Genomic DNA, 116,213 nt, shown 5'->3' with positions numbered 1-116,213 from the left:
TCAGCATATTTATAACATGTACTTTTATTCTTCTGAAACCCTACTTTGAAAGAGGGACCAAACACATTTTCCTACTTCAGGGGCCTCCATTAACAACTTTTTTGGGAACAGTTAGATGTACAGTGAGAACAGCTAGTCTCTTTGCTCATCTCTAACAGAAGGAGGCAGGCACAAAGGGTGCAGAGACCTGCCTCTGGGATCAGAGAAGGCACTTAGAAGCAGCACCTTGCCTGGACACCTCCATGGCCACAGGAGGAACAAGCCTCCCGGAGAGCTGCAGTCTTCAGTGCAGGAGATGGACGAGAGAAGACACAACCACAGACACTGTCTCGCGTTTATTCACACAAAGGAGTACGAATCGGTACAAATAATAAACATTGCTTTAAATACAAATAAATAGCTCTGGTTTCTAAAGGAAACAACTCTAGATAATCCAAAGTTAAGTATTTTCTAAGTTCCTATTAAAAATAGAAGACTATTTATTTTGCATTAAGTCCTATTCCACCATAGCTCTTAGAGGACCTCAAGGGTAAAATGGTGAATTCTACATTCTTAGAGAAGTCACCAGAAAAATGGGAGATAATGCTCCCACTTCCCTGAACTATCCCCCAAACAGAAAGAGAGTTACTTGCATCTTACACTGAGCTCTTGAGTTTTGCAGGCAGAATAACACTAAACGATATCTGAAAAGTTTTAGCTTGGGAAAGGTGACAGGAATTTCTCTGAACCCCTTCTGTGAATTACAACACTACACTATGCTGAAGTTTTGGTTCAAGTGTCTTAAATTCATTTCTGCTCATAGGAAGACTTAAGCTCCTACAATGAGAGCCTCCTCTCGCTGGGAACAATGACAGTAAACAGCTGTAATCGCTGAGTGGCACCTTGAGTAACAAAATGATTTCATGCTGAAGAAGCAATGGTGCTCCCCAGTGAAACAGCCTGTCCACCTGGCACCAAAATGACCAACCAGCAGTGCTGACAGGAACAGACTCCCAGATCGGCGGTTGTTCTTCCTCTGCTGTTATACTCAAAGTGTTCAAAGTGGCAAAAAATATCTGAGAAGCAGGTTCTACAAATGAAGAATTGTTTTAAAGTCATGCAATCTTTCAAGCCTTTATAAACCACATAAAACATGAGGTCATTGCAATCTTGGTGCCAGAGCAGTGTCTGCTCCACTGACTTTCCGTGTCCACTGTGTGTCCCCATCGCACCCCACACGAGACAATTTCTTCTACTCAGACCCCTACACAGTTATTAATAAAGGTAAGGTATAAGTTTGATAGAGAATCAATATAGCAATGTTTAAGTTTTCAAAGATATCTGCTTTTCTATTTAGATTGATCATGATATAATTCCAAACAGAACATTCTCATGCTATTAAAACAATCTCATGCAATAAATGCAACTTTAAAAGTCCCACACTAATAATGACATTTGGTATTATAGAAGGCAGGATTATTTAGATTTTTTAAAAAAATGATCACGATAGAATACAAGTTGGATTTTCAAACAGGACTTCTGCTGTGGTACAAAATGCTAAATTTCGGTCTACAGTTTTGTCGACGCAAACACTTTTAAAAGATATACACCATGTTTTCCTAATTGGGATTTTGAAACAATAAGCATAATTCTTTAACAGATTACCACAACATTTGCTCAAAGAACCAGCTTTTTTTGCCAAGAACTTTTTCTTTTCAGTCCAGTTGGAGGGATTTCCATAGAAAATTCTGGAACAGCAGTTTCGAGCATGATTCAAAATTTCTTACTTCCCTCCCTTGTTTTTTTACTTTTTCTTTATGTTGTAAAGACAACTGAGCACAGAAAAAAATTTTTTTTTTTTTTAAAGACAGCTCTTAATAAATTAAGTTTCCTGATTTGAATGATAACGTTCTTTGTCTTTGCCTTTCTTTCTGGCACACTATATAATGTTTCTGGAGTTACAAATCCAAACAAACGAGCCAACTAGAGCATCCCAGCATTCAAGTCACAGTTTTGGATAAAATCCTATTTATTCTGGATGATGCTCAATTCCACACATACTTCAGGGAAGAAACATCCATAAGAAGGACATCCAAAAATGTCATGTTACCAAATGCTAACATGTGACTGCTCTGTCGGGTAGTACTGTTCACAGCTACAAGTACAAAGGCAGAGGGTCTCAGGTGTGGAGAGCAGTCATTCATAACCATCATCTTCGAGATTTCCAAGCTGTTCGAGAATAAGGAGTAGTCCTTTTTTTATCTGGTGGCTTGAAGTAGGAATAAACAGGCGCTGCTGGATATTCTGCATCAGGATTTTCTGCCATCATTTTCAGCTTTGCTTCGATGGCTTTGATCTTTGCAGTGACACTGGAAAAAGGACAGCAGAGCATCAGAGTGGGCCTGCATACATTCAAGAGAATACCTATGTATTTCATCTTCTTTGTGGCTCTCAGGCATATCAGAGAAACAACAAGACACTCAAACACAAACATACAAACATTTTATAGAAAACAGGACTTCCCACAAGCCGTTGGGTGCAGCCAATAAATAAATAAATATGAACAACAAAAGGAATACAGTTTTATTTGGGAGAAAAAAACCCCCCACAAAAATAACTGTTCTTATTTTAGGAAAGAGATCAAGGGTGAAACATCTATTAAGCTTTTTCTGTAAGACACTGTTAGGAATACTTTGTATATTATTACACTTAAACCTCAGACACCAACACTGTTCAGCATCTTAGTACCTGCAGACAGTAGGCCCTCAAAGATAATTTGTACAGGGATTGAAAGCAGAGTCTGAGAGAGAGATGTATACTCCCATGCTCATGGTAGCATTATTCACAACAGATAAACTGCGGAAGCAACCCAAGTGTCGACTGAAGTAAGAATAGATAAGCAAAATGTGGTAGATACATAAGCTCCAATGTGGAAGAACCTGGAGGACGCTATGCTAAGTGAAACAAACCAGTCACAAAAAAGACAAATACTGTATGATTCTACTTAAATGAAATACTTGAGAGAGCAGTCAAAATCAGAGACAGAAAGTGGAATGATGGTTGCCAGGGACTTGGGGGAGGTGGGAATGGGGAGTGATTGTTTAATGTGTACAGAGCTTCAGTTTTACGAGAAAGAAAGAATTATAGAGCTGGATGGTGGTGATTGTTGTACATTATGAATGTACTTAATACCACTGAACTGTACACTTAAAAACGGTTAAGATGGTAAATGCTGTATTATGCGTAAATGTATATTATTTACCACAATAAAAATGGAAGAAATAATTCATGTAGGTTACATTCTTCATTTGCAGACAAAGAAAAAAAGGCATAGAAAGGTTAGTGCCCATAGCTAGTAAGTGGCAGAGCTGAGATTTGAATAGAGCTGGACTCCAGAGCCATACTATGAACTCTTTCTTATACAGTACCACCTTCTGAATCATTGAATAATAATGGAAAAAACATCCCTGAAATCGTACGAAGTCCCTTTTTACTGACAAATGTGTGTTTAGGCTATCATTTACAGAGCACTTACAATGAGCCAGGAAGTGTGCCCAGCATTTTACTTATACTGTTTCTAATCCTTGCAACAATATTTCGAGGGTTATCAACCACATTTTTGTTGTTGCTGTTCAGTCCCCAAGTCGTGTCCAACTCTTTGCGACCCCATGAACTTCAGTACACCAGACTTCTCTATCCATCGCTATCTCCCTGAGTTTGATCAAACTCATGTCCACTGAGTCAGTGATGCCATCCAACCATCTCATCTTCTATTGCCCCCTTCTCCTCTTGCCCTCAAATTTTCCTCAGCATCAGGGTCTTTTCCAATGAGTCAGTTCTTCGCATCAGGTGGCCAAAGTATTGGAGTTTCAGCTTCAGCATCAGTCCTTGCAATGAATATTCAGGGCTGATTTCCTTTAGGATTGACTGGTTTGATCTCTGTGCAGTCCAAGGGGCTCTCAAGAAACTTCTCCAGCATCACAGCTCAAAAATGTCAACTCTTTGGCACTCAGCCTTCTTTATGGTCCAACTCTCACATATGACTACTAGAAAAACCATAACTTTGACTACACGGACCATATTTTATAGATAAACAAATGCAGAAGGGTAGTGATTCAACCACAGTTCACATAGCTAACAAATCGTGGAGCCAGGATTCAAGCCCAGTCATCATCACAGGCCTTGCTTTTTCCTCTTCATTAGGCTGGGAGCTGAGTAGCCATGTATTAGAGAGAAGGGATGAGGAGACACTGTGGAAGCTGTGAGGCATTTCCTTCTGATCAAGGACACCACTATCCCTAGGTCAGAATGCAACACACTCAACTAGAGTATTTTTTGGCTTATGGCTTCCTTTAGTTTCCACTTTGACTCTGTCAATAGTCTACAGTCAGGGATAGAAACTTGGGAGGGAATGTATACATAGCCTTTAAGAAATCCTCAAAAAGCATATATCTGCATATACTCAAGATTTTACATGGGCAATGTAAAATTAAAAAACTTAGTTGCCATAAAAAAGAACTCTGAAGTCTCACTGAGGTGCACTCCACACCTTTTCCATTAATGGAAAATTTAACAGCCAGCCATCCGTTCTGTATGGGTCCCAGGGAAAACAACCTTCTCTAATTAGGTATAGATGTTAATCAAAACACGTAAGCTGAGGTTCTCTGGATTAAAAGATAAATGGAAAACACCAGGCTAGATTATTTAGTAAAAAGAACAAAGAGTGAAGGAAACGAAAGGCATTCACAGTACCATGATCACCAAGCATCAGTGCAGTCGTCTGTTCCCAAGAGGAGTTAGATTTACAAAAACCTCCACGAAACCAGTGACTGACGAGGTTTAATCTTACGGGGAAAACAGGACAGCGGAAATAAGCTCCTAGTGAACTTAGTGAAGTTATTAGTTAAAAAAAATTGGGGGAGTACAAAATAAAGCAGCACAAAAGTAAGAAAACATCAATGATATTAGACAAATTGGTAACTATAAAATTAACTATCAATTTTATTACTCCTGGAAACATTTCAGGATCACCCCTCCTTGCAGTTTAATGAGATGCTTGTAAATCTCTTCTGTTTGGTGCAGATAATATACAGAAAAGTTTTTTTTTTTTTTTACCCTAACCCTCTGTCCAAACAGGTATCACTTTCCTGACTCTATGACGTGTTGATTTTGGATGCATATGAGAGGCTGGTGCTCTTTCACACATCTTTCCCTTTCTCGGAGCAGGTGTTAGAATTGCAGTCCTGTACTGACAGCCTGGAGCTTCTTGCAAGCAGTAACTGAAAGACTGAATTCTCAAGTTCAGTAAACCTGGCTTTGAATCTGTACTCTGCTATTTTCAACCTGTGTGATATTGGCCAAGATACCTCCCTAAACTTCAGTTTCTTTGTTTATAAAATGAATACAAAGTACTTTCACCAGAATTTTTATACTTCAGTGACATACAACATGTAAAGTGTTTAGCACAGAGCCTGCTTCATAGTAAGCTCCAGAAATCTCAGCTTTTGTTCTTGTTAACATTTCTCCCTAGGCTATCGTGCAAAGTCAGCCCCTCTACTTCTGCTCACCCTTAACTTCCCCTTTCTTTATTCAACCCTCAGCTCCTTCTGTTTTGAATTAACTCCAAGGAAGTAACTGACAATTTGTAGGTACTGGAACCAAAACTGTTACATTTGCTGAAATGGTAGATAAAATTAAAGTGCTGCAAACCCAAATTCTGTATAAAGGAACTCATAGTTGGGGAGGAATTAGTGTATAATGACAAACGTTGAAGATAATCAAGGCCTTATTAAAATGCTTGTTTTATAGCAAGGACTGTATCTGATTTACCTCTGTGTTCCCAGTGCCAAGTATAATAGCTGGTATGTGGTAGGTATACCCAGCCTCTTTTGTGTGTATGAACTGTGTAAACAGCTGGTACACACTCTTGTGGGTATGGAGGGAGGTGACATTCTGGAGACTAACTGCACACATCTCTCAGCATGGCAAAAGTTAGTAGGCTCCACTCTAAAGGGTCTGTAGGGTTTCTAGTGCCACAATGAAGAAATGGCTCCAGCTCTTGCAATACTGGTGTCTTCCTACAGGACACCTTCTTACCTTAGGTTAGACTGCGCAGGCTCAGTGCTTGAGGACGGCTCAAGACTGATTGGAAGGATCTTATCATTCTTGCTATGATCGTATCTCTGAAAGTAAGAAAAAAGGCAAATTATCCCACTCAGGCAGAAACCAGCCCTTTACTGTAATACATGTGTTCAGAAATCCTAATCTTATCAGTGTATCCTTAGACAGCATGTGTGTTCAGTCTCTCAGTCATGTCTGACTCTTTGTGACCATGTGGAGACTGTAGCCTACCATGCTCCTCTGTCCATGGGTTGTCACCAGGCAAAAATACTGGAGAGAGTTGCCATTTCCGCCTCCAGGGGATCTTCCCGACCCAGACAATCAAATCCAAGTCTTCCGCGTTGGCAGGTAGATTCTTTACCACTAAGCCACCAGGGAAGCTCATTGTTAGATTGTTTCTAGACAATCTTAGGTCTGCTTTGTGTTCAGAATTAATACAGAAGTCCAGCTTTAGCATAAAGGTCATAAACATAGAAAAAGAAATTTAGATGAGGCTTCCCATCTACCCAATAATCCTCCTCATTTGGTGGAGAAAGAATTTCAACCTCTAAATTCAGAGACGGTACAGCTACACAGCAGGAATGCCCTCTCACATTCTGATTCTGTCACATGTCACTTCTTCCAATAGTTATTTTGCTTTATTCCAAGCATTTTAAAGTTTTGCTTGATTGCTGCAAAGTAACAACCATAACATTCAACTCTTCACAGGTTTATGTGGAGAAGAGAACTAGTAATGGCTTTCAGCCACTGATACAGAAAACATTCTCCAGGAAAGTACAGTTTATTTGATGTCAGATAATTATATACTTCTTTTAAAGAGCAATCAGGAGTCTCTGGTCAGAAAGACATGCAGGATGAGAAGATGATAGCCAGTCTGGCAAATGAGACTTGATTTTCTTTTGAATAAAAAAGCATTTAGAAATTTTCCTTGTTGTTTCTATTTTTAAGGTGATGGATCCTGGAAATTGAGAAGGCTCTGTGATTACCTGAAATCCTGAAATACTCAAAAAGATCCGAATTGTCTGCAATCTGTTTTTGAGCTTCGACACTGAACTCGAATGTCTTTATTTTGGTGACTCTTTTCTGGGGAGCTTGCTGGGTGGAGTCTCTGATCAAGCATTACGGTCGTTTATAAAGACTGAGGCTCCGAATCTGGCTGTAACAAACCTCTGCAGGCAGGTCTGTTAAGACCACAGTGCAGGAAGTAGAGAAGCAACTCTGTGGATTGCTCCAGTGTAAACGCATACTTCACCTGTGCTGGCTGAAATAGAATACCATTCTTTCCTTCTTTTTTCTTTTTCAATGGTTGTAGCTTTTCCAGCACATTTTCCCAAGAGAATAACTAGGAGATGAACACGGCAGTTTACCACTGCTTGGGCCTTGGAGTCAATACAGGCATTGCAAATCCCACAAATAACTCTCAAAATCTCTCGAGTAAGGAAATGCCAGTGCTTTAAGCACTCTTACAAACTACCCATTTCTCAAGTATTTAGCATAAACAATTCAAACTTGCCACAGAACTGAGAGGCTGGGAAGAGTCTAATAATGCCTAAAGCAACTAATTTAAAAAATAAATACATTTTTTCCTCTAAAGAACTCCTACCAAAAATAAATAAATAAATGATAGAGGTCTGAGTAGACAAATCAGTCACATGGAAAAATCAATCAAAAACAGAATCTGTGGGTATGTGGAGGGAAACGGCGAAGGAACTTAATCCCTCCTGAGATGTTTCTCAAAAGAAAAATCTGGAAACACACATGGTGAATACAAGGAGGAGACCAGCGTGTGGTTGTTCCAGATGTGCAGAGGCTGGGATGCAAATGGGCGAGTGGACAACTGTCTTTTCAAAGCCTCATTTAGGACAAGCTGATGCAGTCTTTCTAGCCCGTTAGACTCACCTTCACTTGAGCGTGTGCCCAGCGCACCACCAGCTTCTTAGACAGGGCCAGCTTGCCGTTGAGACACTGGATGGCTTGTTCTGCTTCCTGTTCAGGAAAGGGATTAATGTCAGTAGAAGACTCAAATGTCTCACTAGCTTTGATGGCTGAATTTCTTATTGTTTTGGTAAACAAGTGGCAAAGGATTTACAAGGGGAAAAAAAAGGGCAGAATAATAAAAAGGGTCTGAGACTTTGTAAACTCACACAAAAATTTAAATCCTGCCTGGGCATGAGATTTTGTAAACCCAGTCAAACAAAAATTTAAATCTTGCCTGCCACTTATTGGCAGTATAATATTTAACAGGTCATTTCATCTCTCTGGATACTAGCTTTTTCGCCTGCAAAATATGGATACTGCTTGCTCCGAAGTGGTCAGAGGAGTCGAAGAGCACATGTAAAGAATGGAGCACATGGTGTGCACTCAACCAGCGTCAGCTAACAGTGTTGTCCCTACTGGGTGATATCTTTCTACACAGTTCTGTAAGTTAAGAGTAACATCTACTACGTCAAGAAAGTGTACTCCTCCTGGGGACTCTGACACTATATCCTGGACCAGGGCTGATACACCCTGAATCCAAAGTGAGCTACAGTGAAGCTACAGGGCTTCAAAGGATATGGGAGTGAAGGAAACCAGGCCGGAAAAAGCAGGAGTGAGTCAAAGAGGCTATGAGCAAGGTATCTGTGTGAGCCAATCTCTGCACCTGGCTTTCAGAGCCAGAAGTTCCCTGACCCTTTCCCCATCAGATACGGGAGCAACGAGGTTGAAAGGAATTCCTGAGGCTGGATAATAGGCACTCGAGGACATTCCCAGGAAGCCTGGCTGTACTTTTCCATCCTGCCAAGCCTCCTCCGCTCCATTTGTATCCAGGAGGCATTCGGCCAAGTGTTACCCACATTTACTGGGAGTGAAGAGCCTGTTAAGGAACAGGAAAAGGAACAAGGAGAGTCCGAGGCCTCAGCATAAAACATTCTAGTCTGGTTTTACTGGTGATTCTCTTATTCCTCTGGGTCTTACCAGTATGATATCCAACAGATATCTGAGTACCCACTGTGGGTACTCACTGGCATCTGTGCCTCACTATGGCACACAGAGTTAGAGGGACAGAGGAGATATTTTATTCTTCTTTTAAGTTTCACTTAGTGAATTAGAATTTACATGACACTATTAATTCTGTAGCATCAATAGTCATAAGACGCCAGCAGGTGATAAATAGTTTTAAAAATAATTTCCTATCTTTCTAACTTGTTCCAAAATTCATGTATCCAACAGTATTATTAAATGCCAAATATGCTTTCATATGAACCCTCACCTACTCTCTTAACTTCCTAAAAGGTAAGGAGGGTGTGTATTTTTAATTTCCATTTTTAGATGAAAACTGAGGTCAAAATAAGTTAGACTTGCCCAAAGTTAATAAATAAAAGAGCCAGAAATAATCTTTGTAACTTCCAATTTAGTGTTTTTAAACCAATATCTATCTTCAACATGACCAATGATTTTAGTGATCATGTAAAAATCTTCAACACACTCTATCATTAGGGAAGAATTAAGTATTTTAGAATACAAACTATATAGAGCACACTTTCAGTTCCCTCAAAAAAAAATAAACCTTGAATAATTAGAACAATAATGTATCATTTATTGCCTATCACATTTGCAAAAATTAGAGGAAAGTTTTAAGAAATCCCTAGCACTGGTAGGGACAAATGATATTCTCAGATAGTCTCAGAACATACTGACACATTATTTCTTGAAGGCAATTTGGCAGTCATATTAAGGAAGAAATTCATGGCCTTTGTTGACAACCACTCCATTTCCATGAATACAGTAAATATTCACATAGAGCTAGAGATGTTCACCACATTGCTTACGCATTTGGAGGTTAGATATGTAACTTATCACATATTCACAGAATAAAATATTATGCAGTCATCAAAGATGATACTGGTTAGTTTTTAAACTGAGGCCTAAATAATAAAAAGTATTATAGATCAGTGAATTTTTACATCTATCTATAGCTACACCAGTGAAACCACAATATGATACAGAATGTTATCTTGATGGGTACCGGATGACAGGAAAAATTTTAATTTACTTTCAGTGGTAAATAGGATACATGATCCTATTTGTGTGTTAAAAGCTGTACATGTGTTCTTTTAAATTGCGCACATGTGTTTTTGTCATTTTATGTATATGTGTGTGTGAATGTGAAGAAAGAAGAGACTAGAAAGATATATAACTAAATATTGAAAACTGATTATTTCTGGGTTTTAGACTAATATATGAAATTACTTATCTATATTTTATCTATAAGAAACAAGTATTACTTTTATAGGAAAATATCCAAATACAATTATCATTAGTAAAACAGAAACTAGGCAACATTCTCACATATCACTAATAGTCACAGAACTATAAACAGTGTCTCTATATTAAGTAACATTCAAATTCAAGTCCTTTATCAATGCATGTCCACTCTCAGGACTACATTTTAATAGTAGATCGTGGACACACCACGGTTGAAGCTGGCGCTCTCTTTTTCTGTATATATTCAAACTTGTCCACATTTATTCGGAGATGTTGAGGAGGAGGATACATTTTTAAGAAATCAAAATAAAAGAGAGTCTGTGGGTGGCTCACCACAGACAGGGAGGGTTTCTGCACCATGGGGCCAAACTCTGAAAGAAAAGGCAGCTTTGTTGGCCAGCCACGAAAGAACCAAACAAAAGAGAACAGGGAGGAGGACATCCATGTGCTTAGTGTGGGTGCCCCAGAGCATCTGGCCAGGAAAGTAGATCAGCCGCCTCAGCCTGCCAGCCGGTCAAGGGCAGACTTTGAAAGCTGGCCGCTAACTCGGCTGCTGACTGAGGGTCTCCTTTAGGACTCAGAGCCCAGCATATGGGGGCGAGTCAGACATGGCTCCTGCCCACAAGGAACTGCTATTCGAGCAGTCAGGAGGGCTGCAAAGATTAACTACAAGAGGCTAAGCACTGGGCAAGGGGGAGAAGTTCAGCTACCTGCTTAGTTTCAAAGTTGACGAAACAGTACCCTCGAGGCTGTCCCTCCAGAGCACCTGACTTGTGGAAGAGGAAGTCGAACTGCTTCACCGTGCCAAACTTCTGCAGCAGCCTGAGGAGATGGTATCTGTGGAGAAAGAACAGCCCCTGAGACGCTCTGGGAGTCTGGTTGCCACTCAGCCTGAGTGCAAGATAAAAGCAGGAGATAATTTACCCCAGGGACAAAAACCTCACCCCCCACCGCCACCCCCGCCCCCCTTGCCGGCTCTCCTCCAAACTGCACCGTTAGTTTATCTGGCAAGCAGAGTTGTTTGCCTCTATTTGGAATGGGAACTAGAATTGTCATGGCTCTGTGTCTGTCCAGCACAAAAATACCAAACAAACAAACAAACAAAAAAACCACACCTAACAAACAGCTGTCTGGCCCACAAGCACCATTTGTTTTTTTTTTTTTTTTTAGGAGAAAAGTTCAAAAATAGTGTCGATTTGTTTATTTTTAATTTCTTGGCAATGACACAGTATTTGTGAATAACTGTAACTCCATCAGAAACACACACCCACACTCCCAAAGCCAAAGCCAACCCTACCTCAAAAATAAACAAAGTAACACTCATTCACACAAACAAGAAAACAATCCGGAAGACTTCCCCATTGGATCTCACAGTAAATCATGAGTTCCCACTTGCACTTGAGACAAACTCTGCCAAAAGCCAAACCACAGCGAGTGGCACTTCCGTAAGTGCTTGAGAGTCTCTACCCCTGATGCGACTCAATGAAAGGACCATGTAGAACCACAACATGATGGAGGCCAAGAGTTTCCAGCCCTGATGCAACTGAACCACAGGACCATGTGGAACTGCAACATGATGGAGGGCGGTCTCACATGAGCAGGGGAACCTGTGCTTAGTCGCTCAGTTGTGTCCTATTCTTTGCGACCCCATGGACTATAGCCCACCATGTTTCTCTGTCCACGGGGATTCTCCAGGCCAGAACACTGGAGTGGGTTGCCAAGCCCTCCTCCAGGGGATCTTCCCAACCCAGGGATCCAACACAGGTCTCCCACACTGCAGGCAGATTCTTTACTGTCTAAGCCACCAGGAAAGCCCAAGAATACTAGAGTGGGTAGCCTATCCCTTTTCTACGGAATCTTCCTGACCCAGGAATTGAACTGGGTGCATTGCAGGCGGATTCTTTACCAGCGGAGCTACCAGGGAAGGCCTGGAATCTGGCCGGTCCTATAGATCATCCCACTGTGGGTAACTCCCCAACCTCTGCTGCTTTAACACAATTCATGTGTGGTTGAATAGAGAATATATATGGCCAAGGAAGACGTTTACTGCTGGCAGGAGGTACACCCCAAGCTCTCAACTGCCACTCTGCCCCTCACCCTCTTCTTGGATTCCTTTCCCTAAAATTTATTTGGTTTCTATAGAGCTTTTAAGTTATTCAAACAGATGTGGCCTTAACAGGTTGCTGTGGCCAATCTCAATCCCGACTTCCTGTCATCTGATGTGAGGGTGAGACAAACCAACCGCTCTCCCGTTTCCTTTTCCTTTGGCCTTCCTCCTGGCATCCTCCGCACTATTCAAATGGAGTCAAGGCTTTCTCTAAACAATGCTGTCCCTGTGATACTAAAAAGGTATCAGCCCACATGCTAAATCTGTTATTACTGGGAATTCTACCCCACAGGGAGTCAGTAAGGCTGTTGTTACAGCCGCATTTATATTCACATTGTTTTCTAGGAGAAACTCATCAAGATTTTATTCTTGAGTAAGAATCTCCTTTGGGAGGCAGAAAGATATGAAATGGATCATAAGCTACACTAAATTTGAGACTAATGCACACCAATAAGCAAGCCCATTATCCTGGATCAGGTGCCTGACACAGTGGAGCAGGGAAGACATAATACAGGTCTTATTTTGGGACAGGATGCAAGGATCCCAAGGCATACTGTGGATATTAATCTGGTCTTTAGACCTGTTTTGAAAGAGAAAAGAACTGTAACCCTCTAGTTTCCAAATTCTTAATTCCCATCTCGATACCTCAACTGCCAGTGAGACTATATGAGGTGACTCTTTAGGGGAAAGGGAGACACCTAAAGTGCAAATTTCTGGTTTTACTTGAGTTTCTGAACATGCTTACGGCAAGGGTGAGTCTCTCAAATGCACAGACAGATGGGCTGGAAGAATCTCTCAGGGTCTTTCATTCACAGCTGCATCTTCCACTTACTACACCCATTCAAACCTTAACACAGCACCAGTTGCCATGAATGGTGGGTCAAACCTGTTTTTTTTTTAAACCACCTAAGGCCACTGTGGGCTAGTCATCTTTTCATTAGCTCCATTCTGCTTAATAGCAGGAAGGTAAGGCAATCGGCATTTCCTAGGAAATGAATTTTAATTTACTCAGGGAAAAAAAAAAAAACCTCCGACAGATTATTCTTTGAAAAGCTAACAAATGCGTTCTGCCAGAGAAGAGCGACCTTAAGATTCCAGGAACATCTGCTTAGGTCCATGTCTTTCAACTTCTCCGGGATTTCTTTTCTTGTTTGATAATTTCTTGAAATTATCGGAACACCAAAACAAAAGGAATGAAGTGTTTACTATTTTGCTTCCTGGAGATGGGGGCTGCAAGCTCTGATAGTGAAAAAAGCCTGAAGACTCTTGCTTTCACATCTGCAAGCACTTTCATCTGCTATCGGAACACAGGAGGGCCCGTTGCTCATCAGAGCCCTGCCTCACTTAATGAAATGTGGGCCCTGCAGCCCTAGGAGCTGAAGAACTGGTATACCAGTCCCACAGATACTTCTGCACCATGATTAGTGTGGTCTGAAATGGGTTTTTAAAATGGCCTTCCTGCGTGATGGCACGGAGGAAATTAATCTGTATGAACTGGATTAAGATAGACACCTCTAATGTGTCAAGAACTGTACTAGGCACTTGGACCAACTATCCAGATAAACACAGCTAGGTCTCTGTCTTCAAAGACCTGACATTCTGGTTCGATGAGAGAGAGATGTAGTCAGACAATTTTAGAACAGCATGAGCTTGCACACAGAAGTATGTATGTGAGCACACAGATGAAGGGGACCTACTGCACAGAGAAGGTGGTGGTTAGTGAATGCCCTGTGCGGAGACACAACGGCGAAAAAGACTCTTACGTAGTAAGAGCAGAGGCTGACAGGCGGGCAGGGGGCCAGTCGTCAAAGACCTGTGCTAAGTGAGGGAATTTAACGCGATGCTGTAGGTACTGGGAAGTCAACAAAATGACACTGAAGATTGATTTTAATGCCCAATTTGTTTTAGAGAAAACTATGAACTTATAGAAATTATCAGGTGGTGGGTTTCTATAGTCTATGCCCTATATGTTATTAAATGGTCTTATTTTGTTTCCAACTTGAATAAGCAAATAGTAAAGGCTGTTTCATGCAAATCAAACCACAAGCAGCAGCATGGGTCAGCATAAGAAGCAGCATGGAAATATAAGGAAAGAGCTGAGAGAATCAGGGGTGTGTTCAGGGGGAAGTATGGTTCTTACATGCTCGTGAACTTATGATCCCTCGCATTTAGCTCTGAAAGTCTACATCAGAAGGACATTTCCATCCAGGTGCCTCTCCTCTGCTTTTAAGTTTACTTAATATACCCCAGGCTGTCCTCTTCCTCCCCACAAACTATGACCCTCTCCAGCTATTCCACTGGCCAATGTGGACATGATTCTTTTCCATTTCTCAGGCAAGAAACAATGTGATCGACTTCAGCTCTTCTTAGCTCCTCTTCAGTCATTTCCCTCATCTCTCAGACTCCACCCACTGGTCTCCAAGATCACAGTCTCTATCTGGGTGATATTAATGGAAGGTCTGTAGCTAATCAGCATCTTTGTCTTTGCCCCTCCTGTTCATCCTACCACTGGTGTCTGTTTTCCTACTAAAACATCACTTTCACTATGTCAGTCTCCTGCCAAACACCCACATGAGTCTCTTCCATTGATGCATGAAATTCAAACTTGTCTGAATAAATTTTACAGATCCTGTCTCAATATGATGGCATTCTCTCTCTCCAACTACTATTTTCATTATAATTTAGTATTCAAATTCCCCTTTCACTAGTGGCTCAGATGGTAAAGAAAATGCCTGCAATGCAGGAGACCCGGGTTCAATCCCTGGGTTGGGAAGATCCCCTGGAGAAGGGAATGGTTGGCTACCCACTCCAGTATTTTTTCCTGGAGAATTCCATGGTCAGAGGAGCCTGGCGGGCTATAGTCCATGGGGTTGCAAAGAGTTGGATATGACTTGAGTGACTAACAAAAGACTTTAGTCAAAAAGGTCTTCCTGATGTTCTGCTGCTACTGCTAAGTCGCTTCAGTCGTGTCCGACTCTGTGCGACCCCATAGACGGCAGCCCACCAGGCTCCCCCGTCCCTGGGATTCTCAAGGCAAGAACACTGGAGTGGGTTGCCATTTCCTTCTCCAATGCATGAAAGTGAGAAGTGAAAGTGAAGTTGCTCAGTCGTGTCCGACTCTTAGCGACCCCATGGACTGCAGCCCACCAGGCTCTTCCGTCCGTGGGATTTTCCAGGCAAGAGTACTGGAGCGGGGTGCCACTGCCTTCTACTCACCCAATACTGGTATTCTTTTATTTATGATTTACCCTCCATCAGGAATGTTCTTTCTTATACAATTTCAGCTGACTTTGTTCTTTCATACTTCTTATGCAGTGGCTATTACTTTGGCGTTCTATACAATACATTTGGTATTTGAAAAAGAAAGCAGTAATTAACCCTTTCAGAAGAAACCATGGTATGGAAAATAGATAACGTCTAAAGACAGTAACTTGTTCAGCTTCTCTACTGAAGGCACTAGTAATGATGTTTAAAGTTGTTATTTTTACTCTTATGGTTAGACTGTGCCCCATAACATTTAAAATAAGTCCTTACACTGAAAAACTTAGAATAGGATGCTTTTGGTCACGACTGTCCAGTTATGTGGACTGTTAAACTGTGCAAAGATAACTAAATTAGGTGGTGGGAAATTAGTTCTATCATTAACTGCTTTCCTGAACTGAGTCAACTCTTTACCTTTCTTTACTTACAAAACAGGGAAACATTTATCTGTTCCACTTGCATCACAAGATTTCTACAAGCTTAAATAAGAGAAACTAATGAAATATTAGAGCTGGAAGACATTCAGTTGAACAGTCTCACTTTACAGGTTAAGAACTATCAGACATAGTATAGTTGAGAGGAATCGGAATGGAGTGGAATGAACAGAGGCATGCAACCTGCTATCTCCAAAACTAAGAGTATGTCATCATTCCCTTAAGTCCAGATCGTTACACAGACACTGCTGGCATGGAACATGGGCCTAAAGCAGTCGGTACTGAGGCTACAGTGTAAACAGAATATCAGAGTGCTCACAGTCAGTCAGCAATGCACCTCCTATCAGTCAGCAATGCATCTCCTACTGAGAACAGGCTGATGGACATCCTACTGTAACTTGAACAGGACTCGGATTAATACCAGGCACACACATGTAGGATGAACAGAATTATTATGAAGTACACTTTGAAAAACTTGAGTAGAAAAGGTTTTTTGCTTTAACTGCCAATCACTCATGACAGTAAATATATACCACCACTTGTCTTCTAAAAAGAAGTGAGAGAACATTTGTGTAGGAGGGACATTCAAGTCAGTATATACGATAACAGGAAGAGGGATGGGACAGAGTAGGGACTTGTGTAGGAAAGAGAGATAAGAAGGGTCTGTCAAGAGGGAAACAGCACGAACTAGGAGAGATCTGTGGTGGTGTCCAGTTAATTACAAAAACTGGAGGCTGCTCTGAAAAATTGTGTAGCATGACATCAGAACTTTTAGAGATTTGAATTCAAATAATACTTTCTGAGACTGAACTATAAGCTGGGTACCACATGCTCACACAAGTTTCAACATTTTTCAATGTTTGGGAATGACTGTACTTTAATAATTAGGCTAGGTCCATCATCACCCACCTTGAAAGGAACAGGATCTGGAAGTTTATGTACTTCAGAAATTTGGAAGAAGATCACGTATTTCTACAAGATAAGACCTACCTTACTACAATGTTAGGTTTCTTTGCTGTATAAAGTAAACCAAATGAAGCCACACTAAGCATTTGATAAATTACGACTGGTAGTTATATCTTTAAGAAGACATTTTAATAGATCAGTTTGTTTAATTGAGAAAATGTTTTAAGATAAGGAATCCATAGATGAAAGACAGTAGAAATGATCTCTGGTGATACAGAGGTAGGAACCCACAGGAGGAGCCAGCAAGGCCCTGATTTGTTGTCTGGTCCTTGATATCTTGAGTAATGGATGTAAAAAGAACAGAGATATCAGGGGAGGAGTTTTTGATACAGTGTTCCTGTTCATGCTCCAACTAAAGAAAACACTCATATACTCCTACTTATGATATAAACTGAGGTGGCAGTTGCCCATTTGAACCTTCCTGACAAGCAGCAGGATACAATTAGAACAAGAGTATCATTACAGGGAATTGCAGCCAAAACAATGGACATTGTTTCCACACTCCAGATTTCCACTCAGACAAGCAGAGGTGGGAATGGAAACCACTCTTGGGAGCATCCTCTCACAGCTTGGGTTTTAGATGATGGAAACGGCTTCTCTGTTTAATTTCCTCATTAACTGAGAGCTTGGGCAGGTCATACATTCATCCTCAAGGCCGCAAGCCATAAAGAGAGTCAAAATAAATGCACAGTCTATATTGAAGTGCCCTGGTGACCAAGGTACCATAATTAGGGGGCAACACATCTTAAATACCATATTTCCTACAGGGACCCGACAACACCTACACCGAGCCAATTTGAGCTTGAGCAGGTTTAAGAAACCGAACACTGTCATGATCCTTATGTGTCAGTTTACATCTCTTTCCTCTCTCATAATCCCAACCCTTTTATACCCCTCCTCTGACCCCCAGACTCAAACAAGCAGATTCCCTTGTCTCTTCTCCCTATGCTTTTAACACCATCCCCAAGGAAGTGACTTCCAGCACTGAGGATATACCCCATGCTTGCTTTAAGCACTGACTCTGTACAGCTCAATCTACTTCCCTTTGATCTCCTGCCATCAACCATCACCAGTCCCTACTTAAGGAAAAATCTCTCAATTCTCTCTGCTAAGAGACTCCTTTCCATTACAATATCTACAATGGAAAGAGTGGGGAGTTGCGACAATTCAATCAGTTTTGTCACCATGGACAAGGCACTTCCATTTCTTGGACCTCGGTTGCATCTGCTGATAAGAGAGATGGAACAGATCAGAGGTTTTTCAAGAGTCGTCCACGGACCCCTGTAAGTGACCACCCAAGCAAGGGTGACTGTTGTCAAAAGGCACCCGGAGCACCTTGTCCTCCCTTTAATCCGAGTAGCTCTTGAGCTTTTCTTCTACATATAGGTTCTGTACTTTAACAAGAGATGGCTCCTCAGATTTAAAAACTTTGAAAAATGCCTAGCATGGCACTTGGCACACAATGGGCACTCAAATCATTCAATAAATGAATGAATGAACACCAAAGGAACTGGGGTATTTCTAAGATCCCTTATGAATTTCCTTGGTTCCATGGCTGCTTAACATGAATTAGAGTCAAGTTGTATCTCTCTGCCTTTTTGTGAAAATACTGATACTTCTGCTTGTTCCTTCATCTGAGGTAACCAAAGTATGCCCATGGCTGGGTCTAGGATATAATTTCCTCATCAGTGGGTACAAAGATTCAAAATAGTTGAAACTAAGAGAACATCTTAGGCAAGCAGGAAAAAGAATATATGGTTCACAGGGTATTCAAGTTTGTGCCTTTGCAGTAGAAGAGTCCAAATGTTAGAAAAATGACAAGATAACAGGCTAGAACAGCATCACATTCCCTTTAAAGATAATTAAAAAATAACAGGGTCAAAATATATGCAATAGCCCTTGAAAATTCTTCTGAATATCATCACCAGGAGCATCCCAATTCTGTAGGTAGTGAGTTAAGGTATCTTAGACTTACTCTGTGATTTTGGGGTCCAAGTTGCCAATCCATAACCGGTGCCCTTCCTGTAGGGAGCCCTCTGAAAGGATGGATGCATTCTCCAGGGGAAGAGTTTTGGTTTCTGCTTCCATCAATCCCTATGAAATACTAAAGGAAACGTGAACATTCAGACAGGAAAGGAGCAACACTTTGTGAACAAGAGGCTTCAAACTCAATTCAACAAACATTTACTCAAGGAGGGCATGTCCTGGGCAGCCCTTCAAAGCCCTCAGTTATTCCACAACCAGGGCCCCAGCACCAGTTCCCTTGGGACAGCTCCTCCAGCAGCCAGAGAGCAAAAGCTCCCATTTTAGATGAAAGGGGTGTAGTTCTGTGTGCAGAAACTAGTTTTTTTCTTCTGAAGCCAGAGGCTGACTGGGCAGGAGGCCAAAGTCTCTGTTGCGACATGATACACCAGTTCAACAACTGTCACCCAAAATACTTGGAAACCACCAGAAAGAGTCTTAATGACACTTAAGAGAACGGGTACGGAAGAACAACAGTAAGTAATCAATTAGCTCTTATAATGTTTAATATTTTGGGAGACACCGGGAAGAAGAGACTAACTTTCTCCTTAGTTGTTCCAGTCCCCCCATTTACTAGTTCTGCAAACTTGGGCAAGTTACTTAACCACTTGGTGCCTCAGTTTCCTCATCTGTAAAATTGGGATAATCAAGAGCTGTGAGGATTCACTGAGATGGTACACCAAAAACATTAAGAACAAGTCATGGCACCTAGGGAAGCATTCAATTAATTTTACCTTAAATTATTACTAGGTTTAGTTCCTGAAATGTCTCATTGCACAGTCACAAAAGGAGGATGAGGGTTATGATGAAGACAGTAATGGAAAGAGCAAGAACCTTGAGCTCAGAAAGCTGGGTTTCAACTTTTGGTTTTTCCAATAGGAAGCCACTTCTCTCTTAGCTTCAGTCTCCTCATCTCTACATAATACACCTCACCCTGCTCATAACTTAAGAGTTGTTGAGAAGACCAAAAATGAGACCACAGACATAAAATCAAGCTTTAATGTATAATATGGCAGAGAAAGAAAAAAATAAAAGGACTGGGAAGATGGAAGGCTGTGCCAGACTTCAGAACTCCCTGGTACAGAAAATGTGTCATATAAAACCAGGAGGGCCTCCGAGATCAGTGCTGCATCTTAATAACAACTGCTGACATATCAAACATTGCCATTACCTTTTATTTATATCAGCACAGCTTATACAGGCTAGCACACAGTAAGCCTACAGTAACCTTCAGGTAATTGTTTGTTAAAGGTGTCTATCTACCCCACACAGGGGTTCCCTGGTGGCTCAGATGGTAAAGAATCCACCTGTAATATGGGAGATCAAGTATTTGATCCCAGAATCGGAAGATCCCCTGGAGAAGGGAATGGCAACCCATCCAGTATTCTTGCTTGGAGAATTTCATCGACAGAGGAGCCTGGTGGGGTACAGTCCATGGGGTCTCAAAAGAGTCGGACATGACAGTCCATTGGGTCACAAAGAGCTGGACATGACTAACACACACACCTACACATGAGGGTGCTTTTCTTCCTCTCTCACTCACATGTTCAATCTGTTCTGTTATGTCTGTCGACTACTAACTGCTAAACCCTTGGCTATGAAAACACAGAAATGAACAAGCCACAGTTTGCTCCTTCCTGGGAGAAAGGTAAAACAGGCATAAATAGAATCCCAGGTGTGGAAACTGGAGAGGAGAAACATTCTGTTTTCTCCCTGCTTTCCTTTTCTTTTACTTTCTTACAGATCATTCATTCAAAAAATTTTTTTACATAGCCTCTATTTTCCAGGCAGTGCCTTGGTACTGGGGACAGAGCAGTGAACAAGCAGTCTCTGCGCTCTAGATGCTTATATTTGGAAGAGGAGCAGGACAAGACAAAAGCTAAATAAGTAATCAAGATGTAATTTGTGCTAAGTGCTCCAAACACAGTTAAGCAGGGGGATTTGACAAGGAGGAATGGACTACTTTAGAATTAGCGGAAAGGGAAGATGTCTGTGGGAGATGATACTTGAGATGAAACTTGAATAATAGAACCTTCTGATTTTCTCATGTCTAAAAACTGGAACAATACCAACAGGGGTTAATATCACACCAGGCAACCATTTTTAGTGGGAAGAGTGCAGGATATAGGACCAAAAGATAGGCACTCAAATCCTGGCTTTTGCACCCAGTTATTCTGTGACTTTACTAAGTCATGATCACCCCTTAAATGTCCCCCCCCTTAGAAAAGTTTTCCCTCATAGAGCAGAGCATCTTGTTCGTCTCTATGATAGCTACATTTTTCTTTCCATATAATACCAGTTAAATGTGTCATATACTGTTTCATCTTTCCCTTCCCTCACTAGAATGTAAGCTACTAGAGGGCAGGGCCTTGCCTATTTTGAGGATTCCATCTCAGGCACTCAGCACACTGCCTGTCTCCTGGCTGGTGCTCAGTAGTTACCGAATGAATGAATGAAGCAAGCCACTTCTCCATTCGGAGCCTCAGATTCTTCTTTCTTCCTACAAGGGGCATAATTATCCCTATCTTAAGAGTTGTTATGAGGTTTAAATACGACAACATACATGACAGCTCAGCACAGGACTTCTTACGAACGGTAAAGTATGGTAAGCGATCAGAATGGCATACGACAATCAAAATCCTTTGGGTTTGCAATGGCGACAGCCTCTTATATTAAGAGTTCACAAAACGCTTTTTCACCTACCTCCCCTCGTCCCCCGCCCCCGCTCCGCACCACGCTGACCTACAACTATCCTGGAAGCCACAAACAGTCATCTGGGGAAACTGAAGAGCAGAGAAGCAAAGGCGCTTGTTCCTAAAAAGCTAACGGTAACGGTGGGGTCAAGCCTGGAATCCCGGCTTCCCGATTCCTCGCCCGAAATTCCCAGATGCGATGGGTCATTACTCGGCTTGTTATTTCCGGGCCAGCGGCGGGACAATCCGGGGCGGGGCCTGAGAAGCAGTCTCGTTACGGCAGCCTCCTCTAAGGAACCCCTCGCGTGGCTGGCGCTTACGTGCCAGGGGCTTGCCCCGGCCAAACTCACCTCGCGATCTCGGCGTCGTCCCCTCTGTTCATGCCCCCGAAGCAGGTCCCGACTCAGCGGCCCGACGGCCCTCTCAAAGCGTATACACCTCAACGCCGCAAGCTGCCAGGCCGCCCGTGACGCACTACGCCCGCGCCGCCGCACCGCCCCGTGACGTCACGACGCCCGCGCCGCCGCCGCCGCCGCCGCCGCCGTGGTCGCGCGAGTCTTTTCCTAATAACCGGGGCGCTAGTTGGTGAGTGGCCTCAGCACGGCCTGGAGGCGCGCGCGGGGTCAGGGACCCGGAGACCTCTACTCAGGGACCTCTGGGATACATTAAGGGGGCCTAAACACCGTCCCCGACGCGTTCCATTAAGATCCGGCTTGACCTTTACGGCTAAGGGCGGGACCTGTCTATCCGAGCGAGTCTCACGGATTGGGGACGGGGCTCATTTCATCACCTAGGGACCTTCAGAATGAGAGCCGGGCTTACTAAATAGCAGCCGGGCTGCTAAATAGTAGCAGCTATTTAGTAGCCTGCTAACTGGCAGGAACATTTTATTTTCAGAACAATCCTGTGGGAATAGGTATTTTTTTTCTAATCCCGTATGCTGGAGAAATGGAAACTCGGAGAAATAAAATCAGGGTCGTGTCGCTATGAGTGAAGTGAAAGTGAAAGTCGCTCAGTCGTGTCCGACTCTTTGCGACCCCATGGACTGTAGAGTCCATGGAATTCTCCAGGCCAGAATACTGGAGTGGGTAACCTTTCCCTGCTCCAGGGGATCTACTCAAGCCAGGGATCGAACCCAGGTCTCCCACACTAAAGGCGGATTGAGTGATGGCGCCCAAGTTTAAGTCTCACCTTTTAACCATTACTCTGCTGTCCAGTGGCAAAACGGTTGTCATTTCAATTGCCCTTCTATGTTTATAAAGTGCTTCTGCAACTCAGCTCATTGGGTCGCTCCTCTAACCCTGATGAATAGTATTGTCATCCACAGGTGAGATTGGGGTCCAGAGATTTTGACCTTCCTAAGGTTACATACCTATGAAGTGCTGGAACCAGCACTCTTTCCCGGGTCTTCTCTAAGTTTGTTGCATTTTTTTCCTTTGACCCACCCTACTGCATTTTCAGAATCTTGGGGAGCTTCGTAGTTAGAAAGAATGAAAACCTGGTCTGATCCTCTGTATTATAGTTGAGGAAAGAAAACCTGGGTAGAAGAAATGACTTAATGGAAGTCTCAGGTCAGCTTCCACAGGTGCTTTTTGAATACAAGGTACAGTAAGTTCCCTGCATACAAACCTTCAAGTTGTGAACTTTCAAAGATGGGAACGTATTATAAACCTATTGCAGTATAGTAGTATATAGCTGGTTGTGTTAGATGGGTACCTAGGCTAACTTTGTTGGACTTACTAACAAATTGGGCTTATGAACAAGCATTCAGAACAGAGTTTTTTTGTATGTAGGGAACTCACTGTAGTTATGAATCTAAAAAGGATGATGGGCAGGGAGTAATGAGATAGGAATATCGGAAACCAGGCCTCCTTAGACAAAAGCTGTTTCTCCACCTGTTCAAGTGTCCCATCCTTCCTTTGGCTATGCCAGGGACATGATCCTGCCTATAGTCAGATACTGTAAATGCCTTTACTTGTTGCTGAATTTAGAGAAGAACATGACCTCTTATCTCTAAGTGAAAAATCTGGCAAACCAAGAGATCATGGAAGCAGTGTTGGGGAGTAGAGCCCAGGACCTACTCTCTGTGGCTTTGATTTCTGTTTTGGTGCTAGCAATATGACTTTGAGGAAGGACAATCTAGACTTTCACTCATGTAGTCTTCATATTTATTCAATGTCTTCCGTGTTCAGAACTGTGCCAGAGACTGGGGATGCAGTCTTGAACAAGACAACCATAGTTTATTCCTTGTAGTACTTATAGTCAGTTCTTATGGAGGGAATAAGACAATGATCCAATAATTATTGTTTAGTCGCTAAGTTATGTCCGACTCTTTTGTGACCCCATGGCCTGTGGCCCGCCAGGCTCCTCTGTCCATGGGATTGCCCAGGAAAGAATACTGGAGTGGGTTGCTATTTACTTCTCTGGAGGATCTTCCCAGCCCAGGGATTGAACCTGCATCTCCTGCATTGGCAGGCGGATTCTTTACCACCGAGCTACCAAGGGAACCCGATTAAATAGTTACACAAATATTAACTGATATTGTTAAAGTTAGTGCCATGAAAAAGTACATGGTACTAAGAAAAGGGGCCATAGGACATTTGACCTGTTGGGCTAGAGAAAACAGCCAAGGAAGGCATCCTTTGAGGAAGTGGTACTTCAGCTGAAGTCTGAAAGAAAAGTTCATTAACGAGTTGAGGGAAGATCATTCCAAGCAGATTCAGCAGTATTTTTGAAGACCCTGGCGCAGGAAATTATTCAAGGAAATGAAAGACTAGTTTACCAGTTTGTACAATGTAAGCAGTAATCACAATGTTGCCTGGTTATTGTGGGAATCAGGTAATACATGTGAAAGTATTTTATGTACAACAAGGACCTGTGTGTGCACACTCATATTACAAGAATCTACATGTTATGAACACAACTGAATTGGTAGGGGTTGCTGGGATGGTGGATAAGCTAGGACTTTGTCTTCCTCATCTAGTTCTTTCCAAAGTTAAAATGCACCTTCTATGGCAAGTGGGAAAATTCAAGTTTTGAGAATCTCAGCTTTGGATAAAGAATACGTGCCTCAAATAGTTGTAAAAAAATATTTAAACAGTTTGAAAAATAATGCCAGTAATTGCACTGTCTTATGTACACAGTATAGGATAGTGCTTAAGAGCACAAACTGTGGAACAAAAGTGCCTGAATTAAAATCTTGAGCAAATTGTTTATCTTTGCCTCTGTGTCTTTATCCATAAAATGGGTATAATAATAAGTACTTATCTCCTAGGGTTATTATGAGGCTCAAATGAGTTAATGTATACAATACAGTGCTTAGAACTGTCTCTGGCACATAGTTATTACCAGCTATTATAAGCTGTTGTTTCATTATTATTGTTAAAATTACCTTTTTAAAGGCTCGTTAATATCACCATGAAAAAGATGCAGTGGAAACTGTAGCTCAGAGAGGTTGATGTCCCCAGGTTCACACTGCTAGTAAGTGGGCAAACAGACATTTCAGTTCAAGACTTCATCCAAAGGTCAGATGTTTCCTGCTGCATTTTCTTCTGACTGTACGTTAATTTTGTTGTAGAATACTTGGGCTTGCAAGAGGGTTCCTTTCCTTGTCTTTGGTTCTGTGCTGAACTGAGTGCTGATATGAATATTCTTGAGGTAAAGAGTCCAAGGGGCTGCCTTTATTGAATTTCCACTTTGAAGTTTCCTGACTTCTGTGCAGTTTAAAATCCATGTCTTAAGCATTTCAGCAATGTGGTTTATTTATAGAGTCGTCTTCCGGTTCACGTGTACTGGGTCCGCTTTTGGGTATTGAGTTTTCTGTCAAAGGTTGTTTATTTCTAACCCATTTTGATTTCCTGTTGCTTTGTGGATTGGCATTATGACCTGCAACAGGAACACCAGGAAACCTGTCTTAAATGGAATAGCCAGATTGAGACCCTGTAGATCAAAAAAAAAAGCACCTTATTATACAGCCATATTTGGATATAAGTGTGGGTTAGGCATTGGCTGTATTAGGCAAAAACCTAGATATAGAAACCTCATTTAGAGGCAAAATGTGTAAACAGTGCTGCTGCTACAGAGCAAAGCTATTAGCTCCAGCCTCTTGGTCAATGACAGTCTCTTAGAGCCTGAGTTTCTACATCTATAAAGAGGAGATTATTATACTTTTCTTTGTGGCATTTTTGAGAGGATTAAATGAATATTAAGGGTAAAGCAAGAAGGTTGGGCCTGACCTCTGTTAATAGTAGCTATTGATAATGATTAAAAAGAGGAAACATTTTTTTATTTTTTTAATGTAGATCTGTTTTTACTGACATCATACACCGATCATTGAAATCTAGCATCTCTTGCTATTAAAAATTCCATCGGGGGAAATTATTTGCCTTTGTGCAACTCGTTTGCTTTTCTTAAGGAAAAAAAGTAATAATTATAGTAGGTGGCACATTCCCAGCACTGTACTCGGTTGTTACATTCACTACTTCATTTTATTTTAAAACAGGATTGTTTTTTTCTCACTTTACAAATGAGGGAAATGATGCCCAGAAAATGCAATGAATAGCTACAAGTTGAAATTCACATCCAGATATGACTGACTCTTGGCTTCCTTGTACTTTAGTAATGACATGTAAGATTTCTTTGTTGTGTCTGACTCTGACATGGAAGTTTTTGAAAGGAAAGGCGATAGCTGTCAACAGATACCCTTTAGGGGGAACTCCTGTTGTCTGTTAGACACCGCGCCACGTGTTATACTTACATTAACTAATTTATTTTTCCCAACTCTAAGAAATAACTATAATTATCTCCATCTTATTACAGTTGAGGAAGTCAAGGTGCAGTGATGTTCAGAAGCATTTGGGTGTGGTGGAGATGGGCTTGGATTCTAGATCTTCTGTCTGCAAAGCCCATGCTCTCACTCAGACTGTAATGTGTGTGTGTATGTTAGTTGATCAGTTGTGTCTGAGCCTTTGCGACCGCATGGACCCAGCAGGTTTCTCTGTCCATAGAATTTCCCAGGCAAGAATACTGGAGTGAGTTGCCATTTCCTTCTCTAGGGGATCTTCCCGGACCAGGGATCAAAGTTGTGTCTCCTGCATTGGCAGGCGGATTCTTTACCACTGAGCCAACAGGGAAGTCCCACATTTGCCCGTAAGCTAGAACTGTTGTTCTATCCCAGGGGTAGCTGTAGGCTTTAACATCTTTCCACAGTCAAAAACCTCAGAAGGATCATATGTAACTTGTGTTAACACCGAGGAGGGTGGCATTTTCCAGAGCTTTAGTTCTATAACATGGAAGACCTCAAACCTCAGCCATGCTTCAGACTCACATTAAAGTGCATTCTAATTGGTAATCAGTGCATAAGGAACCAAAGAAAATTTTAATTAAATGCTGTTGTGTGAATTTTCCAGTCATTTTATGCCTGTTGAAATGATTTTATGTAAAATTCTCTTCCAGTGCTCTGCTGTTACTCTTTATAGTGTAACTTTATCAAGATTTTGTGCTTTTTTTTTTTCCTGTAAGGGTTTAATTACCATCATTAAGGATTTAGGCTGCCATGCATTTACTTAACTCTCTTCCCTGTGTACTAATTGGCATTTGCTGTAGTGGAAAGAGCGTGGCGATTTGGCGTCCTACAGACTGTGAGCTAGATATTTAAATCTCTGTGAGCCTTAGTTTCTTTGTCCTATAAAATGGGGCTAATCATACATCCTTGTACAGCTGTTAGGAGGAGGGCTGGAGATAATGTATTTAAGTTATCTAGTACAGCGGTCCCCAGCCTTTATTGACACCAGGGACTGGTTTCGTGGAAGACAGTTTTCCCACTGACGGGAGCTGGGCAGGGGGTGGCGATGGTTTCAGGGTAATTCAAGCTTATTGCGTTGATCGTGCTCCTGTGAGAATCTAACGCTGCAGTTCATCGGACAGTAGGCGGAGCTCAGGCTGTAACGGGAGGGCTGGGGAGTGGCTGTAAATACAGATGAAGCTTCTGCTGGCTCACCTGGTGCCCACCTCCTGTCCTGCCACCAGTCCCTAACAGGCCACAAACTGGAACGGGTTGGGAACCCCTGACCTAGCACACAGGTCAAAATGGATTGTTGGGCTCTGCTGATAGGATTTGCTTGCTAACTGGTACAGATTATTTTCTGAAGTTGCACTAACAAGAGAGTCTATTTCACTTAGATCTCCTTTTTGTCTTGTTCTTTTTAGTGGATGTTCACAAGGATTGTCTTCAGTTATGGCCTTGGGTTTAAGGTGCTTCCGCTTGGTCCACCCTGCATTTTGCAACTCCCTTGCAGCCTTGACCAGACCTGTTTCAGAAGTCACACTGCAGACAGTGAGAGGAAGACAGAATGACCATGGGCAATGCATGGCCTATGCCGCCGTACCAGTCCGTCATTTTGCTACCAAGAAAGCCAAAGGTAGAGACGTGACCTCCTCGCCCCTGTCTTATATTTAGCCCTTGAATGATCAGAGCTGGAAGAGATCTCAGAGATGTTCTGAATTTCTCCCCGTGCCTCACGAAGAAGTGATGTCTCAGGTGGATCAGTTGATAGGCTTGAAAGGTCACAGGGACAGATATGGTATTAGAGCTGAGGGTCTGTTTTCTCACTTCCATGCTGCCTCATATGTTGCCACAGCTCAGAAAACGACTGTTTTGTTTTAGATTTAGAATTAGAGGTGTAAGTGCCAAGCAAACCAGAATACTTGGGACAGGGATCAATGTATTTTCTCCTTCCAGGAAGATCTGTGTTGGAAGTAAAATTAAAAGCAGAAGTTTGTGGGGTGAAGATGTATGAGAGCCGAGGATTTAGATGGATGATCTTAATGGCTTGTGTCATCCAAGAATGAGACTTTGATATAACTCAGATCTCAGCTTAAACGTCGCTTCCTCAGGAAAGCCTTCCCTGACCTCTTAGGCTGGGTCAGTTCCCTTGTTACATGCACTTGTGCACATTGTTATTTTATCTTTGATGTACTTAGCAAAGCACTCATTAATTAATTAATTGTAGGGTTGGTTATTGTTTGTTATGTCTTCCATACTGGACCCTGTGAGGAAAAGCTCCACCTCTGTCTTTTTTTTTTTCCCAATCTGTGTCTTTTGTTTAGGAGCGAACAGGGCCTGACACATAGTATATATTAAAACGTTTTGTTGAAGGAATGAATGAGTGACAGAACATTGTCAAGCAGACCTGCTGTTAATACTTGCAGCCATGGGTCAGGGAGTTCACTCGCAAGGATGGTGCTTGAAATATGCTACTGAATGTTGTTTCCCCACTGCTTTTCTTTTATGGTTTTACACAGACCTTCTCCTTTCCTGTTAACAGGAAAATTAACAAGTTGCTGGAAAAGCATTAATGCATAGAAAACGTATATTCAGTTAATAGTGATAAAGGTAATAACTTTTTGATGTGTAGGTTGCTTTATAGATTTTTTAAATTCACATACATTTAATCATTTAATTTGATCTTTATAAATTATCTGTTGAAGGAATTATAATTACCCAGTGAAGAAATTCTTCTCAACACCTAGTGAGCCACGCACGTGCCTCACCATTTTGCGAGTGAGGAAGCTGAGGTCCACGTGTAAGACCTTGGCCCATGATCATGTGCAGTTAGTGGCAGAGCTGGAATGCGGGGCCCTGTGCCCACAGCGCTGCAGTCATCCAGTGCACCAGATGGTGGCTGCAGCACGTAAGCAGCGTCTTTTCATATTCAACTGCATATTCAGCTTTTATCTTCTTGGGTTGCCTCTTTAAAAAGTTGGTGGTTTGACTTTTTCCTTTAGATTTATTGGATTCTTTCTATATTAAGAATGCTGATCCTTTGTCAATATGTATATGTTATGGGTATCTACTTTGCCTTTTAACTTTATAATGTCTTTCATTGAACATCAGTTTTAATGCAGTCATATTGTTCAGTTCTTTCCTCAATCATTTGTGCTTTTTTGGCCTTATTTAAGATACCTTCATCTATCCAAAAGTCATAAATCTCTTCTTCTGTATTTTCTTCTAAATATTTTGAAGGTTTTTACTTTTCATATTTGGGTCTTTAATCCATAACGGAGTTTATTTTGGAATATGATGTAAGATAGGGAATCTAATCTTATTTCTTTTGGAAGTGAGTAATAAGTGTGTCAGCCTCACTTATTTTTTCAAAAATAATACTATTTTAAAATCTATTTATTTTTGGCTGTGCTAGGTCCTCGTTACTCCGGTGGGTTTTCTCTAGTTGGCGGTGACTGGGGGCTCCTCTCTAGTTGCGGTGCACAGGCTTCTCACTGCAGAGGCTTCTCTTTTTGTGGAGCATGGGCTCAGTATTTGTTGCACCCAGGCTTAGTTGCCCCTCGGCATGTGGGATCTTCCTGGACCAGGGATCAGACCTGTGTCCCCTGCATTGACAGGTGGATTCTTCACCACTGTACCACCAAGGAAGTGAACCTCACTTAGGGAAAACTCTTCTTTACTCCCAGATCTGTAATGCTTCCTCTGTCATATATAATGTTTCTTCATATATATGATTTATTTCTGAGCTCTTGATGTGTTGAACTGCTCATCTGTCCCTGCACTAAATTCCCTAATGCCTGAATCACTGTCATAAAGTCTTGAATCTGGTGGTATAGATCTTTCCCTTCAGAACACACTAGCTTTTTCTTCTTCTTCTTCTTGGCCTTTTCTCTTCTCTGTGACATTTATAATCATATTGTCAGGTTTTCTCCATATAGATCTTACACAGTTCTTCAATTGGGTTTATTTCTAGAGTATCATCGTTTTTTGTCACTTGGTATATGATGTTTTTCAAAGTCAACTTTTGAGTTATATATACAGAAAAAGTGTGTACATAAATTGTAAGTGCTCAGGGAATTTTCACAAAGTGAACACAACCGTGTAACTATCACCCGGATTAAGATATAGACGTCGCTTGTACTCTGGAAGCTTTGCTCTTGTCCTTTTCAGGTCGCCCCCTTCAAAAGACAACCCCCTCTCTTGACTTTAACACTGCAGATTTCGCTTTGCCCCTTTTGAACTCAGAATGGATTCTTTTCATGCCTGGCTTCTTTTGATAACAGCCTACACGTGAGATTCGTCCATGCTGTTGTCTGTAGTAGTTGTCGGTACATTTTACTTTTTTTTTTACAGTATCCCAGTGAATGTGTGTACCATGATTTATGTATGTTTTCTGTAGCCGATGGATATTTAAGTTGCTTCCAGTTTTGAGCTAAAATAAACAATGCTACTGTGAACATGCATTTTGGTGCCCATAAGTTTGCCTCTCTACTGGGTGTATACCAAGAGGAAGGATTCCTGAGCCTTGGGTCATGTGTATATAAATTTCAGTTCAGTTTCAGAATATATGGTTTCCCAGAGTGGTCATGTCAGGTTACTCTCCTCCCCAGGGTGCTTTAGTTTTCTATTCGCTAATTACCCGTTATCTACTTGTGAACACTTGGTATGGTCAGCCTTTTTAATTTTAGTCATTCTAATGAATGTACCGTTATATCTCATGGTTTTAATTTGTATTTCATTGATGAATAGTGATGGTGAGCACCTTTCATTTGTTTACTGGTTATTTGGATATCCTCTTTGTTTCCAATCTTTTGCCCGTTAAAAAAAAATTGACCTGATTTTTAAAAATTGACTTGTAAGAATTTTAAGGTATTCTAAAGACAAGACTTTTGCATATATATGTATTGCTGATAATGATGACCTTTTCATGTTTTTTTTTTTTTTTTTGATGAACAGAAGTTCTTAATTTTAATGTAGTCCAGTTTGTCAGTCTTTTCCTTTTATTAGTAGTGCTCTTTTTCTCCTATTGAAGAAATTTTCCCCTGCCTTAAGGTCAAAAATATGTTCTATATTATTTTTTGCAAGAGTCATTGCTTTAGGTTTATGTCTTTTAGAAATTATGTGTTCTGTTTGGTTGCTGGAGAATAGGAATACTTTTGATAATTATACATTGATTTTGTATATTGCAACTCTGCTGAACTCTTTTATTAGAACCGTTGTGTATTTTTTTGGATTTTCTATGTAGATAATTAAAATACCTATATTTAATGATAGTTTTGTTTTTCCCTCCCCAATCTATATATCACATACCTTTTATTTCTTTTCTCTCTTTCCTCCATCCGTCTTCCCTCCTTCTCTCCTTTCCTTCCAACTACATTGTCTAGGAATTCTAATATAATTCTAATAAAAGTGATTTTTTATTGGAGTATAATTGCTTTACGATATTATGATAGTTTCTGCTGTACAACAAAATAATTCAGCTATATGCGAATAAAAGTGATTATTGATAGTAGTCATCCTTGTTTTAGTCCTGACTTTATAGTGAATACTTCTTATGTGTTAACATCAAGAATTATGTTTGCTTTATTTTTTGGTAGTCTCTCTTTTAAGCAAGTGTCTTCTGTTCCTGTTTTGCTAATAGTTTTTTTTTGAATGGGTATTAATTTTTTTATTGGTGCTCTTACTGCATTTATTGAGTGAGCATTTAAAAATTTTTTTCAGTCTATGAATGTGGTGGCTCAACATTAATAGCCTTTTCTGATATTAAACCACTTTTGCATTCTTGGTATAAGCCCTCTTATGTGTAATGCGCATATACATTGCTTGCTCCATAATCTGTGTGTTGCTGGATTTGGTTTGCTAATATTAATTTAGGGCTTGTATATGAATTAGTCTTAATACAACTTTCTGATACTGATGGGCGTAAGTTCCTTTATGGGTAATTTGTCTTTTCTCTTTGGCTGTTTTCACAGCCTCTTTGTCCTTGGTTTTCTGCATTCACAAAATGTCTAGGTATGAATTTGCTTTTACTATCCTGTTTGAAACTGTTTCTAAATCTGAAAATTCAGCTCTTTCATCAGTTCTGAAAATTCTAAGCTGTTAGCCTGTTAACTTCAGAGCTTTCAAGCAAGATGATGACACAAGCAAATAAATGTTAAAAAAAAAAATCACTCTGCTGCTTACTGGTTGGTTACTTTGGGCAAAACATTTCAATAGCTGTTCCTCAGATTCCTTATCTGTAAAATGGAAGCAATAATAATCTCTGTTCTTCCTATGTCAGAGAGCTGCTTTGAATTCTAATAGAAGAATGTACTTGAAATTGCATTGCAAATTGTAATATGGTGTACAGATAGCACAGGATCTAACTTATTGTAGATGTTTAATGAAATTTGTTGTGCATGATCTCAGTAAATGTTGAATATTTAATAAATAAACAAGTATAAGATAGTAGTATTTAAACGTTTTTATTTTTTTCTGTCCTCCCACACCCTACATAAAGGAATGCAGGAATATTTGTATTCCTCAGGGGAGTGAGCTATGCATATATATATTATAGCTTATGAAACATCACTGTGATGGTTTAGATACAAACTAGAATTTTACTCAGTTCTCAGTATTGTTGGTTTTCTAAAATATAAGCCATTGTCACTGCCGCTGGTGGTGTTTCATGCTGCTAAACCACTGCTGTTCTTCCTGTCTGTACCAGCCGTCAGACACTTGGCATGGCCTTGTTTTAGGATTCATTTTGAAATGAATTAATATATTTTCTGTGCCTCTCGTTTTCTTAACTCATTGTTTATTGTCTCTATTTATGCTTTTTTTTTTTCCTTTTAAATTCATTGAATGTTGACTTTCTAGCCAAAGGGAAAGGACAGTCCCAAACCAGAATGAATCTTAACACTGCCTTGGTTGAGGATATCATCAACTTAGAAGAAGTAGATGAAGAAATGAAGTCTGTGATAGAAGCACTCAAGGATAATTTCAATAAGACTGTCAACATAAGGACTTCACCAGGTTAGTGAGTGAACCTGTGTTTTGGAGAGGGGCACGATGGCAAGAAAATTGCTTTGGCAGACCTGGATTTTACGTACCAATTGGTGACCACTGGCAGTTACTTTACTTCTCTGGTGTTCAGTTTCCTTGTCTAATTCCCGCCTTCTAGCTTTGGGATGGGGATGAAAATAAGTGAGGTAACATGTGTAATGATTCTTGTAGAGTGCCCAGCATGTATTAACACTGCGTTTATCCATTTAGCAAATACTTGTCTGCTATGAACTAGTCATCGTGGTGGTTCACAGTAAACAAAAATAGGCATGATCTTTGCTCTCATGGAATCATACTGTCAGAAAATGGGACTTTCATTATTACTGTACTCTAAAAACTTATAGGTATTTAGTCTCATAGTAACTGAAATATTTGGTCTGATTTGTCAATTTTTTGTCCGAATTGGCCATTCTTATCCCTTACTGGGGACCTACTGTCTACAGACATGCCCACCTGAGGCATTTCTATACCCCTGGGCTTGACCAGGAAGATTCCGTTTGGGTTAATAACTTCCTGAAAATGGCTTTTCTAAGTGGGAAATGTCAGAACTGTCTAGGAGAACTGTTTGCAGATGTGATGGAAGAAGTGAGTTGTCAGCTAATGGTGCAGGCAGGCAGGAAAAATCCAATTGCTATTAAATTGGCCTTTTGGAAATTGTCATCATCCTAGAGTCAAGCCCGGGACCCCCTCGGAAAATATCTGTGGAGCTTGGGCTGCTCCCGCTCACATCTTGGTTGGGATAGTTCATAAGAAAGCTAGAAAATATTTCATGAACTTGTTCTTAAGAAAACCAAGTGAAAAATCTACAGCTCCATCTATAAACACCAGCAGAAACATCAGAGATGAGATCCAGTGTGAAACCAGAAGACCATTCTATCATTTGTCACCCTGGACTGGGGCATTTCTGCCTTTGCTGACAGTAGAGCGTGCCATTCAATCTCTCCCAACTGTTTATTTTAAACTTGCTTATTATTTTAGGTATGAAGCTGATAAAGTGCTTTGTCTCCCCTGTGCTTTCTGGCCTGTTAACATTCTGCAGCCGAAACCAGAGAGCAGTTTGAGAGGAGCTCAGGGAGAAATGTGATACTTCAAATTGGCCAGCAAGCTCCACTCTTGTTGAACTTAAAAAGATGATGGGCCTGGAAAGAGGTTGGGAGTGTAATTTGTTAAATGTTAACCTCTGCAAAAATGAGGGGCAGGAATGAGGCTGAGGGAGATGCTCGCTGGGGACAGATTGAGGGAAAAGGATTTGATGCATTATGTCGATACGGATTTGGGGAATGGGAACCACCACAATTGCATGGTGAAAAACCCATGTTGGGACTTCTGTGGTGGAGGATCTTACGGCAAATCAGGAAGGCTGAATTAAGATCCGTTTTCAAAAGGCCTCCCACTGGTATTTCCTCTTTGCTTCTTTCTCTTCGAGGTTATGTTTGTACAGCGTTCTGTGTAGAACTTGGGGCCCTGAAGAGACTGGGTGAAACAGGCTGAATTTAGCCAGGATTTCATTTTATTTTTTTTTTTTTTTTTTACCAGATAATTCCATATCATCTTTCAGTACTATCTGAACCAGCAGATACTTTCCCACTTGTACCTCTGTCTGTCTACCAGAAATTCTGTCTCCAAGATTGAAGACAGAATTGATCGCTTTTAATAGTTGTCTAAAATACAGGTTTGTTTCTTCATTCTTGTCCTCTCATTCATTCATCCATTCATACATACATTTATTTATTCATCAGTGCACTATTAAGCACTTATTCTGTGCTGTTTAATAGGTGCTGTAGATTCAGAGAGAAAAGACATTGTCCCCACCTTCCAAGAGCCTAGATCCTAGTGTGTAGGGATAGACAAGTAAATCAAGGTGTGAAACCACATAGCAAAGCAGAGTGGTGAAGATCATGACTTTGGAGTTGATCAGGTCTAGGTTTGAATTCAGGCCCCATTAAGGGCTCTTGTGACCTTGGACAAGTTATTTTCTGTGCCCTAGTTTCCACATCTGTAAAATGGTGGAACTGTCTCACAGGTTTATTTGATCATAAAAACGAATAAATTATAGAAAGCATTTAGAACCACATCTTGCCCTAGGAAGTGTTCAGTAAAGATGGGTCATCATTATTATAGATTTGTGTGTAGGATCCTGGAGCTCATAAAGGATTTGTAATACAACCTAAGAGGTCAGACAGGATTTCTGAGATTAGATGCAATCATAGCTGGTGTTCAAGAATGAGCAGAAGTTATCTGACCATAGAAGGGTGTCCTTAGTAGAAGGAAAAATATATGCTGAGGATCCTAAGGCAAGACAGAATGGACTGTTATTAGAGAAACTGTAAGTAGGTTAGTTTGGTTAAAATATAGGGGAAAGTTGAGACATAATGATAATAGCGTGTATTGGGCCCTTGTATATGCGAGGACAGTATAAGGGCTTTCCATAAACTCTTTTAACTCTCATAACAACCCAGTGAGATAAGTATGATTTTAATACCCTGTTTAGAAACCAGGAAACAGACGCCCAAAAGGTTGAGGAGACCTTGCCAAGGTCACACAGTTCAGGAAGTGGCAGGGTTGGTATTTGAACCAGGTCATTGGTCTTCAGAATCATGGACTTTTCCAGATTGAAGCCAGTGGCGTCAACAGCCTTCTAACTTGTGGTGGCATTGAATTGAGTTGAGGACTGTGCTTCAGATCAGATCTTTGGGTCATAGTGTGGAACTGCATTATCCTAACAATTTGCTAGGACAACTCCCAATTTGTTTAAAAGACTGACACCTCTACCACCACCACCACCACCACCACCACCACCACACACATACACGGTGTGTCAGAATGAGCCATTCTCGAGTGATTCTTAAAATGAATGGTAAAATTTTCTTCTAGTTCTCATTTCATAGGAAATCAGGGAGTTTGAGTAATGCCCCTTTTATTGTCTTGTAACAATATACTTGCCTTCTTGACAAGAAAATTTTGCCCAAGGTTTTCCCTAATTCAGATATGGACAAAGATCAGATCCAGGGCATCAGTGAAGTGGTAATAATTGGTGGGGTTTTTTTTGTTGTTGTTCCTAAAGGGAGTCTAAGTGCCAAAATCAAGGTGGTACGAGGTAACAGTTCCAAACCTGGCTGTATGTCTGAATCATGTGGTCATCTTGAAAGAAAACAAGAGCCCCCAAAATCACAGGCTCCTGAGCCCCTACAGAATCAGGATCTCTGGGGAGTGGGACCCAGGAATCTAAATTTAAAAGCTCCCTGGGGATTTCTGAATGGTGCAACTCAAAGTTGAATTCCACAGATAAGGGAAAGAGACTTGATCAGAGTTGGAAGTAAGCACACCTGAGTTGGGGCTGGGCTCTTGCTGGGTTTTCCTTTTGTTAGCTCTGTGATTTGGCTCATTTTACCTCCCCAAGTTTCTTTCTCTGGTGTAAAGTGGATATAGTGATACAATGTTACAGACTAGTTGTGAAAAGGGCTAGTAAGAGGTACCAATTTTTATGTTTTTTTTGTGTATGTGTCTATTGTATATTTGCTTATTTATATTGAGTTGTAATCTACATGTTAATCCTGTAAAGTATTTTTTAATTGAGTTGGAAACCAAGGTACTGAGAAGGTGACTGACTTGCCTGAGGTTTCATGTTAGTAAATGGTGACATAGCGGGAAGGGTGACCAACACTTTCCAGTTTCAGCTCTCAAAGTCTTGTGTCACAGGAAACCATGCAGGACCAGGCAAGTCAGGATCGTTGGCCACTCTAGTGCTGGTGAGGAATTTCAACCTAGTTTTGTCAACATTTCAAAGCTCTTTCCATCACATGACACCACTGCTTCTATAAAAGTCTGGAGTCCGAGAAAACGAAGTCTGTCACTGTTTCCAGTGTTTCCCCATCTAGTAAAGTAATGCTCAAAATTCTCCAAGCCAGGCTTCAGCAATATGTGAACCGTGAACTTCCTGATGTTCAAGCTGGTTTTTGAAAAGGCAGAGGAACCAGAGATCAAATTGCCAACATCCGCTGGATCATGGAAAAAGCAAGAGAGTTCCAGAAAAACATCTATTTCTGCTTTATTGACTATGCCAAAGCCTTTGACTGTGTGGATCACAATAAACTGTGGAAAATTCTGAAAGAGATGGGAATACCAGACCACCTGATCTGCCTCTTGAGAAATATGTATGCAGGTCAGGAAGCAACAGTTAGAATTGGACATGGAACAACAGACTGGTTCCAAATAGGAAAAGGAGTACGTCAAGGCTGTATATTGTCACCCTGTTTATTTAACTTATATGCAGAGTACATCATGAGAAACGCTGGACTGGAAGAAACACAAGCTGGAATCAAGATTGCCGGGAGAAATATCAATAACCTCAGATATGCAGATGACACCACCCTTATGGCAGAAAGTGAAGAGGAACTAAAGAGCCTCTTGATGAAGGTGAAAGAGGAGAGTGGAAAAGCTGGCTTAAAACTCAACGTTCAAAAAATGAAGATCATGGCATCTGGTCCCATCAGATCAGATCAGATCAGTCGCTCAGTCATGTCCAACTCTTTGCGACCCCATGAATCGCAGCACACCAGGCCTCCCTGTCCATCACCAACTCCCGGAGTTCACTCAGACTCATGTCCATTGAGTCAGTGATGCCATGCAGCCATCTCCTCCTCTGTCGTCCCCTTCTCCTCCTGCCCCCAATCCCTCCCAGCATCAGAGTCTTTTCCAACGAGTCAACTCTTCGCATGAGGTGGCTAAAGTACTGGAGTTTCAGCTTTAGCATCATTCCTTCCAAAGAAATCCCAGGGCTGATCTCCTTCAGAATGGACTGGTTGGATCTCCTTGCAGTCCAAGGGACTCTCAAGAGTCTTCTCCAACACCACAGTTCAAAAGCATCAATTCTTCGGTGCTCAGCCTTCTTCACAGTCCAACTCTCACATCCATACATGACCACAGGAAAAACCATAGCCTTGATTAGACAGACCTTTGTTGGCAAAGTAATGTCTCTGCTTTTCAATATGCTATCTAGGTTGGTCATAACTTTTCTTCCACGGCGTAACCGTCTTTTAATTTCATGGCTGCAGTCACCATCTGCAGTGATTTTGGAGCCCAAAAAGATAAAGTCTGACACTGTTTCCACTGTTTCTCCATCTATTTCCCATGAAGTGATGGGACCAGATGCCATGATCTTCGTTTTCTGAATGTTGAGCTTTAAGCCAACTTTTTCACTCTCTACTTTCACCTTCATCAAGAGGCTTTTGAGTTCCTCTTCACTTTCTGCCATAAGGGTGGTGTCATCTGCATATCTGAGGTTATTGATATTTCTCTAAACATTAGTTGAATCTGAATTGATAGAGACTTAGATGTGAGGTTACTAAAAGTCCTTCTGAATTCTAAAACGCTTTCTTTAAACTTCCTTTTAGGAGCCCTTGACAATATCACTGTGGTGACTGCTGATGGGAAGCTTCCTCTCAACCAGATCAGCCAGATCTCCATGAAGTCGCCACAGCTGATACTGGTGAATATGGCCAGCTTCCCAGAGGTAAGGTGGCCTTGCTCAAGGGCTCCCTCTCCATGGTCTCCCTTGTAATGCAGGAGACTACAGCACGTCAGGAGGAAGTATTCCCTTCACTTTGGGGTGAAACAAGAGACAAGGCATAACAAAGGGAATTTAAGGATAAGAAAAGCTCTCTTTCTGTTTCTAAATTCCTTTTCTATTTTACTCAAACACTATAGAGCCCAGGCGAGTAATTTGGATACTGACACAGGTCCCATCTAAGACAAACAGTAGTGGCAGTGGGGTAATTGCAGGCAGGGGTAAACTGTAGAGCGTGCGCCCTGTCTGAAGGGAGCAGCCTTTGCCCAGTTGCTGCTGATCCTTCCCAGGCAGAAATGTGTACCTGGTAATCAGATACTACCAGATACTAAGATTTTTATTTACAGAAGAAGCCAATAGCTGCAGTTTCTATCTTTGCTAAATGTTGCTAACTAATTCCCTTTTTCAGTGTGTTTTAAGTCTATGACAAAATATATTGATGGGCCATGTTTGACCCATGGGCCACCAGTTTATGACTTTTGCATTATTTGGAGTAGTGCTGTGCTGTGCTGTGCTTAGTCACTCAGTTGTGTCTGACTCTTTGTGACCCCATGGACAGTAGCCCACCAGGCTCCTCTGTCCACGGGGATTCTCCAGGCAAGAATACTGGAGTGGGTTGCCATGCCCTCCTCCAGCGGATCTTCCCAACCCAGGTGGGTTCTTTACCGTTTGAGCCACCAGGGTAGCCCTTTTTGGAGCAGACCTTCCAGGAATTCACATTCCTTTGGGACTCGACTGACCATTGCAGAATATTGCCCAGAGCACAGTGCTTCCAGGGCTGGAAGGTGGGTTGCATTAGATCATTGCAACCTGGAGGCTGTGATTTTAAGTCTGGTTGAGGAAGATAAATAGGCTGTTCCTTCCTGGTCCAGTAAGAAGTGACCTGGATTGGGACTCCTTGAGGACCTGGAATGTGGTCCCACCTCTCACCAGCTGGCTATGTAGGTTGCGTCATTCTATGGGTCTCCATTTCCTCATCTGTTCACCTGAGGTGAAGGAATCTGAAGTCTCTATTCCACTGGTCTCTTTCAGTAATTCTAGCCCAAAGACAGAGACCAAAGTTGAACCTGCTGGATTTGACAAAACTGGGTTAGAGATAAGAGTAAGCCCTTGCTACGAACAAACTTTCAAATCAGGGGGCTCTTGCAGCCAATGTGCCCATATTTGGGGGGGTATTACTCTCTCCTCCCCTGTTGTGTTCTCCATACTTCAGCCAGAGTGAACTTGTAAAGATATTAATATCTATTGGATTATGCCATTCCCGGGCATTGAGTTCATCAGCGGCTTCAAGTAATCTCTAAGAAGATGACTGTGGCCTAGACGGCTTCGTGTGAAACAGCCCCTGCCTGTCCCTGCAGACGCCCCGGTCTTGTGCGCTGTCACCCTTGCACACTGCTCTGCCCACGAGCCTTTCAGTTCCTCAAACCCTTAATATCCTCAGGGCCTTTGCATATGCTGTTTCCTTTGCTAGGATCACCCTTGTCTGGCCGATTACTATCCGTATTTTGGACCACAGCTTTCATATTGCTTTCTCAGGGAAGTCTTTCCTAGTCTACGCAAAATCTCAATTATTCCTCTATATTAACCACTTTTATACAGCACAGTTCTTTTTCTTCATTGTACTTATTAACAGTTATGCCCTTATCTACATCTTAGTTTTCTATCTCCCTTTCCCTAGATCATAAGCTTGGAATGTAGGAATCGTATCCAACTTGCTCATTCTGTCCAGCACCAAACACCATGCCTGACACATGGACGCACCCAGTACATTTCCCTCAAGTGGGTGAATACTTGTCATTAGGTTGATGTAAGGGAGGCACTCATTCGTGGTGTTCCTGAGGAGCAGAGAAATGGACAGAAAGGGAACTCTTAGCTCTTTCCCCTTCTGGCCCCTCTGAACCACTGAGGCCTCTCTGCCTTGTTCATCTGATCCCACAGGCACTGCGGGCCAATTTAGGGAACAGCCTCCTAATTACACAGCTTGAAGACCTCATCAGGCAGATTGCTTTTCAGAGCCAGCCACTTCTGTTACTAAATAGCAAAAGGCATTCACAGAAGAAGCACCTGATTGGCCACCAGAGCGTCTTAGGAGGCAGGAGGAGGTACTAACAGCTTAATTTTTTCTTAGGAAATGGGAATATGTCTTCATTTTCCAAGCAAGGCATCTTTGCCATTTCTCCAAGTTGAAATTCTGTGAGTTTTGAAAAAAAAAACACAACACATCTACAGTTAACCTTAGTAGAGAGGCTCCTTACAAGGACAGAGTGAGGAAGTGTGAGTTACATTGTCTTTTGAATTCCTTTATCTCATCTGGTGTATATATTAAACAAATAGCTCTAACTAAACATTTCCTTCCTCTGGTTTAGAAGCTGTCCACGGAGTGCCCAGGTTTATAGCTTCAAAATGCTGAGCTAATCCTCTCTGTGTTTATATACTTCCTTTCTGTTTCACAAGCGGCTGGCTTTCTTTTCAAATCTGAGCATTTCTGTGTCATGCCATAGAGACATGATGCAGATTTACATGCATAATGTTTTTAAATGCATTGAGGACAGAAAACTGCATTGCATTTGTTTAGCATGTGTCCTGCTTGATAAATGATACACACAAGTTACTACCTTCCATAAACTTGCCTGCAGCTAGAGTTAATGATGGGAAAGAAGGGAGTTTGGAAAAAAAAAAAACAGACCACAGCATGATTTGAACAAGGCAAATGAGAAAAAAAATTCTGCAGGCTCCTTTATTGCTCTTGTGGAAGGAAGAAAGGTGGGTTGAGTGTCTACAGGGCTGCTGGGCATTGCTTTCTCGTGTTCTGTTTCATGTGATCAGCACAGCTACTCTTTAAAGTTAGACTTAAGTCCGTTTTCTGGAGGAGGAAACTGAGGCTCAGAAAAGTAGAATTCTTCCACAGATTCATGCTGTGGCGGTAGAGCCAGGACTTGAGCTTAGGTCTGTCTGTTTGACTCTAAATCCTGTGCTTCCTTCACCATCTGTTCCTTAATTCCACAAGTATTTTTGTTGAGTCTCTGCAAATCAGCTGTTGACTTGAACCCAGATTGTCAAGGACTTGTTCACCTGTCTACAAAAATTTCATCGTCTTTTGTCCTGTAGCATACACACGCACATAGATGTGAGTATAGACGTGAATGAATTGGATTTATTAGTTTAAGAATCCCTGGAGGAGGAAAGGCAACCCACTCCAGTATTCTTGCCTGAAAAATCCCATGGACAGAGGAGCATGGCAGGCTATAATCTCTGGGGTCCCAAAGAGTCAAACACTACTGAGCGAGCATGCACGCACGCAGTGATAGCAGACGTTGCTAATTGATCACAGCACTCGGTCCTGCCTAACACCACATGGGATCTGTGATCTTTCTCCACACAGTACGCCAAGCAGCCACAACCAGTGGGTCATTGTTGCCATCGGAGGGCGTCTGTTTGCACTGGGGCGCTGGCGGGCATCTCTTCAGTGAGGGGTAAAGGCTAAGAGATGGAAATGGGATAGAAATGCATGCCTTTTTGTCGGAACCATGAGTAGGTCAGAAGTCATGTTGGGAAAATGACTATAATTCCCTGAGTTTCTGTATTCTGTATCAAACTAAAATGTACATGTTTAAAGTGTTTCAGAAGAACTACCTCTTTCAGTAGGTTTTTTTGCAAATGAAACCACTCTTGGTTCATATTTTTTCTGCACGCGAAAGGACACAGAACAGGTATAAAATGATAACAAAATAAGGCTTTTGGGAGGGGTATAAACATGAAGAGGTTTTCTAACAGGTTTGAGCCAGTGCTTTAATATACATATTAATCTACTTATTCAGCAAGCTTCTACTGAGCACTCACTGCATCCTTGGCACTGAACCTTGGACAGGGAAGGTGTAAATATTGAGCTGTATCTCCTGCCCAGCTTGGAAGCAGCGGTGGGTGCTCCCATGCTTGCCTAGGAAGGCTGTGTGACAACACTTGGGCCAAACTGTGAAGGGAAAGTGGAGGTGGTGGTGGTGGGCTGGTCCAGCCAACTTACCAGTCTTTCCTTCAATGAAAATCTTCAAAAAAATATTAGACTTGAAATCAGGTCAGTTCTTCAAAGTGGTGATTCTCCCTTTTTAAAAAAAAATTTTTTTTAATAGTCTATTTATTTATATTTTGGCCACACTGAGAGGCATGTGGGATCTTAGTTCCCCCGACCAGGGATAGAACCTGCGCCTCCTGCATTGGAAGCGCAGGGTCCTAACTTCTGGACTGCCAGGGAAGCCCCTCCCTTTATGTTTAACTTTAGAAATCTGTGTTTCATTTTATTAAAGAAGTTGGTAGTTCTCTTGTAGAGGAAAGTTTCATTTCTTTATCCAGCTCTTTTATTTACCTTGGCCATACGCTTTATACACCAGACCTAGTTCCAAATTCTTTTTGGCTATTAAAAAAAAAGAATCAAATTCCCTGTGCCACAGTTACTGAACACATTGAGCTAGTGGATCTGGGAGGTCATAGAGACTAAGTAACGTCACTGGATGGAGAGTTGAGGAGCTGAGCCTCCTCTTAACACTGCCAGTAACCAGAAGCGTGATGGGCGAGGTCTTCACTCCGTTGCTCTTGGCTTTCAGGGACTGTGTCTCTGTGTAGGGGTGTGACCTTTACCAGCAGGTCCCTGCACACATAAGGAAGGGACTGGATGTCTGAGATCCCTTCCAGCTCCATAGTCTGTGGTCAGAGGTACATTTTGAGAATTTATCATTTTAAGCAGTGGCTGCACAGTTAAATTCTGTAGCCCAAGGGCATGATTTGTCTTCTTGTGGAATGCTGGTTTGTCTTTTTGACCTAACGATAACATCTTATGTCCCTGTAGAATTTAGGTCATTTTACCATGAAATGGATGAGCTTTTTAGGCATGCCCTTGAAACAAAACCCAACCTGGAAAAATAAAATAGGTGTGCAACAAACCCCATTTATTTAAACCGGAAAGTCTAGGGAGGAACTCAAGGCTGGGAGTTGGCTCCGTTGAATCCAAGCGACGTGGATTGGCTCTGGTCAAACCTAAAATTCTTTTGAAAATCAGGGGCCTTGTTTTCATGAATGGCACATTGTCACACCAATGAAATTCTCTCTTCCACACTCCCTCCTCTTATGCGGTAGGATTGCAAACCGGGTGTGGTTATAATGTTGCTTGAAGTTGAGATAAGGCAGTTTGGGAGAGAGCAAGGCTGTGTCAGAAGAGACCCAGATGGACCTTAGGACAGCGGTGCATCAGAGAACGATACTCTGAGATCTGTAAGAAACCATAATGGAAAAAAATGTGAGAAAGAATATGTATAACGTAATCGTGTTGCTGTACAGCAGAAATTAACATTGTAAAAGAGCTATAGTTTGATGAAATAAATTTTTTTTAAACAAAGAGGGACTTTGATGACAGTCCCGTGGTTAAGACTTTGCACTTCCGCTGCCGGGGCCATGGGTTTGATCCCTGTTCAGGAGAACTAAGATCTGACATCGCATGCCTCATGGTACAGCCACAAAAAAGAGAAAAAAATAAAGACAGCAGTGCATCAGCTAGGTGATTACATCAGCTTATCATTCTCCGGGGGTTTGTGCATTCTTACCTTTATTGAATGTGTTTATATAATAGCACCCCTTGCCTGGGTGTTACAGGCACCCAGACACAGAGGAAGATGCATGGCTCATGTTACCTCATTTAATCCTCTCTGAGGTACAGTACTGCAGGGTCTCAGATTACTACATGGAGCCTCAGAGAGGTCAAGCTTATTGCCCAGGGTCACATGGTTAGCAGAGTGGGGATTTGAACTGAGATCTTCCATGCTTCCTTTCTTGGCACACACACCAGCAGAGATTCATCGCTCATGCCAAAACACAAGTGAGGTTGGTGTGAGCATAGATGTGAGTGAGTTAAATTTATTTACTCATTCCACTCGGCACTGGTATATTTTGAGTGTAAAATGTCAACTGGAATTTTTAATGTATAAAATCTTTCAGCTGTCTTTACACCAATCTTTGCACAGACCAGCCCCCCTCCCTTGAGGATTTATTGTGGTTTTGATCTGCGTTGCCTCAAACCATTGAAATCTTTTCAAAGAAGCAGAGCTGTTTTCTTTTTATTTTTTCCTCTATGCTTTTTTTCCCTCCCGCAATACACTGGTACCAGGAGTGGACATAGTTTGCTATTCAGCTTGATCAAAGCACTCTACACCAATGTAACTTCCTGATCTTACTGGTAACAGAACTAAATGTTTCCATGTTCTGCCAAGATGGGTTGCCAGTTATCGACAGAGGGCTTGCATCTGGTAATAATTATTTACTAATTCTGTTTACCTTTTGATCTGGTTTTCAGTGTACAGCTGCAGCTATCAAGGCTATAAGAGAAAGTGGAATGAATCTGAACCCAGAAGTGGAGGGGACGCTAATTCGGGTACCCATTCCCAAGTAAGTCTGGCTGACACTCACATATTTTGATGTAATGGGGCAGCTATCTTTGGAAGGAAACCAACACTCCATGATACTGTCAGTCTGATGGTGTACTTTACCTGTGTCTCTCATCCTGGCCGGCTCCAGCAGCTTTTGAGATCCAGTTTATTGATTCAGATGCAGCAGTAAAACTGACAAAGTTCTTGTCCTCATGTATTTTATAGTCCTATTGGGAAGATAAGACTCATAAATAAAGTCATTCCAGATAATGAAATGCTGTGAGAAAAGAAAGGACAGTGTGTTCCAATAGAGGGTGACTTGCTGAGAGTGATGGTGGCAGGGACAGCTTCACAAGGAGGTCACGTTTCTGCCGACAGTTGAATGATGAGGACAAGGCAGCCTAGGGGAAGAGCTTTCCAGGCAGAGGGAACAGACAGCCCAAAGGCCCTGAATCTGAAAAGACCTCAACACTTGTAATCTCTAACACAAATTTCTGGAAGAGTCATTTTCCCATTAGTCCTCACTTGTTGAAGAATTTTAGGTATAAGAAAGAACAGAATATTGTTAATTACGTAAATATATAGAACTTAAGAGTTTCAAAGGCATAAAGTGTGTGTTTATTTTTAAATTAAGAAAGAAAAGAAATAATAAGACCTTGGCATATTTGATGAAGAGAAAGCCATTGTGTCTCAGTGGTGGTGTGGGGTTGGATCGGTGAGAGGCCCATGCTCTCGGCATTACAGGCCCTGGTGAGTAGTGTGGGCTGTGCTGTCACTGTAGTGGGAAGCCACTGGAGGCCCTTCAGCAGAGGCGTGATCTGAGGTTGACTTTTTAGGAGCTCTCTGGCTGCTGGTTAACAGATGAAATGTAGGGGGACAGAGTGGACCCGGAGAGCATCGTTGGGAGGCCACTGCAGTAGTCTAATTCCAGGACTTGGTGTGTGCTAAGTCGCTTCAGTCGTGTCCGACTCTGCGACCCTATGGACTGTAGCCCACCAGGCTCCTCTGTCCATGGGATTCTTGAGACAAGAATACTGGAGTGGGTTGCCATGCCCTCCTCCAGGGGATCTTCCTCACACAGGGATTGAACCCACTTCTCTTACATCTCTGCTTTGGCAGGTGGGTTGTTTACCACTAGCACTACTTGGAAGCCCAGCAAGCCCCAAGTAAGTGTTGAATTCATTCAGTCACTCAACAAATATTTTTATTAAGCCCTAACTACCTGCCAGGCCCTTTCCTGTTTGTTGAGATAGAACAGTAAATAGCACCAACAAGAAAAAGTCCCCATCCTCCTGGGGCTTATTTTATAGTCAAGTAGGCACAGTAAAGAAACCCATAGCTCAGATGGTAAAGAATCTGCCTACAATGCAGGAGACCTGGGTTTGACCAGTGACAGATTTTATTTTCTTGGGCTCCAGAATCACTGTGGATGGTTACTGAAGTCATGATTTTAAAAGACACATGCTCCTTGGAAGGAAAGCTATGGCAAACCTGAACAGTGTATTAAAAAGCAGAGACATCACTTTGCCAACAAAGACCTGTATAGTCAAAACTATAGTTTTTCCAGTAGTCCTCTACGGATATGAGAATTGGACCATAAAGATGGCTGAGCGTCATAGAATGGATGCTTTTGAATTGTGGTGCTGGAGAAGACTCTTGGGAGTCCATTGGACTGCAAGGAAATCCATCCAGTCAATCCTAAAGAAAATCAACCCTGACTATTCATTGGAAGGATTGATGCTGAAGCTGAAGCTCCAATACTTTGGCCCCCCAATGGGAAGAGCGAACTCAATGGAAAAGATTTCCTGATGCTGGGAAAGACTGAGGGCAGGAGGAGCAAGGGGCATCAGAGGATGAGATGGTTGGATAGCATCACTGATTCAGTGGAGATGAGTTTGAACAAACTCCAGGAGATGGTGAAGGACAGGGAAGCCTAGTGCGTTGCAGTCTATGGGGTCACAAAGTCTGACACAACTTGATGTCTGAACAACAACAGGCACAGTAAACAAACAAATACATGATGTCAGGGGATGGTAAGGACTATGAAGGAAAGTAAGCAGGCACCACTTCAAGGGAAACAGATGGGGAAACAGTTGAAACAGTGTCAGACTTTATTTTTTGGGGCTCCAAAATCACTGCAGATGGTGACTGCAGCCATGAAATTAAAAGACGCTTACTCCTCGGAAGAAGAGTTATGACCAACCTAGATAGCATATTGAAAAGCAGAGACATTACTCTGCCAACAAAGGTTCGTCTAGTCAAGGCTATGGTTTTTCCTGTGGTCATGTATGGATGTGAGAGTTGGACTGTGAAGAAAGCTGAGCGCCGAAGAATTGATGCTTTTGAACTGTGGTGTTGGAGAAGACTCTTGAGAGTCCCTTGGACTGCAAAGAGATCCAACCAGTCCATTCTGAAGGAGATCAGCCTTGGGTGTTCTTTGGAAGGAATGATGCTAAAGCTGAAACTCCAGTACTTTAGCCACCTCATGCGAAGAGTTGACTCATTGGAAAAGACTCTGATGCTGGGAGGGATTAGGGGCAAGAGGAGAAGGGGATGACAGAGGATGAGATGGCTGGATGGCATCACTGACTCGATAGACGTGAGTCTGAGTGAACTCCAGGAGTTGGTATTGGACAGGGAGGCCTGGCGTGCTGCGATTCATGGGGTCGCAAAGAGTCGGACACAACTGAGCGACTGATCTGAACTGGACTGAAGGGGCAGTGAGTGTTAGGGGTTTTATTTGTAGGTAGGAAGGTTCAAAAAGGAAGTGACATCAGAGCAGGGACCTAAGTGAAAGGAATGAATGAAGCCTCCCAATAACTAGAAGGGAAGTGGAATGTGAACTTGTCATCATGTGCCACACATCATTCTGTATTCCTTTACATAGATCACTGCATTTGTCACACAACTTCTGTAAAATAGATTTTTTTCCCCAGGTGTGGAAATTCAGGCTCAGAGAATGTGTGTGTCTTTGAGGTCACACAGCTTATGCTGAAGCTCAGGTTTAGTTGATTCTGGAGCCTCAGGATGTACCCATGCTAGCAACAAGAATTAATACCAACACCGAAGAGTCCAAGAACTTCCCTGCAGACCTTTTTCTTCTGCTTTTTGGCCAGAAAATGGCCTCTGTAAGTCAGAAATAACACTCTGCTTTGAAATCATATGAATTGGGAGCTATATAAGAAGCAAATAGACCTGAGTTCAAGCCCAGTACTTGTTTTCTTGGTTAGTTCGTTGATTCGCTTAGCAAATTTTCTACGAATGTGTTACGTGCCAGCCTCTGTGCTGGGTGTTCTGGTTGCATGTGGATCTAATGTTGGCCTTTGTGTAACTCAGGGCTGTGCGGGCCCCTTGTTTATATTACTGGCAGATTACTTGTGGAGTTTACTATTACCTACAGTTTATAGATGAAAAAAATTAAAATTCACAGAAATTAAGGGACTTGCTCAATATCACATGGCCAGAATTTGAATTCTGAGTTTTTCTGTTACCATATTTCAGGCTCTTTCTTCTGCGCTCAATGTATAGGTGGGTAATTCTGGAAAGTGCTAGGTGTACTCACGTCCATCAGAAGCATGACTCGCAAGTGGGATGGATATAGTCAGCAGCTTAATTTTTTTGTTCTTGCTGCTATGTCTGTGAAATCTTGGCAAAGCCTCTTACCCGCCCTCCCCACCCCCGCCCCGAGCCTCAGGTTCTTCATGCACAAGATGAAGGCATTGTTCTCAGTGGTCTGCCAGGTCCCTTTTGGAGCTCCAGAATGCTGTGATGCTGTGAATTGATGCCCCTAAATGCTCTTTGCTGACTTGGATTCTTATAGAGTGGCCCAATTGTGGATCATGTGTTTCTTTCAAAGAACTCGCTGACATCATGTGCTCCTCTGCAGCCCCACTCGAGTTAATGGCTGCAAGTTTTGAAAGATCAGTGAGTTTAACTTGAATTTCCAAAGACATGGGGATCTGTTACATTATATTTTGCATTATTTTATGTTGGTTAATGGGTGTAATCCAAGAGAAAGTTGACGGACCAAATCCGTCTGCTCCTGCAAACCTCATTTTTTATATACTTTCTTCCCTTTGACAAGGTGGTAAGGTCATGGGGCCCCTTACTGCATTATACGTTTGGTAGTTTTCCAGATAAAAAATGAATGATCTGTTCTTTATTATGGAGGTTGTGTCATGTGAGAGGATAAAGGCTGATTTAGATGTAAAGAGGACCAAGGTTTTTGTTTGGTTTTGGCAGTGACTTCCATATGACTCTGGGCATGTCACCCTAGCAGATTGTAGCCTTCTAGTTCCTCATTTGTAAAATAAATGATATAATACACAATGATAGCTAGATCTTTGGTGAAATTAGTAGAGAAAATAAATTAAGTAGTGTGATCTCCTTAGAGGAAAAGAAGCTATATAAATATAAGATACTAATAATATTTCAACAGACATACAATTTTCCTTACATACATAATTTTACTTCAGGAGAAAAGGAAGGAGTGAGGAAGGGAACAAGTATGCTGAGTACCTACTATCTGCCAGGAACTGTTGGGTGCTTGAGATACACAAAAGAAGTGCAGAAGTCTAATAATTAAATTTGCACCTTGGTAACACGAAAGCCTGGAATGGAGTTCTGATTCTTCTACTTTTTAGCTTTGTGACAGTATCAGCTGTCTCTACCTCTCTGAATCTCAGAGAGCTCGTCTGTAATGTATTTATAGGGCTTGCCTTTTATAGTTATTGGGAGATTTCAGTGAGATAATGTACGCAAGGCTTTTGAAGTTTATTAAGCACTAAGTTAATGCTGACAAAGGTTCCTTCATTCCTTTTCATAAATAGGCAGGTGCATCCCTCCCTTTAAAGGATGGGGAACCTGAGATACCCAGAGGTGAGGCATTGGCTCCAGGTCACACAGCAAACCTGTGAGGAGGAAAATAGCACACTAAAGCTTATTTTAGGAGTCTAGGAGGTGAGAGGTAATCAAATGCATAAATTCCCAGGATTGGTTTCTGATGATAACATTTCAAGTTTAAGTCTTTAAAAATGTACCTTCCCAGTTGATTATGATTCTTCCCCTAATGACAGTCTACCGGTTTGCTTTCCTGCCTTCAGTCTGGATGCCCAGAGCTAAGTTTTATTTTCAGTTGCAACAGATCTCAGCTGGTACCTCACCCTCTATACACTCCTCTGATTCTTATATTCTTATTTAAATGAGTCTTCTGAGTACATGACTCTTCCTACAATCTGCCTCTGATCCTTTTGGAAAGAAGGCAGAATATAAACCCTAAAGCAATAACAGGTCAGACTTGGAGCCTGGGTGGTTCCTATCACCAGGCTTTCTTTTCATAGCCTCTGCAAATCCAGCTGCATGACTGTGAGCAAGTTCTCCTGGCTGTCTTCAGTAAGATGACCTTGGGCATTCCCAGCTCTGGGTTACATCCGCCCCCACTGACAATGTATATGGGTTTTGTTTTCTTCTCTGGCTGGTCTTCTCCCATTTAGAGAAGTCAATCAACTGGATGGATTCTTTGAACATTCCTGTTAATCAAGATTCGTTGAAATAGTTTCTTCTCTTTTTGTTATTTATGTCATCAGGTTCTGGGTCCTATTTATTAACCACCTGCACTACAGGTTTAATGCCTGGAGATACTGTGCTGAATGCCTGAGGGTTTCTCCCTGCATTCTCATAATACCACTCTGAGGTCAGGAGATGGTTCTTATGCCCACTTGCCTGATAGGAGACCTGAAACTCCCAGGAATCAGTGTCCACTGTCATAGGGCTGCCTAGGGGCAGAAGCAGGATGGAACGCAAGACTGACATACTGCCTTTTCCCCTGTTCTTGCCTCCTGGTAGCAGCTTGTTTTGGTATGTCAGTTCTTCATTTCTTAATCAGAGACCCTGAAAAGTTTTGAGCAGGAGTTTGTTTTGGTCGGGCCCCCAGCCCATTCACATCTTCTTTATGCCCCCAAACAAACAAACAAACACTCTCTTACTAGTTGTTTTACCAAATATTGATTAGAAAACCACACAAAGTAGAATGACGCTGTTTTGTTTTGAGAGCACTGAGTTCATCTTTGATTTTAAATAAAACTGTTAGGAATCATGGATTCACCGAAGAGATTAAAGTACCTGGGGTCGACTCATTCCCCGGGGAAGCTGCCTCCTTCCTGGATTGTCCTCCTCTTTTATTATTTCTTGTCAGTGTCTGCATGGTTTTACTTTAAGTAGGATTAAATAGAAAATCAAAATACTTCCATTCTATTCTCCATAGGGCATCACTTTTATTTTTAAATTTTGTTTTGCAGTATAGCCAATGAACAATGTTGTGATAGGAGTCTAGAAAGATGGTGCTGATGAACCTGTGTGCAGGGCAGCAGTGGAGATGCAGATATAGAGAAGAGCCTTGTGGACACAGTGGGGGAAGGAGAGGGTGGGGTGATTTGAGAGAGTAGCATTGAAACATGTGTATTACCACACGTAGAAATAGATAGCCAGTGAGAATTTGCTGTATGATGCAGGGAGCTCAAATCCAGTGCGCTGTGATGACCTAGAGGGATGAGATGGGATGGGAGGTGGGAAGGAGGTTCAAGAGGGAGGGAACATATGTATATCTATGGCTAATTCATCTTGATGTATGGCAGAAACCAACACAATATTGTAAGGCAGTTACCCTCCAAGTAAAAATAAATTAATTAATAATAAAAAACCAATGTGATAGTTTCAGGTGAACAGTGAAGGGGACTCAGCCATACATATACATGTATCCATTCTCCCCCATACTCCCCTGCATAGGGCTCAACTAGTAGCACCTTGTTCCAGATTTTTTCTATGCAGCTTCAGACACGTGTCTAAATCTCCGTCTCCATTTTTCTTGTGATGACATGGGATTATATTATACCCACTCTTCTGCACTTCCCTTTTTTAACTTAATGTATCATTGCTCTGGTGAGAGTTCTTCTTTACTCTTTTTAAGGGTTGCATAGTGTTTGCCTGTTACCTATAGCATTAAAGAGTTGCCATTTGTTGAATATCTTGGTTGTTTAAATTGTTTTCTTTTTTGCTAACAGTGTTGTAATGGTCTTCTAAGGATCTTCCTGTTCTTCTGCTAGAGGTAGGAAGTGGTAAATAGGGGACTGTAACTGGGGGAGATGTGCACAGAATGTGGGGCGCCTTGGTGTGAGCTTTGCTCCTTGATTGTCACAGTGCTCATTTGCACTAGTGTGCTGCATATTGCTGAGCTTCATGGAGACATGGACGCTTCAGGGCCAGGCGAACATCTGCAACACACCTGAGTGACCCCTCCAGTGGTCCGAAGACTCAAACTTGACATCACTCTCTTAGGAAACCCCATTGATATTTCAGTGGCTCTCATGGCTCAGTGCTTGTTGATAATAATACTAAGCAAAGTGACTACTTAACTGAGTGCAAACTATAGTGTAGGCCTTATACTACATTATTTAGGTCATTCTGTCATTCCCTATTTTTTTGGTACATGAGCTAAGTAAGCCCAAGAGAGGTTGAATAACTTGTTCAAGTTCATCTAGCTAATAAAGATAGAGTTGTGCACGATTTAAATATGGGTCTGCTTGACTTCAAAGTCTATTCTTAACATCTGTGGACCTCCGAGAGCACTTTTTCTTTTTGTAATAAGGGGCAGCAATTAGTATTTTAAAGTTTAATTATATACCAACCCACACCATGTGGAGCATAATTGCCAGAGCTCAGACCAGGATGCATGATCTAAAAGTGAATTTGTACACCGCTTTTTGGCGTGGAGGCAGTCTGGAATATAAACAACTTGGGTATTTTTTTTTTTTTTTATTCAACTATATTGAGGTATATCTTTCATACAAAAAAAATGGACCCATTTCAAGTGTACATGATAGTGAATTTTGACAAATGTATGTGTCCCTGTAACCACTATCTTAGTCAACCTGTAGATCACCTCAGTCATCCTGAAAGTTCCTGTGCCCCTTTGCACGTCAGTCCCTATCCTCCTCTGGCACCAGGTGACCTCTTAACTGCTCTTATGATCATATAAAATTGTTATGCTGAAATATGAAACTTCTAAGATATTTATAAATTTATTCAACAGATATTTATTGAGCACCTACTATGTGTCAGGCATAATTCTGACATGGAGGATTACAACAGTGAGCAAGCCAGACACAACCTCTGCCTTTGTGGAACCTCTGCTGGGTTCTGTCCCAGGGCTGGGAAGATCCCCTGGAGAAGGGAAAGGCTACCCACCCCAGTATTCTGGCCTGGAGAATTCCATGGAATGTATAGTCCATGGGGTTGCAAAGAGTCGGACACTATTGAGTGACTTTCACTTTTCACTGGGAAAATGGACAGTAACACACACACACATAGTGTGTGTGTGTCAGCGGCCACATTTTTCTCTCTGTGGAGAAAAAGCAATAAAGGACATTATAGGGGTGGTCGTGGGCTGGTGCAGTTTTAAGTGGTGTATTCACTGAAGGCTTCAGGGGAAAGGTGATAATTTAGCATAGAACTGAGGACATGAGAGAGCAGACTATGCTTATATTCATCACTAAGGCAGAGGAAGCAGCAAGTGCAAAGACCCTGAGGTGGGTGTTCAGGGAGTAGTAAGATAGTAAGAGTGCTCAGTGGCTGTAGCAGAACACGGGAGGGGAGAGAAGTAGGAGCTGAGATCAGAGTGAAATGGGGAGGCCAGTATCATGTAAAGTCTTTATTAGTCAGTGTTCTCCAAAGAAACAGAACCAATAGGGCATATATGTAAAAAGATTTATTGTAAAGAATTAACTCATGCGATTATGGATGCCGACAAGTCCCAAGATCTGCAGTCTTGGGAGACAGAGGCTCAGGAGAGCTGATAGTGTGGTTCCCAGTCTAAAGGCCAGGGGGCTGGAGACCCAGGAAGTGCTGATGTTTCAGTTTGAGTCAAAGGCAGGGGAAAAAAAAAAACATTGTTGCAGTTTGAAGGCAGTTGGGCAGAAGGAATTCCTTCTTATTCAGGGGAATTCTGTATTATTTTTGTTTTTTGCAGGCCTTCAAGTGATTGAGTGAGGCCCACCCACATTAGGGAGGGCAGTCTGCTTTACTCGGTCTAAAGATTTGAATGTTCCACTCGTCCAGGACATCCTCAGAGAAACACTCAGCATAATGTTTGACCAAATATCTGGGACTGCTATGACACAAAAAATTAACCATCTGCTGTATACCTGAAACTAATACAGCATTGTAAATAACTATACCCTAATAAAAATTAAAATAAATAAAATTAGCCATCATAGTTCTTATAGACCCTTATAAAGATTTTGGTTTCTGTTTGGAGTAAAATGGGAAGTCATTGGAGGGTTTTGAGCTAGGGAGGGACATGATCTGACTTAGGTTTTGAAAGGATCATTCTGGCTGCCGTTTTGAGAATCACACTGTCTGAAGGTGAGGGTGAAGGCAGGGACCATTGGGAGCTATTGTAGTAATCCAGGTATGGGGCCTGGACTAGTATGGCAATGGGATTGGTTAGAAGTGATCAGATTCTGGGCACATTTTAAGGAAAAGCTACCAGGATTTGCTGACAGATTGGTTGTAAATTTAGGAAGAAAGATCTCAAAGATGACTTCAAAGTTTTTGACCTGAGTAACTGGGAAGGATAGAGTTGCCGTTTACTGAGACAGGGCAGATGTGGGAGGACAGACTGGGTGTGAGAGAAGACCAGGTTTTATCCTGTGTTTAATTTGAGATGCTAATAGACATCCATGTGGAGAGGTCAAGTAGGCTGTTAGGTATGTAAGTTTAGAGTTCAGACAAGGCTGTGGGCTCGAGAGAGAAATCTGGGAGGCATGAACATGTAGAAGAAGCCATGAGATTAAATGAGATTACTTTAGAGAATAAATGTAGATGGTGAAGAAAAGGGTTTGGAAACAGCCCTGGACAGTCCACATCAAGGTTTGTGGGTCAAGATGGTGAGGAGGAACCAGCCAGAGAGACAGAATAAGCGGCCAGAGAACTCTGGAAAGTGTGGGATCCTGGGAACCGACGGAAGTGTCTTAGAGGAAGTGCCCATCAGTGGCACTGGACGTTGCTGATGGACCATGGAAGAGAAAGCCTGAGAATCAATCATCGGATTTCGCAACGTGGTTTATTTATCAGTTAGTCTCTGGTATAAAGGAAAGAAAACACAAGGGGTTTGGGCTTAGACAGACCTAGGTGTGAGTTCCTGTTCTGTCATTGTCTGGGTTTATCTACTTGGGTCTTCTGAAAGCAGACCCCAGGACAGAATTATATGTGTGAGAAATTTATGGGCAGGATCCTGTGAAAGAGAGGCTACAGGTCTGCCACTGGTAAAGAATGGAAAAGAGAGGTTTGCGCAGACGATGACGCACTGCAGTGCATTTCTGAGGATTCTGCCGGACTGACGGGCTGCTCCTGAGGGACAATGGCCCGTTAAAGGAGACTCTCTACCACTGGCTGACAGTGCCCCTGAAACATGCCCACTGTAGAGATCTTGGGCAAATCATTTCATTGTTGGAAGCTTCAGCCTCCTTATCTGTAAAACGGGCATAACTTCTATGATGTTTTTTGAAGAGTAATGGGATATTATATGGAATATTATGTGTCATAAACTTTAATTCTCTTTTCTTATACTATTTGTTATTATCTAATTCTCCTGGTTAAGGAGTTATTGAAAACATTCTTTTCTGATTATTTGGTAGTAAAACCAATGATATTTTCTTCCTGTTTGCTGATGGCTCTTTTAGTCCTTAACAGTTTCTTTCCCTCTCTTCCTCACTAACCCCTCCCCCAACCCCATGTTGTTTTGGGGTTTTTTTCCTGTCTTTTCCTCCATTTTTAGGGGTGGGAGGAGTTGAGTCATTATGTTGTAATTATCTTGGAATTTAAGTTGCTCAGGAACACTGTAGTTTGATTGTTAATGAGCACTTGGTTTGTTCTTTGAATATGAATTATGGCGAACAAGACCTCCTGGAAGGTATATCCAAAAGAAGAAAATCCTATGACTAGTCCTGCCTGTGGTATGAGACTCGCTTAGTGTTTCTAGAAAGGCCAAGGGGCTTTGACTGTTCTTGACAGCCCCTGCCCACTGAACTGCTCCCCAGGTCCTCACAGTTGGCTCCTACCTTTCCTTCTGCCCTTGACAGCAATGATAGACCTTATGCCTAGGCCAGGCTCCTCCCTCAGACTTTATTCCAAGGTGACAGCATGGAGGAGAATTCTCCTTGTGACTGGACCAGGCAGTTTCACCAGGTAACAGTTAAAAACCCTGGGTTGTGGTTCTCCTAGCCTGGATTTTCTTTCTGAAGTTTTTTGTTTTTTTTTTTTTGCAGCTTATGCTGATGTACAGTCTCTCATGGATGATTCCCAAGTTTTTCTAGGGAGAGCAAGGTCATAAGGCAGGGAGGCAGGGTCCCCAGGCTGAGTTAATAAATAGGGGTAATTGCTGTACATCAGGGAGAGTGGAATTGATACCTGGAAGAACCAAGGTCAGAACAACTTGAAGAAGAGAATCAGTAAAATGAGTTAGGTGACTGTAGGCTAGTTATTTCAACTCGTTGAGTCTCAGTTTCGTCATCTGTAAAATGGGGTAGTAGAAAAATTTACTTTTCTGGAGGGGTATTGGGAGAAACTCTTGTGAAGGATAAAGGGAAGAAGGAGCAGGAGTGACAAGGAGAGTCTTTATCTCATGATGCAGGTCTGACACCAGTGAAGAAAGGAAAGAAATCCACTCAGTGAGAAATAAATGTAAATTTTTAAAATCGTCGTTATCAAGTTAACTGCTGTTGAGTGTTCCCATGACCTCTTGTGCGTGGTGACTATTAACTGTTATGGGGGGGCAGTACTGCCGTCCCCCAGCTGAGGAGACTGAGGCATGCTGTCTGCCACTGAGCTTTCCACCGGGGAGACGAGTACTGTTCAGTGACGAGAGCCAGGGAGTCATGCAGCATTTTTAACAGCTTTACTGAAGTCTAATTCACCCACGTAGAGTGGATACTACAAAGATTTTTAGTGTAGTCAGAGTTACTCAAGCTTCACTACATTGATTTTAGGACATTTTCATCACCTCACAAAGATGCCCTGAGCCCACTAGCAATCACTCCCTACTTCACCCCAGGTCACCCTCGTAAGGGTCGCTCTAGGCAACTGCTAGTCTGTCTCTATAGATTTCCCTATTCTGAACGTCTCATAGGAATGCATTCACAGAGTATGTGGTCTCTTGTGACGAGCTTTTTTCACTTGCATGATATTTTCAAGGTTCATCCATGTTGTAGCATGGATCAGGACTTCATTCTTTTTTCTTGCCAAATACTATTCCACCGAGTGGATATGCCACGTGTTATTTTTCCATTCACAGGCCGATGAATATTTGAGTTGTTTCCACTTTTTGGCTATTATAAATAATGCTGCTATGAGCATGCTTTTAGTTCTCTTGGGTATAAACATATGAGTAGAATTGCTAAAGTCCTGTGATAACTGTTGAACTTTTTTAAGATCTGCCAAACTTTTCCACAGGGACTGCACATTTCATATTCTCCCCAGTAATACTGAAGGACTCTAATTGCTCCATCTCCTTGCCAGGACTTGTTGTTGTTGTCGTTTTGTCATTATTACCATCTAAGTGGGTAGGAAGTGATGTCTCGTTGCAGTTTTGACTTGCATTTCCCTGATGTTAGTGATGTTGAGTTTTTTGTGTGTGCTTGTTTGCCATTTGTGCATCTTTAGAAGAATGTCTGTTCAGGTCCTGTGCTCATTTAAATTGTGTTGTTTGTACTTTTATGTTGAGGTGTAGGAGATCTTTATATGTTCTGAGTACTAGACTTTTATTAGATATATGACTTTCATCTCTTTAATTATAAAAAGAGTACACATTAATGTAACGATTTCCTACAGAAAAGTAAAAAGTTTCTTTATTGCTCCTCAAGGATTCTTCCCTGAAGTAACTTGTTGGTAAGTTTAATAAATATCCTACCAGATTGTAAAAGGTGCACACACACACACATATTCAGTTTACAGAAGTGGGATTAAGTTTCTGCCATCTGCAGTGCCACAGCTTGTTTATTTATTTATTTATTTTTGGCTCAACAGAACCTTCCGTACATCTTTTCATGGTGATCTCATTGTTTCTGTGCGTACAGAGAAACACCATCTTGAGACGGGTATAACACAGATGAGGAAACTGGGGATCAGAAAGTTACGTAATTTGCTCAGGGTCACAGATTAGTAAGCAGGGGGGTCATGGCTCACATCGAGTCTGTCTGTTTCCACGCCCCTGTTCTTGCCACACTATGGCCTTGCTTTCTGGGCTGCTAACCAGAACCCTCTTCCCTCCTCCTTGCTCTGCGGCCCCTCTCTCTAGGTGCTGTATCACTCTGTGGATCTTAAACCAGGGAGAGTGTGTCTCATGTGCATATCCTTGGACATACTGATAATACCCTTTTCTCACACAGCTCTCACACATACAGATCTTTAGTGATGGTGAAAGGAAAAAAAAATCAGAAGAGACTGCCTGAATGACTTCACTTGGGTGGGAGCAGCCATCAGCTGCACTTGAGCAACTGCAGCTGCTTCTCTGGCCCCTTTCGTGGCCACTGCCTGCTCTCACTGCTGCTCTCCAGGGTTGCTCATTCCTTTATTTGGCTGGTGGATGTCCAGTCCATTGTTTGTCTCCCCTTCCAGGCCTGGCGAGCCTCCGTGCGGTTATAGGATGCCCCCTTTCTCCTCACCCAGCCTGTGGGTCTTTAGAAGCGCCTTCTACTATTCAGACCCCAAGTGTGTAGAATGGGAGCTCCCTCCCTGCACAGATGTTCTGTTTGAAACACATAAGAAAGTGCAGTCAGGAATCAGCGGAGCATGCGCTGAGCAGAAAGCGCCATCAACACCTATGCAGAACTGCGCCTGAAAGGACAGGTTCCTTCTCCCCTGCCCCCCTGTCGTCCACCCTGTGTGTGCTGCACCTGCTCACAGGACCCGGTTGGCTGCCCGAGGTCATCACCGTCCCACGGCCGACCCCTAGGGACCCCCACCTCCTTTCTCCCCACTGTGTTTAGGCTCGCCGGGGAGCTGGAGGAGTAGCAGTGAACTCTGTCTAAGCAGGTCTCGGTGAAGGAGCGTCCGAGTCACTGCAGCTGCTAAGAAATAGTGGCTTAGGTTTGTCTAGCACCAGCAGGGAGGCCTGAGATTCACGAGTGAGGCTGCACTGGGCTCAGATCCCAGGTCTTCCAGGAACCTGCGTGGCCTTGGGCAGGTTACTCAATCTGTCTAAGCCTCCGTTTTTCTAGTCTTCAGAAACCAGGTAATAAGATCAGTAATGTCACAGGAACGATGCAGAAGTTGACTCAGTGAGTGCACAAAGCATGCGTCCCCTCAGAGCCCGGCACGTGGAAAGAGCTCTGCAAATGTTCGTCAGTGTTACTCTGATTGAAGGGGAGCAGATGGCACTGGAGCCAGAGGGCTAGGCAGTTATCAGGGAGCCCTTACTGTCCTCATAGTAAGGCTCCTCATTCTCTGCTGGTCTTGCTTCATTTTCTTCGTAGCACTTAGGTGTCGGTTTACAGATTTGCAGGTGCCCTCTCTCTCCTTTACTCGAGTGTGACTTGGTGGTGCTTCATCTGTTTTGTCCCGTGCTATATCCCTAGCTCTGGGGACAGGACCTAGCATGTAGTAAGGACAGTAATGGCCCAGGGTGCCCGCTGCTGTGCCAGGTGCTATTTGTACATGAACTACGATATTCATGACAGTCTTCAGAGGTAGGTGTATTATTTCCCCTATTCACACCTGAGGATGCCGAGTCGTAGGGGAAGGGAGTTGTCTGCACCCAGTGTCACGGTGATGAGGAGAAGGACAGGCATCTTTCTCAGACCCTGGGTCTGTGGCCACTAGGCTCTGATCGCTCAGTGGGAAACTTCACTGTTATTTTTATTACTAATCTGACGAACAGCTTTTAAAATAGTCAATACCCATGTATGCAGAATTCCTCAATGATCCTCTCTCATTTGGTCCTGACTGTGGAAAAAGAAGAGTAACATTTTTATTACTCCTCCCACCCCGCCCCCATTTATAGTAAGGAAACAACAGATAGTGTTTATTGGGCATGTCCCCGTGACCAGCACATTTAGTAACTCTCTTAATCCTTGCAACAGTCTCATTAACTTAGTGGTATTATATACATTTGATAGATGGGAACACTGAGGCAAAGAAATGAAATGCTTGCCCAGGGCCATACGGCTAAGCAGTGATAGATCTGGGGCCTCAAACCCTGGTTGTGTGGCTTCAGAGACTGTTCTTGTGAATGCTTCCTTGTGATCTGGGGAGGAAAAACTAATCGTGCACAGGTACCCAGCCTCGAAGTGGCAGAGCTGGGGGTGGAAATCAGCCTTGGCCACCACACCTGTGTTATCCTGTACGTGAGAGCAGAAGGCAGAGTTACCTCCATGAATCCCTGAACTTGGATTTCCAACCTTTGGGTGACAGGGAAGGAGAAAACGAGTGACTTCATCTTGATCACTCAGCTGGGAGTGTGGAGCTGTGACCCCTGACCTCAGCTTCCTCTCTTTCCATCATGCTGGGCTGTATTTCAGGACGGCATGTCTGCTTAGCCAGGCCTCGGTCACAGGACAGGCCTTTGAAAGCAGGTGCCTAGTTATATGTCCTCAGAAAAATCGATGGTACTGCTGATGGTAGAAGTCTTTCCAAAGTGTGTGTATGATTTTCTTTGGGCTAGAAGGACACCGCATGTTTTTATGAGACACATTAGTGCCTGTTAGACTGGCTGGTGAGCTGTGGGCAGGGTGCCGTATGCAGTGGGGGGTGGCTAGGAGAGAGGGGAGGGAGAATCATGTCCCTAGGAGTGTAGGAAGTCTGGCAGTACTACACAAACAAACACATTTCCTTCAGGGCCAGCAGCCCCACAACATCGGGCAGCGCCCACCAGCGAACAGTAAAACAGGGCCTGTGACTGCTGCTGACTGCAGGCCGATGCTGCCGTGTGGGGAGGCGACCCATCACGGAGGCGGGCATCTGGGCTTCTCTCGGTGGAGCCGTCAGAGACATGTTTACGCAGGCTGTTTGTTCCCTGGAAGTGCGAGTCCCTTCTTCTCCCTCAGCCTGTCCCAGGCTTCTGAAACCCAGCTCCTGTCTCCTGGGGCCCCCATGCCCACCCTCCTCTCTTCCCATCCTGTCCTCCGGCGGCCCACCAGCTGGTCAGTAGCCTAAGCTGCTAGTGACTCAATCCTCTGCTCTCTCTCCGACTGCTCACGTACTGTGGTCCCCCAGCTTTGGAGATTCTGCAGTTGGAATAGGAAAGCAGCTGCACTGTGTGTGCTGGAGTGTGTGCACACTGCGGTGTGCTGAGCCTGTGCCACCGTCATCTCATTTAATCCTTGCTCCCGCCCTCTTAGTAATATTCTTACTCCTACTCTACACACGAGGAGACTGAGTCTACAGAAGTCCAACAGTGTGCTCACGGTTCTGAAGCTAACAAGTGGCAAAGCAGGGATGCCAGCTTAGGTCTTCCTGGCTCTGAAGCACATCATTTCTACCTTTTTAAGTCCCCCCTAAGTGACCAAGGACACTTTTGAAGTCTGATGTCTTATAATCTGGTTTTTACCACAATTGCCACACCAAGCGTAGCTTCCTCTGATGTACCTCGGTGAGTGTCTTTGCACATGTCCCATTCTCGTTGAAGCCATAGGAAGTATCGTTTCAGTATCTGCTGTGTGAGTGGCTAGCAGAGCATGCCCCTCAGCTTATTGTTTATGGGAACACACTCAAGGAGTTCTGCAGGAAGGCCCCCATCCAGGATGTTCCTGGAAGACCCGCCTGGTGGGGTTTGTACAAGCAAAGCGTGACCCTGCCAGCTCAGCTGAAGCCCTGCCTTATGCTGGGAGGATCTCTGACCCCAGCGGAAAAGGCTGCTCTCTTCATCACTCACCCGGGAGGCTGCTGCAGGCTAGTCGTGAGCTCTCTGTCCGCCTGCCAAGAGGCTTTGGGGCAGACTCTTGCCTTATGCTTAGATCTGGTTGGTACCTTGGTTTCTGCACAAAATCCAAGTCTGATCTCACTTCTGCTTTACTCATACATCTGTGATATTCTGTGTTGGTCTTAGAAACAGTCTACTCTTTTTTTTTTTTAATTGTAGTGTGATATACATAGGACGTTCCTGTAGCTCAAGTGGTGAAAAATCTGCCTGCAGTGCCGGAGACCAGGTTCAATCCCTGGGTCGGGAAGGTCCTCTGGAGAAGGGAATGGCAATCCACTCCAGTATTCTTGCCTTAAAAATCTACCATTTCAGTTATTTTTAAACGTACAGTTCAGTGGTATTAAGTACATTTACACTACTGTACAATCTCCAGAACTCTTTTTGTCTTGTGAAACTGAAACTTTGTACCCATTAAAAGCAACAGCCCCCATTCCCAGATCCCCCAGGTCCCTGGTAATTGCTGTGTTATTTTCTGTGTCTGTGAATTTAACTATACCAGGTGACATCATATAAGTAGAATCATGTAATATTTGTCCTGTTGCTGCTGCTGCTGCTGCTAAGTCGCTTCAGTCATGTCCGACTCTGTGTGACCCCATAGACGGCAGCCCACCAGGCTCCCGCATCCCTGGGATTCTCGAGTGGGTTACCATTTCCTTCTCCAATGCATGAAAGTGAAAAGTGAAAGTGAAGTCGCTCAGTTGTGTCCGACCCTCAGCGACCCCATGGACTGCAGCCTACCAGGCTCCTCCATCCATGGGATTTTCCAGGCGAGAGTACTGGAGTGGGTTACCATTGCCTTCTGTTGAGTCTAGCTTATATCATTTAGCATAATCTTTTCAAGGTTTATACATGTTATAGCAGAATTCTCTTGCCTTTTTAAGGCTGAGTCATATTCCACTGAGTGTATCTACCCAGTGTAAATGTCCATTCATCTGTCAGTGGATCTGCTAAGTCAGAAAGCGGCATCGAAGGGCCTGCCTACTAGTCTTGCCCCTGCTAGGCTCACCGGCCTCCTCTCTGGTTGTAGTCCTTCTCCTCTGCTTTCTGTGCTGCAGCCACGCTGCCTTTTTTCAGTTCCCCAAGAGCAGGACCCTCCTCACCTGGAATAAGGCCTTTATTTTACATGGACCATTTGCTCTGGTGGGAATGACCTTTGCCTAGCTTCTCCACTCTTACTCATCTGAACTTAAATATCCCTTAACTTAAGTATCGTCACATTTTCTTCTGGAGTCCCACAGGAGAGTGTGGTCAGCCCCCTGCTTATTATTTTCATAGAGCTCTTCATGTCTTTATCATGGTTCTTACCGCTGTAACTTATTGATTAACTGTGCATGTGTTTGTTTAATGACTGCCTTCCTTGTCAGACTGTAAACTCACTCTGACATAGTGGATGGAACACAGCAGGTGCCCAGTAAATAGCTACTGAATGAAACTGTAAACTAAGTGAATGAATTAATATCAGAAAGAGAAATGTTAAATTACTAATCAGATCTCAAAAAAATCATCTTACGGGAACCTAGGTTGTTTGCCCTGTGATTTCTCATTTGATAAAAACCTTGAGTAAACTCTTCATTATTTGGAGGTACCTCTGTAGTTGCCCTCGGGCTTTCCATGGGGGCTCAGTGGTAAAGACTCCAGCTGCCAGTGCAGGAGACGTAGGTTCCATCCCTGGGTTGGGAAGATCCTCTGGAGGAGGAAATGGCAACCCACTCCAGTATTCTTGCCTGGAAAATCCCATGGACAGAGATGCCTGGTGGGCTATAGTGCATGGGGTCACGAAAAGTCAGACACGACTGAGCACGCACGCACACACTATAGTTACCGAACATGAACAGCAGTAGCCACAAAGGCAACTTAGGTTTTCTGGTTGTTTATTTCCTACCATGCTTTGTACCGTTCACTTTCCGTATATTATCTCGCCTATCCTCATAAGAACTCTGAAAGGGGCTTTCTGTTTGTTTATTTTCAGTCCCTTTTTCCAGATGAGAGGACCAGGGCTCAGAGAGTTTAAATCGCTTACTTAAGGTCACTCAGCCAGTACCTGGCAGGTGCAGAAGTGGAGGGGTGTCAGGGGTGGTTGGAGCACCTTCCTCTCTGCTAGCACCCTTCCCCTCATTAATAGAGAGAACTCAGTTTCTCTCTGTTTTATAAATGGGGTGTCTGCCTTGATTTTCTTTGAATCCAGAGTTTTCTGGCTAAAGAAGCATTTGAAAACCCCAGGTCTTCAGAACAAATGTGATGCCCCTTTTTCAGCCTCACACCTGTCTCCTACCGTGCTTCTGCCTGGAGTGCCCTGTCTTCTGCAGCCAGTGAGTCGCTATGCATCTCTAGGGCACTTCCCAAACCTCACAGCAGAATGAGCTGTGCTCTCCATGTGCTCCTTCCTCCTGCAGAAAGCCTGTCCCTCCATCCCAGCAGTGCTCTTCCTCAGCAGTGGTTGACGAGTCTGTCTGCGCTGCTGGACTGGGCCTCTGGAGAAGTTGGACCAGGCCTCCCTCATCTCTGGCGCTCCTCAGCCCGGCCCAGGATCTGGCAGTGAACCCTGGGGCCCCCGCCAATGCTTGATGAGTGAATGCAGGCCAAGTGCAGAGCGGGTGCTCAGAACCAACTGGCTGAGCCGAGAGCCTGAAATACAACTAGCCTGAGCTCACAGAACCTCGTGAATGCGAGATGGAGATGATCAGATGTATTAATCACTGGTTTGGAAAGGCATTACAATATTTCCATAATAGAGTATGTTTCTTTTCTAAAACAGATGTGCCTCGTTGTTTCATGAGGAAGTAATTAAGTGTGTTTGATTAAAACATTCATAGACGCTATCATTTATTCAAGGCTACTACTATATGCTGCTGTCTTTACTGGTGCTTTATATACATCATGTTTGCTTCTCCCAATCCCCTGGACAAGGTGTTTTCATAATCTTTGCTTCAGAGATGAAGAAACTGAGGTGGAGAGAGATTGAGTAGCTTGCCCGCTTCTGAGTCAGCTTCTGAGTGATAGATACAGGAATAAAACATGTCTGACTGTACTTCAGAACCGAGCCTTTCCATCACCCTGACTGCTTCTGATCTTGTAATTCTGGATTCGTTCAGCTCAGCACCACCCGGAACCAGCATGCAGATGACTCTCTTCCTCTCAGCACTTCCTGTGCCTGGCATCCCCTCCCCCTCCTCCCTTCTCCCTCGCACCCTCACTGTACTCCCCCACACTCCCTCACTGTACCCCCCACACCCTCACTGTACCCCCCACCCTCACTGTACCCCCCCACTTTCTTAGATTATTGCCTCTGTATTTGCATCCTGAAACTGACATATTTTTGTCAATGTCAATAATTAAATACTACAATGTGTGGAAACTGGTTTCAATAGTGTAATAGTGTCACATTTTCATTAATCAATATAAAAAATATTTTATTAAGGCCAAATTACATATATTATGATTTTGTTTTCTTTAGCCATTTACTCTCAAGATTTTTTGAGTCCCAATTTGTATAGTTTTGAACATGTGATTTTTTTTCCCCCTCCATGTAAAATATAAGTGTAGTAAAAAAAACAGTTGGTTAGATACATTTTTTTATTTTTTTAAAGATTGTCTAAAAAGCAAGCTATTTCAAGTTATATATGAAATGTTAGATTGAAATACTTCTCTGTAGAGAAGTTTAAGAGGTTTCTTACAGACTTAGATTCATTTATTTTCTGCCCCTCCTAGTGTTTCAGCAGGATTAAGCTTTTTGAATCAGCGGATCAAGTTTTAATTTTCCTGTTCCTTCCTTATACTGACATATGCTTTGGCAGAACAAAAAAGAGACCTAAACATGTCAGCATGATTTTTGTTCAATGAATTAAAAACCATAAAAGTAACAAGATCTGATCCAAATCCCTAAACTCCTGACATGGTGGTTTTGTCCTTTTCAGTCCCAAGATTCATATTACTGACTTTGAAAAAAGCTTTCTGCCTGGAAGCAGAAGGAATGGCAGCAGCACATAATTTATTTGAAATAGACTGCAAGAGGTAGGCAGCCTGGAGTAGCGTGAGGAATGCAGGCTGGAAGGTCTGGATGTGAATCCCAGTTGTGTCACTGAAGCCCGCAGGCGGGTTACTTAGTGCCTGCGTACCTCAGTTTCCTCATTGGAAAGTGGGGGTTTTAGAATCTAGTTTGATGAGTTGTTGTGAGGTTCAGTGAGGGAATAAAGTACTCACCTAGCACTGAGGGGTTTAATACTGGTAGGAGTCAGGATTATTTTCATTTTGAGAATATTTTGAGAATTTGAGAATTTTGTGAATTCAAATAGCTGGATCCAGAAGGATTTATTTATCACTCAGCTGCCCACTTTATCTTCACGGCTTGTCCTGGCTCAAAATCCTTTCATTTTTTTTCTCATCCTATCAGAGAAAACGTACTAGGTAAATGCATTAAATCTTTAACTCCTATTTGTCACTGTTTCACATGGAACACTTATACCCAGGATTTGAGATTATCCTTCATAAGCCAGAATCATGTTGACTTAAGGGGTCAGGAACCATATGCCAGTGATGTCCAGTTCAGGATTCAGGAGGCAGAGCATTTTTTCATACTAAGACTATTGGCCTTTGAAGCAGGCCAGCATAGATTTGGCTTTGTGTAAGATACCAAACTTTTTCATCCGTAAAATGGAGTTTGTGATCTTATAAGACCCTCTATGATGCGGCTTTCCAGCCTCTTTTCTTGTTACTCCCTTCTTTGTTATCTGTGGCCCATTTGGTTCCTCATATGACCACAGTCTCCTGGTAACCTAAAGCCTTTGTTCATGCTTTTTCTTCCTCCTGGAAATCCCTACCAATACTGGCAACTTGCATGTATTTTTTAGATCCTTGTGGGCTATTAGTCGAGATAGGATGAGCAGTGCTGTAGTAACAAGCAGTCCCCCAAATCTCCATGCCTCAAACAGCAGAAACATTTCTTATTCACACCACGTGGGGCACTGTTCACCATTGTCTCTCTGGGACCCAAACTGATGGAAGTTCCCTCTCAACCTGCGCTGCAGCCAGCAGGGACAGATGTGGTAGAGCACATGTGGGCTCATAAGGCGACACCCATTCTGCTCACATCTCATCAGCCAAAGCAAGTGGTGCAGCCACAGCAAACTTCAGAGGGGAGGGGAATGCATTCCTGCTGGAAGGAATCAGGATCAGAATACCAGTGAACAAACCTAATGCCAGCCGCACTCAGGTATTGTTTCCTCAGGAAAGTCTTCCCTCCCTCTACTGACCCCTCCCCAAACACAGACATGCTGTGTTGTAAGTCTCTTTACTTAGCGCTCTGCCTAGCTAAGCTCCCTGGGAGCAGGACAGAGGTCTGTCACCTTCATCATAGCATACTTGGTACAACCAGCACGCTGGTCCTCACAGGTAGTAGTGTGCACACGACCAAGAAACCACGGCAGGACAAACGTGTTGGCCTTTGTGATGATTAAGTGTAAAACAGGAATAATAACTGCTTCATACAGTTGTGAGGGTCAGCTTACAAAAAGTTCTAGAGTGCCTGTCCCAGGGATTTATAATAGGCCTTCAGTGTGCTCACTGTTGTTATTATGATAAGGATATTAATAGTTAAAATAACTGACATTTATTAAGCATTTTTAATATGCCAGACACTCTCATGGGTACTTTATGGAAGTTAAATGGTACAGTATTCTCATGTGTTGTGTCTGGGTCAGTGCTAAAGGGATTCACAAGTAATTTGTCATGATAATAGTTAAGATTCTGAAGGTTACTATTTATTTGTTTTGGATGATTTAGAGGTATAGAGATGGTGCTGTTTCTGTAGCATCTCATTCATTGGCATTGCTTTCTTTAGTTGGAGAGAAAGGGGTGGAATTACAGCTAATAGTTGCTTTCTTTTAAAATGTGCCAGGGTCAGTGCTAAACAAGTGACACAGACCATCCCATAATCTTCACACCACCCCTTTAAGTCAGGTACTGACAATCCCATTATACAGATGGGAACTCTGAGGAAGGGAAGTCAGTTATGCATCCAGTAAGAGGCATGGCGAGGATTTAACTTCAGGGCTGCCTAGACTCTCTGGCTTATAATTTTAAGCAGCACACTTACTGTCCTCAGTTATCTCATCAGGAACCTTCCTTGACCCTGAACATCCTCCTGGGTGTGTGTCAGGAATTTGAAGATCTTCCACTGACGGAGAGTACAGTTATAAACTGCTGAGCTAGTGCATAAAGTGATGTTGAATTCTTGGCAGGCAGTGCATACATGGGATGATTTTATTGAACTGTTTTTTTTGTCTTTTATCAGAGTAACCCGGGAGCACAGAGAAATGCTGGTGAAGCTGGCTAAACAGAACACGAACAAGGCCAAAGACTCTTTACGGAAGGTTCGTACCAACGCAATAAATAAGGTGAAGAAATCAAAGGACAAGGCCTCCGAGGACACCATTAGGCTCATAGAGAAACAGGTACCGTTGCCAACGATGTCATGTTTACGTATCTGACCCAGAAAATCATTGTTCACATCTGAAGTGAAGAAAATGAGAACAGAGTACCCCCAGTTCTTTCACTGACATGATTGCCATTGGCTGAGTCTGTCTTGGGCCTGGCCCTGCGCTGGACCCTGGGAATACAGAGGAGGGGAGGAAGCTACTGACCATACTGTGTTCTAGGCTCTAACCTGAGCATTTTACGACACTTAATTCATCCTCATCACTGCAAAGTGAGGTGGGTGGGTGGTGAGGAAACTGAGGTTCACAGGAGGGAGGTAACTTGCCCAAGGTCACGCTGCTGGTAAATGGTAGCCACAGGATCCAAACCCAGCAGACTGATCTCAGAGAGCCTCTCCTCTGAGAGCTCTCCTGTCTGTGCTTGGTTGTCTGGGTGCTGAGAGGTGAGGACCTGGCCCTGTTTTTAGTGTGTTGAGTAAGCGCACTTGAACAAGTCTTAAAGGAGCAACTGGAGTGAAACAGAGGCAAGGGGGAATGGTTAACAGCATGTACAAAGGTGTGGTGATGGAAAGGAGCACTGTTCAATGAGATAACTGTGACTTCGACCCAGGATGACACAGAAGGGCAGAGATGACAGTGGCCAGTTCATTGCAGGTCTCCTATACCAGGTTGAGGAGTTTGAACTTTAACATGTCCAGAGGTTCCCATGTTGGCTCTGCATCTTTATTGGTCATTGTGGCCACACTGATGCTGCATAGCATACTACCTCGAAATTCAGTGATGTATATTTCAAGCATTTTCTTATTCCTGTCCCTGTGGGTCAGCTGGGAGGTAGCTGTTCTAAGCTGAGCTCAATGTGGCTCAGCCACTGGGACTTCCCAGGTGGCGCTAGTGGTAAAGAACCTGCCTGCCAATGCAGGAGATGCAAGAGATGCAGTTTCGATCCCTGGGTTGGGGAGATCTCCTGGAGAAGGAAATAGCAACACACTCCAGTATTCTTGCCTGGAGAATCCCATGAACAGCTGGCAAGCTATAGTCCGTAGCATTGCACAGAGTCGGACACAACTGAAGTGAGTTAGCATGCACCTTCTCAGATCTTGGATGGGGCTCAAATTGGCTCACATCTCTCTCAGTCTTCTGGAGTCAACAGGCTTCACAGGGCATCTTTTCATGGCAACAGCAGATGGCAAGAGCATAAGCCACTCAAGTACATTTTAAGCACCCGCTCTTTTCACATCCCACTGGCCAAGCAAACCTTACGTGCCAAGCCCAGTATCACTGTGGAGGGAAAGTATATATGTTCATGGAGGTCTAGGGGTGGGGGCGAATACTTGTTGAGCAATAATCTAATCTGTCACGGCATTAGAGTCACTTGAGGAGCTAACAAAAATATGGTTATATGGGGACCCTGCTCCCAGAGATTCAGTCAGTGAGTCAGGGGTGGGGCCTAGGGTTCTGCATTTTAAAATGCTCCCCAGGTGATTCTGATGCAGTGACTCCCTTGAATGATTATATTTTCAGACAGCAGAGTTTCACACTTGTGTTTGAAGATTGACTATGGTGGCTGGGTGGAAACCAGATTGTAAGAGGCATAACTGAAATTGGGAGGCTGCTGCAGGAATCCAGCCAGGAAATGATGATGGCCTGAACTTGTGTGGTACCCATGTAATTAAGACAGATAGATTAAAAAAAAAGACAGAAAGATGATTTACCAGTATTGGGGAGACAGTATGTTTAGCTTATAAACATTATAAGGGGCTTTTCCAAAGCCTCCATCATCCACGATAAAAGCATTATGTTACGAAGATTGAACAGGAGTGTGGGCAGGATAGGGCATAAAGAGGGAAGATGGGGAGGCCAGAAGAGTCGTTAGGGGGTCATGAGGACCCCCTAAATTGACTATTCCTTCCTCTTAGACTAACAGAATGCTAGTCATAGAGCAGGCCCAACAGTTACTCAGGGAAGAATTTTAGATGAATGTCTGGGCGTCCTACCTTTTCTGATTCAGTAGGTCTGCATAGGAATGTGTATTTTTGAAAGGCTCCCCAGACAAGGAAAAACAGAAAAGGTAGTGACCGGAAGCATGGCAGTGCACCCCTGTAATGGCACCGGGGTTAGAAAGAGGTTGTTCTACACTTGATGTCATGTGACCCTGGGCAAGTGACTTGACTTCTTGGAGTCTGTTTCTTCTGTGAAAAGGGCTTTGGAATTCCTGCTGTGAAGGGATACCCTGGGGATGCTAGAAGCACCGTGAGAGTGTCTGACTCTGAGCCCCTCAGGGCTCCCTTCATGCCCTCTCTGTGGCCTCCTCTTTCCTTGCATTAGCTCAGAGACTCGTAAACTGGCCTGGCCTTTGCTGGGCACTCACCAGGCCTTGTAAGAGTCCAGCTGGGCCAGCTCCTTGTCCACCTCCCAGGGGGTTTCATCGCTCTAGCAGACACTTGGCCTTTCCGTTGCTTTCCGGTGGTGAGCCTGTAACCTCTGACGCCCTTCAGGTACTCTCTCAGCAAGTCTGGGCCTCTGCCTCAGGGACCAGAGCCCATGCTCCTTGGAAAAGGAAGAACAATCAGATGACCGGCATTTATTTTTTTTTAATGTTTTCTTTACTTGTGCTTAAAAAAAATTATTCAAGTAATGTTAATTTATAACACTGTATGTTCCATGTATACATTATTCTACAACATTCTTTTTCAACTTCTGTATACCCTACAGTGTGTTCATCAGCAGAAGTTTAGTTTCCATCCATCACCATGCACATTGACCCCTCCTTTAACCCTTTTGCACTCCCCTCACATGTTTGGTGTAGGCCTTCAGGGTGATCTCTGTAAACATATGGAATATTACAAGAAAAAAGGTCATGCTATATATAGTATTACATGATACATCCAGGGCAATAATCTTTATTATTTAAGATATTATCACTTAAATATTAGCTCTTACCATTGTTGTTAATAACTTTAATTACTGTCGTATGGTTAAAAGTTTGGGTAAGAAAATATTCAGGAGACAGCCATGTGCACACTTCATTTTGTTCATTTTTCCCCAGTCGAAGGCATCAATCTGGAGTTTTAGGTGTGCTTTTTTATTGTTGTTATTTATTAATTTTTTAAAATAAGCAAGACAGGAACTGATTGCTGCTTTATCAAAAAGATTTTAAAAATGTATTTTTAAATTTTGTTTCTGATTATCAAAGCAGTGTAGTAGGCTCCTTGTAGAAAATGTAGAGAATTCAGAAGACTTTAAAAATGGGGAAAATTCACCCTATAGTCTTGGATTTGGGGATGTTTCTCCTTTTCCCCCTTTTTTAACTACTTAGTTAAAAAAAATATTTGGTAGTTTACTTAATAACATATCCTTTATTTGTTATATTTATTTTTCAGTTTTTTGACCATGTTGGGCAACATGTGATATCTTAGGTCCCTGACCAGGGATCACACCCACGCCCCCTGCATTGGCAGTGTGGAGTCGTAACCTCTGGACTGCCAGGGAAACTTGGAAACTTAACTACATAGCTTTTAACGTGATCAAACAACTTTCTATCCAGTTTTTTATTTTCTGTTTAGCATTAAGATTATTAGCATTTTCTTCTTCTTCTTAAAAAACTCTTTGTAAACAGCCACACTCTGATGGTTGCAAAATAGTCCCTCTTGTGGTTATACCGTAATTCACTTTCATAAGCCCTCTTTTTGGACATTTAGTTTGTTTAAACTTTTTTGTTATTATAAATAAGGTTGCAGTGAATGTTTTTATACATAGATCTTTGTTGAGTTGGCTTCCCTGGGATAGAGTCTCATGTGTGGAATTATAGCACAAAGAAAATGCATATTTTTAAGGTTCTCAGTTTGTACTGTCTAAATCACTTGCAGGGTGTTTAGAAAATGTGTATTTTAAAAATTCTTGGCCTTTTCTAATCCTTGACATTTGAACCTAACATTTTTGATGTGAACTTAAAAGTGTTGCTTACCTTGGAAGTATTGCTTTTATTTCCACATTCCACAGAAAAGATTTATTCTTTCTATAAATCCATAAACCTTGCTAGAGGATAATATACCTATACATTTCTGATTTATCGACTTAGGGATTTATCCAAAATAAGTTATCAAGAATCTTATCTACAGAGTTGTCCGTTGATATATTATGTAGAAAAGAAAACTGGGGAGAATTCCGTGGTGGTCCAGTGGTTAGGGCTCCATGCTTCCCCCACAGGGGACACAGGTTCGATCCCTAGTCAGGGAGCTAAGATCACACATGCCGTGTGGTGCAGCTGGAAAAACAACAACAACAACCTGAAAACTGTCAAAATTTCTGATAGTAGTAAAATAGCTTGTTTTAGATCCATTCACTGGACTTTATATATAGACATAAAAACACTTACAGCCACAGTTAATTTTTTATTACAAGTTTTACGTATGTGAACAGGTTGGCAGCTTATTTACTTCAGAATATTAATGGTCACTTGGATTATGAACAATTGTAATTTTATTCTTTGTGAAATTTCTTTTTTAAAACCTTTTCCAAAATTTTTTTGAGGTCAGATTTTTAAAAAAGCGTTTCATCTTTGGTATACAGGAATAAAAGGGTTCAGTGGTATGTTCTCTCCACGCAGTCATGTCTCACCCCTACCTCTTCCCCACAGCCTTCCCAGCCCCCAGCCCTGGCCAGCTCTGTTGAACAAGGACCAAGGTCTTCCCCCTCGGGACTCTTGACATCTGCCAGCCTGCTGTCCCACCTTTGCTTCAGTTTGCTACAAGTGGGTCTGCTGAACAAAAAAGCACTTGGCAGAAACCACCAGTAAATTTAGCCAAGGTCCTTTCACTGCTCCCTTTTTCTGGGAAACAGAGCCGTTCTGAAGTGAAGCTGGGTGCTATTGGGGCTGAAGGGCTCCTAGCAGACTGTGCGGGCGGGCAGGCAGGCAGGCTGGGCTGAGTGAGGCACTGCCCGGGAGACACCCCCCACGGCGCTGTGGGTGTTCCGAGCTGTGCTACCCAGGTCTGCCCCACGGTGTACGCTGTGCTCTTACCACCCACCTTTTCTGTCTCTACCTTTCATTTTCTTGAACGTATAAGGAGCCAACATTGATGATGACGGTCATGACCATGACAGTGATGGCACTGATGATGTTATCATCTTTTTGAGGCAGCATATTGTAATGGAAAGAGCTCTTGCTGTGGAGACTGACTTGAATTCAAATCCTAGCTCTTTCACATCTCAGCTTTTAAGGTCAGCAAATGGCTTCACCTTTCTGAGCCTGTTTCTTCTTCTGTAAAGTGGGAACAGTAATGCCTGTCTCACAGGATTTGGCAAGAGGACCAAATGACACAGCATACTTAAAAGCAGCTAGTGTGCTGGCTGGTCTTCAGTAGCCATTTGTGTTATTTGTCCATCCTGCTCCTCTCCCAACCTTGTGACTTTGACTGTGGGACAGGGATGGATGGTTTTAATGAGTCTAGCACAGCCTCCTTTGAATGAAGAAGGGTTAGGCCAGGTGCTGTGAAGTAATGCGTATAAAGTTTTTAGCCCAGCGTTTGGCTCTTAGTAAATAGATGCTGCTGTTCGTATCCTTGTTATTTTCATTAATTGATTAAATTAAAAAGAAGTCAGAAAGTGATAGTAAAAATCAGAGTAACACAAGCAACATTTGCATAGCAAATAACCAGTTTAAACACACTTGCATATTCATGATCTCATTTAACCCTCACAATTCCTTTCTGAGGGAGGGACTCACATCCACATTGAAGAGATGAGGAAACTGAGACTCAGGGTGGGGAAATGACTGGCACCCTGTCGCCCCACTGAGAGCTGAAGCCAGAACCGTGTTACCAGCTGGCTCCTCCAGGTGCCCTTCCTCCCCTCAGTCCCAGCCTCTGTCCTCAGACACCATCTTTCCAGAGGAGGCTTGCAGCCCTCGTTCCTGGCTGCCTCAGGCTACCAGCACACGGGTGCTGGAGTGCTGCTGGGCACCACGCCACACCCCACACAAGGAGGCTGCTCAGGGTGGGGGCACAGGAAGCCTCTCAGGGGCTTGTGCCAGCTGAGCGAGGATTCCAGGCAGCCACTCTGAGCTGGTCCTGTTCGGAGTGCCCAGCAGCCCCAGCAGCTTTGCTCTCCCCTCTTCCAAAATGTGCAGCTGCTGCTATGGTAAGAGTCTGGCTGTCTCCCTGCCTGGGACCAATTGCTCCAAATCCTTTTTAGTTGCTGTCCTTTCCAGGGCATTTATTTCCCAGTTCCTGGCCAAGGCCTGTGGTCTGCAAATAAAGATGTCAAACAGCCGCTGTGCTGCTGAGCTCACAGAACTGGGTACCACACTGCCCCCTTCAAAGCTTCCTGCCTGAGGTCTCTTTTAGACATGGGACTGGAGGCTTGCAACACTTACTCAGTTGTATTGTTTCTTTTTTCGTTCTTAGAGGGAGTTTGTGTTTCCTACAGAAAATGTGGAGGATACAGAAAAGCACAGAAAACCAATAATTATTCATTTAGAAAATATTTCCTGAGCACTTGCTATGGACTAAGTTTTATGCTGAATGTGACAGATACCGACATGAATAATATATTTCCTGTCTTCCCATCACTAAAAGATAATCACTAGTAATATTTTGACACATTTTCTTCCAGTTTTTAAATATATTTGAGATCATTTCTTCTATGTATATACACATTTTGTATTCTTTTTTCTTGAATTCAAGGGTAACATGGGCATGTTTCCATGATGTTATAAATAATATCTTGAAACATTATTTCTTTTTCTCTGATTACAAAAGCAGTCCATGCTTGTTATAAAACAGACATGTCAGAACTGTATACTGGAATGTTATTTGTATTTATACCCTCTCCGTGAGAAGTAGACAGTCTTAACCCTTTTTAATGACTATATGTATTCAATTACATATACTATCATTTTAAGTTTTCTTATTTTTGATTATAAGCTTTGATAAATATCTTTGCATGTAGAACTTAAGGACATTTTCTCAGATTCTATTCATGTGATAATTTCCCAGTTGAGAGAGTTTGGGGTTAAAAATGATATGAACACTTGCATCAATTTGAATTCCTATCCATGATATGTGAGTTCATCCATTTCACCACAGCTCTGGTATTGACTATTATAATTAAAAACCGCAACATCAAATTTTGTTAACTGTGATAACTAAATTATATCTTGGTTTAATTTGCATTTCTTCAGTGTCTATTGAATTTTCCATGTTTGTTAACCAGATGTACTTCATCTTTTTTCAAGATTTTTTTTTCTGCTTGTTTATTGGGATCTTAATATTCTCCTTATCAATTGGTATGAGGGCCTTATATAGCAGAGTGTCTGAAGTGTAGGAAATTCTAGAGTTTCATTAAGGGACAGATTAGACTGACTTTTCTATACTGTTATAATTGTTAACTATTTGGGGGCTCTGCAGTCAGACTACCCAGGATTAAATTCTTGTCATTGCTACTTTACAGCTATGGATCCTGAACAAATGATTTTAACTGCCTCAGTTTCCTCATCTGTGAAATGGGAACATGACACTGTCTCATGGTGTCTATTTCTTCCTGTCCAGAGTCAGTAAGAGTATGTATACAAAGTTCTTAGTTCCGTGCCTGGCTGGGATGCAATTCACATGAGCTTTTGTCACCATTTTTATTTCCCAGATAACCTTCATAGTTCTAGAACATTTCTGCCCTTCCCCTTCTCATCCCCAGTTACCAGGTTGTCTCATTTTGTTTTTCTGCAGATCAGCCAAATGGCCGATGACACAGTGGCAGAGCTGGACAGGCATCTGGCCGTGAAAACCAAAGAGCTTCTTGGATGAAAACCCACCAGGGGCGGCAGTGCTCCAGAGCCCAGTTCCTAGTGGATCCCATGGGTGGCAAATCGGCACTTCTCTATTCCACCCATACGGAAAGTTGTCACCTTGCAGCTGTCAGTCCTAGTGACCGACAGCCTTCCAGGGGGACACTGTCTGCTCTCTTCCTCCTGTCCCCTGGCCACCGTATCTGCTCTGGGCCTTCTGACATGGGTGGTCCTCAGAGACGCTCTTGCTGACAGAAGGCCTGCACTTGGCCATTTGTCTTGACCATGACGTCACCAAGCTGTCAGGATCCTTGACAGCCTTGCGCTGTCTGCTCCTCCTCTCGGGAGCCTTCTTTTCAGACAGTTAGTCAGGCCCTGTCCCCACTTTTGCATTCTGCTTGGGCCAGTGAGCCTTCACCCATGTTGGATACCTTTGCTAGAGGCCCATTTTCACCAAACAGTAAAACCTAAATAAATTGGAAAGAATAACAAGCACAAAGGAAACGATGGGCTCAGTCTGGATTCATGATCTCCGAGGACCAGTGTGTAAAGCATCTGGAACAGTGCTTTTGCTCTTTCCCCTTACCACCCTCCCACTCCTTGCCTGGCCAGTCCTGCTCACCTTTGGGTCTCAGCTTGGAGAGCATGTCCTTTCCCCCTGCCCCAACCTAGGGTGCCTGTTATTGGCTCTCCTAGCCCTGTCCACTGCTTTTATATGAACCTCAGTTATTCTTTTTGATAATTAGTCTGTTTATTTTTAGTTTCCTTAGAAGTCGGCATAATGGAACATAGTAGTCTGGAACCACTATGGAACATAGTCTGGAACATAGTAGGCATTCAGTGTGTTATGAATGAATGGCAGATAGTAGCTGCTCAACAAATGCCAGCTTCCTTTCCTCTCTTTGTACTCTGAACACGGTTCTTCTCTCATTTTTCACTCTTGCCTCTGTCCTCAGCATTTACTCGGCAATGAGGTCTCTGTCCCCAGGGCCTGCCTGTTACTGATGGACAAGTTGTTTATTGTGACGCATCTTTAGGTACTAGGTTAAGTTACGTTCTCCCCCCAGTAATTCTTTTCCCTTTGTTTGTTCATTCATTCATTCATTCATTCATAATCTAGCCGTCATGTGTTAGATTCATAACAATTCTAGGTAATCTTTTTAATCCTCACAGTAAACTCACAAGATGTAGATTATCTCCATTTTGCAAGTAGGAGAACTAAGACATGACAATATTAGATAACTTGCCCAAAGTGTTAAAGGGTTTCATTATCCATCGTCAGCCTCATTTTACAGAGAGCTCACAGAGGTTCGGTTTCTTGCCTGGGATTACACAGCTATCAACGGACAGACCTGGGCATCGCAGTGAGGCCTGATCTCAATCCTCTGCTCTGCCCACTGCATCCTGATGCCTTCACAAGCGGCGGAGCGCCCTCTGTGTGCCAGGCACTGTGCTCCATGCTGGGACTACAAAGATGGGGGAGACATGGCCCCTGTCTTTGAGAGGTGCATGGTCACTGGATTGTGTTGCTGTCTATGGTCTCTTGGCCAGAAAGTAGAAGGTCTCTTCCAGTTCTGCCAGATGTCTGCCTTTAGAACGGAACCCTCTCTGGCGGCAGCAGGGCCTGGCTACATTTCTTCCAAGCAGCATCCACGTTCTCTCTGCTGTTTGTTTCCCCTCAGACTCTGTCCCCTGCAAGAGGTAATAAAGGTTGCCCTTCTCCCTCTGCTTGTACCGGCAGAGCACGCTGCACAACAGCCAGTGGGATTCAAGGTCAGAATTAGGTCAAAGATGAAAGAAGGGACCACAGTCTCCAGCCCCGCTTACCTGTCCTCAGTCCAACCACATTCACCAGCCCTAAGTAGCCATCACACGGTCAGAAATCAGCCAGGGGGAAGGACAGGGGAAGAAATAGCTATCAAGGGAAATATTTTTTTGGGGGTAAGCCACATGGCAGGGGCTTTGCAACAGTCTTTTGTGAGTGGCCGAAATCCCCCACTCACTACAAATGTGCTGCTCAGAGATGCAGGATTTTTTAATAAACAGAGGAAATGATAAATTATGTTGTAACTCCACTCCAAAGGCATTTGGTTCTTAACAGCCAAATCCTCTGTAGTCTTTAAATAAACAAAAACTTATTTGGTGAACAGACGGGGGGGAAAATGAAAGATTTTCTGTACTTGGGTTCCACATGTCAACAATTTCTCTCCTGTGTGTATGTTGGCCAAAGCCGTATATCATGATAAATGAATAAAGGAAAACCTCGAGCCCAGGGCAGTCAGACGGCTCAGCAAATGGCTTTCAGCTGATTGCTCTATTTCGGTTGACATTTATCAAAGGGTTTCTCTGCTACTCTGCATGTCAGTCCTGCCGTGGTGGCAGGGACGAGGGGGAAACTACCTGTTTGGATGTGCTGAGGAGCGAGTGATGCTGAAGCAATTCATCCTCCCTTCTCAAGTCTCTCTCTCACAAAGGAAAACCGGGTATGGAAATTCTTACACTTGCCAGGAAAACTAACAACGTCTTCTGTTCAGTTCAACGGCTTTCAAAGTCCCATGAAAAATACAGGCCAAAGGGAATTTGGGAACTTTTTTATCTGTTTATTGTTTCTTCTTTCTTGTGTGTGTGTGTGTGTGTGTGTGTGTGTGTTGGAAATTACAGAAGAAACTGGAAGGTAAAAAGTTAAAAAGAAACATCTCTTACAAATCCTGAATTGCATACTCCCCTTTAACAATTAGATGTATGTACTTCCAGACCTTTCCCTATGTGTGTGTAGTTTTTTGAAAAACAGGGATGTGCACCATTCTGTTTCTATTTTGAAACTTGACTTTTTTTTTTAACTCAACATATGGCCCTCTAGCCATGTGTGAACACATAGAAAAAAAATTCATCCTTTTTCATTGCCTTACAGTATTCCATAATAAGGATGTAGTATAACTTATTATCACTCCCATGGTATTTTAAAAAAATAATTTCAACTGCATTGGAAGATGGTTCTATTTATTTATTTATTTTGAGAACAAAGAAACCCTCATCTAAGTTGATCTTTTTTTGAGGTCCTAGTCAGCCTCAGACTACCATTTATTAAGTCCCTACTGTAAACCAGGTACCATGCTGAACACTTTGCATGTGTTATTACATTTAAATGTCTGAACAGTCCTAGTTGTTGTAGGTAATACTCCTATCTGTGTTTATGTATTAGAAAACCAAGGTTCAGAAAGGGTACACAAAGCTATTAAGTTCTGGAGTAAAGTTTGAGACCCAGATCTAACTTTTAAGTGGGGCCCCTGATCAGTACTCTTCAGTTTGTAAGCATTCATTAAGTACTGACTCAGAATGCCCCCAGCAGTTTCTGGGCCCTGAGGGTGATATGAGGGAAGCAGAGAGCTCATTTTATAAAATGATTAGAAAACTCTTTCTAGCAAAGGGCTGCATGCAGAACAGTCCAGTGGCTGGCACATAGACAACGCTGAAGAAATGGTAGCTCTTATGGAGACAGTTAAGATTGCATGTTTATTCCTCCTCTAGAACCTATTGGAGAATCAGGGAGCGAGTGGAAAGACCATCCAGAAGTGAATACTGATAATAACCTCAATAATAGTATTGACAGCATCAGTAACTAATATTTGGCTTGGTGCTTTGTAGTTTTCAAAGTTCTATCAATACATCCTTTATCCCATTGGAACCACTGGGTGAAGCTTTGCAAGTTCTTTTGGTCTAATAAGGGTCAGTTTTCATTATGTGTGTAAACCGGTACATTCTCTATTTTGAGGGGTACAAGTTTTGAAATGAACACTATACACGGAGAGAGATATATATACCCACATGGAGATATCTCCATGTGGGTATATATGGAAAATATATTTCGTAGATTACATTGTTTACATTTTCTGTGTTTTGCTTGTTTTTGGCCCTTGGCTGAGAGTTGGACTGCAGGTGGTGTGTTTCAGCCTCCTGTTACTAGCATTTCTGCTTCTGCACTTGCTGTAATTTCTGCTCTGTGAAAGCGCTGGTGTGTTGTTTGCTGCAGAGATAGCCTGAGTCACACCTTCTTCGTCTCATTCAATGTCAGGAGTCTGAATTCTGTCTTGTCATAGATCAAGATCGCAGCCCTTGCTTTCTTTCTGTTTACATTTGCTTGGTGTATCTTTCCCGTCCGTTTAGGCTTTTCGAATCAATGTTCTAGGTTGTATGTCTTTTATAGAGTTAGATTTTGTCCTATGAACCCTTCTAAAAACTCCTTTTAAGATTTTGTCTTTATTTTTCATCGTAGTAGAGTTCATGTTGCATAAAATTTGCCAACCATTCTCAAGTATAGAGTTAGGAGTGTTGCCCTACACATGGTTGTGCAACCGGTTTCCAAAACTCTTCACCTTGTAGAGCTGAAACTCAGCCCCTTAAACCACTCCCATCCCTCCCTCTCCCAGCCCCTGGCTGCCACCATTTACTTTCTATCTCTGAATTTAACTGCTCTAAGTACCTCATATAGATGGAATCACACAGCATTTGTCTTGTTGTGACTAGCTTATTTCACTTAGCATAATGTAGCGTGTGTCAGAATAGCTTTCCTTTTTAATGCTGAAAAATGTTCTATTGTCTGTATGTATGAGACTCCTTTCAATAGATGACTTAAACTCATTTATATTTATTGATAATACTGTTAGGTTTAGGAGAACCCACTTACTTTTTTTTTCTTTCTGTGCAGTGTTAACAAAAGCTAGTTTGGTGTTGAAACCCTTAGCGTTAGATGGAAAAGGGTTGCTTCTGCAGAGAGGAAGTTACTGTTTGTTGAATGAACAAGTGAGTGATGATCCTTGTCTCTTCTCTTCCTCTCTTCTGGTCTCTGCTTTAATCCTCCCTGTGCTGTTAGGTCAGATCAACCTGAAACATAGCCTTTGTCCTTTCCTTCTTCTGTCCCCGAACCTTCAGTGGCTCCTCATTGGCTGCTGAATTATGGTCAAACTCTTCCCCCTGGCATCCAGTAACTTCTGCAGTCTCTCTCTTTAGCTATGACACACCACCCACAGCTACCCCGCTAAGGCAGCCAGTGTTTATGCTGTGTGGAATGATAGCTTTTCTGAAATTTTGTGCTGCTTTCTTCTACCTCCATGTCTTTTCTTGGGCTATTTTCTTTGCCTGATGTGTGCTCCTTTAAATTCCTGCCCCACCCAGTAGGCAGAATTTCTGTCTAGCCTTCAAAAGCCATGGTCCCATGTACTCCCTTACACTAACCTATTCATTTCTTTAAAAAAATTTTGTTTTTAAATTCATTTGGCTGCCTCGAGTCTTAACTTGGGTTGTACAGAATCTTTTGTTGCAGCATGTGAGCTTAGCTGCTCAGTGGCATGTGAGATCTTAGTTCCCTGACCAGGGATTGAACCCTGCTTTGGAAGGCAGATTTTTTTTTTTAATTTATTTACTTTAAATTGAAGGATAATTGCTTTACAATATTGGTTTCATTTCTGCCATACATCAATAGCAAGGCAGATTCTTAACCCCTGGACCATCAGACAAGTCCCAAAGCCATGTATTTATCTACCTGTTCCTCCTCACTCCTAGCCCTACATGTGCGGAAGTAGCATCTCCACTTGAATGTTCCTCGTGCACCTGGATTGCTCTTGCCCCCCATGCCTGCTCCCCTCCTGCATTTCCTCTCAGAATGGCACCACCTCCACTCAGGTGCCAAGCCAGGACACCGGGAGCCACCTGAGCTCCACCTCCCTCACCCCGTTCATCCAGTCATAAGTCCTGTCATTTCTGATTCTGCTTTCCTTTCTGGGTGCACTTTGAGGGGTACAAACCCAGGAACAGATGTGGCACGTGTCCCGGACTGGCCTTGCTGGGATCTCTGGCCTTGCCTCGGAGACATAGCAATACTGCCATTAGGTGAGCCCTGGGTAATTAATCCCCTTGAAAGGAAGCCCTGTGCTTTTTAACCTTTGGCCCCCTGACTAATGTAGGCCTGGGCGCAGAGCAGGTGTCCAGTTGTAACAGACCTGCCAGGACTTGAATACACATGAAGTCCCTTTGCATCGTAACCCAGAGTTTCTCTAATCACTCTCACCTGCTTGCTCAGATCTCCAGCCTCATCCACGGAGTCAGCCTTGGAAGTTTCTGGATATCTCCTAGCAGCTTCCTCCCCAGTGTCCATGGTCACTGGTACCCACCACACTCCTCTCCCACCCAGGCCCCCTTGATGGCACCCATTACCAGGAATGCCACTTGGAGGGTGGGGGGTGCTCCTGTATTCCTACTGGAATGTCAGCTTCCATGATAAGAGTGCTGGATCCTGGACTTGGGGTGCCTGAGCATGTTGGGTGGGGAAGAAAAGAGGGAAAGGTTTCTTCCCTAATCCCAGGCTGCCCTTGGCCTCCTGAACTCCAAAGTGGCCTCCCTGGGGGTGTGTGTGTGTGTGTGTGTGTGTGTGTGCTTAGTCACTCAGTCGTGTCCGACTCTTTGCGACCCTGTGGACTATAGCCTGTCAGGCTCCTCTGTCCATGGAATTCTCCAGGCAAGAGTCCTGGAGTGGGTTGCTATGCTCTCCTCCAGGGGATCTTCCCAATCTGGGGATCGAACCCAGGTCTCCTGCATTGAAAGCAGATTCTGTACCATCTGAGCCACCAGGGAAGCCAAGCCCCCAAAAGGCTGCAGCACAGTGGCTCCTCCAAAGGCTGACTCCTGCCCCGGATGTGGTCTCTCAACTGCCCCCAGCGGCCAGGCACACGTGGTTTCTCTCCCTTCCAGGCTCCAGCCTCAGCTAAAGTCAGCCCCTCTTGGCTGACAAGGAAAACAACAAATCCTGGGTTTTTGCTGTGTATCAGGTAACTCTACAAACTATTATTTTGCTCATTTTAAGAAAGGAAACAAGCACAGAGAGGTGAAATTATTTGTTCAAAGAGGCAGACCAGAGGAAGACTTAGAACACGGGGAGTCTGGCGTCTGACCCCTAGCTGCTGCTGCTGCTGCTAAGTCGTTTCAGTCGTGTCCAACTCTGTGCGACCCCATAAACGGCAGCCCACCAGGCTCCCCCATCCCTGGGATTCTCCAGGCAAGAACACTGGAGTGGGTTGCCGTTTCCTTCTCCAATGCATGAAGGTAAAAAGAGAAAGTGAAGTCGCTCAGTCATGTCTGACTCTTAGCGACCCCATGGACTGCAGCCCACCAGGCTCCTCCGCCCATGGGATTTTCCAGGCAAGTGTACTGGAGTGGGGTGCCATTGCGTTCTCCGCTGACCCCTAGCTAGGCTGCCTCAATACATTATTTTTTTAAATCAATCAATTAATTTGGTTGTGTCAGATCTCAGTTGCAGCACATGGTATCTCTGTTGCAGCACGAGGGCTTCTCTAGTTTCGGTAGGTTCAGTAGTCGCGGCACTCGGGCTCAGTTCCCCCACCCACGTCATGTGGGATGTTCGTTCCTTGACCCGGGATTGAACTCAACCACTGGACTGCCAGGGAAGTCCCGCAGTACGTTATTTTAACTAAGAGACCAGAGGGGCTGGAAAGGCCTTGCAAGGTGCTGAAGTGGCCAGAGAGAACTCACAGGTCCTGTCCCAGTTTTGTCCTTTCCAAAGAAGGCCGTGGCAACCCACTCCAGTATTCTGGCCTGGAGAATTCCATGGACAGAGGAGCCTGGCAGGCTACAGTCCATAGGGTCACAAAGAGTAGGACATGACTGAGTGACTAACACGTGTCCTCAATAAAGGTTCCTCCACTTCCCCAGGAGTCCCAAGGAGAGGCTTAGACAGGATCAGTGCTTTTGAGTTTGAAACATGGTCGGAGAATGCCTGCTGCTCCCTGACATGTTGACCCATTTGGGGCAAAATAAAAGCAGTGTAGCAAACGTTCCCACAAAATTATTTAACTAAAAGACTCATCTGCATTCTTAACATCTTGCTCTTCCTACTTCTTTTATTGGTGTTAACATATTCTTTCTCTAATGGAACAATAAGAAGTTGGTGATTCTAAAAAAAAAAATCCTCCTTTAGAAAAATAAAAAGTCGGTCACCTTCTGTTGCTCCCCTCAGTTTTTTCTAACTGTACAGATGCTAGAATCCCAAAGTGGGAGCCGTAGGACCTCGCCTACTCTTAGAGCTGATGTCCCCAGGGCTGTCATCCCCATGAAGCCGGAGCTGTAACCAGGGAGAGAAGCGGAGGGGGCGGTTTGACCTGTGTGGGTGTCGGGGACCCGGTGGGTGAACAAGCAGTGATGGTGAGGCAGGGGTTGGAACAGGACAATAGTCAATCATCAGGGTTCAGAGTCCCTCGAGGGAGGAGGGAAGGGCAGGGAGAGGGGAGTCAGAGAGAGGAGAGAGGGAGACAGAGACAGAAAGAGAGAGAGAGAGATGCATGCAGGGCCGGAGGGAGGGAGGCAGACTCAGAGAGACAAAGAGATACAAGCGTGCACACATGTACAAGCGCAGGGGATCAGCAGGTAGAAGCAGGAGACGGTCCCAGAGAGAGCAGCTGATGGTGGCAGCGAGACAGTGAACAGGCATTCCAAAAGAGGAGAGACCCAAACACGGAGCTGCTGCTGCTGCTGCTGCTGCTAAGTCGCTTCAGTCGTGTCCGACTCTGCGACCCCATAGATGGAAGCCCACCAGGCTCCCCCGTCCTTGGGATTCTCCAGGCAAAAGTACTGGAGTGGGTTGCCATTTCCTTCTCCAATGCTAGAGAAATACAAAGAAAGAAAGCGACAGAAATCCGGGGAGAGAAACAGAGACGGTTTAAAAAAAAAGAAAAAAATGGAAAGAGACAAATACCTAGATGGAGGCTGAGTGAGGCAGACAGAGAGGAGAGTGAGCCGGCGGGCAGCCTTGCGGGTGGGGGCCCTGGTCTGCAGCACAGGGTGTGGGTGAAGGAAGAGGCCGCAGCGGCCCGGGCCAGGGCTGCGGGGACAGATAAGCTCGCCTGCCAAAGGAAAGCAGGGGAAGGAAAGACGTTTACAAATCCCCCGGGGGGGAGAAAGCCAGGGAGGCTGCCCCTGCCCTGGAGAACAATGGGTACTTGACTTCAGTGGGTCATTAATGAGACAATTAATGGAAAGAGTAACAGAGGCCTCCCCAGGGAGGACTTGGAGAGTGGATAAGTGGAATTATTGTGGGGCCAGTGCGGGTGGTTCCAAGGGAGCGGGGGCGGTGGGGGGGGGGCTGTCCCCACAGTCCCAGATGTCCAGCATGCCAACTGCAGATTCTTGGCATGGGGCCTCCCCCAGCCCCCTACCACCCTATATGCCCTGTGCTCCCCCACCCTGGACCCCTTCCAGCCCTCAGATGGAGCCCCAGCCTCTCTATCCCCATGTTTTTGATGCTGTTGCTCTCTCTACCTCAAATGTTACCCCTTGATTATCTGCATCCATGGAAACCCTAACCCATTCCAGGGATAAATAAATGTGGTGCATCCATCCAGGGCAGCGAGTCAGGGCCATATGTTTCCATAAGCGTTGGGCCCCCTTGGCATATAATAGGCAGTGGAGAAAGCAAACAGAGTCATATGAACAGTGTGACACCATTCGTGTAAGTTAGAATGACTTGAACACAAAGCATTTCTTTTTAAAATTATGCTTGTCTTTATTTTGCATTATAAAATTGTATTTGTAAAGAGAGGGTTGTGGAGGAAGACTTCCTAAATTCATAACAGTAGATTGCTACTTGGCGGGGGCGGGGATAGGGGGGTGGCTTAAAGGGCACCTAACCGTCATCTTCCATGTAGAAATACAGCTGAAAACTTGACACTATGGTAACTTGGGGTTGTAAAAATAGAAGTGGTTGTTACCTTTTCTGCTTTTTTTTTCTTTCTGTACTTAAAAAGTTTTTTGTTTTTGTTTTTTTTTTGAGACAGAGACATCCTAGTTACTCTCCAGATCCAGCTCAGGGCTCCAGGAACCCACCCCCCAATCAGATGGTGTCTCCCCGCCCCTCTCCCCATGCCGAGCTCTCAGGGCTCTCAGTGCTGTCCCTCTTGTGTTTCCCTTTGTGACTGCGTTTCCCGTGGACACTCTCCCACATGGGACTTGCACGAAACCTGGGGTATATGTGAGACTGAACCTCACCCTCCTTCACATCACTGAAGGAGGCAACCCACCAAGCTCTGTCCACATCTCAGATCCAACGCATGATCAGTGTGGGGGGGTGGGAGGTGGGTCCTGAAAGTCAAAGCACGGCTTCCAGAATGGGGATCTAGGGAGGGGAGCAGCTGCCATTCAGAAATACTCAGAGGATCTCCCTCGCAGTCCAGTGGTTAGGACTCTGTGCGTCCACTGCAGGGAGCACAGGTTCGATCCCTGGTCGGGAGACTAGGATTCTACATACAGTGTGGGGTGGCTTATATATATATATTCAGGAAAGAGAGGTGAACTTGTTTACCGTGACCAGAAAATCACCCGACCATCATCAACTGGTTGTTAGTGGTGACACTGCTAACAAAGCCACAAGCTAGAGTTACAACAGAGTCCCCACTCCCATGCCCCCACTGATGCTGAAGGCATGTGGCTCCTTCGACCCAAATCTACCCACTAAACTTCCCCCTAGTTCCAGCCAGTGAATCTCAGAATTGCTGGTACAATGGAGCTGTTGTAGAGCTGGCAGGAAGGCCGCCAGTCCTGGCCCACCCATCTGGGCAGATGTGATTCCATCCATCACAGCGGTGCCATTCACTGAGTGACTCCTCTATGCCAAGCTATATTAGCTAATTTAATTCTCACAATAGCCCTTGTTTTACAGGGGAGGCCTCCGGAAGGCTGACTTGCTCACGGTCGCAGGATGGCTGTGCTGGGACTCCAGTCTCAGGTCTGGGTGTTGGGGATGCAGAGGTCTCCTTACTTCCAGGCAGCTCCCTCGTTGTACAAAAGGGGGAAACCGGATACTGAGGCTGGGAGGGGGAAGAACTCATCCATTAACAGCATAACAAGTGAGTGCCAGAGCTGGGATTTGACCCCAGAATTCCTGACCACTTACCCATCCCCTAGCCCCAGATTGCCCATGGCAGTCTACCATTTAGCAGGATTTTTCATCCACTGGGGCTTGGCCATGTCATTATGTCTTCAGGGGACATAAAACTATAGGGTCTCGGGAGCAGGGAGGGGCCTTGGAGACCAACTTGCTTGGTTCCCTCTTTGTAGTGACCAGGAATTTAAGGCCTAAATTAGGCAAGTGACTCATGACCCACAGAGTCCTGTGGGTTCTCAGAATCTTTTGACCCCGAACTTCAGAGTTCATTTTAATAATAGTTAACTTGGTAGCCAAACCTGGAGCAGACTGGAAACAATAAATTAGAATGTGGAATTTGTTGTCCACACAGAGATATCTGTTAAATGTGGAATACATGAATGAATGGACTTCCCTTGTGGCACTAGTGGTAAAGACCCCATCTGTCAATGTAGGAGACATAAGGGACGTGGGTTCAATCCCTGGGCCAGGAAGATCCCCTGGAGAAGGGCATGGCAACCCACTCCAGTATTCTTGCTGGAGAATCCCTTGGACAGAGGAGCCTGGCGGGCTACAGTCCATATGGTTTCAAAGAGTTGGACACGACTGACATGACTTAGCATGCATGCACGTACATGAATGAATGAATGGATGGATGGATGGATGAATGGATGGATGGATAGATGGATAGATGGATGGATGGATGGATGGATGACCACCAGGCTGATTTCTGCCTCCCACCAGGTTTCCCTTCCTGTGGAACTTCCCTGGTGGTCCAATGGTTAAAAATCTGCCTTGCCATTCAGAGGATGTGGGTTCAATCCTTGAAGGGGAAACTAAGATCCCACAGGCTGAGGACCAGCTAAGCCCACACACCACAATGAAAGATCCCGCGTGAAGCATAGAGATTGTCCGTGCTGCAGTGAAGACCCAACGCAACCAAGTAAATAAATACTTTTTTAAAACCAGATTAATCATCTTAATCATCCAGCCTTTGCCATTGTGGCTAAGTTCAAGAGCCCTGAAGCTCCCCATTGCCTGGATAACTGAATCACCTCCTTCGTTCTTTCATTACGGCGGAGGCCCCTCTGACCCGTTGTCCATGTGGTGAACCCTTCAAAACGCAAATCATACGGCTCCTCTTCACAGCTCCCTACTGCCTCCAGGGAAAAGGCCCAGATTCTCACCCCCAGATCTTAACTGCAAGGTTTAACTTGGACTGTCTGTCTAACCCCATCTCCCAGCAGGCTCTCCTTGGCTCTGGCTCCAGCCACCTCTGGCTGTGACTTCTGTTAGGTGCCCACACGCGCCTGTCACATCAGAGACATGCCATTCCCCCTGCCTGGGAGCACTCCAGATCCTACCTTGCCTGGCTAAGTCCTATACATCCTTTAGGTCTCAACCTCATGTCCCCGCTTCCAGGCAGCCTTCCCCGACCTCCCCAGATGGGCTTCGTACCCTCCGTTGGCTGTTCCTCACAGCCAGCAGTCTGTCCCTAGGACTGTACCATCCCATTTGATTATACATAGCATCCTCAGTGCTTGTTTTCTGCCCAGACATGAGCTCCAAGCGGGCAGTCTTATTCACCAATACAGGCTTAGTGCCAGAACAAAGCCTGACACATGCTGTAAGTGCCAGTAATTGTAAGTGCCAAATACTCAGTAAGTATTTGCTGAATGATTGAATAAATAGATTTGGCTCCTTGTTGAAACTGATTTATTCATGTGACAAATATTTATTGAGCAGCTACTACGTGTCAGGCATGGTTCTCACCCACACCCTCACAGTGGTGAACAAACAAGCACAAAGTCCCTGCCCTCATGGAGCTTTCAGTCAACTTGAGAAAGCGAAAAGTTAGAGAGATAAAGAAGTAACAGAAGGCCAGGTAGAGCTAAGTGCTATGAAAGAAAACAAAGCAGGGATAAAGGAAGTGCCCTGTGTGTTTAGGTTTGGTGAGGGGGTTGCCAGTTTCCAAGGGGTAGTCAGGGAATGCTGCCTGGAGGAGGAGACATTTCAGTGCCAAACACAGAGCCTCTGCCTTCCTTGGGCGGGCTGGGCCCTAGGTGTGTCCAGGCATGACAGTCCCAGATTCCCAAACCCTCCCTGCCTCCCAGGGTGGGAGCAAAAGGAACCCAGAAGAGGCCTTTGGCCAAGCCTTGAGGTGGATGCGGAAGCCTGGAGCTGCTCTTCACAACAGCGATGATTGGGCTCCTTCTGCGAGGCGGGAGGCGGCGATTGCTTTGTGCACCGAGGACTTGGCTGATTGTGGCCGGGCGATTGGCACCCACAGACCACGGCCGCCAGGGTTTACCGCGCACCCCCAGCCCCACGGCGGGCCGTGCGCAACGCGCCAGCCCAATCTCGCCTCCTATATTCAGAGTTGATTAGACGCTATTTCTGCCTGGATTTTCAGAAGGCTCAAGAGCTTTTTTAATCACTACAGTGGCTCATTACGGTTTTGCAGTGACACTCATGTCCTTCAGTTCTCTTCTCAGATTAGATTCTATAGTCAGATGAATATTGGATGATTTCATTACATACAAATGCAATCAACAGTTTTGCATAAATTTCTTCTCTTTTCTTGAGTTTCAATTGACCCCAGCACCCATGGTGGCAGGCACGATCCACATGCAAATGAGCTGGGTTTGCAGCCGCGGAGAGGGGCCCCGGAGGAGGCGGGCACTCGCACCAGTCCGGGAGGGAGCCAGGGTTGGGGGGGGGCTCAGGTTCCGGAGATGGGCCTGGGAGGAGGGGGCATGCCCAGGTCTAGGAGGCGCACCCCCTTCAGATGATGTTCTTGCAGGTAAGCTGAGGCACAGGGATGCTCAGAGCCTGACAGAGAATGGAATGTGGAGTTTCAGGCCAGGCAGCTGGGCGGGGAGGGGCCCACTCAGTATGTCTGGTGGCTACTTGACAACTGGTGTGGACCTGTTACAATATGTTTTTTTTTTACAACTAGCAGGACCTTAACAGTGCATTCCTGGTAAACGTTAGCTCTGACCCAAGGAAGGCTGCTGTTGCTATTGTTATTATTAATAGCATTATTATCACAGTCATCATGTCATTTCTCCTGGAGGGCTCCAGCTACGGCCGTGTGGACCAGCAACAGAAGTCTATAAAAGGCAGACAGGAAAGCTGGGAGCCTGGGGCAGTGGCCCTTGCAGCACTTTCTTGATGTCTCTCTTTTTTTGGCTGGGGGGCAGGGTAGTCTCAGAACGAGGCCTTGGAAAGCCCCCAGTCTCTCCTGTATCCAGTGACCGAATCCTTTCTACCGCTTGACTGGGGACGCATCTCATAGCCTATGCTTGTTCTTTTCTTGGGCCAAAGAGCTCCCTACCTGCTGCCAGACTTGTCGGGCTTACTCGGCTCCTCGCTGACAGGTGGGCCTCACCCCGTGCTCTGGGCCCACCGTTCCTTCTGTTCCCTTGCCCCCTGACACCCGTGAGTCTGAAGTGGGGACTGTGCTCTGCTGAGGCCCCTTGTTTCGGGCTAGCTTCTCACCTCCTGCAGCGTCTCCTCCCAGCTGTCCTCCAGATGTTCCCAGTGGTTGTCATCGGTCAATGTCCAGGCCTGGACTCAATACCAGGCATGAGGCTGGAGGGTAACGTAGGGAGTAAGTTGTGTGTGGTCAGGCAACCCAAGGCTAACAGATGTGTACCTCTCTTGGGGGGAAGAACCAGGAAGGGAAAGGAAAGTTTGGGCCTGAGGGTCTGCCAGGACAAAGTGCGTCTCAAACCTCACTTCCTCCAGGCAGGTTCTTTTTCAAAGCTCCTTTGTACACAGACATGACACAGAGAGTGCAGGGTGCAGGGGCCCGGAGAGAGGCAGGTGGATTCACAAGTGGTCATGTTCCTGTCCCATCAGGGATGTGACCCCAGCTTCGGTCTTCATCATGGACAGGAAAGAACCTCGAAATGGACAGAGCCAGAGCCACAGTGCTAGAGTGGCCCCAGGCTTAGGCCCCTGCCCGTCACGGCCCTCAGCTTCCCAGATTGGGGTTAGAGAGATACAGGAATCTGAATGGAAGCAGAGGAGCCCCATATGGCTCCCATGTGACTGCTGGGACCACTGCGGTCCAGAGAGGGGAAGGTAGGGCAGAGGGCCACACAGCGTGAAGCCAGAGCCTCCAGATGCAGTCCCAGGCTGCTTTCCTGTCCCTTCTGGCTGCCCCTGAGGGCCATTCCTGGCCATTCCCGTCCTTCTGTGCACAGTGACGGAGGCGCCTTCTTCTCCAGCTGAACGGATCCGTCTCTCACTGCCTGTGTGTTTGCCCTTTGCTGTTTTTCAGCCTCCCTGGGCTTCTTTTTCTGTTTGCAGCTCTGTGTGCACTCCCCCTACCTTACCCCGCCAGCTCTCTCTGTCTTCAGGCTTGAGTCTGTCCCTCTGTCTCTGGCTCCCTTCCTTCTCTCTCTGCCCCTGGCTGCCTAGTCCCTTTGCCAGGCTGCATCTGCTCCTTGCTCTCAGCTGCTGAGGTTGTTGGATCTGAGAGCCCCTGGGGCTGTCTCCCTTACAGCTGTGGCCGCTGGAAGGAAGAGGTCTGGGGTGGGAGTTGGTTTTTGAACTTTTCAGAACCTTCTTCACTGGCCAGCATTGGGCCATTCATTTTCTCTTTGGGGCAAGGATGGTAGGAAGGCAGTCATCTCTCTTGCATCACAGAGCTGTTCTGCTGCTGCTTGGCGGTGGCGGCGGGGTAGGGGGGTGCTGGGAGGTGGGGGCAGCAGGGTTAAGGAAGGCTCTCGCTGACTCCCCAAGCAGATGGGGGTCATTCTATCCAGACCCCCATCTTTCAGCTGCTGTCTGTGTCAGCACAACACATGGCAACTCCATGACTGCTCATCTTCTCTCCAGGTCCTCCTCGTAGAATGAACCTGGTCCCTTCACCCCAGTGGAAATCTGGTCTGCACCCACCTCGCCACCTCCTCTCCTTACCCAATTCACCTGTCTCTCACCCAGGCACAGAGGCCTGCTTTCCTCTGACGGCCCTACTTTCTGACTCCGTGCCTCAGTACACGCAAGACAGAGCATTCTGGAGAAGGCTAGGCTCCAGAGGCTGGCAAGTTGGTGCCAAATCCCAGCTCTGCCGCTTGCCAGCCAGGTTGTCTTAGGCAAGTGACTTAATCTCTCTGAGCCCCAGTTGCTTCCTCCATAAAATGCAGATAACACTCTTGCCCTTGGAAGGCTGGCATGAGGATTGGTAACTTCTGTGAAAGTACCTGGCCCAGAGCTGGATACAGAGTAGACACGTGGTAAAGCATTTGTTATGGATAAATGAATGCAGAAATAACAGATGAATCGTAAAATCGAAACCTGTACAAGGGGGACTGGGGGAAGGATTGCCAGGTGTCAGGAATGGCACAGGAAAGGGCATGGAGGTGAGAAGTCCTGGAGAGGGACCGTGGAGCCATGAGTGCTCAGGATGGATGCAGAGTGCAAAATCCCAAAGGGAAGTCTCAGGCGGTGGTGGAGGCATGGTCAGAGGATAGGGACTTGCTGAGAGTCAGTGATGCACAGGCAGATAAGAGTGTCAGGAGTAGAGGGCTTCCCAGGTGGCTCAGTGGTCAAGAATCCGCCTGCCAGAGAAGGCTTCCTGGAGGGAACTGGGCATGGAGGCAGAGTCACGGCCCAGAGTGAGGCTGAGGCAGCTCTGGGGGTGGGGGCTGTCCCTGGGGTGTCACAAAAGCACAGGGACTCTGCGGCCTGACAGCCTGGAGCTCTTGACATGGATCTGCTTCTTACTGGGGTCCATATCCTCAGTCCCATCTGGCCCAGCTTGTGCCTCCTCTTGCCAGTCCCCAGAGAGTGGGAAGGGCAGGTTTCTGGCCACTCCAGACCTGAGCCCTGTGTCTGACTCTATTACAGGGCTGTGGCTAAGCTGACTCCCCTTTCTGATCCTTACTTTCTCCACCTGTGAAATGGGATAACAGTGTCTGTGGGCACTGGGCTGGGTACCACTGAGGTCAGAATGAGTGGTGAACAATGTCAGCTCCTGACCATCACACCAGGGCCCCTAACCCCTGGAGCAGGCCCAGACCCCCGATTCAGAACATCAAAAGCCAAAAGGGTGTGTACTGCGGTGGTCAGACTCTGTCTTGCTGAGTGCTCTTGAATACTTAACCTAGTTCTATAGTTTCCTCATCTGTAAAATAAAGATTATACTGCTGCTGCTGCTGCTGCTAAGTTGCTTCAGTCATGTCCAACTCTGTGCGACCCCATAGATGGCAGCCCACCAGGCTCCCCAATCCCTGGGATTCTCCAGGCAAGAACACTGCAATGGGTGCCATTTCCTTCTCCAGTGCATGAAAGTGAAAAGTCAAAGTGAAGTCGCTCAGTAGTGTCCGACTCTTAGCGACCTCATGGACTGCGGCCTACCACGCTCCTCCATCCATGGGATTCTCCAGGCAAGAGTACTGGAGTGGGGTGTCATTGCCATACTAGAAGCCCAGAATCCCTTATCTAAAAATCTATCAAGTTGAATGCTGTCAGAGCGTGTCTGATTCTAAAGTCTATTACACAATACACCCTGTATATTGTACAACCTCCCCATGGGGCCTGGAGCATTTAAAAAAATATATTTTTATTTATTTATCTGGCTGTGCTGGGTCTTAGTTGCAGAACCCAGGATCTAGTTCCCTGACCAGGAATCGAACCCAGGCCCCTTACATTGGGAACATGGAGTCTTAGCTACTGGACCACCAGGGAAGTCCCTGGGGGCATTGCTCATAATCAAACTCATTCACATTTTTTTCCCAACAAAATATATGAATATTCATACCAGGTAGTGAAATGAAGACCAAAATAGTGTCTCCTCCTCAGTTCAGGTCACCAAGTGTCTGTAAGACCTTTTGGTCACTGAAGCTTATAGCATTGTGGAGACAGGATTGAGGTCCTGGAGTATGTACCCGCGTGGGGCTGACGTGTGGATAAGATGAGTTACCACACTCAAGGTGCTCAGAGCCACACCTGGCACACAGTGAGGGCTCACACGTGCTATGCAATGGCTCCCTCTTCTGCCCCAAACCCTCCCGTGGCTAGCAGGTCCTCAGGGTGAAATGGAAACAATTTTGAGGGAGGCCCTTTGTGATAGAAGGGCTTCCCTCAGCTCAGTTGGTAAAGAATCGGCAATGTAGGAGACCCTGGTTGGATTCATGGCTTAGGAAGACCCCCTGGAGAAGGGATAGGCTACCCACTCCAGTATTCTTGGGCTTCCCTCATGGCTCAGCTGATAAAGAATCTGCCTGCAATACAGGAGACCTGGGTTTGATCCCTGGGTTAGGAAGATCCCCTGGAGAAGGGAAGGGCTCCCCACTCCAGTATTCTGGCCTGGAGAATTCCATGGACTGTATAGTCCATAGGGTCACAGAGAGTCAGACAGGACCGAGTGACTTTCACTTTGTGACCGGAACTCTAACTCCAGTCTCTGGGCTGACCCTGCACACCCTAAACTTTTAGCTTCATCAACTTTTTTCTGTTCCTCAAACACATCCGGTTCTCTCTCTCTCTGCAGGCTGTTGCACTTGCTGTGACTTCTGTTTAAAATGCCTCCCTTCCAGGCCCCCTTTCTTAACTGTTTCATCCTGTACATCTCACAGCCTCACCTAAGCAGAAATCATACGCTGGGAGAATTGCCGGTCTCTCCGTCTAGGCTGAGATCTCTGGGAAGGCGTGGCCATATGCACATTCTTTTCTGGCCTCCACTTTGTGTCAATGAATGAACCTCCTCACCCACCAATGGCATTGCCACTAACATGGAACCTGAATACGTGTTAGTTGAATGAATAAATGAAACAGCTCTGGAGGTATGATCTTACCCCTCTATGCACCCCAGGAGAAGATTCTGGGAATGTTCTTACCTTCCTGCCTCCCTCCAAACTTCGCAAATGATTTTTTTAAGGGACCCAGTCCATGCAGGGGGATCTCTCTGGTGGGGGGAGCCTCCAGGATTGAAGGGTCGGGGGAGGTGGCAGTACATTAGGCAGAAACCACTTGTCCAGGGGTTAGTAGAGGCCTCTGGAGCCAGGGGAGCTGGAGGCAGGGGGGACGGGGCCTCCAGCACTCTGGACAATTGCTATAAAATAAACTCCATAATCAGGTAAATGCGTTCGTGCCGGGGATGGTTCCCCCGCAGCTGCAGGCGTCCCCCACCCCCCCGGCCCCGGAGGGGACCTGTCTAATCTCAGGGTAATGAAAACATGGGTCCAATTACCGTGGAGGGCCGGGGCCTGAGCTGCGGCCGGAGTGGGGAGCTGGGCCCCCTGGCAGCGGAATTAGAACATTTAAGCTGTCAGGCCGAATCCGGGAAAGGCCTGATTACCTGGCCTGAGAAGGGGCCGCTTTGGTTTGGTGTCGACTATAATTTCCTGGCCGCCGGCCGTGAAGCCAGGGGCCACCTTTCCTCCTCTGCGATGGGGGTCCAAGCCCTGCATCCCTGACCTCCACCCCTCTGGACCTGCTTAGAGAGACTGGCCTTGGGCCTCCCAAGCTGCCCGTGTGGGGCAGAAAGAGGAACAGGTACCTGAGCGACATAAGCCGGGTGTGTGTAATACCTGGACATGAGTTAAGGAGGGTGTGCGCATCAGCCACGTGTGAACGACCTCATGTGTGAGGTGGATACGGAACATGTAGTATGGATGTCCTGAGTCTGTGTGAATGACACGTGTGCTCTTTGGACTATGTGCAGCTGCTCCAGCACAGAGGTGTGTGGGAGACTCATACATGGGGGCTGTATGTACAGGATTACCTATGCGGACCTGTGTGCATGGCAGGGCTGTGGGTACACAGGTTACATGTGGTGTGTGTTCACAGTTGTAGGTCCTGGGCTATAAGCACTGTAAGAACAAGAACCAAGTTCACCACGCTGACTGCTGGCCCCTCAGCACTAGCTGGGTGCCTGGCTAGGTGAATAGATGTTGATTATATGTAACTGTTGAATGAATTTACATCTGTGTGACAGATACACACTGGGAGCTGGGTGATGTATGTATTAAATTATGTATGATGTATGATGTATGGATCCGGGACATCCCTGGTGATCCAGCGGTTAAGAATCTGCCTTCCAATGCGGGGGACACAAGTTTGATCCCTGGCGGGGGAACTAAGATCTCACAGGCCACAGGGCAACTAAATCCATGCGCCTCGTCTTACTGAGCCTGCAGGCTGCTATGAAGGCCCAGTGCAGACAAAAAGAAAAAAGAAAGGAAGAAAAGAGACAAGTCAGTCTCTGAAAATAAAACAAAAGTAGGAGCAGAGGGAGGCTGTGTGGTGTGTGTGCCTGCTATAAATGTTGCCTGTCCCCACTGTGTGATGTGGGGGCAGGAATGATGAATACTGTGAGGGTCTGAACATGAACTGTGTGACCACATAGACCTGTGCTCCAGGCGCGCCTCCTCCCCTTACAGACTGTGTGATCTCCAGCAACTCATTTACCCTCTCTGAGCCTGGCTTTTCTCATCTGTAAAATGGATAATAATAAACACAGCGAACTTTCACTGAGCACATACTATGTGCCCGGGACTGTCATTTTCATGAATTATTAATATTATCTTATTGGACTTTTCACAATAACCCTAAAAGTAAGTATAACTAATGTCCCTATTTTACAGATGAGAAAACGGAAGCTCTCAGAGGTTAAATGATGGTGAAGCCAGGATTAAAACTCAGGCAATCTGACTGCAGTGAGAGCTTTTAATGACTGGTTAAACAGAAAATACCGACTTTGCATGGTTATCGTAAGATAATCCAAGTAATTCCCTGGTGGCTCAGACAGTAAAGAGTCTACCTGCAATGCAGGAGACCCAGGTTCAATCCCTGGGTTGGGAACATCCCCTGGGGAAGGAAATGGCAACCCACTTCAGTACTCTTGCCTGGAAAATCCCATGGACGGAGGAGCCTGGTAAGCTAATGTCCACAAGGTTGCAAAGATTTGGACTGAGCACGCATGGAGGCATGGGAGGCTGCCCCAAACATAGGGTCGAAAGGAGTTGGACATGACTGAGCAACTTCACTTCAATCCAAGTAAAGCACGTAGCACTCTATCTGGCACATAGTAAGTATCCTGTAAATATTATTACTACTATTTGCACAGGATACGTGTGTATGGATGTATAAATAGGTACAAGGCAATATGCGGAAGTATGGATACAGGCAAGATACTGTCTTGGGGTTCTCCAGGCAGGTATCCTGGAGTGGGTTGCCATGCCTTCCTCCAGGGGATTTTCCCAACCATCAGGGAAGCCCAAGAATACTGGATGGGGTAAAGTCCTATGGAGAGAGGAGCCTAGTGGGCTACAGTCCATGGGGTCACAGAGTCAGACATGACTGAGCAACTAAGCACAGCATAGATGTTTAGCTGAGAAGGTGACATTTGTGCATAGATACACTGAACATGAGTCATAAACAGACATATACATCTCAAAAGAATATGCAATATATCCCGTCTGTGCATCACACACACATGCACTGTTTACACTGATGAGCCTATGTACACCCATGCATAATACATAATATTATGTGCACACAATACTTTACATACATGTGCACCTATGAAACCACGTATGATGCAGTGTATCTGTACAGTATGAGTGTCCTCTACACCATATTTGTATCTATATGTATCACCTCTCTGCACGCACATTTGTCTCCATGCCTCAACCCAGATATCCATCATTCCCGTATTTACATATACTCTTCAGCTCCCCAGTACAAGGTCTGGTGTACAAGTACAGGCTCGTATATATCACATACCTCAAGTATGTGATTTTTCTAATTTCATAAGCCACTTGTCAATATAATGCATCTTAACACATTAGACCCAACTCATTGGAAAAGACTCTGATGCTGGAAAAGATTGAGGGCAGGAAGAGAAGGGTGCAACAGAGGATGAGATGGTTGGTTGGCATCACTGACTCAGTGAACGTGAGTTTGAGCAAGCGCTGGGAGATGGTGAAGGAAGGGAAATCTGGAGTGCTGCAGTCCATGCGGTCACAGAGAGTTGGAGATGACTGAGTGACTGAGCAACAGTAACACATTTATTTACATGTCTTGTGTTCATTAAGTAAAACATATCACATAGTATATACCTAAGTATGTATATTGTGAACCTTGGAGTAAATGGACCCCTGTACTAACTCTTCCCACAAACACACCTACACAAGTCTCTCCCACACAAATATACTGGAGTGGGTTGCCATTTCCTACTCCAGAAACATCTATAACCACCCATTTAAAAGAGACCCAATTTCCCATGCCAGTCTCTATTTTCTCCCAAAGAAGTATCACTTAAAAAAGATTTTTTTTTTTTTATCGGAGTATAGTTGCTTTACAATATCGTGTTAGTTTTCTGTTTATAGCAAAGTGAATGAGCTATAGGTATATACACATCCTCTCTTTTTTGGATTTCCTTCCCATTTAGGTCACCACAGAGCATTGAATAGAGTTCCCTGTGCTACACAACGGGTGCTCAGTGGTTATCTATTTTATACATAGTAGTGTCTGTATGTCACTTTTAAATACACAATATATTAATAATTCAGTGATGCGTGATGCTCACTGCTTTCCCCCTGGGTGCACCGTTAGCTGCAGGAGCCCGGGGCGTCTCTGATTTTGCTCCCCGCTGAATCGCAGCGCCCAGCGCAGGCCGGGGGCGTTGGAGAGGCGCGGGAAGCTCGGTGGGGGCCTGTGCGGTATTGAGAGGGTCCCTGGGTGCCCCGCGCGCCCGGGCCTCTGAGCACGCGGGGACCCGACCCACCTGAGCCAGCCGCGTGTTCAGTGCGCCGGGAAGGGACGGGCGCCCACCGGCTGCCGCCCCCGCCCCCGTCCGCGCCCCCTCCCCGGCCCCCGCCGTCTCCCGGGGCGCGACCCGCTGTACCCGCGCGGCCGGCGGGGCTCCGGCTCACTTCCCGGCGGCCGCGGGGCGGGGAGCGGGCCCGGGGCCGCGGCGGGCCGGGCGGCAGGAAACGGCGCATTGTTCGCCGGCCGCGGCCCCGGGCAGGGAGTTCCCGGCCCCGCGCGAACATAAAAGGACAAAGCAGCGCCTGCCGAGCGGCCGGCCGGCCAGCGGCTAGGGCGGCCGGAGGAAGTGCGGCCCCGCGCTCCGCTGACCCCCGGCATCCGCTCCAGGCGATGCGCCCCGCCCCTGCGGCCCGCTTTCCGCGGGTTCGAATCCCGGCTCGCCGCCTCCCGAGCTTGCGTTTCCTCTCGTGTAAAAGAAGATAAAGCCCCTGGAAGTCCACCTCCGTAGCAACCCAGGCGCTCCCTGCGTCCCGACTCTCCCTTCTGTCCCCTCCAGTCTGCTTGTCCCACTGAAAACCTAGCCCTGCGCCGCAGTCCCTCGGGAACGAAGGGAGGCGGTGAAATCCTGGCTGCAGGGGGAATGTTTTATCTACTAAAGATCACCCACCAGTGTAGCTTGAGCGACACTCCTTTGTGCAAAAGGCGCTGCCCATGACAAACGCCCCCAAAGACCCTCTTCAGGATGGAACTTGGTCTGCAGGCTCTGTTATGGATGGGGAAACTGAGGCTTGGCGGAGTCGGGATCATCACAGAAATGGTATCCAACAGCCTTTATGCAAATAAAGGGTCTTTTTTTCTGGCGCTTGGAAGGGCGGTAGTTTTTGTCGTTGTTGTCCGTCTTAAAATCGATCAAACGAACAGGGTTACTGATGTGGCTCTTTTCAAAGCAGCTTTCCCACTCATTTCTCATTTGATCTTCACATTCCCTCGGAGGTGGGCTGAAGAACTGCAGGGTGAAGAGGTGAAGGGTCTTGCATAAGCAGGTTGAGGGAGCAGGAGAGGGGCTTGTCCCTGGTCTGTTTTGCGTGCTCAGTCCTGTCCGACTCTTTGCCACCCCATGGACTGTATCCTGCCAGGCTCCTCTGTCCGTGGGATTTCCCAAGCAAGAATACTGGAGTGGGTTGCTGGTCCCTTCTCCAGGGGATCCTCCCGACCCAGGGATGGATCTTGATCCTGTGTCTCCTGCATTGCAGGCAGGTTCTTTACCATTGAGCCTTTAAGAGATATTAATCCCTGTGACTTTAGCAGCATACTCTTGGGTGGGGCTGTATTTGCAGAAGGGTTAAGATTTAATCAAGATAGAAAAGACCCTGATGCTGGGAAAGATTGAAGGCAGAAGGAGAAGGGGCGAGAGAGGATGAGGTGGTTGGTTGGATGGCATCATTGACTCCATGGACATGAATTTGAGCAAACTCCAGGAGATGGTGAAGGACAGGGAAGCCTGGCGTGCTGCAGTCCATGGGGATCGAAAAGAACTGGACATGACTGAGCAACTGGACAACAACAGTAACCCCACCCCATTCTAGCCCAGCCCACCCCAGCTCACAGTGCTAAGGTTTGCCCTCCAGGCCAGGACTGTACTCTAGCCTTTGAAGGAAAAGGTGGAATCCTCACTATTTCACAAAAGGGCCCAGAGAGGTTAAGTGACTTGCACCAGGTCACACAGCAAAATGCCTAGGATGCAGAGACCTTTCACCCAACAGCCAGAGGAGAAACCAGTCCCTGAGTGCTGCAATCTGGGGGACCTGTTATGGGGTGCCTTCACCCCCTGGGCCAGGAGATTCTGATTATGGAGAAGCGGCCCTCACTCCACTCCGCCCCCGCCCAGCCTGGGAACCCTACACCGGGGGTAATTGAGATCAGATGCGGCTGTGACCCATGGAATGCTCCCCAGGAACCTGGAAGCATTTATTGTCTGGAAGAGAATCCAGGGCCCACTGTAGGCTGCCCTCCCTCCTCACCCCTCCTCAATGCCTCCTCCCCAGGCGGCTAAAGGTGGATAGGGGCCCTGAGGAGCCCCTGGTGCTGCCTGGGGGTTAGTGCAGCCGGACTTGATGAATACGACTGCTGAAAGCGCCTTCCTGGCTTCCTCCTTCCTGGGGATATGGTTACAGGGGGCCAGACTTCCTGCCCAGCCCGCTCGACTTCCAAGCGTGGATCTGCAGGCTCTCTAGGCTGACGACTCCGCAACTCCACCCCCTCACCCCAAGCAGGCCCAGCTCATTCAGAGCTCAGCTCAAATGTCACCTCCTCAGGGAGGCCCTCCCTGACCACCCTATAAGAACTAGCCCACTTACAGGCAGTCTGTGTCACTCTGTCGAATTTTCTTCATATCACTTCTCTCTCTCTACCTGGTGGGTTTCTATGTTTTCTTATAATAATGTTTATTTCTTCTCCACCTTCCCCCCAACCCCAAATGTGATCCCTGTTGAGGCAAGGGACTTTGTCTTGTTGGCTGTGGTGTTCTGGGGCCAGGAACTCTGCCTAGGACATAGCAGGTGCTCAATAAATAAAAGCAATGAATCGAACCTTTCCCTTTGGCCTCTGAGCTTGGTACTCAACCTTGAATTTCTGCTCTGAGCTGCTGTGTCTGAGTTTTAATCTCACTTTTTTGGTACAAAACTCCAGTTTCTAATGGTTTGTCAATTTTTTTGTCTTCTCAAAGAAACAGCTTTTAGTTGTACTAAACTTTACTATTGTTTTCCTTCATTTCTTTTTCATATATATTCTGCTGTGATCTTTATGATTTCTTTACTTTTACTAACTTTGGGGTTTTTCTGTTCTTTTTTCCAGTTGTTTTAGGTGTAAAGTTAGGTTGTCTATTCAATATTTTTCTTGTTTCTTGAGGTAGGATTGTATTGCTATAAACTTCCCTCTTAGAACTGCTTTTGCTGCATTCCATAGGTTTGACTCATCATGATTTCATTGTCATTTGTTTCTAGGAATGTTTGTATTTCCTTTTTAATTTCTTCAGTAGCCTGTTCATTATTTAGAAATGCATTGTTTAATCTCCATGTGTTTGTGTTTTTTACAGTTTTTTTTTTTTTCCCCTGTAATTGACATCCAGTCTCATAGCATTGTGGTCAGAAAAGATGCTTGATGTGATTTCAATTTTCTTATTTACTGAAACTTGATTTGTGACCCAAGATGTGGTCCATCCTAGCAAAGCTCCACTTTCTGAAGTTCATGCTTCTGCCGGCACTGATTGTCTTAGCCTCTCATCTGGGAGCTCCCAGGTGACCTCTGACCTCACATCTCTGACTCCTCTTCTTTGCCCTCCTCTCTCCAGCCTCTGTTGTATGACAATAGGTAAGTCTCTTGCCTTTTCCTGAGCCAGCTGAATTCTTCAAACAACAGCTTTCATAGGAGCCCAGAATGTGAGATCTACCAGGGTGGAAGGCAGGAAGGGGGCCTGAGCCCTGAGTGCCTGGATTTTGCCATCTGCCCTTCTGTTGTCCTCAGCACAGCTCTGCAGTCCCCTGCACCTTTGAAGGGCTTCCCTGGTGGCTCAGATGGTAAAGAACCTGCCTGCAATGTGGGAGACCTGGGTTCAATCCCTGGGATGGAAAGACCTCCTGGAGAAGGGAATGGCAACCCACTCCAATATTCTTGCCTGGAGAATCCCATGGACAGAGGAGCCTGATGGGCTGCAGTCCATGGGGTTGCAAAGAGTCGGACACAACCGAGCGGCTCTGACTCACTCACTCACACCTTTGAAGAACCCTATAGTTTCAAACCCTGAGATGTGATGACTTCTCAGTCTCTTTTAGCTTCATAATTCTACAGTGCTGTTACTTAGATATATGTCTGGTCTCCACATTCACTGAGTCATTCATTTATCCATTCATCAAACATTAATCGGCCACAGTTGTTTGCCAGGCTTTGCTCTCATCTCTGTCCTCCAGTGTCCTGTGTCCATCTTCTGGTTCCCTTCTCTCATTCAACAAGCAGTCCAGGAGCACATTTCACATGCCAGGGTCATGAATCTCAGAGGATTTGGGCAGAGTGGCTACTGGCCAATACGGTACCTTTGTGTGACTTTGGGAAAGGCGCTCCCTTCTGGGAGGACGCGGCCTTGCTGGACTCCAACTTGACAGCAGAAAGTACCCTTGAGTGAAGAAAAAGGTGACTATCTCCTTGCAGACAAAGCCCCCATTTGGGCCCCGGCTGGCTGGATTTCAGACACCTTTCAGTGTGCACAGACTTCACGAATGGCCCCGTGGACGTGCTTGGCTTAATGCTCTTCTGTCACTGTGGTGCAGTTTTAAACAATTTTTGAAGGAGGGGCCCACTGTTTCATTTTGCACTGGCCCCTGCAAATTATGTAGCCAGTCCTGATCCTTCACACAGTAGGATCCCACAGAATAGAGGGGAAAGAGCAGAGTAGTGAAAGAAGACACCAGAGGGGGAGGGAGCGTGGGGCCTCGATTGCCAGGGTGAGGGGCCTGGATGGTCCTCTGTGTGATTTGGTAAGGGTCCCCAACCTCCACCCCAACTAGAGCAGGTCAGTATAAATCTCTGCTCTGTACATGGGATGGGTGAAGAGCACTTAGGATTTTGTTAAAAAAAAAAAAAAAGGTGTTGTCTCTGCAGATATGTTTGAGAGCCTCATCTATTAGGGGTAGAAAGCCAGAGACGAGGTTAGAAGTGCCTCTGCCAGCTTCTGGCTCTCATGAAGCGTTTGGGCTCTTTACAGACGAGAAACCTGAGCCTCAGAGAGGAGCAGGTGTGGGTCACAGGCGGTATTAGAACCCAGGATTCCTGCCTCCTAGATCAGGGCTGTTTGACTCTGTACCTGCAGGAATTCAGGTTCATAGCCCGCTGGATGAGGCCCCAGGCCCGTTTCCCCAGGTCTCCCCAGTGGGTCATCATCCCCAGCAGAGAGGTTCACCTCTTCCTCTGTTAGACAGACTTCCTGGAAAAAGACGGCCTCTGCTGCCACCTGGTGGCAACTCTGAGGTAGGGGCAGGGGCCACCTTGGCTCTGGAGCTAGCAGCAGTCCTGGTCTGTACAAGGGACCCTGTGTCATGGGGCAGGGTCAGCCCTGTTCTGGGGCATTAACCTCTTCGGGACTCCAGGATCATTAATGCTGGAATTTGTCATTGTTGTTTAGTCTCTAAGTCGTGTCCGATTCTTTGTGACTCCATGGACTGTAGCCCTCCAGGCTTCTCTGTCCATGGAATTCCCCAGGCAAGAATACTGGAGCAGGTTGCCATTTCCTTTTCCAGGGGATCTTCCCCAGCCAGGGATCAAACCCTGATCTCCTACATTGCAGGCAGATTCTTTACTGACTGAGCCACCAGGGCTTGGTGCTGTGTGTGTATTAGTGGCTCAGTTGTGTCCAACTCTTTTGACCACATGAACTGTAGCCTACCAGGCTCCTCTGTCCATGAAATTCTCCAGGCAAGAATACTGGAGTGGGTTTCCATTCCCCTCTCCAGGGGATCTTCCCAACCCAGGGAACGAGCCCCGGTCTCCTGCACTGCAGACAGATTCTTTATGACTGAGCCACCGGGGCTTGGCTGCCAGCTCTCAAATCTCACCTGCTTCTCATTTGCCAACTGTGCACCCTTGATCAGGCTCTTAGTTCCCCAGTCTGTAAAACAGCCTCCATGATGACAGGACCTCCGTCAGAGGGCTATGGTGAGGAGTCAGTGGTCGAAGCTGCAGGAAGCTGGGGCCAATTACAAGGTCAGAGGGCACAGTCTGCACACGAGGCTGCCTCACTTCTGACACCAACAGCAAGTCTGGGCGGTGCCCTCAGGTCTGGTCATTCACTACAAAGACTCACACAACTCACCCAAGGCTCTGATACTCACAGTTGTGGTTTCTTACAGGGAAAGGATACCGACAGAGATCAACCAAAGGAAGAGATACACAGGGCAGCCACATGGGTCCCCCACCCAGTAAGAACAGAGGCAGGACTCATGCTTCCTGGTGGAAGTGGCCCTTGTAGCCTCTTGAAACAAACTTACTTCCAGGGAAGGTGGTGGCAGCTGGTCCACCTGCAAGAGGCCCATCGGGCAGAGGAAGCAATTCGTGTCACGAGATCCCGAGATGGTAGGGCCAGCGGGGAGCTGGGGAAGCTGACTTCAGAGTCCCACTGTCCCCAGGACCTTCCAAGATGCAGACTGCCTGGTGGGTGGGAGTGCGTGAGGTCAGCTCAGTGAGCTCATCCCTGGGGACCTGGCCTGCCCTGAGGCTCAGCAGGGCCTCAGATTCGCCCTCTGTTTCCCCTCCTCCCCAGCTCTGTGGGGCCCAGGGTGGGGGTGGGGAGAGGGGTGCTGGGGAAAAGAGGAAGGAAGAGCCAGCCCAGGCAAAGGCAGAGGGAGGGAGGGGACCTGCCTTCCCAGGGCCTCTGGGAGGGAGCTAGACAGGCTCCGCTGTGGGTTCTGAGGACCAGGGCTCTCCTGGGGTTGCAACAGTTCAGGTGGGGAGAGAACCTCCTGAACTGGGCCTCTTGTGCAGATGAGGCAGCTAGAGCCCAACCCGAACTCCACCCCAAGAGCTTGCTGAGGACGGAGCGGGAGTCTGAGGACCAGGAGCCCCAGCTTCTGCTCTGTGTCTTCGGGGCCCCCTGCTTCCCCCTCTGGGTCTCCGGATCTGTTCAGTGGAAAGGGCTGGGCCCTTTCTACAGAAAAGCAGGAAGCTGGGGCTTATGGGAGGGGGTGGAGGGTACTTGAGATCAGGTCAGCACCAGTCCTGGTGGCGTCTGTGCCTGTGCCTAGAATCTCACCCTGCCCCCATTCTGCCCTGTCCCAGCTTCTCTCTGCCCACTACACAGACCACAGTCCTCTCTTCTTGCTATTTTCAGACAGCCTAGAATTCCGAGGAAGGCGGGCCGGCGCCTGCCCAGGAACTCAGAGGTGCTGAGAGAGCATCTCAGAGTAGTTACAGGTGCAGCCAGTCCCAGCCAAGGAGGAGAGAGCTGGGGCCTGCCTTCTGGGCTGGGGCAGGGCCGTCTCGCTGGCTGGCCGTGGCTTGGTTCCTGCTGGAGCCTGGGCTGACCAGGAGGCCGGAGGAGGTGTGTGGGGGTGTAGGGGCAGGGAGGAATATCCTCCTGGTGCTGGGCCTGCATGCTCACCCTTCCCCGGGACCAGGGTGGTTTGGGGGAGCTGTGCCTCAGTGGCTGGATTCTAGATTCTGTCTGGCTGAAACCCCCGCACTGACCCTCACAGGCTGCGGCTCTGTTGCTGGAGGCCAAAGCCCGGCTTCCTCCTTTCCCCTGGGCCCGTGACGCCTTCCCTGCCGTGCTTTCAGAATTGTGCTTTTGTGCCGGGCTGGGTCCCGACCTCAAGAGATGGGAAAGGTCAGGGTCAGCGGTAAGTGACCCTCACCAGAGGGGCACCTAGGTTGCCTCTTGTCTCCTTTCTTCCCCACCCCACTCAGGGAATACACTTTGCTAAGAGTTAGACAGACAGACGGAGGCACCGCTCTGAGATGCTTTGGGAAAGGACAGAATTCTCTTGGTCCTGGAGACAGCTTCCAGGGTGGAGACAACTGTTCTCCCACCAGTCTGGCCTCCCTGCCTTCTTCCTGTAGGTTCAGAGTCTGGGGTCTCCAGCTCAGGAGGGCCTCGTTTTCACTCTGTTGTCTCTGAATGATCTTAGGCTTTGCCCCTGCAGCCTCCGGGGCTCAGTTTCCCCATCCATAAAATGGGAAGATGGGCCGAAAGCCCCTTCTAGGTTCTAGGGTGTAGAGTTGTGCTTTCCTTCCTTCTGAGGGAAGCAGATTCAGCGCAGGTGCAGGTGGCCTCAGGCCTGACTCAGCAGCCGGAGAGGTTCCCAGGCAGTGCCTGGGTGACTGTGGGTTTCTCCATCAGAAAGAGGCAGAGGGGATGGAGGGAGAACTTAACTCCCCAGCCAGAGCATCGAACATGAAGCTGATTGTACCAGAAATAGTGACAGAGGAGGGTCAGCAAGAAGAAGATTAACCACATGAGAGAGTAAAAGAGGAAGAGCGTGTCCAAGATAGAGAAGAGGCAACAAGGCCACTCATACACAGAGATAATGACCAAGAGAGGGAAAGAGATACAGAGATGAGCAAGGACTGAGCCATAAGGCAGGGAAAGGAAGGCAGGGCCTTCCAGGAGTGGAAAGAGGGTCAGGTAGATGTGGCAGGGAAGCCAGTCGTAGAGCCTTCTGCTCCCTGCTGCTGCTGCTGCTGCTGCTAAGTCACTTCAGTCGTGTCCGACTCTGTGTGACCCCATAGACAGCAGCCCACCAGACTCCCCTGTCCCTGGGATTCTCCAGGCAAGAACACTGGAGTGGGTTGCCATTTCCTTCTCTAGTGCATGAAAGTGAAGAGTGAAAGTGAAGTCGTTCAGTCCTGTCCAACCCTCAGCGACACAATGGGCTGCAGCCTTCCAGGCTCCTCCATCCATGGGATTTTCCAGGCAGGAGTACTGGAATGGGGTGCCATTGTAAAAAAACCCAGAGCCTTTTGCCCCCAAGGTGCTCAGGTCTGGTGGTCCTACTTCTGCCCATTAAATTTCCTCTGGGGCTGGGACCCTCCCGCCTGCCCAATCTAAATGTTCCCCAGACCTCACCTCCTTGGGGGTAGTGTGTGCAGAGATGAGAGGCCCCTTAGGCTGAGGTCTCTGAGGCTTCGTGGCCTTGGGCTTTCATGAAAGGGTAAGGGCAAGTGGTGGGAAGTCAGAGATGAATGAAGGTTGTTATCAGTGAAGGGATGTGGTTAGTGTTGGGAGGAAAGAAAGGAGGTGGAAAATCCTAAGGAAACGTTCCCCATCTTCTTTTTAGGTCAGGTATTGACTTGGAGTCTCACTATTTGGGGAAGGATAGGGAGTCTGCCAAAGGGGCAGGATTGGGAAGCAAGTATTTAGTGTCTGGCAGAAGGAGGAAAAGCAAAACAAGAACAGAGCTGGGTAGGGATGGGTTTAGTTGAGCTGAATTGAGTTGGGTTGAGTGTATTGAGTTTGGTTTGGGTGGAATAGAGTTGTGTTATGTCATGCTGGGGTGGGTTGGTTGAACAAAATTTAGTTTGGTTGGATTGAATAGAGCCCAATTTGGCTGAGTGGCCCTGAGTTGAGCTGATGTTCCTTGAATGGAATTTAGTCGAGTTAAGCCGAGTTGGGTTGTGTGGAGATGGGTTGCTTGCGGCTGAGTGGAGCAGCGTTTGGTTGCATTTGGCAGGGCCAAATTTGGGTGGGTTGGGTGGAAAGAAGTTGAGTTGGGTGGACGAGTTGAATTTAGGAGAACTGAGGTGGGTTGAGCTGAAATAGGTTGGGTTGGTCTGGATAGGAAAGTTGAAGAGTCCAAGTGGACAGGAATAAGGAGGAGTCTAGATCCAGCATAATCTACGTTGTGCTGCAGGGAAAGGAGGCGGACGGAGATACCAGCAAGGAGAAACCTGCTGAGGGGAGCGGCTGAGGTGCGGGCCCTCCCCGTGTTTCTCTGTCCTTCTACCGCTCTACACTCCCACTGTTGTGGGGGCTCACTAGGCTGTGACTTGAATCTTGGCCTGGGAAGAAGGGACTCTCATTGCGTGAATGTGTGTGCGTCCCCAGGAATACCGCATCCTCTGCCTTCTACTCCTCTGAGGCTCACCCATCATCTGAGAGCTCCCTAAAAGTGGAAGTCTCCAGCAGACCGTCTGGAGGTTTGCCAAGATGCCGCCTCATGAGGGTTTGTAGGATGGATGCAGTGCAACTGAAAGGAATCTCGGAGCAGGGAGTCTAGCCCTGTGTGCTGGGTCCCAGGTGCCCTGGAGACACCTAGTTCTTGTCCTAAGGGCTTAGGCTTGGGGGCTCTGAGGCGTCTCCAGAGCCAGGGCTTCTCTCCTCAGAGTGGGGGCCTGTGGGCAGATGGCTGGCCAGTCCGCACTCACCGCTCAGCTCTTTCTTGTGGTCCTGTGGTCCTGGCCGCAGGGCTGGGCCTCCTCAATCCCCAACCCCTCGGTGACTCACATATACATGCGCACATGCGCGCACACACACGCATATACACACACCCCACAGAGCGAGGGAAGCCCCGTGAGAGAGCCCTAGGCAGGATGGATGAGAAATTGGTTCTTTATTGCCGGGGAATCAGGATGGCCCCTCTTGGAAGAGCCCTCACGCATCATTCGTGGCATCAAAATGCCACATATTTGCAGGGGATGGAAAACTCAGAGAAGCCAGAGTTTGAAATTCTGGAGCTGCAGTTAACAACTGGGAGACTCTAGCCAAATCACCCCAACTCTTGAGCGAGGTTTTTCATCTGTAAAATGTGCATAACCTTCCTTTATAGGGTAAGGGAGATAATCAAATGAGATAACAAATATGCAAGTGTTTGCACATTGTATACTCCTGATTGTGTGTGTGTGTATAAGCAGTAGTCATTCATTCATTGATACATTTATTGGGTTCATTTATTTAAGAAACACTGATTACAGAGCTTAAATGTCAGGCAATGACCTAAGCATTTTATGAGAATTAACTTATTGAATCCTCATAATAACCGTATAAAGATGGTGCTGGTGTTCTCCCCATCTTACACATGAGGAAACCGAGGCACAGAAGGGTTAAGTAACTGGCTTAACACCATACGGCTAGGAAGTGGTAGAGCTGGGTTTCACACCTACTCTTATCTGACTCCAGAATATTTCATTCATTCATTCATCAGACGTTTACTAAGTACTTTCTCTGTGTCCGGTCCTGAGGCGACAGAAAAGCCCCAGGCTTGGTCAGTGTGGTGTTATGGTTCTCAGCCAGAGTTAGATGTAATCTCCTGGAGGGAGAGGGGAGGTTAGAAATGCATTGAACAATTTTTGGTTGTTGCCGTGACTGAGCTTACTATTAGCCAGCTAAACTTCCTGCCCTGTGTGGGGGAAAAATCCTACCCAAAAGGTCAATAGCGCCCCATTGAGAAACCACTCAAGAAAACAGTACTGGCTTTGGAGTCATTCCTGACCTGGATTGAGTCCCAGCACTGCGATTCCAAGACTTTGTGACTTCGACTGAAGTTGCTTCATCTCTGTGAGCCTCAACTCTGGCAAACATGGTCTGCGAAGTGCCCAAATGTATCTGGCATGCTCTGGTTGTTCAGCAAACACAAACATCCTTTCCTGCTCAAGAACACACCAGGAAGTACCGAGGAGAAGCAGCTTTGGATTCCAGCATCCCATCCATATCCTTTTCCCTCCCCCTCTGGGCGGCTCTGAAGCATGCCAGGCTCCAGAAAGGCAGGGGACTTTTCATCCCCATAACCTTTCCTTCTTCTCTCCATCCAGGCTCATGGCCAAAGGCAAGAGAGCCTCTCTTCCTACCAGCTCTGAGGTTTCAGGTAAAAGCCACTTACTGCTCTGAGCCTTGGCTTCCTCCTTTGGCAGATGGGGAAGCGGAATGCTAGTGGATATCAGTTGCCTCTGCCTGTCCTGCGTCCCTTCCCTCTTTTGTATTCAGTTTTCTTCTGGGAAGCGTCCCTCTCTCCTTCTCGGTTCACATGGGCACCTGCTCTAGGACCGGCCGGTAAGAATCAGGGCATCCCATCCTCCTGCCCACAGCATTTGGTCTTCAGGGATGGTCATGTGAACTCAGCTGGAGCAACCAGAGGTATACAGGAAAAGAGACTTCCTCTTTTCATTTGGGATTGGGTCACTAGGACCGTGTAAGCCTGGAGCTGCCCCAGAGCTTGGAGAGCATCTGCCTGAGAGTGAAGTCAACTAGAGGGGGGGAAAATAGATTAGAAAGAGAGAGCGAGGGAGATGGAGACAGTGATATACAGAGAGAGAGGAGAAACTTGACACATGGATGCAGCCATACCTGTCCCCAGTTTTTCAGCTTGGGAACCAACACTTCTTCTTTTGCCAAAATCAGTTGGAGTTGAGTGTGGGTCATTTGTCATAGAAATAATCCTGATTTATTCAGGGGCTAAGCCATCTATGTCAAAAGGTTTATTTGTGAATCAAAAGAGAAGATGATGTAACTGAAAATGTTTTTCTAAACTGCATGTGTCCGAATGACCATGAGTTATTAACCGAGGTGCTGAAGCAGGAACACACATTCCACACCAGTGATGAGTCAGTCCTGAAGAGTTGTTTGGAAGCGTGAATTCTTGCTCCCTGCATTTTCGGCTTATTGGAGGCAGACCTTTGGAGGAAGAGGCGTCTTTGCACTGGGGCACTACTTTCATAGATGACTTGTTCCGAGGTTGGTCATTTTATGCGAAGCTGTAGGACACAGAGGAAAGAGACCCAGCCTGTTTGGGCAAGCCCTTGCCTTGCTCTGAGCCTCTGAGTCTGACACTGAGCTGGGCTGGGTTGGACCTTCTCTCAGGCAGCTCCGGGCTTCGACTGGCTGTGGTTCTGAAATTCTCTGACCCTCTCCTGGGACAAGCAAGGTCTTCTCACCTCTGGAGTCAGCAGCACACAGCCGTTGCTGGGTTCTCTGGAGAAGTCACACATCAGAAACCACAACCCACACAGGAAAGAGACTCCTCTGAATCTGGCAGACACAGCAGGGCCAATCTCCATTTCCAACTCGGGGTCCCTTCATGCCTGACCCCCCAAACTCAAGTTCCCCATCTCCTTTGCCAGCAAGTGAGGTTATGTGGCACAGATCTGGGGAAGAAGGTGCTGGTGGAACTCAGCTGGAACTCAGACTGGAGGACACAACACATTCTGAAAGTGATGGGACAGAAAGATGGAAAGAGCCTGGCCTTCTGATGGCATTCCCCAGCAGCCAAGGGGCCTGGGCGACTTCACATCTACACCAGAAGATTCCAGAAGAATCCTCTTTTTTTTTTTTTTAATTTGTTTGTTTAAGCTTCTATGTTTGGGGCTTTGCTGTAGGTACCCAAATGCATTCCTAGTACCCTAGGTGAGCACCTGCCTGCAACCATTCTTTCTTAAATTCTTTCTGGTGTCCAGAACAAGCTTTCTTCACATGCAGGACCACACTGATTGAATCAAACTAATTGTTGTTAATTATTAATTAATATTAATTATTTCATACCAATACTAATATTGCTGAAGCTCCAATACTTTGGCTACCTGATGCAAAGAGCCGACTCATTGGAAAAGACCCTGATGCTGGGAAAGAGTGAGGGCAGGAGGAGAAGGGGACGACAGAGGATGAGACGGTTGGATGGCATCACCGACTCAGTGGACATGGGTTTGAGCAAACAACGGGAGATGATGAAGGACAGGGAAGTCTGGCCTGGCAGTCCATGGGATCGCAAAGAGTCACACACGACTGAGCGACTGAACAGTAACGAATGACAACAACAATAATAATTCAACCAGTAATGATCATTTACCAAGTATCTCTCAAGTGCAAGGGATGAGCTGAGCAGTCATATCTTCACAGTGCTCCCAGGAAATAGGTACTGTTACGGCCCTTATTTCCAGATGAGGAAACCGAGCCTCAGAAATGACACATGACTGGCTGCAATATTGAATATGGAAGCCGGATTCCATATCCAGTGCCGCCTGACTCTGAGACCCCATTTTCCTCCTTCAGCACGTCTAATTCAACAGGCTTAGTTATTTATTTTTAAAATATTTTCTTGAACCATTGTGGTTCAAATGTGGACCATTTTTTTAAAGTCTCTATTGAATTTGTTCCAATATGGCTTCTGTTTTATGTTTTGGCTTTTTGGTGGTGAAGTATGTGCGGTCCCAGCTCCCCAACCAGGGTTTGAACCTGCACCCCCTGCATTGGAAGGTGAAGTCTTAACCACTGGACCACCAGGGAAGGTTATTTAGTAAGTTGGGAAACTGAGGTCCAGGAGGGAGAAGAGTGACTTTCCCGGGGACCGCACCTTCTGGGCCTCCACTCCAGGGCTCTTTCTACGATATCCTGCTGCTCAGCTGAGACTTGATGGCCAGGTCAAGGGCTGGGGCCATGAGAGCTACTGAAGGTGCTGAGCAGTTAGGAGAGCATTTCACTACCACAGCAGGATCATGGAACCTGTTCCTCCTTCTTCAGTTCTGATGGAGAAGGAGAGGGATGCAGAGACTGACACTTTGCAACCCAGCAACCTCTGGAGCATTTATTGTACCTTCACAAGACAACGGCTTTTTCCCAGCCCCTCCAGCTCTTCCATCACAGGTGGTTGGGCCCCCAGATCCCAGGAGCTGATGTCTGATCCTCAAAGATTACTCATCAGGTGGCGCCAGCTGCCCAGTAGTGAGGTCCGTAGGACAGGGGACTTTGCAGTGGAAACTCCCCAGACGAGCCTGAGGACTCGCCACCCACCAACCTCCTGCTTGTTTATCTGCCTTCTCGGCCCTGCCTCGGCCTGGATGTGGATGTTTGTTTTAAAGAGTCAGGACTTGGGATCCAAGAGAGCCAGGGATGGGGTGCAGCAGGGAGTTACCTTGTCAGTTTGACAGCAAACAGACCAGGGAGGCTTCAATTCCAGCTCTGCCACCTACTAGTCCGTGGCCTTTAGCGGTCAGTTTTCCTGTTTATGAACATGGGGACAAGTAGAGAATCGATCTTAGGGAGATGTTATAATTATGAAGGAGACGTTACACCAAAACCCCTTAGCATGCCTGCCATACTGCATGATCGACGGAAATCTTTGCATCTCGGTTTCCTCTTTTGCATCATGGGGATAATGCTATTTTCCTCTCGGAGCGGCTGTGAGAATTTGGATGAGAGGAATGTAAAAACATTTTGTGATTCTCAGTTCTTAGCTTTTTGGCTGGACTCGGCTGCTTAAATTGGACTGCCTAGCCTCCCCCTGCCTCTGTGCCATCCAATTTCTGTCTCCTTTTAACTGACTCCAAACACTGGGTGGGACTGAGTCTTGAAACTTAACCCTTACTAGTTGTGCAACCTTGGGTAAGCCATGTCAGCTTTCTGGGCCTTGGTTTCTTTCCCTGTAAAATGAAGGTCATCGTTTTTCTGTAGGGCTGTTGGGAAATTGACACATGATAGCACATGTGAAATATGTGGTACTCTGCCTGGCTCACAGGAGGGACTTGAAATATTAACAATCATTATTATTACCACTGATGCCCAACCCCAGGTTGGCACTGAGCAGTTAAAGAGGAGGCAGAGAGTTTTGCATGACACCCTCCTGCTCAGGTAGGGAACGTTAGGGAGAGCAGATAATGAATTCCTGCAGGTAATGAAGGTTCCTGCTGGAGGCTGGTCATGCCTATAATATTTCTCAGAATCACTCACATCATCGTGTTTTGTCTTCACAATAACTCTTTGTTGTTCAGTTACTGAATTGTGTCTGACTCTGTGACCTCATTGACTGTAACGCCAGGCTTTCCTGCCCTTCACTATCTCCTACAGTTTACTCAAATTCATGTCCATTGAGTCAGCAATGCTATCTAACCATCTCATGCTCTGTCGCCCTCTTCTCCTCCCTTCAATCTTTCCCAGCATCAGGGTCTTTTCCAATGAGTTGGCTCTTTGCATCAGGTGGCCAAAGTATTGGAGCTTCAGCATCAGTCCTTCCAATGAATATTCAGGGTTGACTTTCTTTAGGATGGATTGGTTTGATCTCCTTGCAGTCCGAGGGGCTCTCAAGAGTCTTCCAGCACCACAATTCAAAAGCATCAATTCTTTGACGGTCAGCCTTCTTTATGGTCCAACTCTCACATCCATACATGACTACTGGAAAAACCATACCTTTGACTATATGGACCTTTGTTGGCAAAGTGACATCTCTGCTTTTTAATGTGGCCAGGCTGTCTAGGTTTGTTTTTCCTTCCAAGGAGCAAGAGTCTTGTAAGGTACAATAACTCTTACAAGAATGGAATTATGAACTCCATTTTACAGATGGGGAAACTGATGTCCAAGAAGGGCAGTTGGCTGCCTCAGGTCACCCTGAAAGCTCATGAGGAATGGGGAGGGGAGTCTGAAGAGATGTTGGGTTGATTCCAGAGCTTTCCCACCTGACTGAGAAGCTGACTCCGGAGGTGGGGCTGGGTGGGGCTGGGCCCCTGAGTGATTCAGGTAAGAGTCAGCTCTGGATTTCCAAATAGTGGGTGGGACCCAGGGAAAGGGACTCTCTTTCCCTGAAGCTCCGGTGCCAATCAATCACCGTGCTCTTGCCGCCTTCTCTCTCATCTTCCTCGCCCCCACACCTCCTTTCGGTGTGGTCCTGTCCCTGGGGGGCTGCCTGGCCACCCTATCTGCCATCCTGCCTGTGGTGTCTCCTTCACTGCATCCTTCACAAGACCTCGAGCTCCGGTCACACAGCCTGGCCACAGTGAGGGTGTAATCCTTCCACACCTCTTCTCAGAAACCATCTGATTTGCCCTTTACATCGTTCAAATGGGGAACCAGAGGCCCGGAGAGGTGCTGACACTTGTCTGAGGTCAAACTGGGGGAAGAGAACTTGAACTAGGATCTCTGACTCCCATGTTCTTTCTCTCAGTGCCATGGCCACACAAGTGCTGTTCCACTGAGTTCCGGAGGGTGGCTTGGGAGTGAGGAGTCAACAGGGGTACAGGCCTGGGAACCGGCTGTGCTCTTGGCCTGAAGGGAGGGAGGACCCGAGTGGAGATGGGGCTTCATCCAAGCTCTTCTTTCTTCATCACAGAAATCCCCCTTTTCTTTGGGCAACTGGACCCCTGAATCTCACCCTAATCCCATTCCTCTGGCTGATAGCCCAAGTTTCATGTCTCCTTGCCCCGTCTGGGTAGTTATCAGGGGCTCTGGATCTAGGTGGGGGATCCAGATGCCCCAGCACCCCAGGGCCCCAGGCCCTCTACCGGCTCTACTCCCTC

At 45.2% G+C, this 116,213-nt stretch overlaps 2 protein-coding genes across 3 annotated transcripts; one reads left to right on the top strand and one right to left on the bottom strand.

Moving 5' to 3' along the window:
• Positions 1-320: 320 nt before the first annotated feature.
• RBM18 (RNA binding motif protein 18) lies at positions 321-22,314 on the bottom strand. Its single transcript, XM_005895076.3, has 6 exons — positions 22,178-22,314; positions 19,088-19,216; positions 11,055-11,181; positions 7,999-8,085; positions 6,076-6,161; positions 321-2,348 (listed from the first exon to the last, which is right to left on the bottom strand). The coding sequence occupies exons 2-6, from the start codon at positions 19,198-19,200 to the stop codon at positions 2,189-2,191; spliced, it is 573 nt and encodes a 190-aa protein (XP_005895138.1). The 5' UTR covers positions 19,201-19,216; positions 22,178-22,314; the 3' UTR covers positions 321-2,188.
• On the top strand, positions 22,270-82,080 carry MRRF (mitochondrial ribosome recycling factor). 2 transcript variants are annotated; one of them, XM_005895075.2, is made up of 7 exons: positions 22,270-22,412; positions 28,035-28,246; positions 33,469-33,624; positions 39,048-39,166; positions 45,558-45,649; positions 68,889-69,048; positions 76,752-82,080. In XM_005895075.2, exons 2-7 carry the CDS (start codon positions 28,063-28,065, stop codon positions 76,827-76,829), a joined length of 789 nt encoding a protein of 262 aa, XP_005895137.1. In that variant the 5' UTR covers positions 22,270-22,412; positions 28,035-28,062; the 3' UTR covers positions 76,830-82,080. The 2 variants fall into 2 exon arrangements, with proteins under 2 accessions (XP_005895137.1, XP_070235145.1); XM_070379044.1 differs by lacking the exon at positions 28,035-28,246 and having other exon boundaries at positions 22,272-22,412.
• Positions 82,081-116,213: the final 34,133 nt, after the last annotated feature.

The sequence above is a fragment of the Bos mutus genome, chromosome 11 (genome assembly GCF_027580195.1).
Source record: "Bos mutus isolate GX-2022 chromosome 11, NWIPB_WYAK_1.1, whole genome shotgun sequence".
NCBI lineage: Eukaryota > Metazoa > Chordata > Mammalia > Artiodactyla > Bovidae > Bos > Bos mutus.
The sequence above is the reverse complement of the archived record's forward strand: the minus strand, read 5'-3'. Positions and strand labels throughout refer to the sequence as shown.

Coding starts and splice junctions, on each gene's coding strand:
- RBM18 (XM_005895076.3), bottom strand. CDS start 19,200: ATGGAAGCAGAAACCAAAACTCTTCCCCTGGAGAATGCATCCATCCTT. Junction 6,162..7,998: donor GGGCACACGCTCAAGTGAAG/GTGAGTCTAACG, acceptor TCTTACTTTCAG/AGATACGATCATAGCAAGAA. Junction 2,349..6,075: donor CCTGCGCAGTCTAACCTAAG/GTAAGAAGGTGT, acceptor TCCTTTTTCCAG/TGTCACTGCAAAGATCAAAG.
- MRRF (XM_005895075.2), top strand. CDS start 28,063: ATGGCCTTGGGTTTAAGGTGCTTCCGCTTGGTCCACCCTGCATTTTGC. Junction 45,650..68,888: donor ATTCGGGTACCCATTCCCAA/GTAAGTCTGGCT, acceptor GTCTTTTATCAG/AGTAACCCGGGAGCACAGAG. Junction 69,049..76,751: donor TTAGGCTCATAGAGAAACAG/GTACCGTTGCCA, acceptor GTTTTTCTGCAG/ATCAGCCAAATGGCCGATGA.